The sequence below is a fragment of the Pseudophryne corroboree genome, chromosome 9 (genome assembly GCF_028390025.1).
Source record: "Pseudophryne corroboree isolate aPseCor3 chromosome 9, aPseCor3.hap2, whole genome shotgun sequence".
In the NCBI taxonomy this organism is placed as follows: domain Eukaryota; kingdom Metazoa; phylum Chordata; class Amphibia; order Anura; family Myobatrachidae; genus Pseudophryne; species Pseudophryne corroboree.
Window position 1 is genome coordinate 478,040,763 of NC_086452.1, and position 144,179 is coordinate 478,184,941.

Sequence of the window (144,179 nt, forward strand, 5' to 3'; positions counted from 1 at the left end):
TTATTTGTAATATATTGTCAGTTACATCCAACTCATTGATTATTATCCTTTATTTATATGGCGCCAAAAGGGATCCGCAGCGCCCAATTACAGAGCTTATAAACGAATAAGCAAAACAGGAAATAGTGACTTAAACTTGAAGGCAAGATAGTACAGGGTAAATAAACATAGCAGCGTCAGCAAATTACACTGAAACAAGTATCAGAGTGGCAGAAAACCGCAGGAGTAGGTGCCGTCAAGGATGGTTTAAGTAAGAAAAGGATAAGCACATGAAGGTTGAGGGCCCTGCTCGTGAGAACTTACATTCTAAAGGGGAGGGGCAGACAGACAGGGGTGACACAGATGGGAAAGACAGTGAGCGAGGAGCAGGGTTAGGATGAGATAAGGCTGAGTAGGTTTGGTGAAGAAGTGGGTCATGAGAGCCCGTTTGAAGATCTGTAGAGAGTTTGAGGGGGAGAGGTAGAGAATTCCAGAGAAAGGGAGCAGCACGTGAGAAATCTTGGGAGGTAGGAGTGGGAGGAAGTAATCAGAAGACAGGAGAGTCGGCGTGCAGTAGCAGAGCGAAGGATGGGAGTGTAAAGGGAGACAAGGTCAGAGATGTAAATGGGAGAGGAGGGGGGGAAGGTTTTTTAAGTGAGTGTGAGAAGTTTGAATTGGAGTCTGAATGGGAAGGGAAGACAGTGAAGGTCTTGTAGGAGAGAGGAGGTGGACGTAGTGCGTTTGGTGAGGAAGATGAGACGGGCAGCAGCATTAGATTGGAGTGGAGAGAGGTATTTGTCAGGGATGCCAGTCAGGAGGAGAGTACAATAGTCTAGTCTGGAGATGCCAGTGAGTGGATAAGGGTTTTAGTGTAAGCCTTGATTCCTCCCTCTCCTTCAAACTACCCATTAAGCACCTCTCACTCTGAGTGTCATCAGCATAGAGATGATATCTGAAGTCAAAAGAGCTAATGAGCTCACCTAAAGAGAACGTATAGAGAGAAAAAAGAGGGGCCCAAGGACAGAACCTTGTGGGATACCTACGGGTAGATAACGGGCATGACTTTATCACCAGATGCATGGGAGAAAGATGTCAGAGCTGGTAAGAGGGATGGAGAGGGGTGGTTAGGGAATGGAGATGGCTGGTTGCTGATTGTCTGGTGGAATGTGATATCCTGACGTATAGATTCAATTTTGGATTTGAAATAAGTGGCAAAGTCAAGAGCAGAGAGTGAGGAGGGAAGACGGGGTGGAGGTGGGCAGAGGAGTGAGTTGACAGTGGCAAAGAGGCGCCGGGGGTTGGAAGACTGGGAGTAGATGAGATTCTTGAAGTAAGACTGTTTAGCGAGGGAAAGGGCAGCACTGAAAGACAAGAACTTAAGTGTGAAATGGAGGAAATTTGCCTGAGCGTGATTTCCTCCAGTGTTGCTCGGCAATATGTGAGCATTATTGCAGATATCTGGTATCTGGTGCATTTGGTGTGCCAGGGTTGAGGTGTTGATCTGCGAGGGTAAATAGTGGTTGGTGAAGCGACATAATCAAGAGCAGAAGTAATGGAGGCATTACCCTAGGGAAGTGGCTTGTTCAGGGCATGAGAGAGAATAGGAGAGAGAATTGAGTCAAGCAGGGTGGATAGGGAAGTGGTGTCGATAGCCTCAATGTTATGCTTATGCTTTGGAGGTAGAGATGGAGAAGCAGAGAGAGAAATAAGGTAAAAGAGCAGGTGGTGGTCAGAGAAGGGAAATGGGGAGTTGGAGAAATATCACAACGGTGTGTGAAGACCAGATTCAAAGAGCTCCCATTCACATGGGAGGGGGAGGAGGTCCACTGGGAGAGAACAAGTGAAGAGGTGAGGTTAAGGAGTTTAGAGGCAGGTGATTTTGTGGGGTTATTGATAGGAATGTGGAAATCACCTAGGATAACAGAGGAAATGTCAGAAGAGAGGGAGTGAGGAAGACAGGAAGCAAAGTTGTGGAGGAATTTGGAAGCAGTGCCAGGGGGTCGGTAAATGACAGCTACTCGAAGGTGGACAGGTTGGAAGATGGCGTATAGCACGGACCTCAAATGTAGAGAATGTAAGAGACGGATCTGGTGGTATGAGTTGGTAGGAGTAACTAGAAGGTAAAAGGATCCCAACACCACCTCCATGGTGACCCCCGGGTCGGGGGGTGTGTGTGAATGCGAGGCCCCCAGCAGAGAGAGCATCAAGAGAAACTGTGTCAGAGGGAGTAATCCAGGTTTCAGTAATGGCCAGGAGATGCAAGGTGTTGGAGAGAAAATGGTCATGAGTGGGGACCAGTTTGTTACAGACAGATCTGGCATTCCAGAGGGCACAGGATAGGGGGTGTGAGTGTGTGGGAGATTATCAGGGTTGCTGTAGCGTTGAGGTGAGTATAACTTTGAGGGCAGGATTGATGAGAGAGTAGTGATGGTGCGGGTGCCTGAGCTAGGAGGCGAAACTGCAGGAGATGGGCAGGGAGGGAGGTCAGTGTGATGTGGATGGGGGTGTGGGGAGATAACAGGGAGAGGAGGGAGGAAGCAGGGCTGAGTGGTGGGGAGGTAGGAACATGGTGGGGCAGAGGTAAATGAAAGTGAGGTAACAGGAGAGGAGAGGACAGGTAACAAAGGGGTGGAGGGGAGAAAGGAGGTGGTGTAGGAGACTAGTGGGGAAGTAAAAGGTGGGAACAGGAGGCAGGATACATGATTAGGTAGACACTGAGTGATGTGAGGCGTAGAAGAAAACCTGGACATACAGTGCATCCGGAAAGTATTCACAGCGCTTTACTTTATCCACATTTTGTTATATTATGGTCTCATTCCAAAATGGAACAAAAATTCATTTTTCCCTCAAAATTCTACACACAATATCCAATAATGACAATGTGAAAAAAGTTTTTTTTAGATTTTTGCAAATGTATTAAAAATAAAAAACTAAGAAATCACATGTACATAAGTATTCACAGCCTTTGATCAATACTTTGTGGGTGCACCTTTGGCAGCAATTACAGCCTCAAGTCTTTTTGAATATGATGCCACCAGCTTGGCACACCTATCTTTGGGCAGTTCCGCCCATTCCTCTTTTCAGCACCTCTCAAGCTCCATCAGGGTGGATGGGAAGCGTCAGTGCACAGCCATTTTCAGATCTCTCCAGAGATGTTCAATCGGATTCAAGTCTGGGCTCTGGCTGGGCCACTCAAGGACATTCCCAGATTTGTCCTGAAGCCACTCCTTTGATATCTTGGCTGTGTGCTTAGGGTCGTTGTCCTGCTGAAAGATGAACCAGCGCCCCAGTCTGAGGTAAAGAGCGCTCTGGAGCAGGTTTTCATCCAGGATGTCTCTGTACATTGCTGCATTCATCTTTCCCTCTATCCTGACTAGTCTCCCAGTTCCTGCTGCTGAAAAACATCCTCACAGCATGATGCTGCCACCACCATGCTTCGCTGTAGGGATTGTATTGGCCTGGTGATGAGCGGTGCCTGGTTTCCTCCAAACATGACGCCTGGCATTAACACCAAAGAGTTCAATCTTTGTCTCATCAGACCATAAAAAAAAAAATTCATTGTCTGAGAATCCTTCAGGTGCATTTTGGTAAACTCCAGGTGGGCTGCCATGTGCTTTTTACTAAAGAGTGGCTTCCGTCTGGCCACTCTACCATACAGGCCTCATTGGTGGATTGCTGCAGAGATGGTTGTCCTTCTGGAAGGTTCTCCTCTCTCCACAGAGGAATGCTGTAGCTCTGTCAGAATGATCATCGGGTTCTTGGTCACCTCAACTAGGGGCCATCTCCCCCGATCGCTCAGTTTAGACGGCCAGCCAGCTCTAGGAAGAGTCCTGGTGGTTCTGAACTTCTTCCATTTATGGATGATGGAGGCCACTGTGCTCATTGGGACCTTCAAAGCAGCAGATATTTTTCTGTACCCTTCCCCAGATTTGTGCCTCGAGACAATCCTGCCTCGGAGGTCTACAGACAATTCCTTTGACTTCATGCTTGGATTGTGCTCAGCCATGCACTGTCAAGTGTGGGACCTTATATAGACAGGTGTGCGCTTTCCAAATCATATCCAAGCAACTGAATTTACCACAGGTGGACTCCAATTAAGCTGTAGGAACATCACAAGGATGATCAGTGGAAACAGGACGCACCCGAGCTCAATTTTGAGCTGCATGTGAAAGGCTGTGAATACTTAGGTACATGTGATATCTTCGTTTTTTATTTTTAATAAATTTGCACAAATCTCAAAAAAACTTTTTTCACGTTGTCATTATGGGGTATTGTGTGTAGAATTTTGAGTGAAAACATGAATTTATTCCATTTTGGATTAAGGCTGTAATATAACAAAATGTGGAAAAAGTGTAGCGCTGTGAATACTTTCCGGATGCACTGTAGTGTGGAGTAGGTAAATAGGTGAGGGAAACTGCAAGTAGGAGTGGAGGCTGTAAGGCAGGGCTGGGGAACCTTTGGCCCTCCAGCTGTTGTTGAACTACACATACCAGCATGCCCTGCTACAGTTTTTCTATTTGGCCATGCTAAAACTGTTGCAGAGCATGCTGTGATGTGTAGTTCAACAACAGCTGGAGGGCCAAAGGTTCCGCATCCCTGCTGTAAGGGAATCAGAGTAGAAGAATTGCAGAAATGCAGGTGAGAAAAGCCATGTAAGCTCAATGGGTGTAAATGGAGTCTGAAGTGAAACAAAAGCATAGATAGTATGGGGGCAGAAAAGGATCTGGACTGTAAGAAATGAGAGGATGTGAGTGAGGGTAAATAGCAATGGTAATCACACAGGACTTTCACGTGTATGAAGGTAAAACTGCATTGGGAGTCTGGGACTGCTGTACAAACAAAACGGTAGAAATAAAGGCGTGTGTGGGTAAGGTGGATGGAGTTTTAAATGTCCAGATCAGGTAGATCAGTGCTATTTAGTCAGATGAAACAATCAGGAGGTGAGTGATATGAGGAGTAAGTGATCTCACATTTGCTGTTTAAAATCAGTTCTACAGTTTTCTGGGTTCTTTTTATAGATTTGTCGCCTTCTGTATCACTTCTCCTGAACGCTGGAAGAACGCTGTCGTTGTGTGGCAGTTTTATCACGCTTTGATAAATACGCAGCCTACAGGATGGAACTTAAGTAGGAAAATCCTGCATGTGATCCCAATAACTGGAATCTGCACCGATCCCCAACCACAAGAATGCCAAGCAATAAATGACCTTACACATACCACATAGCTGCTAACAACAGAGTCTGTACATCTCACAGCTAAAGAAAATACATCAGAATGACATAGTATGCAGCACTGATAATGTAATCACTGGTCACACTTATACAGCACTGATAATGTAATCACTGGTCACACTTATACAGCACTGATAATGTAATCACTGGTCACACTTACACAGCACTGATAATGTAATCACTGGTCACACATATGCAGCACTGATAATGTAATCACTGGTCACACTTATACAGCACTGATAATGTAATCACTGGTCACACTTATACAGCACTGATAATGTAATCACTGGTCACACTTATACAGCACTGATAATGTAATCACTGGTCACACTTATACAGCACTGATAACGTAATCACTGGTCACACTTATACAGCACTGATAATGTAATCACTGGTCACACTTATACAGCACTGATAATGTAATCACTGGTCACACTTATACAGCACTGATAATGTAATCACTGGTCACACTTATACAGCACTGATAATGTAATCACTGGTCACACTAATACAGCACTGATAATGTAATCACTGGTCACACTTATACAGCACTGATAATGTAATCACTGGTCACACTTATACAGCACTGATAATGTAATCACTGGTCACACTTATACAGCACTGATAATGTAATCACTGGTCACACTTATACAGCACTGATAATGTAATCACTGGTCACACTTATACAGCACTGATAATGTAATCACTGGTCACACTTATACAGCACTGATAATGTAATCACTGGTCACACTTATACAGGACTGATAATGTAATCACTGGTCACACTAATACAGCACTGATAATGTAATCACTGGTCACACTTATACAGCACTGATAATGTAATCACTGGTCACACTTATACAGCACTGATAATGTAATCACCGGTCACACTTATACAGCACTGATAATGTAATCACTGGTCACACTAATACAGCACTGATAATGTAATCACTAGTCATACTTATACAGCACTGATAATGTAATCACTGGTCACACTTACACAGCACTGATAATGTAATCACTGGTCACACTTATGCAGCACTGATAATGTAATCACTGGTCACACTAATACAGCACTGATAATGTAATCACTGGTCACACTTATACAGCACTGATAATGTAATCACTGGTCACACTTATACAGCACTGATAATGTAATCACTGGTCACACTTACACAGCACTGATAATGTAATCACTGGTCACACTTATACAGCACTGATAATGTAATCACTGGTCACACTTATACAGCACTGATAATGTAATCACTGGTCACACTTATGCAGCACTGATAATGTAATCACTGGTCACACTAATACAGCACTGATAATGTAATCACTGGTCACACTTATGCAGCACTGATAATGTAATCACTGGTCACACTTATACAGCACTGATAATGTAATCACTGGTCACACTTATACAGCACTGATAATGTAATCACTGGTCACACTTATGCAGCACTGATAATGTAATCACTGGTCACACTAATACAGCACTGATAATGTAATCACTGGTCACACTTATACAGCACTGATAATGTAATCACTGGTGACACTTATACAGCACTGATAATGTAATCACTGGTCACACTTATACAGCACTGATAATGTAATCACTGGTCACACTTATACAGCACTGATAATGTAATCACTGGTCACACTTATACAGCACTGATAATGTAATCACTGGTCACACTTATACAGCACTGATAATGTAATCACTGGTCACACTTATACAGCACTGATAATGTAATCACTGGTCACACTTATACAGCACTGATAATGTAATCACCGGTCACACTTATACAGCACTGATAATGTAATCACTAGTCATACTTATACAGCACTGATAATGTAATCACTGGTCACACTTATACAGCACTGATAATGTAATCACTGGTCACACTTATACAGCACTGATAATGTAATCACCGGTCACACTTATACAGCACTGATAATGTAATCACTAGTCATACTTATACAGCACTGATAATGTAATCACTGGTCACACTTATACAGCACTGATAATGTAATCACTGGTCACACTTATACAGCACTGATAATGTAATCACTGGTCACACTAATACAGCACTGATAATGTAATCACTGGTCACACTTATACAGCACTGATAATGTAATCACTAGTCATACTTATACAGCACTGATAATGTAATCACTGGTCACACTTATACAGCACTGATAATGTAATCACTGGTCACACTTATACAGCACTGATAATGTAATCACTGGTCACACTTATACAGCACTGATAATGTAATCACCGGTCACACTTATACAGCACTGATAATGTAATCACTAGTCATACTTATACAGCACTGATAATGTAATCACTGGTCACACTTATACAGCACTGATAATGTAATCACTGGTCACACTTATACAGCACTGATAATGTAATCACTGGTCACACTAATACAGCACTGATAATATAATCACTGGTCACACTTATACAGCACTGATAATGTAATCACTGGTCACACTTATACAGCACTGATAATGTAATCACTGGTCACACTTATACAGCACTGATAATGTAATCACCGGTCACACTTATACAGCACTGATAATGTAATCACTGGTCACACTTATACAGCACTGATAATATAATCACTGGTCACACTTATACAGCACTGATAATATAATCACTGGTCACACTTGTACAGCACTGATAATGTAATCACTGGTCACACTTATACAGCACTGATAATGTAATCACCAGTCACACTTATACAGCACTGATAATGTAATCACTGGTCACACTTATACAGCACTGATAATGTAATCACCAGTCACACTTATACAGCACTGATAATGTAATCACCGGTCACACTAATACAGCACTGATAATGTAATCACTGGTCACACTTATACAGCACTGATAATGTAATCACTGGTCACACTTATACAGCACTGATAATGTAATCACTGGTCACACTTACACAGCACTGATAATGTAATCACTGGTCACACTTATACAGCACTGATAATGTAATCACCAGTCACACTTATACAGCACTGATAATGTAATCACTGGTCACACTTATACAGCACTGATAATGTAATCACTGGTCACACTTATACAGCACTGATAATGTAATCACTGGTCACACTAATACAGCACTGATAATGTAATCACTGGTCACACTTATACAGCACTGATAATGTAATCACTGGTCACACTTATACAGCACTGATAATGTAATCACTGGTCACACTTATACAGCACTGATAATATAATCACTGGTCACACTTATACAGCACTGATAATGTAATCACTGGTCACACTTATACAGCACTGATAATGTAATCACTGGTCACACTTATACAGCACTGATAATGTAATCACTGGTCACACTTATACAGCACTGATAATGTAATCACCAGTCACACTTATACAGCACTGATAATGTAATCACTGGTCACACTTATACAGCACTGATAATATAATCACTGGTCACACTTATACAGCACTGATAATATAATCACTGGTCACACTTGTACAGCACTGATAATGTAATCACCGGTCACACTTATACAGCACTGATAATGTAATCACCAGTCACACTTATACAGCACTGATAATGTAATCACCGGTCACACTTATACAGCACTGATAATGTAATCACCGGTCACACTTATACAGCACTGATAATGTAATCACTGGTCACACTTGTACAGCACTGATAATGTAATCACTGGTCACACTTATACAGCACTGATAATGTAATCACCAGTCACACTTATACAGCACTGATAATGTAATCACTGGTCACACTAATACAGCACTGATAATGTAATCACTGGTCACACTTGTACAGCACTGATAATGTAATCACTGGTCACACTTATACAGCACTGATAATGTAATCACTGGTCACACTAATACAGCACTGATAATATAATCACTGGTCACACTTATACAGCACTGATAATGTAATCACTGGTCACACTAATACAGCACTGATAATGTAATCACTGGTCACACTTATACAGCACTGATAATGTAATCACTGGTCACACTTGTACAGCACTGGTCATTGTGAGGCCTCCGGTTTTCCTACTCATTATCCATCAGATACAATATTTATTGCTGGCTGGTAACGATTAGTTTGTCGGACGCAGCTTCTATTATCCCCGCATATTATTTCATGTTCCATGTAGCGTGGGATCGCTGTCTCGGAAAGAACGTGTAATTGAAATGAAGTGTCATGCTGTTTTGCCTTGTCTGAATAAGACTTTGGCTGGAAAGCATTGTCTTAGGATTGCCATACTACAGTATGCCTGAATGGCTGGGTGACCACGCTCACTGAGCCTTCCCTTTCCAGTAGTATTACCTTTCACTGGTACTGTCCCTAGGGTGCTCTGTGCCCACTGCACCAGGGAGAGAGGTACACACAGCTACACACGTGTGCCTGTACAGGCATGTACACACGCAGCATGGATAACATAGCTCTACACAGCTACACACGTGTCCCTGTACAGGCATGTACACACAGCATGGGTTACATAGCTCTGCGCTGGGACCAGGTACACACAGCTACACACGTGTCCCTGTACAGGCATGTACACACAGCATGGGTTACATAGCTCTGCGCTGGGACCAGGTACACACAGCTACACACGTGTCCCTGTACAGGCATGTACACACAGCATGGGTTACATAGCTCTGCGCTGGGACCAGGTACACACAGCTACACACGTGTCCCTGTACAGGCATGTACACACAGCATGGGTTACATAGCTCTGCGCTGGGACCAGGTACACACAGCTACACACGTGTCCCTGTACAGGCATGTACACACAGCATGGGTTACATAGCTCTGCGCTGGGACCAGGTACACATACTGTAGCTACACACGTGTCCCTGTACAGGCATGAACACACAGCATGGGACCAGGTACAGTATATAAAGTAGGAGTATGCATTTCTAGGTGTACCTGACGTGTAGTAATTATGGCCATGATTCAGGGGTGGACAGACATGCCGCCTGAACTGTGAGCGGATCTGCAGCCGCTGTCTTGTGCGCAGACGCCCTCCACACATCAAGCTTCTGAGCAATCCTCATGGTTGGTCAGAATGTCCGTCTCATAAGACGTCGGGGGCCCGTACAAGGGAGGATGAATCCGCAGTCGCTGGGCGGGACACGCACAGCGGATCCGGAATTTACAATCCTTTTGCTCGCATGCTGGGGGCCGCCCATCACAGAACAAGGTCACCCAGCGTGCAGCCCACAGCCTGCGATCGCCCCGCAATTTCACCATGATCACTGAGATTGTGGATGGCTCCTGCCGGCCGAGGCCGGGCTGCAACGACAGGAGGCCCGTTGCCATCTTTTTGATCGGCCCCGATCACGCCCACACCACGAAAACCGTTCGGAAGCCGCCGCCCCCATTTCCCTGCCGCTGCCCCCGCAACGCTCTGTCTCCACCTTGGAAACGGAGCGTTGCTGCCCCTCCCGCCTCGCGAACGCCTCTGTCCGTCAATCAGTGAGAGACTTTGCATTTACTGCGGGTCATCAGCGGTAAATGCGGGTGCATGCGCAGGATGGGCCCTGCGCGTGCGTCCGCATCGTCATTGTATTTTTTGCGGTTGGATCGCAATTTGCCATCCAACCTAAATGAGGTCCAGAAAATGGTTGCTACCTGCGAATAAATCCTCGCTGTGTCCGCTGTCGCTAATCAGTTACCGCACAGTGCGGCCGTGACGTATGCCCAGTATAAATCGCCACTGCGTCCTCCTCTGAGTCATCCATATGCGCTAATATCACACTCTTAGTATTATAGGCACGGTAAGATACAAAGCGGATCCCATTCTAAGCATATGACAGAAAGCGTTCCAGTGGCCTCGGCAGCGGGCGCAACATAACCGCGCTCCCGTGCTCTCCTGCACATAGTGACATCTATCGTGGGTTGAAGTAATGGGCGATCACCCCCCCAGCCTGGTCACCGGCGTGGGATAAGTCCAGACAAGTGTGGCCTAAGTAGCCCAGCAGTCACCACCGGAACCCAGCTCCAGAGGTTGGGAGCATTTAGCGGATGCAGCCCAGCACTTACACTGCCGCACCGCGAGGTTCCGCTACCCCTGGAACAGAGACCTTCCTGAACCTGCCTCTATTATGTGCGGCTGCACGGGTGTGAGGGACTAGAGACTGGAGAAATAGGCACAATCTCTCCCCTCCATATCCCAGATGATACAATCTCTCCCCTCCATATCCCAGATGGTACAATCTCTCCCCTCCATATCCCAGATGGTACAACCTCTCCTCCATATCCCAGATGGTACAATCTCTCCCCCATATCCCAGATGGTACAATCTCTCCCCTCCATATACCAGATGGTACAACCTCTCCTCCATATCCCAGATGGTACAATCTCTCCCCCATATCCCAGATGGTGCAATCTCTCCTCCATATCCCAGATGGTACAACCTCTCCTCCATATCCCAGATGGTACAATCTCTCCCCTCCATATACCAGATGGTACAACCTCTCCTCCATATCCCAGATGGTACAATCTCTCCCCCATATCCCAGATGGTGCAATCTCTCCTCCATATCCCAGATGGTACAACCTCTCCTCCATATCCCAGATGGTACAATCTCTCCCCCATATCCCAGATGGTACAATCTCTCCCCTCCATATCCCAGATGGTACAATCTCTCCCCTCCATATCCCAGATGGTACAATCTCTCCCCTCCATATCCCAGATGGTACAACCTCTCCTCCATATCCCAGATGGTACAATCTCTCCCCCATATCCCAGATTGTGCAATCTCTCCTCCATATCCCAGATGGTACAACCTCTCCTCCATATCCCAGATGGTGCAATCTCTCCCCTCCATATCCCAGATGGTACAATCTCTCCCCTCCATATCCCAGATGGTACAATCTCTCCCCTCCATCTCCCAGATGACACAATCTCTCCCCTCCATATCCCAGATGGTACAATCTCTCCCCTCCATATCCCAGATGACACAATCTCTCCCCTCCATATCCCAGATGGTACAATCTCTCCCCTCCATATCCCAGATGACACAATCTCTCCCCTCCATATCCCAGATGGTACAATCTCTCCCCTCCATCTCCCAGATGACACAATCTCTCCCCTCCATATCCCAGATGGTACAATCTCTCCCCTCCATATCCCAGATGGTACAATCTCTCCCCTCCATATCCCAGATGGTACAATCTCTTCCCTCCATATCCCAGATGGTACAATCTCTCCCCTCCATATCCCAGATGGTACAATCTCTCCCCTCCATATCCCAGATGGTACAATCTCTCCCCTCCATATCCCAGATGGTACAATCTCTCCCCCATATCCCAGATGGTACAATCTCTCCCCTCCATATCCCAGATGGTACAATCTCTTCCCTCCATATCCCAGATGGTACAATCTCTCCCCTCCATATCCCAGATGGTACAATCTCTCCCCTCCATATCCCAGATGGCACAATCTCTCCCCTCCATATCCCAGATGGCACAATCTCTCCCCTCCATATCCCAGATGGTACAATCTCTCCTCCATATCCCAGATGGTACAATCTCTCCACTCCATATCCCAGATGGCATAATCTATTCCCTCCATATACCAGATGGCACAATCTCTTCCCTTCATATCCCAGATGGCATAATCTCTTCCCTCCATATCCCAGATGGTACAATCTCTTCCCTCCATATCCCAGATGACACAATCTCTCCCCTCCATATCCCAGATGACACAATCTCTCCCCTCCATATCCCAGATGGTACAATCTCTTCCCCATATCCCAGATGACACAGTCTCCCCTCCATATCCCAGAAGGTACAATCTCTCACCTCCATATCCCAGATGGTACAATCTCTCCCCTCCATATCCCAGATGGTACAATCTCTCCCCTCCATATCCCAGATGGCACAATCTCTCCCCTCCATATCCCAGATGGTAAAACCTCTCCACTCCATATCCCAGATGGTACATTCTCTCCCCTCCATATCCCAGATGGCACAGTCTCCCCTCCATATCCCAGATGGCACAATCTATTCCCTCCATATCCCAGATGGCACAATCTCTTTCCTCCATATCCCAGATGGCACAATCTCTCCCCTCCATATCCCAGATGGTACAATCTCTCCTCCATATCCCAGATGGCACAATCTCTCCCCTCCATATCCCAGATGGTACAATCTCTCTCCTCCATATCCCAGATGGTACAATCTCTCCCCTCCATATCGCAGATGGTACAATCTCTCCCCTCCATATCCAAGATGGCACAATCTCTCCCCTCCATATCACAGATGGCACAATCTCTTCCCTCCATATACCAGATGGCACAATCTCTCCCCTCCATATTCCAGATGGCACAATCTCTTCCCTCCATATCCCAGATGGCATAATCTCTCCCCTCCATATCCCAGATGGCACAATCTCTCCCCTCCATATCCCAGATGGCACAATCTCTTCCCTCCATATACCAGATGGCACAATCTCTCCCCTCCATATTCCAGATGGCACAATCTCTTCCCTCCATATCCCAGATGGCATAATCTCTTCCCTCCATATACCAGATGGCACAATCTCTCCCCTCCATATACCAGATGGCATAATCTCTTCCCTCCATATCCCAGATGGCACAATCTCTTCCCTCCATATACCAGATGGCACAATCTCTCTCCTCCATATCCCAGATGGCACAATATCTCCCCTCCATATACCAGATGGTACAATCTCTTCCCTCCATATCCCAGATGACACAATCTCTCCCCTCCATATCCCAGATGACACAATCTCTCCCCTCCATATCCCAGATGGTACAATCTCTTCCCTCCATATCCCAGATGACACAGTCTCCCCTCCATATCCCAGAAGGTACAATCTCTCACCTCCATATCCCAGATGGTACAATCTCTCCCCTCCATATCCCAGATGGTACAATCTCTCCCCTCCATATCCCAGATGGTACAATCTCTCCCCTCCATATCCCAGATGGTACAATCTCTTCCCTCCATATCCCAGATGGTACAATCTCTCCCCTCCATATCCCAGATGGTACAATCTCTCCCCTCCATATCCCAGATGGTACAATCTCTCCCCTCCATATCCCAGATGGTACAATCTCTCCCCCATATCCCAGATGGTACAATCTCTCCCCTCCATATCCCAGATGGTACAATCTCTTCCCTCCATATCCCAGATGGTACAATCTCTCCCCTCCATATCCCAGATGGTACAATCTCTCCCCTCCATATCCCAGATGGCACAATCTCTCCCCTCCATATCCCAGATGGCACAATCTCTCCCCTCCATATCCCAGATGGTACAATCTCTCCTCCATATCCCAGATGGTACAATCTCTCCACTCCATATCCCAGATGGCATAATCTATTCCCTCCATATACCAGATGGCACAATCTCTTCCCTTCATATCCCAGATGGCATAATCTCTTCCCTCCATATCCCAGATGGTACAATCTCTTCCCTCCATATCCCAGATGACACAATCTCTCCCCTCCATATCCCAGATGACACAATCTCTCCCCTCCATATCCCAGATGGTACAATCTCTTCCCTCCATATCCCAGATGACACAGTCTCCCCTCCATATCCCAGAAGGTACAATCTCTCACCTCCATATCCCAGATGGTACAATCTCTCCCCTCCATATCCCAGATGGTACAATCTCTCCCCTCCATATCCCAGATGGTACAATCTCTCCCCTCCATATCCCAGATGGCACAATCTCTCCCCTCCATATCCCAGATGGTAAAACCTCTCCACTCCATATCCCAGATGGTACATTCTCTCCCCTCCATATCCCAGATGGCACAGTCTCCCCTCCATATCCCAGATGGCACAATCTATTCCCTCCATATCCCAGATGGCACAATCTCTTTCCTCCATATCCCAGATGGCACAATCTCTCCCCTCCATATCCCAGATGGTACAATCTCTCCTCCATATCCCAGATGGCACAATCTCTCCCCTCCATATCCCAGATGGTACAATCTCTCTCCTCCATATCCCAGATGGTACAATCTCTCCCCTCCATATCGCAGATGGTACAATCTCTCCCCTCCATATCCAAGATGGCACAATCTCTCCCCTCCATATCCCAGATGGCACAATCTCTTCCCTCCATATACCAGATGGCACAATCTCTCCCCTCCATATTCCAGATGGCACAATCTCTTCCCTCCATATCCCAGATGGCATAATCTCTCCCCTCCATATCCCAGATGGCACAATCTCTCCCCTCCATATCCCAGATGGCACAATCTCTTCCCTCCATATACCAGATGGCACAATCTCTCCCCTCCATATTCCAGATGGCACAATCTCTTCCCTCCATATCCCAGATGGCATAATCTCTTCCCTCCATATACCAGATGGCACAATCTCTCCCCTCCATATCCCAGATGGCATAATCTCTTCCCTCCATATCCCAGATGGCACAATCTCTTCCCTCCATATACCAGATGGCACAATCTCTCTCCTCCATATCCCAGATGGCACAATATCTCCCCTCCATATACCAGATGGTACAATCTCTTCCCTCCATATCCCAGATGACACAATATCTCCCCTCCATATCCCAGATGACACAGTCTCTCCCCTCCATATACCAGATGGTACAGTCTCCCCTCCATATCCCAGAAGGTACAATCTCTCACCTCCATATCCCAGATGGTACAATCTCTCCCCTCCATATCCCAGATGGCACAATCTCTCCCCTCCATATCCCAGATGGTACAACCTCTCCACTCCATATCCCAGATGGTACATTCTCTCTCCTCCATATCCCAGATGGCACAATCTCTCCCCTCCATATCCCAGATGGTACAACCTCTCCACTCCATATCCAAGATGGTACAATCTCTCCCCTCCATATCCCAGATGGTACAATCTCTCCCCTCCATATCCCAGATGGCACAATCTCTCCCCTCCATATCCGAGATGGCACAATCTCTCCCCTCCATATCCCAGATGGCACAATCTCTCCCCTCCATATCCGAGATGGCACAATCTCTCCCCTCCATATCCGAGATGGTACAATCTCTCCCCTCCATATCCCAGATGGCACAGTCTCTCCCCTCCATATCCCAGATGGCACAATCTCTCCCCTCCATATCCCAGATGGCACAATCTCTCCCCTCCATATCCCAGATGGTACAATCTCTCCCCTCCATATACCAGATGGTACAATCTCTCCCCTCCATATCCCAGATGGCACAATCTCTTCCCTCCATATCCCAGATGACACAATCTCTCCCCTCCATATCCCAGATGGCACAATCTCTCCCCTCCATATCCCAGATGGCACAATCTCTCCCCTCCATATCCCAGAAGGTACAATCTCTCACCTCCATATCCCAGATGGTAAAATCTCTCCCCTCCATATCCCAGATGGTACAATCTCTCCCCTCCATATGCCAGATGGCACAATCTCTTCCCTCCATATCCCAGATGGCACAATCTCTCCCCCTCCATATCCCAGATAGCACAATCTCTCCCCTCCATATCCCAGATGGCACAATCTCTCCCCTCCATATCCCAGATGGCACAATCTCTTCCCTCCATATCCCAGATGGCACAATCTCTCCCCTCCATATCCCAGATGGCACAATCTCTTCCCTCCATATCCCAGATGACACAATCTCTCCCCTCCATTTCCCAGATGGCACAATCTCTCCCCTCCATTTCCCAGATGGCACAATCTCTCCCCTCCATATCCCATATGGTACAATCTCTTCCCTCCATATCCCAGATGACACAATCTCTCCCCTCCATATCCCAGATGGTACAATCTTTCCCCTCCATATCCCAGATGGTACAATCTCTCCCCTCCATATCCCAGATGGCACAATCTCTCCCCTCCATATCCCAGATGACACAATCTCTCCCCTCCATATCCCAGATGGTACAATCTCTCCCCTCCATATCCCAGATGGCACAATCTCTCCCCTCCATATCCCAGATGGTACAATCTCTCCCCTCCATATCCCAGATGGCACAATCTCTTCCCTCAATATCCCAGATGGTACAATCTCTTCCCTCCATATCCCAGATGGCACAATCTCTCCCCTCCATATCCCAGATGGTACAATCTCTCCCCTCCATATCCCAGATGGCACAATCTCTTCCCTCAATATCCCATATGGTACAATCTCTTCCCTCCATATCCCAGAAGGTATAATCTCTCCTCCATATCCCAGATGGTACAATCTCTCCCCTCCATATCCCAGATGGCACAATCTCTCCCCTCCATATCCCAGATGACACAATCTCTCCCCTCCATATCCCAGATGGTACAATCTCTCCCCTCCATATCCCAGATGGCACAATCTCTCCCCTCCATATCCCATATGGTACAATCTCTTCCCTCCATATCCCAGATGACACAATCTCTCCCCTCCATATCCCAGATGGTACAATCTCTTCCCTCCATATCCCAGATAGTACAATCTTTCCCCTCCATATCCAAGATGGTACAATCTCTCCCCTCCATATCCCAGATGGCACAATCTCTTCCCTCAATATCCCAGATGGTACAATCTCTTCCCTCCATATCCCAGATGGCACAATCTCTCCCCTCCATATCCCAGATGGTACAATCTCTCCCCTCCATATCCCAGATGACACAATCTCTCCCCTCCATATCCCAGATGACACAATCTCTCCCCTCCATATCCCAGATGGTACAGTCTCCACCCAATTTCCCAGAAGGTACAATCTCTCCCCTCCATATCCCAGATGGTACAATTTATCCCCTCCATATTCCAGATAGAACAATCTCTCCCCTCCATATCCCAGATGGTACAATCTCTCCCCTCCATATCCCAGATGGCACAATCTCTCCCCTCCATATCCCAGACGGTACAGTCTCCCCTCCATATCCCAGAAGGTACAATCTCTCCCCTCCATATCCCAGATGGTACAACTTATCCCCTCCATATTCCAGATAGAACAATCTCTCCCCTCCATATCCCAGATGGTACAATCTCTCCCCCCCATATCCCAGATAGAACAATCTCTCCCCTCCATATCCCAGATGGGACAATCTCTTCCCTCCATATCCCAGATGGTACAATCTCTCCCCTCCATATTCCAGATAGAACAATCTCTCCCCTCCATATCCCAGATGGCACAATCTCTCCCCTCCATATCCCAGACGGTACAGTCTCCCCTCCATATCCCAGAAGGTACAATCTCTCCCCTCCATATCCCAGATGGTACAATTTATCCCCTCCATATTCCAGATAGAACAATCTCTCCCCTCCATATCCCAGATGGTACAATCTCTCCCCTCCATATCCCAGATAGAACAATCTCTCCCCTCCATATCCCAGATGGGACAATCTCTTCCCTCCATATCCCAGATGGTACAATCTCTCCCCTCCATATTCCAGATAGAACAATCTCTCCCCTCCATATCCCAGATGGTACAATCTCTCCCCTCCATATTCCAGATAGAACAATCTCTCCCCTCCATATCCCAGATGGTACAATCTCTCCCCTCCATATCCCAGATAGAACAATCTCTCCCCTCCATATCCCAGATGGGACAATCTCTTCCCTCCATATCCCAGATGGTACAATCTCTCCCCTCCATATTCCAGATAGAACAATCTCTCCCCTCCATATCCCAGATGGTACAATCTCTCCCCTCCATATCCCAGATGGTACAATCTCTTCCCTCCATATTCCAGATAGAACAATCTCTCCCCTCCATATCCCTGATGGTACAATCTCTCCCCTCCATATCCCAGATGGTACAATCTCTCCCCTCCATATTCCAGATAGAACAATCTCTCCCCTCCATATTCCAGATAGAACAATCTCTCCCCTCCATATCCCAGATGGTACAATCTCTCCTCCATATTCCAGATGGTACAATCTCTTCCCTCCATATCCCAGATGGTACAATCTCTCCTCCATATTCCAGATGGTACAATCTCTCCCCTCCATATCCCAGATGGTACAATCTCTCCCCTCCATATCTCAGATGGTACAATCTCTCCTCCATATTCCAGATGGTACAATCTCTCCCCTCCATATCCCAGATGACACAATCTCTCCCCTCCATATCCCAGATGGTACAATCTCTCCTCCATATTCCAGATGGTATAATCTCTCCCCTCCATATCCCAGATGGTACAATCTGTTCCCTCCATATCCCAGATGGCACAATCTCTTCCCTCCATATCCCAGATGGCACAATCTCTTCCCTCCATATTCCAGATGGTACAATCTCTCCCCTGCATATCCCAGATGGTACAATCTCTCCCCTCCATATCCCAGATGGCATAATCTCTCCCCTCCATATCCCAGATGGTACAATCTCTTCCCTCCATATCCCAGATGGCACAATCTCTTCCCTCCATATCCCAGATGGTACAATCTCTCCCCTCCATATCCCAGATGGCATAATCTCTCCCCTCCATATCCCAGATAGAACAATCTCTCCTCCATATCCCAGATGGTACAATCTATCCCCTCCATATTCCAGATAGAACAATCTCTCCTCCATATCCCAGATGGGTACAATCTCTCCCCTCCATATCCCAGATGGGTACAATCTCTCCCCTCCATATCCCAGATGGTACAATCTCTCCTCCATATCTCAGATGGTACAATCTCTCCCCCATATCCCAGATGGTACAATCTCTCCCCTCCATATCCCAGATGGTACAATCTCTCCCCCATATCCCAGATGGTACAATCTCTCCCCTCCATATCCCAGATGGTACAATCTCTTCCCTCCATATCCCAGATGGTACAATCTCTCCCCTCCATATCCCAGATGGTACAATCTCTTCCCTCCATATCCCAGATGGCACAATCTCTCCCCTCCATATCCCAGATGGTACAATCTCTCCCCTCCATATACCAGATGGTACAGTCTCCCCTCCATATCCCAGATGGTACAATCTCTCCCCTCCATATAGATGGCAGATGATACACGTTACACAAGTATATGATTACTGAAATGACATACTGTGCAGAAGAAGCTATACAGAGAAACCAGAGATATTTTAATGCACAGATCTTACCGCTCTTAACGCTTCTTTAGGAAATGAGGCCACTAATTGCAGCACTCACTGTATGGATAAAGCTCTGGATAGATTTCCCAGTAGATAAGCTGCTCTCATCCCTTTATATTTCACTTTCAGTCGTGTTTCAGGGCCTCCATCAGACCTAACTGTACTGTACAGTATGTCTAGTCTGCATCTATATAATATAATCTCTCTGTATGGGGAGTGTGCTGCACGTGATCTAACTGATGGCCAACAGAGAGGAGAGGCCACACAGTACACTGGGGAAGAGGTCTCTAACCCTAATGTACATGTTTGCTGCCGGAGTCATCGATGATGAGAGCTGTGGTGACCACCCGTTTTGCTTACCCTTATAACAGAGATTGTTCCATCCTACAATAATCTCCCACCACTGAGATCCATCTCTATACAGTATGTTCTGAGCGCCGGTGAAAGGCAGAGATAAGGCAGGATCACACGTAACTGCAATCCCTGGGAAGGCTACACCATTCCATCGATTAACCCTCAGATCTTGGGTATATAATGCTCCAGAAGTGATAAGCCATCTATTTCTAGAGGCTGCGAGATAATGAGCAGTTAGTGTTCCCCCCAATGCCGTAGTGTATACCATACCGCACACTGGTGGTCATTCAGACTTGATCGCAGCCAGCAACTTTTACCTGCTGCTGCGATCAACAGTCCACGCCAATGGGGGAGTGTATTATAGCATAGCGGGGGTGCGATCACCTAATCTCCGCCTATGCGGGAGTGTATTTTAGCTTAGCAGGGGTGCGATCGCTTGTGCAGCCCTGCTAAGCTAAAAACATTTCAAGCAAAACAAGAGTATGCCTGGACATACTTACCCCGTGCGATGGATCCAGCGATGATGGTGCCGGCTGTGACATCACTCCTCCGCCCTCCGTTGTTCTGGACACGCCTGCGTTTCACTCACCACTCCCCGAAAACGCTCTCCAACGGTCCGGTGACGCCCATCCACGCCTTCTTGCTGTCAATCTTCTTAGCGGTTGCCACTGCGACAGCTCCCATCGGAAGCCGCGACGTAACCCGGCGACCCCTGTCGCCGGGCATGGTCGCTAACGCGCCCGCCGCGCATGCGCATTCCGCACCCGTTCGCACAGCAGCAAAAAAACGCTGCGTGCGAACGGATCGGAATGACCCCCACTGTCCGACAAAGGGGCTAATTCAGACCTGTTTGCTCGTTAGGGTTTTTTGCAGTCCTGCGTTCGCATAGTCGCCGCCCATAGGGGAGGGTATTTTAGCTGTGTAAGTGTGCGATCGCATGTGCAGCCGAGCGGTACAAATAGATCTTGTACAGTCTCTGAGTAGCCCAGAACTTACTCAGCCGCTGCGATCACTTCAGCCTGTCCGGGCCCGGAATTGACGTCAGGAACCCGCCCTGCAAACGCCTGGACACGCCTGCGTTTTCCCAAACACTCCCAGAAAACGGTCAGTTACCACCCACAAACGCCCTCTTCCTGTCAGTCTCCTTGCGAACGGCCGTGCGAATGGATTCTTCACACACACCCATCGCTGAGCGGCGATCCGCTTTGTACCCGTGTGACGCGCCTGCGCATTGCGGTGCAGACGCAGTTTAGACCTGACCGCCCGCTGTACGAAAACGCAGCCTAGCGATCAGGTCTGAATTAGCCCCAAATAGCGCACCCACAGAGAGAGAACGTAGCGAAGGGCCTTTCTCCTGTCTAGGGGCCACCTACTATAGAGAGTAAGGGGTGAAGGGAAGGAAGGATTCAAGGTTCGTTTTTATCAACCATAGAGTTGGAAATTGAACATTTTAAAATAAATGCAGAAGATACAGCAAGTACTCTATATGTAACGCCACTGACGTATATCTCTGACGGGTGTAAATGTGAATTGTGTGTAATAAAAGCCACAAATAATAATGATACACTAACAAGTCATTTGCTACATCCTCTGATGTGCGCTGCCCATACAGTGGGAGATCTGTGATTTCATCCTTTATGATGATCAGAAATAAAAGTCTGCAATTTCCTCCACTTGGATGAAATCTGCTCCATACTGTATGTAGGAGGATGAGAGAAAACAGACTGCTAATCCCCCATCCTGCGTCTGCAGCCGTCACTCAGAGACAGGACAGAAGCTGTTCTCATACATAAATACACCTTCGGAGAGAATGAGGAGCCCAGCGCTGTGATTATACCGTCATATTCTCTCACTGCGCACACAGTCTCGCATCCCAGAACAGCGCCGCTGAATGATAAGCAGAGGTTTCTCTTTTGGGTGGAATAAACAGAATTTATTTGCCAGCATTTAATGAGGTTCAGTGCTGCACTAATGTTTCCTGTGTGCCCCCATAATATCACCTGACACTCTCTTCTCACTTCTGCTGACCTGCTAGTGCATTGCACACCAACACACTTTCCACGGGAGCCACATATTAGTCATGAGTGCACTACATCCGGGGAGTCACATTGGAGACAGCAGAGCACTACATCCGGGGAGTCACATTGGAGACAGCAGAGCACTACATCCGGGGAGTCACATAGGAGACAGCAGAGCACTACATCCGGGGAGTCACATAGACAGCAGAGCACTACATCCGGGGAGTCACAGACAGCAGAGCACTACATCCGGGGAGTCACATAGACAGCATAGCACTACATCCGGGGAGTCACATAGGAGACAGCAGAGCATTACATCCGGGGAGTCACATAGGAGACAGCAGAGCACTACATCCGGGGAGTCACATAGACAGCAGAGCACTACATCCGGGGAGTCACATAGGAGACAGCAGAGCACTACATCCGGGGAGTCACATAGACAGCATAGCACTACATCCGGGAAGTCACATAGGAGACAGCAGAGCACTACATCCGGGGAGTCACATAGACAGCATAGCACTACATCCGGGGGGAGTCACATAGACAGCATAGCACTACATCCGGGGAGTCACATAGGAGACAGCAGAGCACTACATCCGGGGAGTCACATAGACAGCATAGCACTACATCCGGGGAATCACATAGACAGCATAGCACTACATCCGGGGAGTCACATAGGAGACAGCAGAGCACTACATCCGGGGAGTCACATAGACAGCAGAGCACTACATCCGGGGAGCCACATAGGAGACAGCATAGCACTACATCTGGGGAGTCACATAGGAGACAGCAGAGCACTACATCTGGGGAGCAACATAGGAGACAGCAGAGCACTACATCCGGGGAGTCAAATAGGAGACAGCAGAGCGCTACATCCGGGGAGTCACATAGGAGACAGCAGAGCACTACATCTGGGGAGTCACATAGACAGCATAGCACTACATCCGGGGAGTCACATAGGAGACAGCAGAGCACTACATCCGGGGAGTCACATAGACAGCAGAGCACTACATCCGGGGAGCCACATAGGAGACAGCAGAGCACTACATCTGGGGAGTCACATAGACAGCATAGCACTACATCCGGGGAGTCACATAGGAGACAGCAGAGCACTACATCCGGGGAGTCACATAGGAGACAGCAGAGCACTACATCCGGGGAGCCACATAGGAGACAGCAGAGCACTACATTCGGGGAGCCACATAGGAGACAGCAGAGCACTACTTCCGGGGAGTCACATAGGAGACAGCAGAGCACTACATCCGGGGAGCCACATAGGAGACAGCAGAGCACTACATCCGGGGAGCCACATAGGAGACAGCAGAGCACTACATCCGGGGAGCAACATAGGAGACAGCAGAGCACTACATCCGTGGAGTCACATAGGAGACAGCAGAGCACTACATCCGGGGAGCCACATAGGAAACAGCAGAGCACTACATCAGAGGGATCACTTAGGAGACAGCAGAGCACTACATCAAGGGGGCTGCATAGGAGACAGCAGAGCACTACATCGGGGGGGCACATAGGAGACAGCAGAGCACTACATCAAGGGGGCCGCATAGGAGATAGCAGAGCACTACATCGGGGGGGGGGGGGGGGGGGCACATAGGAGACAGCAGAGCACTACATCAGGGGAGCCACATAGGAGACGGCAGAGCACTACATCGGGAAGGGGGGGGGGCACATAGGAGACAGCAGAGCACTACATCAGGGGGGCCACATAGGAGACAGCAGAACACTACATCAGGGGGGCCACATAGGAGACAGCAGAGCACTACATCTGCGGGCCACATAGGAGATAGCAGAGCACTACATCAGGGGGGTCATATAGGAGACAGCAGAGCACTATATCCGGGGAGCCACATAGGAGACAGCAGAGCACTACATCAGGGGGGCCACATAGGAGACAACATAGCACTATATCCGAGGAGCAACATAGGAGACAGCAGAGCACTACATCCGGGGAGCCACATCGGAGACAGCAGAGTACTACATCCGGGGGGCCACATAGGAGACAGCAGAGCACTACATCCGGGGAGCCACATAGGAGGCAGCAGAGCACTACACCCGGGGAGCCACATAGGAGGCAGCAGAGCACTACACCCGGGGAGCCACATAGGAGACAGCAGAGCACTACAACCGGGAAGCCACATAGTAGACAGCAGAGCTTTACACCCGGGGAGCCACGTATGAGACAGCAGCACACTATACCCGGAGAGCCACATAGAAGCCAAAAGAGCACTAAATCCGGGGAGCCACACAGGAGACGGCATAGCACTACATCCGGGGAGTCACATAGGAACCAGCATAGATATACATCCGGGAAACCACATAGGAGACAGCAGAGCACTACATTCGGGGAACCACGTAAGAAACAGCAGAGCACTACATCCGGGGAGTCACATAGGAGACAGCAGAGCACTACACCAGGGGGGCCACATAGGAGCCAGTATAGATATACATCCGAGGAGCCACGTAGGAGACAGCAGAGCACTACATCAGGAGAGCCACATAGGAGACAGCAGAGCACTACATCAGAGGGATCACATAGGAGACAGCAGAGCACTACATCAGGAGAGCCACATAGGAGACAGCAGAGCACTACATCCGGGGAGCCACATAGGAGACAGCAGAGCACTTCATCAGGAGAGCCACATAAGAGACAGCAGAGCACTACATCAGAGGGATCACATAGGAGACAGCAGAGCACTACATCAAGGGGGACGCATAGGAGACAGCAGAGCACTACATCAGGGGGGGGGGGCACATAGGAAACAGCAGAGCACTACATCTGGGGAGCCATATAGGAGACGGCAGAGCACTACATCGGGGGGAGGGCACATAGGAAACAGCAGAGCACTACATCAGGGGGGCCAAACAGGAGACAGCAGAGCACTACATCCGGGGTGTCACATAGGAGACAGCAGAGCACTATATCCGGGGAGCCACATAGGAGACAGCAGAGCACTACATCCGGGGAGTCACAAAGGAGACAGCAGAGCACTACATCAGTGGGGTCACATAGGAGCCAGCGGAGCAGTACATCAGGGGGGCCACATAGGAGAAAGCAGAGTACTACATCAGGGGAGCCACATAGGAGACAGGAAAGCACTACATCCGGGGAGCCACATAGGAGACAGCAGAGCTATACATCCGGGGAGTCACAAAGGAGACAGCAGAGTACTACATCAGAGGGATCACATAGGAGACAGCAGAGCACTACATCAAGGGGGCCGCATAGGAGACAGCAGAGCACTACATCGGGGGGGGGCACATAGGAGACAGCAGAGCACTACATCAAGGGGGCCGCATAGGAGACAGCAGAGCACTACATGGGGGGGGGGGGGGCACATAGGAGACAGCAGAGCATTACATCAGGGGAGCCACATAGGAGACGACAGAGCACTACATTGGGGGGGGGGGCACATAGGAGACAGCAGAGCACTACATCAGGGGGGCCACATAGGAGACAGCAGAGCACTACATCTGCGTGCCACATAGGAGATAGCAAAGCACTACATCAGAGGGGTCACTTAGGAGATAGCAGAGCACTACATCAGGGGGGTCACATAGGAGATAGCAGAGCACTACATCAGGGGGGTCACATAGGAGATAGCAGAGCACTACATCAGGGGGGTCACATAGGAGATAGCAGAGCACTACATCAGGGGGTCACATAGGAGACAGCAGAGCACTACATCTGGACCTTGTGAATACCAGGCACAGGGAAGGTATTTGGGATGGGTTATAATGTCTTGTATTCTAGTTTTGGGAGGAATTATAATGTGTTTGTTGCTGGGCAGTGGTAACCCCATTATCCAGAGAATAGAATTATCACCAATGTCTCCTATTTAGCAGCAGGATTGCCACAAAGAAATGACATATTTCCCATGCAGCCCACCTATGTGCGCAGATCATCTTTCCCCGATATCCAGCTATGGGGCCTGCAGTAATACTCGGCGCTGAGGAACCTGCGGTGCAGGAAAGCCTGAGCTAGGGTCCTCCGGGTCAAATCACTACGACATGCTGAAACGCCACATGGCGCCCTCTGCGGCATGAGAGAATGTCACGCCTTCCTGTGACACAAGAGAGCAAGCCCAGCGTGGAACCCGACACCTGGATGAAAATGTCAATACAAGTGTCCTAAGTTTTGGCAGAGGGCTTTGGAGTGTCAGCTCTTTTGCCATGCAGCCTACTACCTATGTAACGAAGTGAACTTTGCTAAAGAGTTATTTTCAAAGGTGGCAACAAAACAAGTACCCTGCCTACTGAGTCACTCACAGACGGCACGGGGGGGAGACACTACAGCCCGCTGCTCTAGAGGGTGGGGTCACCCCCATAAGACATACAGCTACGGTTACCGTACCGCATCAACAGGTTAGCATATTTCTGTACTGCGCACGTGTGCCATAATGTGGCCATATTTAGGCATTGCCCGGATGGGTACAGTCAGGGTAGCGTACAGTAATGCGATGCAGATATAGAAAGGCCTATCTTGGTCTAGATATATATATATATATATACACACACACATTATAATGACCATCAGCCACATTATTTAGCGGCTTGTGTGTGGCTGTCTGCGTGATGTGTAATAGTACTCGCTAGCGCTGCGGCTATATTATACCGTCACGGAAGTCATGGTAACTTAACTGACAATTCCATCCGGGCAACTGCAGGAAAGAAGATCTCCGGCCTGTAACTTGCCGTGACGCTACTCGTTCTGTGAGCGCCATCTCATTACATCCTGTATGACCGTCACTTCCATGTGGAAGATTCCTACTGCATTTATAAATGGTAAACAGCAGATGTGGGTGTTTGTGTTCCAGAAGAAGCTGAACATGCCTAGTTGCTGTAGAGACGTGTGTACCCAGCAGGAGATCTGGGCTGCAGAGCTGACGTTTGCCGTCCAATGTATTTATGTTGGAACACTGCAGTATTTCTACCCTAAGTACTGACAATATCTCCTAGAACAAATAGTTTGAAGTCTACATTTTTTCTTTAACATTCACTAAAGGAATTCAACCCAACATGAACATACAGGTGATAAAATCAGGTAACAAACGCGTTCACCCATGTAATGAGCAGAACATGGTACAGATATATTTCCTCTTAGGCAACATGTAGACTACAAAAACTAACAGCAGAAGCAACGCCCCATCTCACAAGCAGAAATATATGCACACACGCACACACACACAGACGCGCGCGCATGCAGGGACATATACACACGCACACACACACACACACACACACGCACACAGACGCGCGTGCATGCAGGGACATATACACACGCACACACAGAGACATACACACATGCAGAGACATACACGCACACATGGACACACATGCGTAATTTTGCTCCTAAAATCATAGTCTATTCATGAGTGTCAGTCCCTGCAGGTGGAGTGTTTGCAGACAATTACTTTGTATTTGCACCTGCCTGATAACACGGCTCGCTCATGTGCACCTGTCCCTGATAACACGGCTCGCTCAGGTGCACCTGTCCCTGCTAACATGGCTTGCTCATGTGCACCTGTCCCTGATAACACGGCTTGCTCATGTGCATCTGTCCCTGATAACACGGCTTGCTCAGGTGCACCTGTCCCTGATAACACGGCTCGCTCATGTGCATCTGTCCCTAATAACACGGCTCGCTCAGGTGCACCTGTCCCTGATAACACAGCTTGCTCATGTGCATCTGTCCATGATAACACGGCTCGCTCAGGTGCACCTGCCTGATAACACGGCTCGCTCAGGTGCACCTGTCCCTGATAACACGGCTCGCTCAGGTGCACCTGTCCCTGATAACACGGCTCGCTCATGTGCATCTGTCCCTGATAACACGGCTCACTCAGGTGCATCTGTCCCTGATAATACAGCTCGCTCAGGTGCACCTGTCCCTGATAACACGGCTCGCTCAGGTGCACCTGTCCCTGATAACACGGCTCGCTCAGGTGCACCTGTCCCTGATAACACGGCTCGCTCAGGTGCATCTGTCCCTGATAACACGGCTCACTCAGGTGCATCTGTCCCTGATAACACGGCTCGCTCAGGTGCACCTGTCCCTGATAACACGGCTCGCTCAGGTGCATCTGTCCCTGATAACACGGCTCGCTCAGGTGCACCTGTCCCTGATAACACGGCTCGCTCAGGTGCACCTGCCTGATAACACGGCTCGCTCAGGTGCACCTGTCCCTGATAACACGGCTCGCTCATGTGCACCTGTCCCTGATAACACGGCTCGCTCAGGTGCACCTGTCCCTGATAACACGGCTCGCTCAGGTGCATCTGTCCCTGATAACACGGCTCGCTCAGGTGCATCTGTCCCTGATAACTTGGCTCGCCCAGGTGCACCTGTCCCTGATAACACGGCTCGCTCAGGTGCATCTGTCCCTGATAACACGGCTCGCTCAGGTGCATCTGTCCCTGATAACACGGCTCGCTCATGTGCACCTGTCCCTGATAACACGGCTCGCTCAGGTGCATCTGTCCCTGATAACTTGGCTCGCCCAGGTGCACCTGTCCCTGATAACACGGCTCGCTCAGGTGCATCTGTCCCTGATAACACGGCTCGCTCAGGTGCATCTGTCCCTGATAACACGGCTCGCTCAGGTGCATCTGTCCCTGATAACACGGCTCGCTCAGGTGCATCTGTCCCTGATAACACGGCTCGCTCAGGTGCATCTGTCCCTGATAACACGGCTTGCTCATGTGCACCTGTCCCTGATAACACGGCTCGCTCAGGTGCATCTGTCCCTGATAACTTGGCTCGCCCAGGTGCACCTGTCCCTGATAACACGGCTCGCTCAGGTGCATCTGTCCCTGATAACACGGCTCGCTCAGGTGCACCTGTCCCTGATAACACGGCTCGCTCGGGTGCACCTGTCCCTGATAACACGGCTCGCTCAGGTGCATCTGTCCCTGATAACACGGCTCGCTCAGGTGCACCTGTCCCTGATAACACGGCTCGCTCAGGTGCACCTGTCCCTGATAACACGGCTCGCTCAGGTGCACCTGTCCCTGATAACTTGGCTCGCCCAGGTGCATCTGTCCCTGATAACACGGCTCGCTCAGGTGCACCTGTCCCTGATAACACGGCTCGCTCAGGTGCACCTGTCCCTGATAACACGGCTCGCTCAGGTGCACCTGTCCCTGATAACACGGCTCGCTCAGGTGCATCTGCGCCTGTTTACCACACTGCACTGGCCTTCATTAATACGCACCCTATCCCAGCGCAGAGATACCTGCTCTGTCTGTGAATGAGTTAATTGGCTAACGTTGCCCATTGTCTTACAGCTGACACAGCTCTGCAACACCTGAGGGTGTGCGGTTTCTGATCAGGGAATTGCAGTACAACACTGCTGCCAAATAAAACCAAGTAAACCAGTAATAGCCGCTGAGAAAACACGGTCTCCTCGTTCAGCGCACGCTCTCTCTCTCTGTAAGAGCTCATCTCACAGCAACCTACCAAGAAAATGTTATTGCAGCACAGGAGGAAGACTGCAGAACTGCGGAGGAATAAGTCTCAGTGCCAGAATGCTCCACAGCCGCCTCCTTATGGGCTATTATGTGACACTGGGACAGTTCTGCTTCTTCTAAGGACCAGATAAAAGTGCTCAGTTACCTGCTCATTCCGGGAGAGACGCTAGAAGGCTCCGTGCCATCGATCAGCCATCACCCCATTACGCAGCAGCTGGAAATGCCTCTATACTAGAATATCATGGGTCCAGTCAGCCAATAATGAGTCTTTCCAGCATGTCCGAGTGATGTGCAGCCAAGTGCAAAGCACCAGAAACTTATTACAGAGATAGGACTAATAATAGCCGGCAATTACTGCTCAGTGACACCGCTTCTATCAATTAGCACAATGACATCGCAGACGTTATATGTTCTTATAATGATGTCATATGTAACCACATAACTGTAACCATTACATCTACCAATGTGACAGTTGCCGGCTGCTTCATTATCACAATGGCTCTAATTCAGACCTGATCGTAGCCCTGCAAAAGCTACGATCAGTCACAATGACATGCGGGAGACGCCCAGCACAGGGCTAGTCCACCCCACATGTCAGGCCCAACTCCCCCATCAAAAGTACAAAAGCATCGCACAGCGGTGATGCTTTTGCACTTCATGACTAGCTCCCGGCCGGCGCAGCTTCTGCACACTGGCTGGGAGCTACTCGTCGCTGCCCAGGACGCAGCGGCTGCGTGTGACGTCACGCAGCAGCTGTGGCCCGCCCCCGACAAACGTCGCCGTGCCACCCCCTCCTGCCCAGCGACCGCCTCTGCTTGTCAATCAGGCAGAGGCGATCACTAGGCTACGACATCCGTAGGCTGTCAGCCATGCACCGGCGCATGCTGTGCGAAAACACACAGCAGCGACCGGGTCTGAATGACCCCCCAATGTCCTTACAGTTGGCCGTAAATCCATTTGTGCAGTGTAAAGATACCACAATGTGTCCATATCTCTGCGTATACTAAACTTGCGGCCCCTGATGGCTGGTGAGGCGACACAGGGGTGGGCAAACATAAGATTAATATAAAACGGCGTATTCACATGGTTGTGACCCATCCCCAGACACGCTCCTTAGGATGGGCACTGTAGGCCGAGGGTAAGATATGGAATGACGACACCTGAAGCACGAGTGGCCCCTGCACCTAGCGATTACATGCTGGAGAAACCTGAGGGGTGGGGGTCAGGGTCACACTGTAAAAAAAGAACATGCTCTTAATTTACTAAACCCCCTTCATGTAACATATGGGGCTATTAAACCCGGAAATTGCCATTTTGTTTTTTAAAGGGTCATATATTATGTAAGTGTAGAGGTAACGCCAGGTGCACATTAAGTGATGTAGTGGACAATATATCGCTCCGCGCATTGGAAGGATATGGCGTCCATATCGCTCAGTGTGTATGCTCAATCACGCACGCACGTGAATCGTCCTACCTGCGATGGGACAACCTCGCTAACGACAGCTAGCACCCTATATCACGCGGTCTGACGGCCGCCATATTTATCAGTCCATCGCCCGTGCTGACAGGTGGAATACACACTGTTCTGATAAGTACCCCACCCTACACTATCTCTGTGACTCAATTACCTAGTAACAAGGGGCAGGTGTATTAAGCCTGGAGAAGTGATAAAGTGCAGGGTGGTAACGCACCAGCCAATCAGCTCTCGTCATTTTTCAAACCCAGCCTGTAACTCGACAGTTAGAAGCTGATTGGCTGGTGCGTTATCTCCTCCCACTGTATCACTTCTCTAGGCTTAGTACATCTGCCCCATGGTTTGCATGTCATTACATAGTAGTACGATTCCTGGGCAGAGTTATACATGCACCGGCACTGAGTTACCTGTGTGAGATGAGGGTTGGGGTTGAAGCCACACTGGTTGCACACTTCGTTGTGACACTGGGTACAGGTGTTGAAGTTTGGCTGATTCGGCGAGGAGGTGAGGTCTGTCGTGTTGCATATAGGACAGAGAGTGCTGCTGGGCAGGGGGGCGATTTGCGGCACTGAATAGGGTGAGGTGGGCGTGGTCCCTCTGTCCGGAGACGGTAAAGGTGACCTTCCTGTCTGGTGACCTTTGCCTTCCACTTGCAGGGTCCTCCTGGAGACGTCGGAGGCTTGGTGCGATGGAGTCACATGGCTTTTCATCTCTTTTGTGCTGTCGGCGCTTGGAGGAATCTGTCTGAACGTCTGTGGAGCGGAACTTTGTCCGGCCAAGCGTCCGGAGTTCTCCAGCCGCCCAGGAGCACTGAGAGAGGAAGCAGAATATGAGTGCGTATAATACCCTGCATCACAAACAAGCAATCAAGCCATTGTGCCTTTTTATAACTCTCATTCGTTAACACATTTCCAAAACTCAAACTCGTTATAAATGAAGAATGATTTTTTTACATGATGCGGTAATGAAGAAGGCGATTCTCCTCCATCACAGCGCCATTCTGCTGGATGTATGCTCAGACCCCACGCTGGTGAGACCGGGCAGGCTGGCACATACTGTTACATTGTGTCCATTTCTACTAAATGTTTTTCTATTAGACTGACAACAAACATAAAACACAAAACATACATAACACAGTATCACAAAGGTGTCAGGCGTGTGCTACACATCCACCAACTCACACTATATGATTCAGTAACTTATGTGTAAATGGTGGAAGATAAAACGTGGCAGATGTACAGTGAAATATGGCAGCGGGGGTCAGGTTTTCATTGCGTTCCTGTAAGAGCAGCCACGTTACAAGAGCTTGGTAAGATAATGCCACGTATAGAAAAGGACTAATACTGTACATTGTGATAATCACTAACCTGCACTAGGACTGTGGCATGTGCTGTACATTATACACGTCTGTATCTCAGTGGTAGACAGGTCAGACACAGATGTAGCGTGTGCTGTACATTATATACATCCGTATCTCGGTGGTAGAAGGTCAGACACAGATGTAGCGTGTGCTGTACATTATACACGTCTGTATCTCAGTGGTAGAAGTTCAGACACAGATGTAGCGTGTGCTGTACATTATACACGTCTGTATCTCAGTGGTAGAAGGTCAGACACAGATGTAGCGTGTGCTGTACATTATACACGTCTGTATCTCAGTGGTAGAAGGTCAGACACAGATGTAGCGTGTGCTGTACATTATACACGTCTGTATCTCAGTGGTAGAAGGTCAGACACAGATGTAGCGTGTGCTGTACATTATACACGTCTGTATCTCAGTGGTAGAAGGTCAGACACAGATGTAGCGTATGCTGTACATTATATACGTCTGTATCTCGGTGGTAGAAGGTCAGACACAGATGTAGCGTGTGCTGTACATTATATATGTCCGTATCTCAATGGTAGACAGGTCAGACACAGATGTAGCATATGCTGTACATTATATATGTCCGTATCTCAGTGATAGAAGGTCAGACACAGATGTAGCGTGTGCTGTACATTATATACGTCTGTATCTCAGTGGTAGAAGGTCAGACACAGATGTAGCGTGTGCTGTACATTATATACATCCGTATCTCGGTGGTAGAAGGTCAGACACAGATGTAGCGTGTGCTGTACATTATATACATCCGTATCTCAGTGGTAGAAGGTCAGACACAGATGTAGCGTGTGCTGTACATTATATACGTCTGTATCTCAGTGGTAGAAGGTCAGACACAGATGTAGCGTGTGCTGTACATTATATACATCCGTATCTCAGTGGTAGAAGGTCAGACACAGATGTAGCGTGTGCTGTACATTATATACGTCTGTATCTCGGTGGTAGAAGGTCAGACACAGATGTAGCGTGTGCTGTACATTATATACGTCTGTATCTCAGTGGTAGAAGGTCAGACACAGATGTAGCATGTGCTGTACATTATATACGTCTGTATCTCAGTGGTAGAAGGTCAGACACAGATGTAGCGTGTGCTGTACATTATATACATCTGTATCTCAGTGGTAGACAGGTCAGACACAGATGTAGCGTGTGCTGTACATTATATATGTCTGTATCTCAGTGATAGAAGGTCAGACACAGATGTAGCGTGTGCTGTACATTATATACGTCTGTATCTCAGTGGTAGACAGGTCAGACACAGATGTAGCGTGTGCTGTACATTATATACGTCTGTATCTCAGTGGTAGAAGGTCAGACACAGATGTAGCGTGTGCTGTACATTATATACATCCGTATCTCAGTGGTAGACAGGTCAGACACAGATGTAGCGTGTGCTGTACATTATATACATCTGTATCTCAGTGGTAGACAGGTCAGACACAGATGTAGCGTGTGCTGTACATTATATACATCTGTATCTCAGTGGTAGAAGGTCAGACACAGATGTAGCGTGTGCTGTACATTATATACATCTGTATCTCGGTGGTAGAAGGTCAGACACAGATGTAGCATGTGCTGTACATTATATATGTCTGTATCTCAGTGGTAGAAGGTCAGACACAGATGTAGCGTGTGCTGTACATTATATACATCCGTTTCTCAGTGGTAGAAGGTCAGACACAGATGTAGCGTGTGCTGTACATTATATACGTCTGTATCTCAGTGGTAGAAGGTCAGACACAGATGTAGCATGTGCTGTACATTATATATGCCCGTATCTCAGTGGTAGAAGGTCAGACACAGATGTTGCGTGTGCTGTACATTATATATGTCTGTATCTCAGTGGTAGAAGGTCAGACACAGATGTAGCGTGTGCTGTACATTATATACGTCCGTATCTCAGTGGTAGAAGGTCAGACACAGATGTAGCGTGTGCTGTACATTATATACATCCATATCTCAGTGGTAGAAGGTCAGACACAGATGTAGCGTGTGCTGTACATTATATATGTCCGTATCTCAGTGGTAGACAGGTCAGACACAGATGTAGCGTGTGCTGTACATTATATATGTCCGTTTCTCAGTGGTAGACAGGTCAGACACAGATGTAGCGTGTGCTGTACATTATATATGTCTGTATCTCGGTGGTAGAAGGTCAGACACAGATGTAGCGTGTGCTGTACATTATATATGTCTGTATCTCAGTGGTAGAAGGTCAGACACAGATGTAGCGTGTGCTGTACATTATACACGTCTGTATCTCAGTGGTAGAAGGTCAGACACAGATGTAGCGTGTGCTGTACATTATATATGCCCGTTTCTCAGTGGTAGACAGGTCAGACACAGATGTAGCGTGTGCTGTACATTATATATGTCTGTATCTCAGTGGTAGAAGGTCAGACACAGATGTAGCATGTGCTGTACATTATATACATCCGTATCTCAGTGGTAGAAGGTCAGACACAGATGTAGCGTGTGCTGTACATTATATACATCCGTATCTCAGCGGTAGACAGGTCAGACACAGATGTAGCGTGTGCTGTACTTTATACACGTCTGTATCTCAGTGGTAGACAGGTCAGACACAGATGTAGCATGTGCTGTACATTATATACGTCTGTATCTCAGTGGTAGAAGGTCAGACACAGATGTAGCGTGTGCTGTACATTATATATGCCCGTATCTCAGTAGTAGAAGGTCAGACACAGATGTAGCGTGTGCTGTACATTATATATGCCCGTATCTCAGTGGTAGAAGGTCAGACACAGATGTAGCGTGTGCTGTACATTATATACGTCTGTATCTCAGTGGTAGACAGGTCAGACACAGATGTAGCGTGTGCTGTACATTATATACGTCTGTATCTCAGTGGTAGAAGGTCAGACACAGATGTAGCGTGTGCTGTACATTATATACATCCGTATCTCAGTAGTAGAAGGTCAGACACAGATGTAGCATGTGCTGTACATTGGCCCTCATTCCGAGTTGATCGGTCGCAAGGCGAATTTAGCAGAGTTACACACGCTAAGCCTACGCCTACTGGGAGTGTATCTTAGCTTCTTAAAATTGCGACCGATGTAATCGCAATATTGCGATTACAAACTACTTTGCAGTTTCTGAGTAACTTCAACCTTACTCTGCCTGTGCGATCAGTTCAGTGCTTGTCGTTCCTGGTTTGACGTCACAAACACACCCAGCGTTCGGCCAGACACTCCCCCGTTTCTCCAGCCACTCCTGCGTTTTTTCCGGAAACGGTAGCGTTTTCATCCACACGCCCATAAAACGCCGTGTTTCCGCCCAGTAACACCCATTTCCTGTCAATCACATTACGATCGCCGGAGCGATGAAAAAGCCGTGAGTAAAAATACTATCTTCATTGTTAAATTACTTGGCGCAGTCGCAGTGCGAATATTGCGCATGCGTACTAAGCGGATTTTCATTGCGATGCGATGAAAAATACCGAGCGAACGACTCGGAATGAGGGCCATTATATACATCTGTATCTCAGTGGTAGAAGGTCAGACACAGATGTAGCGTGTGCTGTACATTATATACATCTGTATCTCAGTGGTAGAAGGTCAGACACAGATGTAGCGTGTGCTGTACATTATATACGTCTGTATCTCAGTGGTAGAAGGTCAGACACAGATGTAGCGTGTGCTGTACATTATGGCCCTCATTCCGAGTTGTTCGCTCGGTATTTTTCATCGCATCGCAGTGAAAATCCGCTTAGTACGCATGCGCAATGTTCGCACTGCGACTGCGCCAAGTAACTTTACTATGAAGAAAGTATTTTTACTCACGGCTTTTTCTTCGCTCCGGCGATCGTAATGTGATTGACAGGAAATGGGTGTTACTGGGCGGATACACGGCGTTTCAGGGGCGTGTGGCTGAAAACGCTACCGTTTCCGGAAAAAACGCAGGAGTGGCCGGGGAAACGGTGGGAGTGCCTGGGCGAACGCTGGGTGTGTTTGTGACGTCAACCAGGAACGACAAGCACTGAAATGATCGCACAGGCAGAGTAAGTCTGGAGCTACTCTGAAACTGCTAACTCGTTTGTAATCGCAATATTGCGCGTACGTCGGTCGCAATTTTAAGAAGCTAAGATTCACTCCCAGTAGGCGGCGGCTTAGCGTGTGTAACTCTGCTACATTCGCCTTGCGAGCGAACAACTCGGAATGAGGGCCTATATACGTCTGTATCTCAGTGGTAGAAGGTCAGACACAGATGTAGCGTGTGCTGTACATTATATACGTCGGTATCTCAGTGGTAGAAGGTCAGACACAGATGTAGCGTGTGCTGTACATTATACACGTCTGTTTCTCAGTGGTAGAAGGTCAGACACAGATGTAGCGTGTGCTGTACATTATATACATCTGTATCTCAGTGGTAGAAGGTCAGACACAGATGTAGCGTGTGCTGTACATTATACACGTCTGTATCTCAGTGGTAGAAGGTCAGACACAGATGTAGCGTGTTCTGTACATTATATACGTCTGTTTCTCAGTGGTAGAAGGTCAGACACAGATGTAGCGTGTGCTGTACATGATATACATCCGTATCTCAGTAGTAGAAGGTCAGACACAGATGTAGCGTGTGCTGTACATTATATACGTCTATTTCTCAGTGGTAGAAGGTCAGACACAGATGTAGCATGTGCTGTACATTATATACGTCTATTTCTCAGTGGTAGACGGTCAGACACAGATGTAGCGTGTGCTGTACATTATATACATCTGTATCTCAGTGGTAGAAGGTCAGACACAGATGTAGCGTGTGCTGTACATTATATATGCCCGTTTCTCAGTGGTAGACAGGTCAGACACAGATGTAGCGTGTGGTATACATTATATACATCCGTATCTCAGTGGTAGAAGGTCAGACACAGATGTAGCGTGTGCTGTACATTATATACGTCCGTATCTCAGTGGTAGACAGGTCAGACACAGATGTAGCATGTGCTGTACATTATGGCCCTCATTCCGAGTTGTTCGTTCGCTAGCCGCTTTTCGCAGCATTACACACGCTAAGCCGCCGCCCTCTGGGAGTGAATCTTAGCTTAGCAGAATTGCGAACTAAGTATTCGCAATATTGCGAAAAGATTTTTCTGTGCAGTTTCCGAGTAGCTCGAGACTTACTCTTCCAGTGCGATCAGTTCAGTGCTTGTCGTTCCTGGTTTGACGTCACAAACACACCCAGCGTTCGCCCAGACACTCCCCCGTTTCTCCAGCCGCTCCCGCGTTTTTCCCAGAAACGGCAGCGTTTTTTCACACACACCCATAAAACGGCCAGTTTCCGCCCAGAAACACCCACTTCCTGTCAATCACACTACGATCACCAGAACGAAGAAAAAACCTCGTAATGCCGTGAGTAAAATACCAAACTTCTTAGCAAATTTACTTGGCGCAGTCGCAGTGCGAACATTGCGCATGCGCAGTTAGCGGAAAATCGCTGCGATGCGAAGAAAATTACAGAGCGAACAACTCGGAATGAGGGCCTATATGCGTCAGTTTTTCAGTGGTAAAAAGTCAGACACAGATGTAGCGTGTGCTGTACATTATATACGTCTGTTTTTAAGTGGTAAAAGGTTAGACACACATGTAGCGTGTGTTGTACATAATATATGTCCGTTTCTCAGTGGTAGACGGTCAGACACAGATGTAGCGTGTGCTTTACATTATATATGTCCGTTTTTCAGTGGTAGACGGTCAGACACAGATGTAGCGTGTGCAGTACATTATATACATCTATTTCTCAGCGGTAGAAGGTCAGACACAGATGTAGCGTGTGCTATACATTATATATATCTGTTTCTCAGTGCTAGACAGGTCAAACATGGATGTAGCGTGTGCTGTACATTATATACGTCTATTTCTCAGTGGTAGAAGGTCAGACACAGATGTAGCGTGTGCTGTACATTATATACGTCTGTATCTCAGTGGTAGAAGGTCAGACACAGATGTAGCGTGTGCTATACATTATATATATATCTGTTTCTCAGTGCTAGACAGGTCAAACATGGATGTAGCGTGTGCTGTACATTATATACGTCTATTTCTCAGTGGTAGAAGGTCAGACACAGATGTAGCATGTGCTGTACATTATATATGTCCGTTTCTCAGTGGTAGAAGGTCAGACACAGATGTAGCGTGTGCTGTACATTATATACGTCCGTTTCTCAGTGGTAGACAGGTCAGACACACATGTAGCGTGTGCTGTACATTATATACGTCTATTTCTCAGTGGTAGGTGGTCAGACACAGATGTAGCGTGTGCTGTACATTATATACGTCTATTTCTCAGCGGTAGAAGGTCAGACACAGATGTAGCGTGTGCTGTACATTATATATGTCTGTATCTCAGTGGTAGACAGGTCAGACACAGATGTAGCGTGTGCTGTACATTATACACGTCTATTTCTCAGTAGTAGAAGGTCAGGCACAGATGAAGCATGTGCTGTACATTATATACGTCTGTATCTCAGTGGTAGAAGGTCAGACACAGATGTAGCATGTGCTGTACATTATATATGCCCGTTTCTCAGTGGTAGACAGGTCAGACACAGATGTAGCATGTGCTATACATTATATATGTCCGTTTCTCAGTGGTAGAAGGTCAGACACAGATGTAGCGTGTGCTGTACATTATATACGTCTATTTCTCAGTGGTAGAAGGTCAGACACAGATGTAGCATGTGCTGTACATTATATACGTCTATTTCTCAGTGGTAGACGGTCAGACACAGATGTAGCGTGTGCTGTACATTATATACATCTGTATCTCAGTGGTAGAAGGTCAGACACAGATGTAGCGTGTGCTGTACATTATATATGCCCGTTTCTCAGTGGTAGACAGGTCAGACACAGATGTAGCGTGTGGTATACATTATATACATCCGTATCTCAGTGGTAGAAGGTCAGACACAGATGTAGCGTGTGCTGTACATTATATACGTCCGTATCTCAGTGGTAGACAGGTCAGACACAGATGTAGCATGTGCTGTACATTATGGCCCTCATTCCGAGTTGTTCGCTCGCTAGCCGCTTTTCGCAGCATTACACACGCTAAGCCGCCGCCCTCTGGGAGTGAATCTTAGCTTAGCAGAATTGCGAACGAAGTATTCGCAATATTGCGAAAAGATTTTTCTGTGCAGTTTCTGAGTAGCTCGAGACTTACTCTTCCAGTGCGATCAGTTCAGTGCTTGTCGTTCCTGGTTTGACGTCACAAACACACCCAGCGTTCGCCCAGACACTCCCCCGTTTCTCCAGCCGCTCCCGCGTTTTTCCCAGAAACGGCAGCGTTTTTTCACACACACCCATAAAACGGCCAGTTTCCGCCCAGAAACACCCACTTCCTGTCAATCACATTACGATCACCAGAACGAAGAAAAAACCTTGTAATGCCGTGAGTAAAATTCCTAACTTCTTAGCAAATTTACTTGGCGCAGTCGCAGTGCGAACATTGCGCATGCGCAGTTAGCGGAAAATCGCTGCGATGCGAAGAAAATTACAGAGCGAACAACTCGGAATGAGGGCCTATATGCGTCAGTTTTTCAGTGGTAAAAAGTCAGACACAGATGTAGCGTGTGCTGTACATTATATACGTCTGTTTTTAAGTGGTAAAAGGTTAGACACACATGTAGCGTGTGTTGTACATAATATATGTCCGTTTCTCAGTGGTAGACGGTCAGACACAGATGTAGCGTGTGCTTTACATTATATATGTCCGTTTTTCAGTGGTAGACGGTCAGACACAGATGTAGCGTGTGCAGTACATTATATACATCTATTTCTCAGCGGTAGAAGGTCAGACACAGATGTAGCGTGTGCTATACATTATATATATATATCTGTTTCTCAGTGCTAGACAGGTCAAACATGGATGTAGCGTGTGCTGTACATTATATACGTCTATTTCTCAGTGGTAGAAGGTCAGACACAGATGTAGCGTGTGCTATACATTATATATATATCTGTTTCTCAGTGCTAGACAGGTCAAACATGGATGTAGCGTGTGCTGTACATTATATACGTCTATTTCTCAGTGGTAGAAGGTCAGACACAGATGTAGCGTGTGCTGTACATTATATATGTCCGTTTCTCAGTGGTAGAAAGTCAGACACAGATGTAGCGTGTGCTGTACATTATATACATCCGTTTCTCAGTGGTAGACAGGTCAGACACACATGTAGCGTGTGCTGTACATTATATACGTCTATTTATCAGTGGTAGGTGGTCAGACACAGATGTAGCGTGTGCTGTACATTATATACGTCTATTTCTCAGCGGTAGAAGGTCAGACACAGATGTAGCGTGTGCTGTACATTATATACGTCTGTATCTCAGTGGTAGACAGGTCAGACACAGATGTAGCGTGTGCTGTACATTATACACGTCTATTTCTCAGTAGTAGAAGGTCAGGCACAGATGAAGCATGTGCTGTACATTATATACGTCTGTATCTCAGTGGTAGAAGGTCAGACACAGATGTAGCATGTGCTGTACATTATATAGGTCTGTTTCTCAGTGGTAGACAGGTCAGACACAGATGTAGCATGTGCTATACATTATATATGTCCGTTTCTCAGTGGTAGAAGGTCAGACACAGATGTAGCGTGTGCTGTACATTATATATGTCCGTTTCTCAGTGGTAGAAGGTCAGACACAGATGTAGCGTGTGCTGTACATTATATATGCCCGTTTCTCAGTGGTAGAAGGTCAGGCACAGATGTAGCGTGTGCTGTACATTATATACATCCGTTTCTCAGTGGTAGACAGGTCAGACACACATGTAGCGTGTGCTGTACATTATATACGTCTATTTCTCAGTGTTAGAAGGTCAGACACAGATGTAGCGTGTGCTGTACATTATATACGTCTATTTCTCAGTAGTAGAAGGTCAGGCACGGATGAAGCGTGTGCTGTACATTATAGCTGTACATTATATACGTCTGTATCTCAGTGGTAGACAGGTCAGACACAGATGTAGCGTGTGCTGTACATTATACACGTCTATTTCTCAGTAGTAGAAGGTTAGGCACAGATGAAGCGTGTGCTGTACATTATATAGGTCTATTTCTCAGTGGTAGACAGGTCAGACACGGATGTAGCGTGTGCTGTACATGATATAGGTCTGTTTCTCAGTGGTAGACAGGTCAGACATAGATGTAGCATGTGCTATACATTATATATGTCCGTTTCTCAGTGGTAGAAGGTCAGACACAGATGTAGCATATGCTGTACATTATACATGTCCGTTTCTCAGTGGTAAAAGGTCAGACACAGATGTAGCGTGTGCTGTACATTATATATGTCCGTTTCTCAGTGGTAGAAGGTCAGACACAGATGTAGCGTGTGCTGTACATTATATACATCCGTATCTCAGTGGTAGACAGGTCAGACAGATGTAGCGTGTGCTGTACATTATATACGTCTGTTTCTCAGTGGTAGAAGGTCAGACACAGATGTAGCGTGTGCTGTACATATACATCCGTATCTCAGTGGTAGACAGGTCAGACACAGATGTAGCGTGTGCTGTACATTATATACGTCTGTTTCTCAGTGGTAGAAGGTCAGACACAGATGTAGCATGTGCTGTACATTATATATGCCCGTTTCTCAGTGGTAGACAGGTCAGACACAGATGTAGCGTGTGCTGTACATTATATATGTCCGTTTCTCAGTGGTAGAAGGTCAGACACAGATGTAGCATGTGCTATACATTATATATGCCCGTTTCTCAGTGGCAGAAGGTCAGACACAGATGTAGCATGTGCTATACATTATATATGCCCGTTTCTCAGTGGTAGAAGTTCAGACACAGATGTAGCGTGTGCTATACATTATATATGCCCGTTTCTCAGTGGTAGAAGGTCAGACACAGATGTAGCGTGTGCTGTACATTATATATGCCCGATTCTCAGTGGTAGACAGGTCAGACACAGATGTAGCATGTGCTGTACATTATATATGCCCGTTTCTCAGTGGTAGATAGGTCAGACACAGATGTGGCGTGTGCTGTACATTATATATGTCCGTTTCTCAGTGGTAGAAGGTCAGACACAGATGTAGCATGTGCTGTACATTATATATGCCCATTTCTCAGTGGTAGAAGGTCAGACACAGATGTAGCGTGTGCTGTGCATGATATACGTCCGTATCTCAGTGGTAGACAGGTCAGACACAGATGTAGCGTGTGCTGTACATTATATATGCCCGTTTCTCAGTGGTAGAAGGTCAGACACAGATGTAGCATGTGCTGTACATTATATATGCCCGTTTCTCAGTGGTAGAAGGTCAGACACAGATGTAGCGTGTGCTGTGCATGATATACGTCCGTATCTCAGTGGTAGACAGGTCAGGCACAGATGTAGCATGTGCTGTACATTATATATGCCCGTTTCTCAGTGGTAGAAGGCCAGACACAGATGTAGCATGTGCTGTGCATGATATACGTCCGTATCTCAGTGGTAGACAGGTCAGACACAGATGTAGCATGTGCTGTACATTATGGCCCTCATTCCGAGTTGTTCGCTCGCTAGCCTCTTTTCGCAGCATTACACACGCTAAGCCGCCGCCCTCTGGGAGTGAATCTTAGCTTAGCAGAATTGCGAACGAAGTATTCGCAATATTGCGAAAATATTTTTCTGTGCAGTTTCCGAGTAGCTCGAGACTTACTCTTCCAGTGCGATCAGTTCAGTGCTTGTCGTTCCTGGTTTGACGTCACAAACACACCCAGCGTTCGCCCAGACACTCCCCCGTTTCTCCAGCCACTCCCGCATTTTTCCCAGAAACGGCAGCGTTTTTTCACACACACCCATAAAACGGCCAGTTTCCGCCCAGAAACACCCATTTCCTGTCAATCACATTACGATCACCAGAACAAAGAAAAAACCTCGTAATGCCGTGAGTAAAATACCAAACTTCTTAGCAAATTTACTTGGCGCAGTCGCAGTGCGAACATTGCGCATGCGCAGTTAGCGCAAAATCGCTGCGATGCGAAGAAAATTACAGAGTGAACAACTCGGAATGAGGGCCTATATGCGTCAGTTTTTCAGTGGTAAAAGGTTAGACACACATATAGCGTGTGTTGTACATAATATATGTCCGTTTCTCAGTGGTAGGCGGTCAGACACAGATGTAGCGTGTGCTTTACATTATATATGTCCGTTTCTCAGTGGTAGACGGTCAGACACAGATGTAGCGTGTGCAGTACATTATATACATCTATTTCTCAGCGGTAGAAGGTCAGACACAGATGTAGCGTGTGCTATACATTATATATATCTGTTTCTCAGTGCTAGACAGGTCAAACATGGATGTAGCGTGTGCTGTACATTATATACGTCTATTTCTCAGTGGTAGAAGGTCAGACACAGATGTAGCGTGTGCTATACATTATATATATCTGTTTCTCAGTGCTAGACAGGTCAAACATGGATGTAGCGTGTGCTGTACATTATATACGTCTATTTCTCAGTGGTAGAAGGTCAGACACAGATGTAGCATGTGCTGTACATTATATACGTCTGTATCTCAGTGGTAGAAGGTCAGACACAGATGTAGCGTGTGCTATACATTATATATATCTGTTTCTCAGTGCTAGACAGGTCAAACATGGATGTAGCGTGTGCTGTACATTATATACGTCTATTTCTCAGTGGTAGGTCAGACACAGATGTAGCGTGTGCTGTACATTATATATGTCCGTTTCTCAGTGGTAGAAGGTCAGACACAGATGTAGCGTGTGCTATACATTATATACGTCCGTTTCTCAGTGGTAGACAGGTAAGACACAGATGTAGCATGTGCTATACATTATATACGTCCGTTTCTCAGTGGTAGAAGGTCAGACACAGATGTAGCGTGTGCTGTACATTATATATGTCCGTTTCTCAGTGGTAGAAGGTCAGACACAGATGTAGCGTGTGCTGTACATTATATACGTCCGTTTCTCAGTGGTAGACAGGTCAGACACACATGTAGCGTGTGCTGTACATTATATACGTCTATTTCTCAGTGGTAGAAGGTCAGACACAGATGTAGCGTGTGCTGTACATTATACACGTCTATTTCTCAGTAGTAGAAGGTCAGGCACAGATGAAGCGTGTGCTGTACATTATATAGGTCTGTTTCTCAGTGGTAGACAGGTCAGACACAGATGTAGCATGTGCTGTACATTATATATGCCCGTTTCTCAGTGGTAGACAGGTCAGACAAAGATGTAGCATGTGCTATACATTATATATGTCCGTTTCTCAGTGGTAGAAGGTCAGACACAGATGTAGCGTGTGCTGTACATTATATATGCCCGTTTCTCAGTGGTAGAAGAGGTCAGGCACAGATGTAGCGTGTGCTGTACATTATATACGTCCGTTTCTCAGTGGTAGACAGGTCAGACACACATGTAGCGTGTGCTGTACATTATATACGTCTATTTCTCAGTGTTAGAAGGTCAGACACAGATGTAGCGTGTGCTGTACATTATATACGTCTATTTCTCAGTAGTAGAAGGTCAGGCACAGATGAGGCGTGTGCTGTACATTATAGCTGTACATTATACACGTCTGTATCTCAGTGGTAGACAGGTCAGACACAGATGTAGCGTGTGCTGTACATTATACACGTCTATTTCTCAGTAGTAGAAGGTCAGGCACAGATGAAGCGTGTGCTGTACATTATATAGGTCTGTTTCTCAGTGGTAGACCGGTCAGACACAGATGTAGCATGTGCTATACATTATATACGTCCGTTTCTCAGTGGTAGAAGGTCAGACACAGATGTAGCGTGTGCTGTACATTATATATGTCCGTTTCTCAGTGGTAGAAGGTCAGACACAGATGTAGCGTGTGCTGTACATTATATATGTCCGTTTCTCAGTGGTAAAAGGTCAGACACAGATGTAGCGTGAGCTGTACATTATATATGTCCGTTTCTCAGTGGTAGAAGGTCAGACACAGATGTAGCGTGTGCTGTACATTATATACGTCTGTATCTCAGTGGTAGACAGGTCAGACACAGATGTAGCGTGTGCTGTACATTATACACGTCTATTTCTCAGTAGTAGAAGGTCAGGCACAGATGTAGCATGTGCTATACATTATATATGTCCGTTTCTCAGTGGTAGAAGGTCAGACACAGATGTAGCGTGTGCTGTACATTATATATGTCCGTTTCTCAGTGGTAAAAGGTCAGACACAGATGTAGCGTGTGCTGTACATTATATATGTCCGTTTCTCAGTGGTAGAAGGTCAGACACAGATGTAGCGTGTGCTGTACATTATATACGTCTGTATCTCAGTGGTAGACAGGTCAGACACAGATGTAGCGTGTGCTGTACATTATACACGTCTATTTCTCAGTAGTAGAAGGTCAGGCACGGATGTAGCGTGTGCTGTGCATTATATAGGTCTGTTTCTCAGTGGTAGACAGGTCAGACACAGATGTAGCGTGTGCTGTACATTATATATGTCCGTTTCTCAGTGGTAAAAGGTCAGACACAGATGTAGCGTGTGCTGTACATTATATATGTCCGTTTCTCAGTGGTAGAAGGTCAGACACAGATGTAGCGTGTGCTGTACATTATATACGTCTGTATCTCAGTGGTAGACAGGTCAGACACAGATGTAGCGTGTGCTGTACATTATACACGTCTATTTCTCAGTAGTAGGTCAGGCACGGATGTAGCGTGTGCTGTACATTATATATGTCCGTATCTCAGTGGTAGACAGGTCAGACACAGATGTAGCATGTGCTATACATTATTTATGTCCGTTTCTCAGTGGTAGAAGGTCAGACACAGATGTAGCGTGTGCTGTACATTATATATGTCCGTTTCTAAGTGGTAAAAGGTCAGACACAGATGTAGCGTGTGCTGTACATTATATATGTCCGTTTCTCAGTGGTAGAAGGTCAGACACAGATGTAGCGTGTGCTGTACATTATGGCCCTCATTCCGAGTTGTTCGCTCGCAAGGCGATTTTAGCAGTATTGCACACGCTAAGCCGCCGCCTACTGGGAGTGAATCTTAGCTTCTTAAAATTGCGAACGAAAGATTCTCAAAATTGCGATTACACATCTCGTAGCAGTTTCAGAGTAGCTTCAGACTTACTCGGCATCTGCGATCAGTTCAGTGCTTATCGTTCCTGGTTTGATGTCACAAACACACCCAGCGTTCGCCCAGACACTCCTCCGTTTCTCCAGCCACTCCTGCGTTTTTTCCGGAAACGGTAGTGTTTTTTCCCACACGCCCATAAAACGGCCTGTTTCAGCCCAGTAACAACCATTTCCTGTCAATCACACTACGATCGCCTGAGCGAAGAAAAAGCGGTGAGTAAAAATCCAAACTTCATAGCAAATTTACTTGGCGCAGTCGCAGTGCGGACATTGCGCATGCGCACTAAGCGGAAAAACGCTGCGATGCGAAGAAATTTTCCGAGCGAACGACTCGGAATGACCTCCCATATACATCCGTATATCAGTGGTAGACAGGTCAGACACAGATGTAGCGTGTGCTGTACATTATATATGCCCGTTTCTCAGTGGTAGAAGGTCAGACACAGATGTAGCATGTGCTGTAAATTATATATGCCCGTTTCTCAGTGGTAGACAGGTCAGACACAGATGTAGCATGTGCTGTACATTATATATGCCCGTTTCTCAGTGGTAGACAGGTCAGACACAGATGTGGCGTGTGCTGTACATTATATATGTCCGTTTCTCAGTGGTAGAAGGTCAGACACAGATGTAGCATGTGCTGTACATTATATATGCCCGTTTCTCAGTGGTAGAAGGTCAGACACAGATGTAGCATGTGCTGTACATTATATATGTCCGTTTCTCAGTGGTAGAAGGTCAGACACAGATGTAGCGTGTGCTGTACATTATATACGTCTGTATCTCAGTGGTAGAAGGTCAGACACAGATGTGGCGTGTGCTGTACATTATATATGTCCGTTTCTCAGTGGTAGAAGGTCAGACACAGATGTAGCATGTGCTGTACATTATATATGCCCGTTTCTCAGTGGTAGAAGGTCAGACACAGATGTAGCATGTGCTGTACATTATATATGTCCGTTTCTCAGTGGTAGAAGGTCAGACACAGATGTAGCATGTGCTGTACATTATATATGTCCGTTTCTCAGTGGTAGAAGGTCAGGCACAGATGAAGCGTGTGCTGTACATTATATAGGTCTGTTTCTCAGTGGTAGACCGGTCAGACACAGATGTAGCATGTGCTATACATTATATACGTCCGTTTCTCAGTGGTAGAAGGTCAGACACAGATGTAGCGTGTGCTGTACATTATACACGTCTATTTCTCAGTAGTAGAAGGTCAGGCACAGATGTAGCATGTGCTATACATTATATATGTCCGTTTCTCAGTGGTAGAAGGTCAGACACAGATGTAGCGTGTGCTGTACATTATATATGTCCGTTTCTCAGTGGTAAAAGGTCAGACACAGATGTAGCGTGTGCTGTACATTATATATGTCCGTTTCTCAGTGGTAGAAGGTCAGACACAGATGTAGCGTGTGCTGTACATTATATACGTCTGTATCTCAGTGGTAGACAGGTCAGACACAGATGTAGCGTGTGCTGTACATTATACACGTCTATTTCTCAGTAGTAGAAGGTCAGGCACGGATGTAGCGTGTGCTGTGCATTATATAGGTCTGTTTCTCAGTGGTAGACAGGTCAGACACAGATGTAGCGTGTGCTGTACATTATATATGTCCGTTTCTCAGTGGTAAAAGGTCAGACACAGATGTAGCGTGTGCTGTACATTATATATGTCCGTTTCTCAGTGGTAGAAGGTCAGACACAGATGTAGCGTGTGCTGTACATTATATACGTCTGTATCTCAGTGGTAGACAGGTCAGACACAGATGTAGCGTGTGCTGTACATTATACACGTCTATTTCTCAGTAGTAGGTCAGGCACGGATGTAGCGTGTGCTGTACATTATATATGTCCGTATCTCAGTGGTAGACAGGTCAGACACAGATGTAGCATGTGCTATACATTATTTATGTCCGTTTCTCAGTGGTAGAAGGTCAGACACAGATGTAGCGTGTGCTGTACATTATATATGTCCGTTTCTAAGTGGTAAAAGGTCAGACACAGATGTAGCGTGTGCTGTACATTATATATGTCCGTTTCTCAGTGGTAGAAGGTCAGACACAGATGTAGCGTGTGCTGTACATTATGGCCCTCATTCCGAGTTGTTCGCTCGCAAGGCGATTTTAGCAGTATTGCACACGCTAAGCCGCCGCCTACTGGGAGTGAATCTTAGCTTCTTAAAATTGCGAACGAAAGATTCTCAAAATTGCGATTACACATCTCGTAGCAGTTTCAGAGTAGCTTCAGACTTACTCGGCCTCTGCGATCAGTTCAGTGCTTATCGTTCCTGGTTTGATGTCACAAACACACCCAGCGTTCGCCCAGACACTCCTCCGTTTCTCCAGCCACTCCTGCGTTTTTTCCGGAAACGGTAGTGTTTTTTCCCACACGCCCATAAAACGGCCTGTTTCAGCCCAGTAACAACCATTTCCTGTCAATCACACTACGATCGCCTGAGCGAAGAAAAAGCGGTGAGTAAAAATCCAAACTTCATAGCAAATTTACTTGGCGCAGTCGCAGTGCGGACATTGCGCATGCGCACTAAGCGGAAAAACGCTGCGATGCGAAGAAATTTTCCGAGCGAACGACTCGGAATGACCTCCCATATACATCCGTATATCAGTGGTAGACAGGTCAGACACAGATGTAGCGTGTGCTGTACATTATATATGCCCGTTTCTCAGTGGTAGAAGGTCAGACACAGATGTAGCATGTGCTGTAAATTATATATGCCCGTTTCTCAGTGGTAGACAGGTCAGACACAGATGTAGCATGTGCTGTACATTATATATGCCCGTTTCTCAGTGGTAGACAGGTCAGACACAGATGTGGCGTGTGCTGTACATTATATATGTCCGTTTCTCAGTGGTAGAAGGTCAGACACAGATGTAGCATGTGCTGTACATTATATATGCCCGTTTCTCAGTGGTAGAAGGTCAGACACAGATGTAGCATGTGCTGTACATTATATATGTCCGTTTCTCAGTGGTAGAAGGTCAGACACAGATGTAGCGTGTGCTGTACATTATATACGTCTGTATCTCAGTGGTAGAAGGTCAGACACAGATGTGGCGTGTGCTGTACATTATATATGTCCGTTTCTCAGTGGTAGAAGGTCAGACACAGATGTAGCATGTGCTGTACATTATATATGCCCGTTTCTCAGTGGTAGAAGGTCAGACACAGATGTAGCATGTGCTGTACATTATATATGTCCGTTTCTCAGTGGTAGAAGGTCAGACACAGATGTAGCATGTGCTGTACATTATATATGTCCGTTTCTCAGTGGTAGAAGGTCAGGCACAGATGAAGCGTGTGCTGTACATTATATAGGTCTGTTTCTCAGTGGTAGACCGGTCAGACACAGATGTAGCATGTGCTATACATTATATACGTCCGTTTCTCAGTGGTAGAAGGTCAGACACAGATGTAGCGTGTGCTGTACATTATATATGTCCGTTTCTCAGTGGTAGAAGGTCAGACACAGATGTAGCGTGTGCTGTACATTATATATGTCCGTTTCTCAGTGGTAAAAGGTCAGACACAGATGTAGCGTGAGCTGTACATTATATATGTCCGTTTCTCAGTGGTAGAAGGTCAGACACAGATGTAGCGTGTGCTGTACATTATATACGTCTGTATCTCAGTGGTAGACAGGTCAGACACAGATGTAGCGTGTGCTGTACATTATACACGTCTATTTCTCAGTAGTAGAAGGTCAGGCACAGATGTAGCATGTGCTATACATTATATATGTCCGTTTCTCAGTGGTAGAAGGTCAGACACAGATGTAGCGTGTGCTGTACATTATATATGTCCGTTTCTCAGTGGTAAAAGGTCAGACACAGATGTAGCGTGTGCTGTACATTATATATGTCCGTTTCTCAGTGGTAGAAGGTCAGACACAGATGTAGCGTGTGCTGTACATTATATACGTCTGTATCTCAGTGGTAGACAGGTCAGACACAGATGTAGCGTGTGCTGTACATTATACACGTCTATTTCTCAGTAGTAGAAGGTCAGGCACGGATGTAGCGTGTGCTGTGCATTATATAGGTCTGTTTCTCAGTGGTAGACAGGTCAGACACAGATGTAGCGTGTGCTGTACATTATATATGTCCGTTTCTCAGTGGTAAAAGGTCAGACACAGATGTAGCGTGTGCTGTACATTATATATGTCCGTTTCTCAGTGGTAGAAGGTCAGACACAGATGTAGCGTGTGCTGTACATTATATACGTCTGTATCTCAGTGGTAGACAGGTCAGACACAGATGTAGCGTGTGCTGTACATTATACACGTCTATTTCTCAGTAGTAGGTCAGGCACGGATGTAGCGTGTGCTGTACATTATATATGTCCGTATCTCAGTGGTAGACAGGTCAGACACAGATGTAGCATGTGCTATACATTATTTATGTCCGTTTCTCAGTGGTAGAAGGTCAGACACAGATGTAGCGTGTGCTGTACATTATATATGTCCGTTTCTAAGTGGTAAAAGGTCAGACACAGATGTAGCGTGTGCTGTACATTATATATGTCCGTTTCTCAGTGGTAGAAGGTCAGACACAGATGTAGCGTGTGCTGTACATTATGGCCCTCATTCCGAGTTGATCGCTCGCAAGGCGATTTTAGCAGTATTGCACACGCTAAGCCGCCGCCTACTGGGAGTGAATCTTAGCTTCTTAAAATTGCGAACGAAAGATTCTCAAAATTGCGATTACACATCTCGTAGCAGTTTCAGAGTAGCTTCAGACTTACTCGGCATCTGCGATCAGTTCAGTGCTTATCGTTCCTGGTTTGATGTCACAAACACACCCAGCGTTCGCCCAGACACTCCTCCGTTTCTCCAGCCACTCCTGCGTTTTTTCCGGAAACGGTAGTGTTTTTTCCCACACGCCCATAAAACGGCCTGTTTCAGCCCAGTAACAACCATTTCCTGTCAATCACACTACGATCGCCTGAGCGAAGAAAAAGCGGTGAGTAAAAATCCAAACTTCATAGCAAATTTACTTGGCGCAGTCGCAGTGCGGACATTGCGCATGCGCACTAAGCGGAAAAACGCTGCGATGCGAAGAAATTTTCCGACCGAACGACTCGGAATGACCTCCCATATACATCCGTATATCAGTGGTAGACAGGTCAGACACAGATGTAGCGTGTGCTGTACATTATATATGCCCGTTTCTCAGTGGTAGAAGGTCAGACACAGATGTAGCATGTGCTGTAAATTATATATGCCCGTTTCTCAGTGGTAGACAGGTCAGACACAGATGTAGCATGTGCTGTACATTATATATGCCCGTTTCTCAGTGGTAGACAGGTCAGACACAGATGTGGCGTGTGCTGTACATTATATATGTCCGTTTCTCAGTGGTAGAAGGTCAGACACAGATGTAGCATGTGCTGTACATTATATATGCCCGTTTCTCAGTGGTAGAAGGTCAGACACAGATGTAGCATGTGCTGTACATTATATATGTCCGTTTCTCAGTGGTAGAAGGTCAGACACAGATGTAGCGTGTGCTGTACATTATATACGTCTGTATCTCAGTGGTAGAAGGTCAGACACAGATGTGGCGTGTGCTGTACATTATATATGTCCGTTTCTCAGTGGTAGAAGGTCAGACACAGATGTAGCATGTGCTGTACATTATATATGCCCGTTTCTCAGTGGTAGAAGGTCAGACACAGATGTAGCATGTGCTGTACATTATATATGTCCGTTTCTCAGTGGTAGAAGGTCAGACACAGATGTAGCGTGTGCTGTACATTATATACGTCTGTATCTCAGTGGTAGAAGGTCAGACACAGATGTGGCGTGTGCTGTACATTATATATGTCCGTTTCTCAGTGGTAGAAGGTCAGACACAGATGTAGCATGTGCTGTACATTATATATGCCCGTTTCTCAGTGGTAGACAGGTCAGACACAGATGTAGCGTGTGCTGTACATTATATATGTCCGTTTCTCAGTGGTAGACAGGTCAGACACAGATGTAGCATGTGCTGTACATTATATATGCCCGTTTCTCAGTGGTAGAAGGTCAGACACAGATGTAGCATGTGCTGTACATTATATATGCCCGTTTCTCAGTGGTAGAAGGTCAGACACAGATGTAGCATGTGCTGTACATTATATATGTCCGTTTCTCAGTGGTAGAAGGTCAGGCACAGATGTAGCATGTGCTGTACATTATATATGCCCGTGTCTCAGTGGTAGACAGGTCAGACACAGATGTAGCGTGTGCTGTACATTATATACATCTGTATCTCAGTGGTAGAAGGTCAGACACAGATGTAGCATGTGCTGTACATTATATATGTCCGTTTCTCAGTGGTAGAAGGTCAGACACAGATGTAGAATGTGCTGTACATTATATATGTCCGTTTCTCAGTGGTAGAAGGTCAGGCACAGATGTAGCATGTGCTGTACATTATATATGCCCGTGTCTCAGTGGTAGACAGGTCAGACACAGATGTAGCATGTGCTGTACATTATATATGTCCGTTTCTCAGCAGTAGACAGGTCAGACACAGATGTAGCATGTGCTGTACATTATATATGTCCGTTTCTCAGCGGTAGACAGGTCAGGCACAGATGTAGCGTGTGCTGTACATTATATATGTCCGTTTCTCAGTGGTAGAAGGTCAGGCACAGATGTAGCATGTGCTGTACATTATATATGTCCGTTTCTCAGCGGTAGACAGGTCAGACACAGATGTAGCATGTGCTGTACATTATATATGTCCGTTTCTCAGTGGTAGAAGGTCAGACACAGATGTAGCATGTGCTTTACATTATATATGTCCGTTTCTCAGTGGTAGAAGGTCAGACACAGATGTAGCATGTGCTGTACATTATATACATCTGTATCTCAGTGGTAGAAGGTCAGACACAGATGTAGCGTGTGCTGTACATTATATACGTCCGTTTCTCAGTGGTAGAAGGTCAGACACAGATGTAGCATGTGCTGTACATTATATATGCCCGTATCTCAGTGGTAGACAGGTCAGACACAGATGTAGCGTGTGCTGTACATTATATACGTCCGTTTCTCAACGGTAGACAGGTCAGACACAGATGTAGCATGTGCTGTACATTATATACGTCTGTATCTCAGTGGTAGAAGGTCAGACACAGATGTAGCGTGTGCTGTACATTATATACGTCTGTATCTCAGTGGTAGAAGGTCAGACACAGATGTAGCATGTGCTGTACATTATATATGCCCGTTTCTCAGTGGTAGAAGGTCAGACACAGATGTAGCATGTGCTGTACATTATATATGCCCGTATCTCAGTGGTAGACAGGTCAGACACAGATGTAGCGTGTGCTGTACATTATATACGTCCGTTTCTCAGCGGTAGACAGGTCAGACACAGATGTAGCATGTGCTGTACATTATATACATCTGTATCTCAGTGGTAGAAGGTCAGACACAGATGTAGCGTGTGCTGTACATTATATATGTCCGTTTCTCAGTGGTAGAAGGTCAGACACAGATGTAGCATGTGCTGTACATTATATATGCCCGTATCTCAGTGGTAGACAGGTCAGACACAGATGTAGCGTGTGCTGTACATTATATATGTCCGTTTCTCAGTGGTAGAAGGTCAGACACAGATGTAGCATGTGCTGTACATTATATATGCCCGTATCTCAGTGGTAGACAGGTCAGACACAGATGTAGCGTGTGCTGTACATTATATACGTCCGTATCTCAGTGGTAGACAGGTCAGACACAGATGTAGCATGTGCTGTACATTATATATGCCCGTATCTCAGTGGTAGACAGGTCAGACACAGATGTAGCGTGTGCTGTACATTATATATGCCCGTATCTCAGTGGTAGAAGGTCAGACACAGATGTAGCATGTGCTGTACATTATATGTGCCCGTATCTCAGTGGTAGAAGGTCAGACACAGATGTAGCATGTGCTGTACATTATATATGCCCGTATCTCAGTGGTAGAAGGTCAGACACAGATGTAGCATGTGCTGTACATTATATATGCCCGTATCTCAGTGGTAGACAGGTCAGACACAGATGTAGCGTGTGCTGTACATTATATACATCTGTATCTCAGTGGTAGAAGGTCAGACACAGATGTAGCATGTGCTGTACATTATATACATCTGTATCTCAGTGGTAGAAGGTCAGACACAGATGTAGCATGTGCTGTACATTATATATGCCCGTATCTCAGTGGTAGAAGGTCAGACACAGATGTAGCGTGTGCTGTACATTATATATGTCCGTATCTCAGTGGTAGAAGGTCAGACACAGATGTAGCGTGTGCTGTACATTATATACATCTGTATCTCAGTGGTAGAAGGTCAGACACAGATGTAGCATGTGCTGTACATTATATACATCTGTATCTCAGTGGTAGAAGGTCAGACACAGATGTAGCATGTGCTGTACATTATATACATCTGTATCTCAGTGGTAGAAGGTCAGACACAGATGTAGCATGTGCTGTACATTATATATGCCCGTATCTCAGTGGTAGAAGGTCAGACACAGATGTAGCGTGTGCTGTACATTATATATGTCCGTATCTCAGTGGTAGAAGGTCAGACACAGATGTAGCGTGTGCTGTACATTATATACATCTGTATCTCAGTGGTAGACAGGTCAGACACAGATGTCTGCTTTTGCTGATCTCATTTAGAAATGTTTATAGAAATAAAAGCAGATTTACAGACATTTCCTTCCCAGATAACATGAGGGATTACTGGAGAACTGAGCAGCATTTCAATGAAGATGTGTTTTCTCTTATCTGCGCCATCCAGACTACAAAGCAAGCATGGCTCTGTTGTAAGATATTGTGCCAAGGCCGGGTGACTGAGTTATCAGCTCAGTATTACTATCATTGGGCCTGATTCATGTTTGTAAATAAAGTTACTTTGTGCCTGGAACAAACCATGCTGCCATACCAGGGGAACCCTCCTGGGTCTGGGAGAAGCCCATGTGTGTGCCATTCTGTGGGTATGGATGGAAATAAGCCTGGCGTATGACTATGCCATTTACATCAAAGTCCCACTTTATGACCACACCCTTCATCACTGAAACAGTTTCCTTTCTCTGCTAATACAGGGCATACAGGTACCGCCCTACAGCAAGAGGCACATTACACATTTCAATGTCTCCATTATATTTGCTTCTGCATGTCTAACAAACTATAATACAGAAATCCATACGGCAGGGACAGGTGAGCCCACGATGTGACTAGGACGCACCAGGAGACTGCGCATACCAGGAAACTGCGCTGAGTAATGTGATATATGACACCTGTATACTGTGTGTAACTGAGGCTGTATACGGAGCATAGTGAGTAGCACGTACCTGGATACTGCGCTGAGTAATGCTATATATAACACCTGTATACTGTGTGTGACTGAGGCTGTATACAGAGCACAATGTGACTAGGACGCACCAGGAGACTGCGCTGAGTAATGTGATATATGACACCTGTATACTGTGTGTGACTGAGGCTGTATACAGAGCACAATGTGACTAGGACGCACCAGAAGACTGCGCTGAGTAATGAGATATGTGACACCTGTATACTGTGTGTGACTGAGGCTGTATACGGAGCATAGTGAGTAGCACGCACCTGGATACTGCGCTGAGTAATGCTATATATAACACCTGTATACTGTGTGTGACTGAGGCTGTATACAGAGCACAATGTGACTAGGACGCACCAGGAGACTGCGCTGAGTAATGTGATATGTGACACCTGTATACTGTGTGTGACTGAGGCTGTATACGGAGCACAATGTGACTAGGACGCACCAGGAGACTGCGCTGAGTAATGTGATATGTGACACCTGTATACTGTGTGTGACTGAGGCTGTATACGGAGCACAATGTGACTAGGACGCACCAGGAGACTGCGCTGAGTAATGTGATATATGACTCCTGTATACTGTGTGTGACTGAGGCTGTATACGGAGCACAATGTGATAGGACGCACCAGGAGACTGCGTTGAGTAATGTGATATATGACACCTGTATACTGTGTGTGACTATGTCTGTATACGGAGCAGAACTGCAGCTGATACATTGTAGCACTTCATGTACAGACTCAGAGACTAATAGGCCCTACACACTGGGCGATATAACTAAAAGATATGAACGTTTTCATTCATTAATGAACGAGAACGCGTTCATATCGTTCAGTATTTAGGCACCAATGATGAACAATAAGCGGTCGCGCACGTTCAGCGTTGGTGCCCCGTCGCTTGTGCATGCAGGCCAATATGGACGCTCTCGTCCATATTTGCATGAACTGCTATGGAGCCGGGTAATGGGGGGAGTGAAGAAACTTCACTCCCCTCCGCCGCAGGGTCGCCCGTCTGCTGTATCGGAGGTCGGGCAGCTCAGCGGCGGGTCGCCCAGTCTGTAGGGCCCTTTAGTCACACACAGATCTACAAGTGTCATATATCACATTACTCAGCAGAGTCTTCTCATGTGTCCTGGTCATATTGTGTTGCTAATAAGAAGCATTTTCAGTAGAAAAGCGGCAAAAAAGATGCCTGACGCTAGAAGATCCTCACGTGACCTGGCGCGTAAAGAGGCGCTGTTTGGCGTGACTGCAGCAAAGATCACACACAGGACACATCTGTACACACTGTTTCTGGGTTCACTGAAACGGTCACTGCATCTAACCCTAATTAATACTGTTATGTGTTAAAGCAACGGGTGGTCTTCTGGTTGCCGAATGTCGGGATCCCGGCGCACAGTATACCGGCGCCAGAATCCCGACACCCGGCATACCGACACATATTCTCCCTCGTGGGGGTCCACGACCCCCCTGGAGGGAGAATGAATAGCGAGGCGCCACCGTGCCCGCAGCGTGGCAAGTGCAGTGAGCCTGCAAGGCGCTCATTTGCGCTCGCCACGCTGTCGGTATGCTGGCGGCCGGCCTCCCGGCGCCGGTATGTTGGTCGCCGGGAGCCCGGCATACCATACTACACCCAAAGCAACTAGTTGGGTTTTTCATTTGTTTTTAAATCCAGAAGGATGAGGTGGTGCCTCACGGGGGGGACAGATGTGATGTTTTCTTGCACCAAAGACATTTCGCCTGCATTATTGTTGCTGTTTAAAGCTCATTTCTGCAGAAATAAAACAAACCTGGAGTATATTTCATATAAATGCTGCATCACTGACCAACACCGAATGCTGCTACCTCTGAGACGTCCCATCACACTAATATATACAGGGTGAGGAAACCAAAGGGGAACAAGAAGCCAAGGTAAGTGCTATTCACAATGTTGTACGGGATCTAGAAGAACATGGAATACAGTTTATTTGTAATTGTTTAGCATGATGTGGTCATTTCTTGGTGTGACCGGACACTTCCTAGTCCTCACTGACTGGGTCCAGCGGTCGTGGAATGGGTTTGGGTCACTCGGTACCCGCTTTCCGTCAGCAACCGCCTGTTACTGACTCCACCCACTGCGTAGTGGGCAGTTACAATGCTGCCACCACCAGACTCCTTATTTCCGTGCCACCTGGAACAACGTTTCTGCTCAGGATCCTTCCGCTGACACCTGAAAACCGCTTGCTGCAGGATATGCTTCAACACGATTGCCACACCTCCGGTCTAGCATCAGTTGATCCCTACTGGTCTTAGACCTAGACCAGATCCAGTATGGTAGCCTGGCAGAGGGCTGAACTCAGAGACGCTGAGTTTACCCTGGACAGCCGCAGGGCCGGATCTAGGGGGGGGCGAAGGGGGCGACCCCCCCCCCCCCCAACACAGTCATAGCCACGCCCACTTTTGAGCAGAAGAGAGCTCTCCGGGGAGAGCCTGAGGCAGAACGATGTGCTGCAGCTTATACCACAGCAGCACAGAGGAGCCAGGAGAGCAAGGGTTACAGAGCATTTGCCCCTCACTTGCTGGTGTGTGGGTACTAGGGCTAATAAATACAATTACCGCATAACACAGTCACATGTACATAGAACAATCACAAAGCTCTATCTCAGTCTCACTCAAAAAGTTCAGTCAGAATTGAGAGAGGAGGAGTTAGTATTGCAGATGGGAGGAGTTGGGACTGTAGAGGGAGGAGTCAAGATTAAACAGTAAGCCGCCCCCCCTAAAGAAAAGTCTAGATCCGTCCCTGGACAGCCGGAGAATGGGAATGCTAATGTGCATTCCTCTGTGTCGCAAGATGGAAGGTAATCATTGTCTTGAGGCAAAAGATGTTTATTCGCTCAAATCAAGTTCTGAGAAGGACCCCCCCTGTTTCCAGGGGAACAGCATACAATAAGATGTTCACAGCAGAATACAGTGAGAAAGTATATCTTACACAGGGCTTTAGGGACCTTTTATCTTACTCCAATACACAATGCTACAGAGGGTAAACCCGCCCTGTTCTTACCAACCAATCATTGTACAATCTGTGCTGTACATGCCTTGGCCACATGCACAGTTACTATTGTCCTCTATGGACAGTGGGGAGTTGTCCCTCCCCTGTGCCTGCCCCGCCCTGGGGTTTTGGTTGTCAGGAGTCAGGCTGTCTAGGATTGGGGGAAGTTTCCCACCTAAACTACGTCCAGGAATCTGCCAGGGGACCCAGCTTACCATCTCTAGCCTGACACCGAGCTCCAGAGATGTGCAGCCAGGAGCCCCCGGCAGGGTTTCCTGCTGACCAAGGGGGAGCCCTATGGAGCTCCAGGATAATATTCAGCTTGTTGGGAAGCTGAGCTGTTCCTCTGACTTTCCATGCCGCTCCCAGCTTGGAGGCTATTTGGGAAGGTATTCCGTTTTTGTGGGAGAGAGCTGGGGAAGTCCAGGAGCCTGCAAAAGAGTCCTGGATTCCCCCCTGGGACACAAACAACCAAGTAAGTGCATTTTTACCTTGAAATACATTTAAAGCATTTATATATACACATATATGACCTGCACCAGATTTTCCCATACCATGCTCTGCAGCTGGGGGATCTGCTCAGTGCCACATACACTTTACATATATCTGTTCCTTTTTACAGTGATGTTCCTTTAAAGTACCTGGCTGCATCCTTCCCTCCAGTGCTCTACCTTGTTACCTCGCGGCAGCCTCTGGAGGTGATCTGGACTGTGGCTGCACCCTTCCCTCCAGGGCTCTACCTTGTTACCTCGCGGCAGCCTCTGGAGGTGATCTGGACTGTGGCTGCACCCTTCCCTCCAGGGCAGTGCTCTACTTTGTTACCTCGCGGCAGCCTCTGGAGGTGATCTGGACTGTGGCTGCACCCTTCCCTCCAGGGCAGTGCTCTACTTTGTTATCTCGCGGCAGCCTCTGGAGGTGATCTGGACTGTGGCTGCACCCTTCCCTCCAGGGCAGTGCTCTACCTTGTTACCTCGCGGCAGCCTCTGGAGGTGATCTGGACTGTGGCGCACCCTTCCCTCCAGGGCAGTGCTCTACCTTGTTACCTCGCGGCAGCCTCTGGAGGTGATCTGGACTGTGGCGCACCCTTCCCTCCAGTGCTCTACCTTGTTACCTCGCGGCAGCCTCTGGAGGTGATCTGGACTGTGGCGCACCCTTCCCTCCAGGGCAGTGCTCTACCTTGTTACCTCGCGGCAGCCTCTGGAGGTGATCTGGACTGTGGCGCACCCTTCCCTCCAGTGCTCTACCTTGTTACCTCGCGGCAGCCTCTGGAGGTGATCTGGACTGTGGCTGCACCCTTCCCTCCAGTGCTCTACCTTGTTACCTCGCGGCAGCCTCTGGAGGTGATCTGGACTGTGGCTGCACCCTTCCCTCCAGTGCAGTGCTCTACCTTGTTACCTCGCGGCAGCCTCTGGAGGTGATCTGGACTGTGGCTGCACCCTTCCCTCCAGGGCTCTACCTTGTTACCTCGCGGCAGCCTCTGGAGGTGATCTGGACTGTGGCGCACCCTTCCCTCCAGGGCAGTGCTCTACCTTGTTACCTCGCGGCAGCCTCTGGAGGTGATCTGGACTGTGGCGCACCCTTCCCTCCAGGGCAGTGCTCTACCTTGTTACCTCGCGGCAGCCTCTGGAGGTGATCTGGACTGTGGCTGCATCCTTCCCTCCAGGGCAGTGCTCTACCTTGTTACCTCGCGGCAGCCTCTGGAGGTGATCTGGACTGTGGCTGCACCCTTCCCTCCAGGGCTCTACCTTGTTACCTCGCGGCAGCCTCTGGAGGTGATCTGGACTGTGGCTGCACCCTTCCCTCCAGGGCAGTGCTCTACCTTGTTACCTCGCGGCAGCCTCTGGAGGTGATCTGGACTGTGGCTGCATCCTTCCCTCCAGGGCAGTGCTCTACCTTGTTACCTCGCGGCAGCCTCTGGAGGTGATCTGGACTGTGGCTGCACCCTTCCCTCCAGTGCTCTACCTTGTTACCTCGCGGCAGCCTCTGGAGGTGATCTGGACTGTGGCTGCACCCTTCCCTCCAGTGCTCTACCTTGTTACCTCGCGGCAGCCTCTGGAGGTGATCTGGACTGTGGCTGCACCCTTCCCTCCAGGGCTCTACCTTGTTACCTCGCGGCAGCCTCTGGAGGTGATCTGGACTGTGGCTGCACCCTTCCCTCCAGTGCTCTACCTTGTTACCTCGCGGCAGCCTCTGGAGGTGATCTGGACTGTGGCTGCACCCTTCCCTCCAGGGCTCTACCTTGTTACCTCGCGGCAGCCTCTGGAGGTGATCTGGACTGTGGCTGCACCCTTCCCTCCAGGGCAGTGCTCTACCTTGTTACCTCGCGGCAGCCTCTGGAGGTGATCTGGACTGTGGCTGCATCCTTCCCTCCAGGGCAGTGCTCTACCTTGTTACCTCGCGGCAGCCTCTGGAGGTGATCTGGACTGTGGCTGCATCCTTCCCTCCAGGGCAGTGCTCTACCTTGTTACCTCGCGGCAGCCTCTGGAGGTGATCTGGACTGTGGCTGCACCCTTCCCTCCAGGGCTCTACCTTGTTACCTCGCGGCAGCCTCTGGAGGTGATCTGGACTGTGGCTGCAACCCTTCCCTCCAGGGCAGTGCTCTACCTTGTTACCTCGCGGCAGCCTCTGGAGGTGATCTGGACTGTGGCTGCACCCTTCCCTCCAGGGCAGTGCTCTACCTTGTTACCTCGCGGCAGCCTCTGGAGGTGATCTGGACTGTGGCGCACCCCATAGACCTGCTTCCGCCTGGGAGCCCGCGCTCTCCTTCCGAGCAGCGGCTCAGCTTCCACCTACAGCTTGGGATGCTCTTACCGGCTGCCGTGGCTCTCTGCCTCCCTGCAGCCTTGAGGCACGGCGCTCTCAAGTCACAGCGGCGTCTTCTACCCTGGCGCTGCGCACCGGAAGCCGAAGGTTCCGGACTCCTAGATGCAGCACTGTGCGGCACTCTTCACCCCTGTCCGCTCTGATGCTGTGGCGCAGTGAGCGGAGCTCCCGACCCCCAGCGGCGGCACAGACCAGCAGCCCCGGGACTAGTATCCCGGCTGCAACAGCTCCCCCTGTACCCTGGCGCACGGGGGGTTGACACTTCGCTGCCACCGGAGAGGGTCCGACCGGGGCAGAGTAAAACATTTAAAAAATACACTTTAAATACAAATTTAAAACACCCGGTGCCTAACCCCTATAACATTTCAAATATGGTGCCTAGCGCCAGTGTCTCTTTAAAAGTGGCATCAAGCACCCATTGTCCCTTTAAATGGCACCGGGCACAGAGGGTTAACCCCATCAGTGCCGCAGCCACCATTAACCATGTGGCCAGGGGGTCTTTGGCCACACTTGGCATAAGCAACCTTCAATCCATTAGTGGTTCTTGGTGGATGTGTGTAGATCTCAGCTCTCAGATGGCCCCATTGGCTGCGTAGAGGCCTAGTTCTCACTGACTGCGTCCAGCGGTTGCGGAATGGGTTTGGGTCACTCAGGACCTGGTCAATTAGGGGATTCCCGCTTTCCGTCAGCAACCGCCTGAAGCTCTAAGATGGCCCCGCTGGCTGCGTAAAGGCCTCTCATGAAGCTGTCAGATGGCCCCGTTGGCTATGTAGAGGCCTCTCATGAAGCTGTCAGATGGCCCCGCTGGCTGCGTAGAGGTCTCTCATGAAGCTGTCAGATGGCCCCACTGGCTGCGTAGAGGCCTCTGATGAAGCTGTCAGATGGTCACACTGGCTGCATAGAGGCCTCTCATGAAGCTGTCAGATGGCCCCGTTGGCTGCGTAGAGGTCTCTCATGAAGCTGTCAGATGGCCCCGCTGGCTGCGTAGAGGTCTCTCATGAAGCTGTCAGATGGCCCCACTGGCTGTGTAGAGGCCTCTGATGAAGCTGTCAGATGGCCACACTGGCTGCATAGAGGCCTCTCATGAAGCTGTCAGATGGCCCCGCTGGCTGCATAGAGGCCTCTCATGAAGCTGTCAGATGGCCCCACTGGCTGCGTAGAGGCCTCTGATGAAGCTGTCAGATGGCCACACTGGCTGCATAGAGGCCTCTCATGAAGCTGTCAGATGGCCCCGTTGGCTATGTAGAGGCCTCTCATGAAGCTGTCAGATGGCCCCGCTGGCTGCGTAGAGGTCTCTCATGAAGCTGTCAGATGGCCCCACTGGCTGCGTAGAGGCCTCTGATGAAGCTGTCAGATGGCCACACTGGCTGCATAGAGGCCTCTCATGAAGCTGTCAGATGGCCCCGTTGGCTGCGTAGAGGCCTCTGATGAAGCTGTCAGATGGCCACGCTGGCTGCATAGAGGCCTCTCATGAAGCTGTCAGATGGCCCCGCTGGCTGCGTAGAGGCCTCTCATGAAGCGGTCAGATGGCCCCACTGGCTGCGTAGAGGCCTCTGATGAAGCTGTCAGATGGCCACACTGGCTGCATAGAGGCCTCTCATGAAGCTGTCAGATGGCCCCGTTGGCTATGTAGAGGCCTCTCATGAAGCTGTCAGATGGCCCCACTGGCTGCGTAGAGGCCTCTGATGAAGCTGTCAGATGGCCACACTGGCTGCATAGAGGCCTCTCATGAAGCTGTCAGATGGCCCCGTTGGCTATGTAGAGGCCTCTCATGAAGCTGTCAGATGGCCCCGCTGGCTGCGTAGAGGTCTCTCATGAAGCTGTCAGATGGCCCCACTGGCTGCGTAGAGGCCTCTGATGAAGCTGTCAGATGGCCACACTGGCTGCATAGAGGCCTCTCATGAAGCTGTCAGATGGCCCCGTTGGCTGCGTAGAGGCCTCTGATGAAGCTGTCAGATGGCCACGCTGGCTGCATAGAGGCCTCTCATGAAGCTGTCAGATGGCCCCGCTGGCTGCGTAGAGGCCTCTCATGAAGCGGTCAGATGGCCCCACTGGCTGCGTAGAGGCCTCTGATGAAGCTGTCAGATGGCCACACTGGCTGCATAGAGGCCTCTCATGAAGCTGTCAGATGGCCCCGTTGGCTATGTAGAGGCCTCTCATGAAGCTGTCAGATGGCGGCCCCACTGGCTGCGTAGAGGCCTCTCATGAAGCTGTCAGATGGCCACGCTGGCTGCATAGAGGCCTCTCATGAAGCTGTCAGATGGACCCGTTCGCTGTGTAGAGGCCTCTCATGAAGCTCTCAGATGGCCCCGTTGGCAGCGTAGAGGCCTCTCATACAGCTGTCAGATGGCCACCCTGGCTGCGTAAAGGCCTCTCATGAAGCTGTCAGATGGCCCCGTTGGCTATGTAGAGGCCTCTCATGAAGCTATCAGATGGCCCCGTTGGCTGCGTAGAGGCCTCTCATGAAGCCGTCAGATGGTCCCGTTGGCTGCATAGAGGCCTCTCATGAAGCTGTCAGATGGCCCCGTTGGCTATGTAGAGGCCTCTCATGAAGCTATCAGATGGCCCCGTTGGCTATGTAGAGGCCTCTAATGAAGCGGTCAGATGGCACCGCTGGCTGCGAAGAGGCCTCTCATGAAGCTATCAGATGGCCACGCTGGCTGTGTAAAGGTCTCATGAAGCTCTCAGTTTGCCCCGTTGGCTGCGTAGAGGCCTCTCATGAAGCTGTCAGATGGCCCCGTTGGCTATGTAGAGGCCTCTCATAAAGCTGTCAGATGGCCCCGTTGCCTGCGTAGAGGCCTCTCATGAAGCTGTCAGATGGCCCCGTTGGCTATGTAGAGGCCTCTCATAAAGCTGTCAGATGGCCCCGTTGCCTGCGTAGAGGCCTCTCGTGAAGCTGTCAGATGGCCCCGGTGGCTACGTAGAGGCCTCTAATGAAGCGGTCAGATGGCCCCGCTGGTTGCGTAGAGGCCTCTCATGAAGCTGTCAGATGGCCTCGTTGGCTGTGTAGAGGCCTCTCATGAAGCTCTCAGATTGCCCCGTTGGCTGCGTAGAGGCCTCTCATGAAGCTGTCAGATGGCCCCGTTGGCTGCGTAGAGGCCTCTCATGAAGCAGTCAGATGGCCCCGTTGGCTGCGTAGAGGCCTCTCATGAAGCAGTCAGATGGCCCCGTTGGCTGCGTAGAGGCCTCTCATGAAGCAGTCAGATGGCCCCGTTGGCTGCGTAGAGGCCTCTCATGAAGCTGTCAGATGGCCACACTGGCTGCGTAAAGGCCTCTCATGAAGCTCTCAGATGGCCCCGTTGGCTGCGTAGAGGCCTCTCATAAAGCTGTCAGATGGCCACACTGGCTGCGTAAAGGCATCTCATGAAGCTCTCAGATGGCCCCGTTGGCTATGTAGAGGCCTCTAATGAAGCGGTCAGATGGCCCTGCTGGCTGCGTAGAGGCCTCTCATGAAGCTATCAGATGGCCACGCTGGCTGCGTAAAGGTCTCATGAAGCTCTCAGATTGCCCCGTTGGCTGCGTAGAGGCCTCTCATGAAGCGGTCAGATGGCCCCGTTGGCTGCGTAGAGGCCTCTCATGAAGCTGTCAGATGGCCCCGTTGGCTGCGTAGAGGCCTCTCATGAAGCTCTCAGATTGCCCCGTTGGCTGCGTAGAGGCCTCTCATGAAGCTGTCAGATGGCCCCGTTGCCTGCGTAGAGGCCTCTCATGAAGCTGTCAGATGGCCCAGTTGGCTGCGTAGAGGCCTTTCATAAAGCTGTCAGATGGCCACAATGGCTGCGTAAAGGCCTCTCATGAAGCTCTCAGATGGCCCCGTTGGCTGCGTAGAGGCCTCTCATGAAGCTGTCAGATGGCCCCGTTGGCTGCATAGAGGCCTCTCATGAAGCTGTCAGATGGCCCCGTTGGCTATGTAGAGGCCTCTAATGAAGCGGTCAGATGGCCCCGCTGGCTGCGTAGAGGCCTCTCATGAAGCTATCAGATGGCCACGCTGGCTGTGTAAAGGTCTCATGAAGCTCTCAGATTGCCCCGTTGGCTGCGTAGAGGCCTCTCATGAAGCTGTCAGATGGTCCCGTTTGCTATGTAGAGGCCTCTCATAAAGCTGTCAGATGGCCCCGTTGCCTGCGTAGAGGCCTCTCATGAAGCTGTCAGATGGCCCCGGTGGCTACGTAGAGGCCTCTAATGAAGCGGTCAGATGGCCCCGCAGGTTGCGTAGAGGCCTCTCATGAAGCTGTCAGATGGCCTCGTTGGCTGCGTAGAGGCCTCTCATGAAGCTGTCAGATGGCCCCGTTGCCTGCGTAGAGGCTTCTCATGAAGCTGTCAGATGGCCCCGTTGGCTGCATAGAGGCCTCTCATGAAGCTGTCAGATGGCCCCGTTGGCTGCGTAGAGGCCTCTCATGAAGCTGTCAGATGGCCCCGTTGGCTATGTAGAGGCCTCTCATAAAGCTGTCAGATGGCCACACTGGCTGCGTAAAGGCCTCTCATGAAGCTCTCAGATGGCCCCCGTTGGCTGCGTAGAGGCCTCTCATGAAGCTGTCAGATGGCCCCGTTGCCTGCGTAGAGGCCTCTCATGAAGCTGTCAGATGGCCCCGTTGGCTATGTAGAGGCCTCTAATGAAGCGGTCAGATGGCCCCGCTGGTTGCGTAGAGGCCTCTCATGAAGCTCTCAGATTGCCCCGTTGGCTGCGTAGAGGCCTCTCATGAAGCTGTCAGATGGCCCCGTTGGCTATGTAGAGGCCTCTAATGAAGCGGTCAGATGGCCCCGCTGGTTGCGTAGAGGCCTCTCATGAAGCTCTCAGATTGCCCCGTTGCCTGCGTAGAGGCCTCTCATGAAGCTGTCAGATGGCCCCGTTGGCTGCGTAGAGGCCTCTCATGAAGCTGATGAGGATTTCTGCCGTGTAACGAAAACTCTGCTTGTTACCGTAGCCAGACAAATGACAGTGAACTTCATCAGGAACTGCAGCAATAACACCGGAAACAACTGAGTGATGCAAAACATCAGAAAGTAATGACAAATGTATCAAGAATGAAGGCCGCCAGCTGGACGATATCACATTCAAAACCAATTGAAAAATAAACTGTATTCCATTCACCTTTACATTATGTTCTAAAATACTGATTAGCATTTTTTGTTAACCTTTATATATTTATATTGGCAATCTGAAGGTAAATTGCATTTACTGACACATGCTTAGAGTGTGGCTGCAGAGATCCACCCACGCAGGGGAGAAGAGGCTGGTGTAAGAACACCTAATAGCTGCAGAGAGGAGACAGTCCAGGTGCGATTCTCTGTACTATCCTGGTGAGATAGAGCCCAGGTGGAAGTGGTACAGGGGGTCATTCTGACCCGATCGCACGCTGCAGTTTTTCACAGCGTAGCAATCGGGTCAGAACCGAGCATGCGCCGGCGCCGCAGTGCACCGGCGCGTGGCCGCCCGTCGCTGAGCAACAATCGCCTCTGCCTGACTGACAGGCAGAGGCGGTCGATGGGCGGGAGGGGGCAAAATGGTGGCGTTTGGCCGCCGCTTCGTGGGCGTGGTCCGGCCAACACAGGCGTGGCCGAACCGTGCAGGGAGTGGCCCGTAGCGGCTGCGTGACATCACACGCAGCCGCTGCTGGACGGGGAGCGAGGAGTAGCTCCCGACCAGCACGCTAAAGCTGCGATGGCCGGGAGCTACTCTTGAAGTGCAAAGGCATCGCCGCTGTGCGATGCCTTTGCACTTCTGCGGGGAGGGGGGGCTGACACGGACATGCGGGGCGGACTAGCCCTGTGCTGGGCATCCCCCCGCATGTCTGAGTTCATGATCGTAGCTGTGCTAAATTCATCACAGCTACAATCAACTCGGAATGACCCCCACAGTCAGAGTAGAACAGGAGGGGGGGGGGCAGGGGCAGACTTGGAGGATACAGGTAGATCTCTAATCCTCTGACACTGTCCTTGTGAAACTGTGGAAGAAAAGACCAGGCTGAAGCCTGGGTTACCCTGCAGGAAGCAGGACTGAGACTGCGCATGTGAGAAGCCATGACTGACTATATCCTGTGAGAGACAGGACTGAGACTGCGCATGTGAGAAGCCATGACTGACTATATCCTGTGAGAGACAGGACTGAGACTGCGCATGTGAGAAGCCATGACTGACTATATCCTGTGAGAGACAGGACTGACACTGCGCATGTGAGAAGCCATGACTGACTATATCCTGTGAGAGACAGGACTGAGACTGCGCATGTGAGAAGCCATGACTGACTATATCCTGTGAGAGACAGGACTGAGACTGCGCATGTGAGAAGCCATGACTGACTATATCCTGTGAGAGACAGGACTGAGACTGCGCATGTGAGAAGCCATGACTGACTATATCCTGTGAGAGACAGGACTGACACTGCGCATGTGAGAAGCCATGACTGACTATATCCTGTGAGAGACAGGACTGAGACTGCGCATGTGAGAAGCCATGACTGACTATATCCTGTGAGAGACAGAACTGAGACTGCGCATGTGAGAAGCCATGACTGACTATATCCTGTGAGAGACAGGTCTGAGACTGCGCATGTGAGAAGCCATGACTGACTATATCCTGTGAGAGACAGGACTGAGACTGCGCATGTGAGAAGCCATGACTGACTATATCCTGTGAGAGACAGGACTGAGACTGCGCATGTGAGAAGCCATGACTGACTATATCCTGTGAGAGACAGGACTGACACTGCGCATGTGAGAAGCCATGACTGACTATATCCTGTGAGAGACAGGACTGAGACTGCGCATGTGAGAAGCCATGACTGACTATATCCTGTGAGAGACAGGACTGAGACTGCGCATGTGAGAAGCCATGACTGACTATATCCTGTGAGAGACAGGACTGAGACTGCGCATGTGAGAAGCCATGACTGACTATATCCTGTGAGAGACAGGACTGACACTGCGCATGTGAGAAGCCATGACTGACTATATCCTGTGAGAGACAGGACTGAGACTGCGCATGTGAGAAGCCATGACTGACTATATCCTGTGAGAGACAGGACTGAGACTGCGCATGTGAGAAGCCATGACTGACTATATCCTGTGAGAGACAGGTCTGAGACTGCGCATGTGAGAAGCCATGACTGACTATATCCTGTGAGAGACAGGACTGAGACTGCGCATGTGAGAAGCCATGACTGACTATATCCTGTGAGAGACAGGACTGAGACTGCGCATGTGAGAAGCCATGACTGACTATATCCTGTGAGAGACAGGACTGAGACTGCGCATGTGAGTAGCCATGACTGACTATATCCTGTGAGAGACAGGACTGAGACTGCGCATGTGAGAAGCCATGACTGACTATATCCTGTGAGAGACAGGACTGAGACTGCGCATGTGAGAAGCCATGACTGACTATATCCTGTGAGAGACAGGTCTGAGACTGCGCATGTGAGTAGCCATGACTGACTATATCCTGTGAGACAGGACTGAGACTGCGCATGTGAGTAGCCATGACTGACTATATCCTGTGAGAGACAGGACTGAGACTGCGCATGTGAGAAGCCATGACTGACTATATCCTGTGAGAGACAGGTCTGAGACTGCGCATGTGAGAAGCCATGACTGACTATATCCTGTGAGAGACAGGACTGAGACTGCGCATGTGAGAAGCCATGACTGACTATATCCTGTGAGAGACAGGACTGAGACTGCGCATGTGAGAAGCCATGACTGACTATATCCTGTGAGAGACAGGACTGACACTGCGCATGTGAGAAGCCATGACTGACTATATCCTGTGAGAGACAGGACTGAGACTGCGCATGTGAGAAGCCATGACTGACTATATCCTGTGAGAGACAGGACTGAGACTGCGCATGTGAGAAGCCATGACTGACTATATCCTGTGAGAGACAGGACTGAGACTGCGCATGTGAGAAGCCATGACTGACTATATCCTGTGAGAGACAGGACTGACACTGCGCATGTGAGAAGCCATGACTGACTATATCCTGTGAGAGACAGGACTGAGACTGCGCATGTGAGAAGCCATGACTGACTATATCCTGTGAGAGACAGGTCTGAGACTGCGCATGTGAGAAGCCATGACTGACTATATCCTGTGAGAGACAGGACTGAGACTGCGCATGTGAGAAGCCATGACTGACTATATCCTGTGAGAGACAGGTCTGAGACTGCGCATGTGAGAAGCCATGACTGACTATATCCTGTGAGAGACAGGACTGAGACTGCGCATGTGAGAAGCCATGACTGACTATATCCTGTGAGAGACAGGTCTGAGACTGCGCATGTGAGAAGCCATGACTGACTATATCCTGTGAGAGACAGGACTGAGACTGCGCATGTGAGAAGCCATGACTGACTATATCCTGTGAGAGACAGGACTGAGACTGCGCATGTGAGAAGCCATGACTGACTATATCCTGTGAGAGACAGGACTGAGACTGCGCATGTGAGTAGCCATGACTGACTATATCCTGTGAGAGACAGGACTGAGACTGCGCATGTGAGAAGCCATGACTGACTATATCCTGTGAGAGACAGGACTGAGACTGCGCATGTGAGAAGCCATGACTGACTATATCCTGTGAAAGACAGGTCTGAGACTGCGCATGTGAGTAGCCATGACTGACTATATCCTGTGAGACAGGACTGAGACTGCGCATGTGAGTAGCCATGACTGACTATATCCTGTGAGAGACAGGACTGAGACTGCGCATGTGAGAAGCCATGACTGACTATATCCTGTGAGAGACAGGACTGAGACTGCGCATGTGAGAAGCCATGACTGACTATATCCTGTGAGAGACAGGACTGAGACTGCGCATGTGAGAAGCCATGACTGACTATATCCTGTGAGAGACAGGACTGAGACTGCGCATGTGAGAAGCCATGACTGACTATATCCTGTGAGAGACAGGACTGAGACTGCGCATGTGAGAAGCCATGACTGACTATATCCTGTGAGAGACAGGACTGAGACTGCGCATGTGAGAAGCCATGACTGACTATATCCTGTGAGAGACAGGACTGAGACTGCGCATGTGAGAAGCCATGACTGACTATATCCTGTGAGAGACAGGTCTGAGACTGCGCATGTGAGAAGCCATGACTGACTATATCCTGTGAGAGACAGGACTGAGACTGCGCATGTGAGAAGCCATGACTGACTATATCCTGTGAGAGACAGGACTGAGACTGCGCATGTGAGAAGCCATGACTGACTATATCCTGTGAGAGACAGGACTGAGACTGCGCATGTGAGAAGCCATGACTGACTATATCCTGTGAGAGACAGGACTGAGACTGCGCATGTGAGTAGCCATGACTGACTATATCCTGTGAGAGACAGGACTGAGACTGCGCATGTGAGAAGCCATGACTGACTATATCCTGTGAGAGACAGGACTGAGACTGCGCATGTGAGAAGCCATGACTGACTATATCCTGTGAGAGACAGGACTGAGACTGCGCATGTGAGAAGCCATGACTGACTATATCCTGTGAGAGACAGGACTGAGACTGCGCATGTGAGAAGCCATGACTGACTATATCCTGTGAGAGACAGGTCTGAGACTGCGCATGTGAGAAGCCATGACTGACTATATCCTGTGAGAGACAGGACTGAGACTGCGCATGTGAGAAGCCATGACTGACTATATCCTGTGAGAGACAGGACTGAGACTGCGCATGTGAGAAGCCATGACTGACTATATCCTGTGAGAGACAGGACTGACACTGCGCATGTGAGAAGCCATGACTGACTATATCCTGTGAGAGACAGGACTGAGACTGCGCATGTGAGAAGCCATGACTGACTATATCCTGTGAGAGACAGGTCTGAGACTGCGCATGTGAGAAGCCATGACTGACTATATCCTGTGAGAGACAGGTCTGAGACTGCGCATGTGAGAAGCCATGACTGACTATATCCTGTGAGAGACAGGACTGAGACTGCGCATGTGAGAAGCCATGACCGACTATATCCTGTGAGAGACAGGACTGAGACTGCGCATGTGAGAAGCCATGACCGACTATATCCTGTGAGAGACAGGACTGAGACTGCGCATGTGAGAAGCCATGACTGACTATATCCTGTGAGAGACAGGTCTGAGACTGCGCATGTGAGAAGCCATGACTGACTATATCCTGTGAGAGACAGGACTGAGACTGCGCATGTGAGAAGCCATGACTGACTATATCCTGTGAGAGACAGGACTGAGACTGCGCATGTGAGTAGCCATGACTGACTATATCCTGTGAGAGACAGGACTGAGACTGCGCATGTGAGTAGCCATGACAGACTATATCCTGTGAGAGACAGGACTGACACTGCGCATGTGAGAAGCCATGACTGACTATATCCTGTGAGAGACAGGTCTGAGACTGCGCATGTGAGAAGCCATGACTGACTATATCCTGTGAGAGACAGGACTGAGACTGCGCATGTGAGAAGCCATGACTGACTATATCCTGTGAGAGACAGGACTGAGACTGCGAATGTGAGAAGCCATGACTGACTATATCCTGTGAGAGACAGGACTGAGACTGCGAATCTGAGAAGCCATGACTGACTATATCCTGTGAGAGACAGGACTGAGACTGCGCATGTGAGAAGCCATGACTGACTATATCCTGTGAGAGACAGGACTGAGACTTTTCACTGTTTGCAGATTACCTGCGCAAGGTTAGTCAGGAGCAAAGAAGTGAGTCAGTGCCCTGAATGGGGGGTAGGCATTTGTTATTTTCTGCTCATTTGTGTTATTCCTCTTATGCTGAAAGCACTATTCCCTTTATTTATCTGAAAAGCTATGTTGGATCTTGTTTGAGCACCTAGACACTCTAGCTGTTGTTGAACTACACATCCCAGCATGCCCTGCATCAGTTTTAGCATGGCCAAATAGCAAAACTGTAGCAGGGCATGCTGGGATGTGTAGTTCAACGACAGCTGGAGTGTCAAGGTTAGCCATCACTGACCTAGACACTGCACAAATATGACTAACACTGCTCCACACCTCTATGGGGGGAATTCAAGTGTATTGCACGCCGGCGGCCACTAGATGGCACCTGACAGAGCAACTCAAGTGCTTCATTCAAGCACTCAGCCGCCGGTGCTTCATTCGGGCACTCAGCTGCCACTGGGCTGGTAATTAGTATATATGTATATATATATATATATATATATATATATATATATACATATATACACACATACATACACACACACACACACACACACACACATTGTGACAGAAGCACTGGTAAAGTGAAAAACGGGTGATATGTTTGTCCCAGGTTTCTGGCCTGTATATTTTAAAACCCTGGGAAGCCCTTACGGTTGCCCTACTGAGAGCTTTGGGGCAAAAGCCGGATACAGGTGAATGTAAGATAGAAGGGTGGGCTCCCTCCATGAAGGCCCATTTCGGGTCTTTAGGCCTTCAGTCTGAGCGCAGGCTAATTAGTGCCTGTAAGAGGCTGCTATAAGCTGTGTCAGGGCTTTACTCAGGGTCTCACTACCTGGGGAAACAGGCAGCAGGCCTGCAATGAGACACTGTGGTTTACTGTCCGGGAGTACTGTGCATATACTTATGTCTGTGGTAGGGGCATAAGGTCCTACAAGTCTAAGAGATCTGTTACAGCTGTGCCTCAATACGCCATGCAGTGGGAGATCTGTTACAGCTGTGTCCTCATACATATTGCCTCAATACGCCATGCAGTGGGAGATCTGTTACAGCTGTGTCCTCATACATATTGCCTCGATACGCCATGCAGTGGGAGATCTGTTACAGCTGTGTCCTCATACATATTACCTCAATACGCCATGCAGTGGGAGATCTGTTACAGCTGTGTCCTCATACATATTGCCTCAATACGCCATGCAGTGGGAGATCTGTTACAGCTGTGTCCTCATACATATTGCCTCAATACGCCATGCAGTGGGAGATCTGTTACAGCTGTGTCCTCATACATATTGCCTCAATACGCCATGCAGTGAGAGATCTGTTACAGCTGTGTCCTCATACATATTACCTCAATACGCCATGCAGTGGGAGATCTGTTACAGCTGTGTCCTCATACATATTGCCTCAATACGCCATGCAGTGAGAGATCTGTTACAGCTGTGTCCTCATACATATTGCCTCAATACGCCATGCAGTGGGAGATCTGTTACAGCTGTGTCCTCATACATATTTCCTCGATACGCCATGCAGTGGGAGATCTGTTACAGCTGTGTCCTCATACATATTGCCTCAATACGCCATGCAGTGAGAGATCTGTTACAGCTGTGTCCTCATACATATTGCCTCAATACGCCATGCAGTGGGAGATCTGTTACAGCTGTGTCCTCATACATATTACCTCAATACGCCATGCAGTGAGAGATCTGTTACAGCTGTGTCCTCATACATATTGCCTCAATACGCCATGCAGTGGGAGATCTGTTACAGCTGTGTCCTCATACATATTGCCTCAATACGCCATGCAGTGGGAGATCTGTTACAGCTGTGTCCTCATACATATTGCCTCAATACGCCATGCAGTGGGAGATCTGTTACAGCTGTGTCCTCATACATATTGCCTCAATACGCCATGCAGTGGGAGATCTGTTACAGCTGTGTCCTCATACATATTGCCTCAATACGCCATGCAGTGGGAGATCTGTTACAGCTGTGTCCTCATACATATTGCCTCAATACGCCATGCAGTGGGAGATCTGTTACAGCTGTGTCCTCATACATATTGCCTCAATACGCCATGCAGTGAGAGATCTGTTACAGCTGTGTCCTCATACATATTGCCTCAATACGCCATGCAGTGGGAGATCTGTTACAGCTGTGTCCTCATACATATTGCCTCAATACGCCATGCAGTGGGAGATCTGTTACAGCTGTGTCCTCATACATATTGCCTCAATACGCCATGCAGTGGGAGATCTGTTACAGCTGTGTCCTCATACATATTGCCTCAATACGCCATGCAGTGAGAGATCTGTTACAGCTGTGTCCTCATACATATTGCCTCAATACGCCATGCAGTGAGAGATCTGTTACAGCTGTGTCCTCATACATATTGCCTCAATACGCCATGCAGTGGGAGATCTGTTACAGCTGTGTCCTCATACATATTGCCTCAATACGCCATGCAGTGAGAGATCTGTTACAGCTGTGTCCTCATACATATTGCCTCAATACGCCATGCAGTGGGAGATCTGTTACAGCTGTGTCCTCATACATATTGCCTCAATACGCCATGCAGTGAGAGATCTGTTACAGCTGTGCCTCAATACGCCATGCAGTGAGAGATCTGTTACAGCTGTGTCCTCATACATATTGCCTCAATACGCCATGCAGTGAGAGATCTGTTACAGCTGTGTCCTCATACATATTGCCTCAATACGCCATGCAGTGAGAGATCTGTTACAGCTGTGTCCTCATACATATTGCCTCAATACGCCATGCAGTGGGAGATCTGTTACAGCTGTGTCCTCATACATATTGCCTCAATACGCCATGTAGTGGGAGATCTGTTACAGCTGTGCCCTCATACATATTGCCTCAATACGCCATGCAGTGGGAGATCTGTTACAGCTGTGTCCTCATACATATTGCCTCAATACGCCATGCAGTGAGAGATCTGTTACAGCTGTGTCCTCATACATATTACCTCAATACGCCATGCAGTGGGAGATCTGTTACAGCTGTGTCCTCATACATATTGCCTCAATACGCCATGCAGTGAGAGATCTGTTACAGCTGTGTCCTCATACATATTGCCTCAATACGCCATGCAGTGGGAGATCTGTTACAGCTGTGTCCTCATACATATTACCTCAATACGCCATGCAGTGAGAGATCTGTTACAGCTGTGTCCTCATACATATTGCCTCAATACGCCATGCAGTGAGAGATCTGTTACAGCTGTGTCCTCATACATATTGCCTCAATACGCCATGCAGTGGGAGATCTGTTACAGCTGTGTCCTCATACATATTGCCTCAATACGCCATGCAGTGAGAGATCTGTTACAGCTGTGTCCTCATACATATTGCCTCAATACGCCATGCAGTGAGAGATCTGTTACAGCTGTGTCCTCATACATATTGCCTCAATATGCCATGCAGTGGGAGATTTGTTACAGCTGTGTCCTCATACATATTGCCTCAATACGCCATGCAGTGGGAGATTTGTTACAGCTGTGTCCTCATACATATTGCCTCAATACGCCATGCAGTGGGAGATCTGTTACAGCTGTGTCCTCATACATATTGCCTCAATACGCCATGCAGTGGGAGATCTGTTACAGCTGTGTCCTCATACATATTGCCTCAATACGCCATGCAGTGAGAGATCTGTTACAGCTGTGTCCTCATACATATTACCTCAATACGCAATGCAGTGGGAGATCTGTTACAGCTGTGTCCTCATACATATTGCCTCAATACGCCATGCAGTGGGAGATCTGTTACAGCTGTGTCCTCATACATATTACCTCAATACGCCATGCAGTGAGAGATCTGTTACAGCTGTGTCCTCATACATATTGCCTCAATACGCCATGCAGTGAGAGATCTGTTACAGCTGTGTCCTCATACATATTGCCTCAATACGCCATGCAGTGAGAGATCTGTTACAGCTGTGTCCTCATACATATTGCCTCAATACGCCATGCAGTGGGAGATTTGTTACAGCTGTGTCCTCATACATATTGCCTCAATACGCCATGCAGTGGGAGATTTGTTACAGCTGTGTCCTCATACATATTGCCTCAATACGCCATGCAGTGGGAGATCTGTTACAGCTGTGTCCTCATACATATTGCCTCAATACGCCATGCAGTGGGAGATCTGTTACAGCTGTGTCCTCATACATATTGCCTCAATACGCCATGCAGTGGGAGATCTGTTACAGCTGTGTCCTCATACATATTACCTCAATACGCCATGCAGTGGGAGATCTGTTACAGCTGTGTCCTCATACATATTGCCTCAATACGCCATGCAGTGGGAGATTTGTTACAGCTGTGTCCTCATACATATTGCCTCAATACGCCATGCAGTGGGAGATCTGTTACAGCTGTGTCCTCATACATATTGCCTCAATACGCCATGCAGTGGGAGATCTGTTACAGCTGTGTCCTCATACATATTGCCTCAATACGCCATGCAGTGGGAGATCTGTTACAGCTGTGTCCTCATACATATTGCCTCAATACGCCATGCAGTGAGAGATCTGTTACAGCTGTGTCCTCATACATATTGCCTCAATACGCCATGCACTGGGAGATCGGACGAATTTTAGTAAAATTACAACTGATGCTGAATAAGGCAGACTGAATGGAAATACTGCTTCAGTGAAGTGTAATATTCAGGACATTGGTTTCATAATAAATGGAATATAAACGTGTGAAATGACTGCACAAGGGCTGAGCTACGTCTCCAAAAATGTTCTAAAATACGCCAAAAATAATCCTGGGTGACTTGAAAGTGCCATTTTCTGCATCCAGAAAGGATTGTGCAATGTTGGGAGATTCTGAGGCTAATCTTCTGTGCTCTGCACACGTTGGGATTAATCAGCATGACTGTAAGACCCCTCGGCTGCAGGAAAGGACACGGCGTGTATAAATGATTCTGCCCGACTGTGATGGAGATAATGCTCCCGGGACGTCTGCAGGGGCTGCTCCTGTACTGCGCCATCAGTGTGACTTTATTCTCCGCTAGTTAGCAGGGTTCCTCTGTGGCGTGAGGGGTAACGCCGGATCTCCTGTGCACACTGGCTTCCAGAATGACGGTTCATACAACAATGCAGCGCCACTCTAAACATGCACACACTGTAATAATACATTGCCGTACATTATAATGTATGCCGATGTGTTTGTATGGTAATACTGTATATTCACTGTTGAGAATCCTAGCAATGTTATAAGATGGACATTGGGCCTAATTCAGACCTGATCGTTAGGCTGCGTTTCCGTACAACCTGCGATCAGGTCTGAACTGCGCATGCGTATGCACAGCAATGCGCAGGCGCGTCGGTCCGCAGCGACAGGGATCGGCGGACAGCGACAGGATGTTGCAAGAAAAGTGATAGCACAGGCGATCGCAAGGAGATTGACAGGAAGAGGGCGTTTGTAGGTGGCAACTGACAGTTTTTAAGGAGTGTCCAGGGAAACGCAGGAGGGACCAGGCGTTTGGAGGGAGGGTTTCTGGCGTCAGCTCCGGCCTCGATAATCGCAGCGGCTGAGTAAGTCCTGGGCTGAGCAGAGACTCTCCTGCACATGCGATCGCACCCCTGCACAGCGATTTCCCCCTCCCCATGTAGGCGTTGACTACCTGATCGCATGGATGCAAAAAATGCACCTAGCGATCAGGTCTGGATTAGGCCCATTGTCCTCTCTCACACTACCTGGCCTGCTCCTGGGTGTAATACACAGCTGTACACCCTAATCGGGCCCAGTCTGTATTAGATGGTGTCCAATAAATAATGTAGCACAACCTGAGATGACACAGTCTTCATAACAGGGAGATCACCTTCTCCATGAAACATCCAAAAGTGAGGAATGGCGCGCTGCTCAGTTAGGGTAAATGCTTGTCCCAAGCTCACACAATCTAGTCCATCTGCCAAAACTGTCCACAGAATGATAATCTTCCTCCCAAGGGATACTTTAAATAAAGTAGACATGAAAAATACCCTTACTGGTAAGTCGTCCACAACAAATAGATAGATCTGCTTACTCTCATCTAGGCAGTCTTCAGCCCACGTCTATATCACATCCATGGTGATTCTTCTATAGGTCTTAAAGTGATTGGTCCTCAGATAAAACCATAAAGAAGAAACCCCACATAGCGTAAAAACTGATACCATTTATTACACACCATAATCTTTAAACCATAGATCACCACCACTAAAGGTACCAGACAGGGCCTTCAGAAAGGCACAATCCCACACGTGAGGTTCTAGACCACCACCACTAAAGGTACCAGACAGGGCCTTCAGAAAGGCACAATCCCACACGTGGAGTTCTTTTCCAGGGCAAGTCCGCTCCTCATATAGTATTGTATATTCCCGATTTCAAACTGTTATATTGTGTAACACCATTAACTGCATTACAATATGTGGGAAAGACCACACGTAAGCTGAGAGAACGATGGTCGGAACATCTACCGAATATAAAAATGGGTACGATAAACACACCCTTTCTAAACATTATAAGATCATCATGGTTGCTCTACAAATGGGATTCAAAGCATGATTGGTATAAAAAAGTAGTTGAATCACACGGGGCCTAATTCAGACCTGATCGCAGCAGCAAATTTGTTAGCTAATGGGCAAAACCATGCTGCACTGCAGGGGGGCAGATGTAACATGTGCACTGCAGGTGGGGCAGATGTAACATGTGCAGAGAGTTAGATATGGGTGGGTTATATTGTTTCTGTGCAGGGTAAATACTGGCTGCTTTATTTTTACACTGTAATTTAGATTTCAGTTTGAACACACCCCACCCAAATCTAACTCTCTCTGCACATGTTACATCTGCCCCACCTGCAGTGTACACAAGGGGTAGTTCAGACCTGATCGCTGCTCCACGTTTTCGTACGGCGGGCTATCAGATCCGAACTGCACACGCACCGCAATGCGCAGGCCCGACAGACGGCTGCAAAGGTGTTCATCGGTCAGCGACGGGATGGTGCGAAAAATCAATTTGCACAGGCGATTTCAAGGAGATTGACAGGAAGAGGGCGTTTGTAGGTGGCAACTGACAGTTTTTAAGGAGTGTCCAGGGAAACGCAGGAGGGACCAGGCGTTTGGAGGGAGGGTTTCTGGCGTCAGCTCCGGCCTCGATAATCGCAGCGGCTGAGTAAGTCCTGGGCTGAGCAGAGACTCTCCTGCACATGCGATCGCACCCCTGCACAGCGATTTCCCCCTCCCCATGTAGGCGTTGACTACCTGATCGCACGGATGCAAAAAATGCACCCTTGCGATCAGGTCTGGATTAGGCCCATTGCCCTCTCTCACACTACCTGGCCTGCTCCTGGGTGTAATACACAGCTGTACACCCTAATGGGGCCCAGTCTGTATTAGATGGTGTGTCCAATAAATAATGTAGCACAACCTGAGATGACACAGTCTTCATAACAGGGAGATCACCTTCTCCATGAAACATCCAAAAGTGAGGAATGGCGCGCTGCTCAGTTAGGGTAAATGCTTGTCCCAAGCTCACACAATCTAGTCCATCTGCCAAAACTGTCCACAGAATGATAATCTTCCTCCCAAGGGATACTTTAAATAAAGTAGACATGAAAAATACCCTTACTGGTAAGTCGTCCACAACAAATAGATAGATCTGCTTACTCTCATCTAGGCAGTCTTCAGCCCACGTCTATATCACATCCATGGTGATTCTTCTATAGGTCTTAAAGTGATTGGTCCTCAGATAAAACCATAAAGAAGAAACCCCACATAGCGTAAAAACTGATACCATTTATTACACACCATAATCTTTAAACCATAGATCACCACCACTAAAGGTACCAGACAGGGCCTTCAGAAAGGCACAATCCCACACGTGAGGTTCTAGACCACCACCACTAAAGGTACCAGACAGGGCCTTCAGAAAGGCACAATCCCACACGTGGAGTTCTTTTCCAGGGCAAGTCCGCTCCTCATATAGTATTGTATATTCCCGATTTCAAACTGTTATATTGTGTAACACCATTAACTGCATTACAATATGTGGGAAAGACCACACGTAAGCTGAGAGAACGATGGTCGGAACATCTACCGAATATAAAAATGGGTACGATAAACACACCCTTTCTAAACATTATAAGATCATCATGGTTGCTCTACAAATGGGATTCAAAGCATGATTGGTATAAAAAAGTAGTTGAATCACACGGGGCCTAATTCAGACCTGATCGCAGCAGCAAATTTGTTAGCTAATGGGCAAAACCATGCTGCACTGCAGGGGGGCAGATGTAACATGTGCACTGCAGGTGGGGCAGATGTAACATGTGCAGAGAGTTAGATATGGGTGGGTTATATTGTTTCTGTGCAGGGTAAATACTGGCTGCTTTATTTTTACACTGTAATTTAGATTTCAGTTTGAACACACCCCACCCAAATCTAACTCTCTCTGCACATGTTACATCTGCCCCACCTGCAGTGTACACAAGGGGTAGTTCAGACCTGATCGCTGCTCCACGTTTTCGTACGGCGGGCTATCAGATCCGAACTGCACACGCACCGCAATGCGCAGGCCCGACAGACGGCTGCAAAGGTGTTCATCGGTCAGCGACGGGATGGTGCGAAAAATCAATTTGCACAGGCGATTTCAAGGAGATTGACAGGAAGAGGGCGTTTGTAGGTGGCAACTGACAGTTTTTAAGGAGTGTCCAGGGAAACGCAGGAGGGACCAGGCGTTTGGAGGGAGGGTTTCTGGCGTCAGCTCCGGCCTCGATAATCGCAGCGGCTGAGTAAGTCCTGGGCTGAGCAGAGACTCTCCTGCACATGCGATCGCACCCCTGCACAGCGATTTCCCCCTCCCCATGTAGGCGTTGACTACCTGATCGCACGGATGCAAAAAATGCACCCTTGCGATCAGGTCTGGATTAGGCCCATTGCCCTCTCTCACACTACCTGGCCTGCTCCTGGGTGTAATACACAGCTGTACACCCTAATGGGGCCCAGTCTGTATTAGATGGTGTGTCCAATAAATAATGTAGCACAACCTGAGATGACACAGTCTTCATAACAGGGAGATCACCTTCTCCATGAAACATCCAAAAGTGAGGAATGGCGCGCTGCTCAGTTAGGGTAAATGCTTGTCCCAAGCTCACACAATCTAGTCCATCTGCCAAAACTGTCCACAGAATGATAATCTTCCTCCCAAGGGATACTTTAAATAAAGTAGATATGAAAAATACCCTTACTGGTAAGTCGTCCACAACAAATAGATAGATCTGCTTACTCTCATCTAGGCAGTCTTCAGCCCACGTCTATATCACATCCATGGTGATTCTTCTATAGGTCTTAAAGTGATTGGTCCTCAGATAAAACCATAAAGAAGAAACCCCACATAGCGTAAAAACTGATACCATTTATTACACACCATAATCTTTAAACCATAGATCACCACCACTAAAGGTACCAGACAGGGCCTTCAGAAAGGCACAATCCCACACGTGAGGTTCTAGACCACCACCACTAAAGGTACCAGACAGGGCCTTCAGAAAGGCACAATCCCACACGTGGAGTTCTTTTCCAGGGCAAGTCCGCTCCTCATATAGTGTTGTATATTCCCGATTTCAAACTGTTATATTGTGTAACACCATTAACTGCATTACAATATGTGGGAAAGACCACACGTAAGCTGAGAGAACGATGGTCGGAACATCTACCGAATATAAAATAAGAATTTACTTACCGATAATTCTATTTCTCATAGTCCGTAGTGGATGCTGGGGACTCCGAAAGGACCATGGGGAATAGCGGCTCCGCAGGAGACTGGGCACAAAGTAAAAGCGTTAGGACTAGCTGGTGTGCACTGGCTCCTCCCCCTATGACCCTCCTCCAAGCCTCAGTTAGGATACTGTGCCCGGACGAGCGTACACAATAAGGAAGGATTTTGAATCCTGGGTAAGACTCATACCAGCCACACCAATCACACCGTACAACTTGTGATCTGAACCCAGTTAACAGCATGATAACAGAAGGAGCCTCTGAAAAGATGGCTCACAACAACAATAACCCGATTTTTGTAACAATAACTATGTACAAGTAATGCAGACAAACCGCACTTGGGATGGGCGCCCAGCATCCACTACGGACTATGAGAAATAGAATTATCGGTAAGTAAATTCTTATTTTCTCTAACGTCCTAGTGGATGCTGGGGACTCCGAAAGGACCATGGGGATTATACCAAAGCTCCCAAACGGGCGGGAGAGTGCGGATGACTCTGCAGCATCGAATGAGAGAACTCCAGGTCCTCCTCAGCCAGGGTATCAAATTTGTAGAATTTAACAAACGTGTTTGCCCCTGACCAAGTAGCTGCTCGGCAAAGTTGTAAAGCCGAGACCCCTCGGGCAGCCGCCCAAGATGAGCCCACTTTCCGTGTGGAATGGGCTTTTACAGATTTTGGCTGTGGCAGGCCTGCCACAGAATGTGCAAGCTGAATTGTACTACAAATCCAACGAGCAATCGTCTGCTTAGAAGCAGGAGCACCCAGCTTGTTGGGTGCATACAGGATAAACAGCGAATCAGATTTTCTGACTCCAGCCGTCCTGGAAACATATTTTTAGGGCCCTGACTACGTCCAGCAACTTGGAATCCTCCAAGTCCCTAGTAGCCGCAGGCACCACAATAGGCTGGTTTAAGTGAAATGCTGAAACCACCTTAGGAAGAAATTGAGGACGAGTCCTCAATTCTGCCCTGTCCGTATGAAAAATTAGGTAAGGGCTTTTATAGGATAAAGCCGCCAATTCTGAGACACGCCTGGCTGAAGCCAGGGCTAACAGCATTACCACTTTCCATGTGAGATATTTTAAGTCCACAGCGGTGAGTGGTTCAAACCAATGTGATTTTAGGAATCCCAAAACTACATTGAGATCCCAAGGTGCCACTGGAGGCACAAAAGGAGGCTGTATATGCAGTACTCCCTTGACAAACGTCTGAACTTCAGGAACAGAAGCCAGTTCTTTTTGGAAGAATATTGACAGGGCCGAAATTTGAACCTTAATGGACCCTAATTTGAGGCCCATAGACAGTCCTGTTTGCAGGAAATGCAGGAAACGACCCAGTTGAAATTCCTCTGTAGGGGCCTTCCTGGCCTCGCACCACGCAACATATTTACGCCAAATACGGTGATAATGTTGTATGGTTACATCCTTCCTGGCTTTGATCAGGGTAGGGATGACTTCATCCGGAATGCCTTTTTCCTTCAGGATCCAGCGTTCAACCGCCATGCCGTCAAACGCAGCCGCGGTAAGTCTTGGAACAGACATGGTCCCTGCTGGAGCAGGTCCTTTCTTAGAGGTAGAGGCCACGGGTCTTCCGTGAGCATCTCTTGAAGTTCCGGGTACCAAGTCCTTCTTGGCCAATCCGGAGCCACGAGTATAGTTCTTACTCCTCTCCTTCTTATGATTCTCAGTACTTTTGGTATGAGAGGAAGAGGAGGGAACACATACACTGACTGGTACACCCACGGTGTTACCACAGCGTCCACAGCTATTGCCTGAGGGTCTCTTGACCTGGCGCAATATCTGTCCAGTTTTTTGTTGAGGCGGGACGCCATCATGTCCACCTTTGGTTTTTCCCAACGGTTCACAATCATGTGGAAGACTTCTGGGTGAAGTCCCCACTCCCCCGGGTGAAGATCGTGTCTGCTGAGGAAGTCTGCTTCCCAGTTGTCCACTCCCGGAATGAACACTGCTGACCGTGCTATCACATGATTTTCCGCCCAGCGAAGAATCCTTGCCACTTCCATCATTGCCCTCCTGCTTCTTGTGCCGCCCTGTCTGTTTACGTGGGCGACTGCCGTGATGTTGTCCGACTGGATCAACACCGGCTGACCCTGAAGCAGAGGTCTTGCCTGACTTAGGGCATTGTAAATGGCCCTTAGTTCCAGGATATTTATGTGAAGTGACGTTTCCATGCTTGACCACAAGCCCTGGAAATTTTTTCCCTGTGTGACTGCTCCCCAGCCTCTCAGGCTGGCATCCGTGGTCACCAGGACCCAATCCTGAATGCCGAATCTGCGGCCCTCTAGGAGATGAGCACTCTGTAACCACCACAGGAGAGACACCCTTGTCCTTGGAGACAGGGTTATCCGCTGATGCATTTGAAGATGCGATCCGGACCATTTGTCCAGCAGATCCCACTGAAAAGTTCTTGCGTGGAATCTGCCGAATGGAATCGCTTCGTAAGAAGCCACCATCTTTCCCAGGACCCTTGTGCATTGATGTACTGACACTTGGCCTGGTCTTAGGAGGTTCCTGACTAGGTCGGATAACTCCTTGGCTTTCTCCTCCGGGAGAAACACCTTTTTCTGTACTGTGTCCAGAATCATCCCTAGGAACAGCAGACGTGTCGTCGGAATCAGCTGCGATTTTGGAATATTTAGAATCCATCCGTGCTGTCGTAGTACTACTTGAGATAGTGCTACTCCGACCTCTAACTGTTCTCTGGACCTTGCCCTTATCAGGAGATCGTCCAAGTAAGGGATAATTAAGACGCCTTTTCTTCGAAGAAGAATCATCATTTCGGCCATTACCTTGGTAAAGACCCGGGGTGCCGTGGACAATCCAAACGGCAGCGTCTGAAACTGATAGTGACAGTTCTGTACCACAAACCTGAGGTACTCTTGGTGAGAAGGGCAAATTGGGACATGGAGGTAAGCATCCTTGATGTCCAGAGACACCATAAAGTCCCCTTCTTCCAGGTTCGCTATCACTGCTCTGAGTGACTCCATCTTGAACTTGAACCTTTTTATGTAAGTGTTCAAGGATTTCAGATTTAAAATGGGTCTTACCGAGCCGTCCGGCTTCGGTACCACAAACAGCGTGGAATAATACCCCTTTCCCTGTTGTAGGAGGGGTACCTTGATTATCACCTGCTGGGAACACAGCTTGTGAATGGCTTCCAATACCGCCTCCCTGTCGGGGGGAGACGTTGGTAAAGCAGACTTCAGGAACCGGCGAGGGGGAGACGTCTCGAATTCCAATTTGTACCCCTGAGATACTACCTGCAGGATCCAGGGGTCCACTTGCGAGTGAGCCCACTGCGCGTTGAAATTTTTGAGACAGGCACGGTGGGGGCCCGAGTCCGCTTGTAAAGCCCCAGCGTCATGCTGAAGACTTGGCAGAAGCGGGGGAGGGCTTCTGCTCCTGGGAAGAGGCTGCCTGGTGCAGTCTTTTTCCCCTTCCTCTGCCCCGGGGCAGAAATGAGTGGCCTTTTGCCCGCTTGCCCTTATGGGGACGAAAGGACTGGGTTTGAAAAGACGGTGTCTTTTTTTGCTGAGAGGTGACCTGGGGTAAAAAGGTGGATTTTCCAGCTGTTGCCGTGGCCACCAGGTCCGATAGACCAACCCCAAATAACTCCTCCCCTTTATACGGCAATACTTCCATATGTCGTTTGGAATCCGCATCCCCTGACCACTGTCGCGTCCATAACCCTCTTCTGGCAGAAATGGACATCGCACTTACTCTTGATGCCAGGGTGCAAATATCCCTCTGTGCATCTCGCATATATAGTAATGCATCCTTTAAATGCTCTATAGTCAATAATATACTGTCCCTATCCAGGGTATCAATATTTTCAGTCAGGGAATCCGACCAAGCCACTCCAGCGCTGCACATCCAGGCTGAGGCGATTGCTGGTCGCAGTATAACACCAGTATGTGTGTATATACCTTTTAGGATATTTTCCAGCCTTCTATCAGCTGGTTCCTTGAGGGCGGCCGTATCAGGGGACGGTAACGCCACTTGTTTTGATAAGCGTGTGAGCGCCTTATCTACCCTAGGGGGTGTTTCCCAACGCGCCCTAACCTCTGGCGGGAAAGGGTATAGTGCCAATAATTTATTAGAAATCAGCAGTTTTTTATCGGGGGAAACCCACGCTTTATCACACACCTCATTCAATTAATCTGATTCAGGAAAAACTACGGGTAGTTTTTTCACACCCCACATAATACCCTTTTTTGTGGTACTTGTAGTGTCAGAAATGTTCAACGCCTCCTTCATTGCCGTGATCATGTAACGTGTGGCCCTACTGGACATTACGTTTGTCTCCTCACCGTCGACACTGGAGTCAGTATCCGTGTCTGGGTCTGTGTCGACCATCTGAGGTAACGGGCGCTTTAGAGCCCCTGACGGTGTTTGAGACGCCTGGACAGGCACTAACTGATTTGCCGGCTGTCTCATGTCGTCAACAGTTTTTTGCAAAGTGCTGACATTGTCACGTAATTCCTTAAATACGACCATCCAGTCAGGTGTCGACTCCCTAGGGGGTGACATCACTAAAACAGGCAATTGCTCTGCTTCCACATCATTTTCCTCCTCATACATGTCGACACAATCGTACCGACACCCAGCACACACACAGGGAATGCTCTGATAGAGGACAGGACCCCACGAGCCCTTTGGGGAGACAGAGGGAGAGTTTGCCAGCACACACCAGAGCGCTATATCTGTATAGGGATAACCTTATATAAGTGTTTCTCCCTTATATAGCTGCTGTATGTATATTAACTGCCAAATAGTGCCCCCCCTCTCTTGTTTTACCCTGTTTCTGTAGCAGGACTGCAGGGGAGAGTCAGGGAGCCGTCCTTCCAGCGGAGCTGTGAGGGAAAATGGCGCTTGTGTGCTGAGGAGATAGGCTCCGCCCCCTTCACGGCGGCCTTTTCTCCCGCTTTTTTTAGGAAAACTGGCAGGGGATAAATGCATCCATATAGCCCAGGAGCTATATGTGATGCATTTCTTTAGCCATATAAGGTTTAAAACGTGTTTTATTGCGTCTCAGGGCGCTCCCCCCCAGCGCCCTGCACCCTCAGTGACCGGAGTGTGAAGTGTGCTGAGAGCAATGGCGCACAGCTGCGGTGCTGTGCGCTACCTTATTTGAAGACAGGAACGTCTTCTGCCGCCGATTTTTCCGGACCTCTTCGCTCTTCTGGCTCTGTAAGGGGGCCGGCGGCGCGGCTCCGGGACCCATCCAGGCTGAACCTGTGATCGTCCCTCTGGAGCTAATGTCCAGTAGCCTAAGAAGCCCAATCCACTCTGCACGCAGGTGAGTTCGCTTCTTCTCCCCTTAGTCCCTCGATGCAGTGAGCCTGTTGCCAGCAGGTCTCACTGAAAATAAAAAAACCTATTTAAACTTTTACTCTAAGCAGCTCAGGAGAGCCACCTAGATTGCACCCTTCTCGTTCGGGCACAAAATCTTAACTGAGGCTTGGAGGAGGGTCATAGGGGGAGGAGCCAGTGCACACCAGCTAGTCCTAAAGCTTTTACTTTGTGCCCAGTCTCCTGCGGAGCCGCTATTCCCCATGGTCCTTTCGGAGTCCCCAGCATCCACTAGGACGTTAGAGAAAAATGGGTACGATAAACACACCCTTTCTAAACATTATAAGATCATCATGGTTGCTCTACAAATGGGATTCAAAGCATGATTGGTATAAAAAAGTAGTTGAATCACACGGGGCCTAATTCAGACCTGATCGCAGCAGCAAATTTGTTAGCTAATGGGCAAAACCATGCTGCACTGCAGGGGGGCAGATGTAACATGTGCACTGCAGGTGGGGCAGATGTAACATGTGCAGAGAGTTAGATATGGGTGGGTTATATTGTTTCTGTGCAGGGTAAATACTGGCTGCTTTATTTTTACACTGCAATTTAGATTTCAGTTTGAACACACCCCACCCAAATCTAACTCTCTCTGCACATGTTACATCTGCCCCACCTGCAGTGTACACAAGGGGTAGTTCAGACCTGATCGCTGCTCCACGTTTTCGTACGGCGGGCTATCAGATCCGAACTGCACACGCACCGCAATGCGCAGGCCCGACAGACGGCTGCAAAGGTGTTCATCGGTCAGCGACGGGATGGTGCGAAAAATCAATTTGCACAGGCGATTTCAAGGAGATTGACAGGAAGAGGCCGTTTGTGGGTGGCAACTGACCGTTTTCTGGAAGTGTCAGGGAAAACGCAGGCGGTATCAAGCGTTTGCAGGGAGGGTTCCTGACATTAGGTCCGGTCCCAAACAGGCTGATGTGATCACAGCGGCTGAGTAAGTCCTGGGCTGCGCAGAGACTGCACCAAATCATTTTCTGCAGCTCTGTTACACCTGCGTTTGCACACTTGCACAGCGAAATACACTCCCGCTGTAGGCGGCGACTATCTGATCGCAGCAGTGCAAAAATCTCTGCCTAGCGATCAGATCTGAATTACCCCCCATGGTTTTGCCCATTAGATAACAAGTGTACTGCTGCGATCAGATCTGAATTAGGCCCATTGTTAGGGGATAGAAAGTAGTTTAGCAAAGTCTGAAATGAAAAGTATTTATGAGCTGAAGACATTGGAACCATTAGGCTTAAACAGTGGTTTTGAACTCAAGTGGTTTTATAAGGTTTTTTCATATTTATTGTTGGTTTGATACATTTTATTGTATTATTTTGTGTGTGTATATGTTTAATTTATCTGATGATTAAGAAACCGGTATGGTGAATTTTAATATATATGTATATCCGCTCTCTTTATGTAGAACTTCCGGGATGATGGAACGCAATAAACAGTCCCCTCATAGTGTATGGGAGTTGACGGCAGGAAGCCGCGGACAGCATTCTGTGGCGGCTTTCTTCCAGTAATGTCGGTGCATTCCAAGCACAAGTTCAGGACCGGTCAGCGCGGACTTCCTGTGCAGCTGATAGAGCGATCAACCTCCGGTGGAAAGAGGGCATTCTATGGAGGTAAAGTATACGGTGGGATGGAGCCATTTTTTGCCTGACTCACTGTATCAGATAGCAAATGTCGGATGTCATGCATGGTTATTTGTTGTTTACAATTGCTAAAACATTTAGTTTAAAGGATGGTGGAATGGCGCAGGTTTAACCACACACACAGGAAGTGCATAGAGTAGGTGTGATGTCTGAATAGGTATAAATAGGTTACTGTTTGACCACCGCCGTACACCCAGAGGAAGGCTGTTAGCAGAAACGCGTTGGTAGAACTTTAAGGGATACTGACCTACTCCAGGACCTGTGAAGGCAATATACAACACCATAAGAGGAGCTGACTGGCCCGGGAAAAGAACTCCACGTGTGAGATTGTGCCTTTCTGAAGGACCTGTCTGGTACCTTAAGTGGTGGTGGGCTAAGGTTTTAAGATTGTGATGTCTAATAAATGGTATCAGTTTTACGCTATGAGGGGGGTTCCTTGTTAATGTTTTATATCTGAGGACCAATCGCTTTAAGACCTACAGAAGAATCACCATGAATATGATATAGACGTGGGATGAAGACTGCCTAGATGAGAGTAAGCAGATCTATCTATTTGTTGAGGACAACTTACCAGTAAGGATAATTTTCATGTCTACTTTATTTGAAGTATCCATTGGGAGGAAGATTATCATTCTGTGGACAGTTTTGAAAGATGGACTAGATTGTGTGAGCTTTGGACAAGCATTTACCCTAATTGAGCAGCGCGCCATTCCTTGCTTTTGTAAGTTTCTTGCATTAGATGGTGCATCACGCACTGATCACTGCAGCATGGCATCATATCATACATCTGCAATGTCTCTAACATTACAGACTGCTGGGATGTAATCTCTGAGCGTGCACGTCCTATGGAGACTACAGACAGCTGGGATGTAATCTCTGAGCGTGCACATCCTATGGAGACTACAGACAGCTGGGATGTAATCTCTGAGCGTGCACGTCCTATGGAGCCTACAGACAGCTGGGATGTAATCTCTGAGCGTGCACGTCCTATGGAACCTACAGACTGCTGGGATGTAATCTCTGAGCGTGCACGTCCTATGGAGCCTACAGACAGCTGGGATGTAATCTCTGAGCGTGCACGTCCTATGGAACCTACAGACTGCTGGGATGTAATCTCTGAGCGTGCACATCCTATGGAGCCTACAGACAGCGGGGATGTAATCTCTGAGCGTGCACGTCCTATGGAACCTACAGACTGCTGGGATGTAATCTCTGAGCGTGCACTTCCTATGGAGCCTACAGACAGCTGGGATGTAATCTCTGAGCGTGCACGTCCTATGGAGACTACAGACAGGTGGGATGTAATCTCTGAGCGTGCACGTCCTATGGAGACTACAGACAGCTGGGATGTAATCTCTGAGCGTGCACTTCCTATGGAGCCTACAGACAGCTGGGATGTAATCTCTGGGCGTGCACGTCCTATGGAGCTACAGACTGCTGGGATGTAATCTCTGAGCGTGCACGTCCTATGGAGCTACAGACAGCTGGGATGTAATCTATGAGCGTGTTTATCCTATGGAACCTACAGACTGCTGGGACGTAATCTCTGAGCGTGCACGTCCTATGGAGACTACAGACAGCTGGGATGTAATCTCTGAGCGTACACGTTCTATGGACAATACAGACAGCTGGGATGTAATCTGTGAGCGTGCACGTCCTATGGAGCCTACAGACAGCTGGGATATAATCTCTGAGCGTGCACATCCTATGGAGCCTACAGACAGCAGGGATGTAATCTCTGGGCATGCACGTCCTATGGAGACTACAGAAAGATGGGATGTAATCTCTGAGTGTGCACGTCCCATGGAACCTACAGACAGCTGAGATGTAATCTCTGAGCGTGCACGTCCTATGGAGCCTACAGACAGCTGGGATGTAATCTCTGAGCGTGCACGTCCTAAGGAGCCTACAGACAGCTGGGATGTAATCTCTGGGCGTGCACATCCTATGGAGTTTACAGACTGCTGAGATGTAATCTCTGAGCGTGCACGTCCTATGGACAATACAGACAGCTGGGATGTAATCTGTGAGCGTGCACGTCCCCTATGGAGTCTACAGGCTGCTGGGATGTAATCTCTGAGCGTGCACGTCCTAAGGAGCCTACAGACAGCTGGGATATAATCTATGGGCGTGCACGTCCTATGGAGACTACAGACAGCTGGGATGTAATCTCTGAGCGTGCACATCCTATGGAGCCTACAGACCGCTGGGATGTAATCTGTGAGCTAGTACATCCTATGGAGACTACAGACCGCTGGATGTAATCTCTGAGCGTGCACGTCCTATGGAGCCTACAGACAGCTGGGATGTAATCTCTGAGCGTGCACGTCCTAAAGAGCCTACAGAAAACTGGGATGTAATCTCTGGGCGTGCACATCCTATGGAGTTTACAGACTGCTGAGATGCAATCTCTGAGCGTGCACGTCCTATGGACAATACAGACAGCTGGGATGTAATCTGTGAGCGTGCACGTCCTATGGAGCCTACAGACTGCTGGGATGTAATCTCTGAGCGTGCACATCCTAAGGAGCCTACAGACAGCTGGGATATAATCTATGGGCACGTCCTATGGAGACTACAGACAGCCGGGATGTAATCTCTGAGCATGCACATCCTATGGAGCCTACAGACCGCTGGGATGTAATCTGTGAGTGTGCACATCCTATGGAGACTACAGACTGCTGGGATGTAATTTCTGAGCGTGCACGTCCTATGGAGCCTACAGACCGCTGGGATGTAATCTGTGAGCTAGCACATCCTATGGAGACTACAGACCGCTGGATGTAATCTCTAAGCGTGCACGTCCTATGGAGCCTACAGACTGCTGAGATGTAATCTCTGAGCGTGCACGTCCTATGTAGACTACAGACAGCTGGGATGTAATCTCTGGGCGTGCACGTCCTTTGGAGCCTTCAAACTGCTGGGATGCAATCTCTGAGCGTGCACGTCCTATGGAGCCTACAGACTGCTGAGATGTAATCTCTGAGCGTGCACGTCCTATGGAGACTACAGACAGCTGGGATGTAATCTCTGGGCGTGCACGTCCTTTGGAGCCTTCAAACTGCTGGGATGCAATCTCTGAGCGTGCACGTCCTATGGAGCCTACAGACTGCTGAGATGTAATCTCTGAGCGTGCACGTCCTATGGAGACTACAGACAGCTGGGATGTAATCTCTGAGCATGCACTTCCTATGGAGCTACAGACAGCTGGGACGTAATCTCTGAGCGTGCACGTCCTATGGTGCCTACAGACAGCTGGGATGTAATCTCTGAGCGTGCACGTCCTATGGAGACTACAGACAGCTGGGATGTAATCTCTGAGCGTGCACGTCCTATGGAGACTACAGACCGCTGGATGTAATCTCTAAGCGTGCACGTCCTATGGAGCCTACAGACTGCTGAGATGTAATCTCTGAGCGTGCACGTCCTATGGAGCCTACAGACTGCTGAGATGTAATCTCTGAGCGTGCACGTCCTATGGAGACTACAGACAGCTGGGATGTAATCTGAGCGTGCACGTCCTATGGAGCCTACAGACCGCTGGGATGTAATCTGTGAGCATGCACATCCTATTGAGACTACAGACCGCTGGATGTAATCTCTAAGCGTGCACGTCCTATGGAGACTACAGACTGCTGAGATGTAATCTGTGAGCGTGCACGTCCTATGGAGCCTACAGACTGCTGAGATGTAATCTCTGAGCGTGCACGTCCTATGGAGACTACAGACAGCTGGGATGTAATCTCTGAGCGTGCACGTCCTATGGAGCTACAGACAGCTGGGATGTAATCTCTGAGCGTGCACGTCCTACGGAGCCTACAGACAGCTGGGATGTAATCTCTGAGCGTGCACGTCCTATGGAGACTACAGACAGCTGGGATGTAATCTCTGAGCGTGCACATCCTATGGAGACTACAGACAACTGGGATGTAATCTCTGGGCGTGCACGTCCTATGGAGCCCACAGACTGCTGGGATGTAATCTCTGAGCGTGCACGTCCTATGGAGACTACAGACTGCTGTGATGTAATCTCTGAGCGTGCACGTCCTATGGAGACTACAGACTGCTGTGATGTAATCTCTGGGCGTGCACGTCCTATGGAGACTACAGACAGCTGGGATGTAATCTCTGAGCGTGCACATCCTATGGAGACTACAGACTGCTGGCTTGATCACTCCCAGACATGAGCTATAGTCACATGTGTATATAGTCACTATGACGTGCTATAGTCACACGTGTAATTGCTGTAAGTGAACGTGTGTCAGAATCCATACAGCGTGGCGCAGTGTAACATATCATGTGGCCTGTTTACTCCCGGACATGTGACATCTCTTGCCTATGACACGCTATATACACACACGTGTAAGACACAGCGTAACTCTCACAGAATGGAGACGCTCTCATATACAGGCAACAGACATCCTAGCATAACGGAGCTGTGCCCATGGAAACCACAAACGACACAATATGCCATCTTGCAGGGCCAGCATACAGTATGTGTGTTTATAAGACAAAGATGGCACAAGCTAAGCATCTGATAATGAGGTCCGTACAAATGTCTCAATGTTAGGAGTTAGCCATGTTGTAAGTACTATTTTTAGTGGTTTCGGTCACTTGTTGTTGGAGTATAACAGACAATCTGGGGTAGCTATATACTGTCAATTATAATAATATCCATATGGTAACTGACATAATATACCAACCTGTGCCTATCCCATTATACCAGCCTGTACCCAACATATTATACCCACCTGTGCCCAACATATTACACTGACATGTGCCTATCCCATTATACCAGCCTGTACCCAACATATTATACCCACCTGTGCCCAACATATTACACTGACATGTGCCTATCCCTTTATACCAGCCTGTACCCAACATATTATACCCACCTGTGCCCATCCCATTATACCAGCCTGTACCCAACATATTATACACACCTGTGCCCAATATATTACACTGACCTGTGCCTATCCCATTATACCAGCCTGTACCCAACATATTACACCCACCTGTGCCCAACATATTACACTGACCTGTGCCTATCCCATTATACCAGCCTGTACCCAACATATTGTACCCACCTGTGCCAAACATATTACACTGACATGTGCCTCCCACATTATACCAGCATGTGTCCAACATATACCAACTTGTGCCCAACACATTGTCCCAGACTGTGCCTCTCACATTATACCAGCCTGTGCCCAACATATACCAACCTGTGCCTCTCACATTATACCAGCATGTGCCCAACATATACCAACCTGTGCCTCTCACATTATACCAGCCTGTGCCCAACATATACCAACCTGTGCCTCTCACATTATACCAGCATGTGCCCAACATATACCAACCTGTGCCTCTCACATTATACCAGCATGTGCCCAACATATACCAACCTGTGCCCAACACATTACACTAGACTGTGCCTCTCACATTATACCAGCCTGTGCCCAACGTATACCAACCTGTGCTCAACACATTACACAAGACTGTGCCTCTCACATTATACTAACCTGTGCCCAACATATACCAACCTGTGCCTCTCACATTATACCAGCATGTGCCCAACACATACCAACCTGTGCCTCTCACATTATACCAGAATGTGCCCAACATATACCAACCTGTGCCTCTCACATTATACCAGAATGTGCCCAACATATACCAACCTGTGCCTCTCACATTATACCAGCATGTGCCCAACACATTACACCAAACTGTGCCTCTCACATTATACCAACCGGTGCCCAAAACATTACACCAGCCTGTGCCTCTCACATCATACTAACCTGTGCCCAACACATTACACCAAACTGTGCCTCTCACATTATACCAACCTGTGCCCAACACATTACACCAGCATGTGCCTCTCACATTTTACCACCCTGTGCCCAACACATTACACCAGACTGTGCCTCTCACATTATACCAGCCTGTGCCCAACATATACCAACATGTGCCCAACACATTACACCAGACTGTGCCTCTCACATTATACCAGCCTGTGCCCAACATATACCAACATGTGCCCAACATATTACACCAGACTGTGCCTCTCACATTATACCAACTTGTGCCCAACACATACCAACCTGTGCCCAACACATTACACCAGACTGTGCCTCTCACATTATACTAACCTGTGCTCAACATATACCAACCTGTGCCCAACACATTACACCAGATTGTGCCTCTCACATTATACTAACCTGTGCCAAACATATACCAGCCTGTGCCCAACATATACCAACACGTGCCCAACACATTACACCAGACTCTGCCTCTCACATTATACCAGCCTGTGCCCAACACATACCAACATGTGCCCAACATATTACACCAGACTGTGCCTCTCACATTATACCAGCCTGTGCCCAACATATACCAACCTGTGCCTCTCACATCATACCAGCCTGTGCCCAACACATACCAACCTGTGCCCAACACATTGCACCAGACTGTGCCTCTCACATTATACCAACCTGTGCCCAACACATTACACCAAACTGTGCCTCTCACATTATACCAGCATGTACCCAACATATACCAACTTGTGCCTCTCACATTATACCAGAATGTGCCCAACATATACCAACCTGTGCCTCTCACATTATACCAGCATGTGCCCAACACATACCAACCTGTGCCCAACACATTACACCAGACTGTGCCTCTCACATTACACCAGCCTGTGCCTCTCACATTATACTAACCTGTGCCCAACACATACCAACCTGTGCCTCTCACATTATACCCACCTGTGCCCAACACATTACACCAAACTGTGCCTCTCACATTATACCAGCCTGTACCCAACATATACCAACCTGTGCCCAACACATTACACCAGACTGTGCCTCTCACATTATATCAGTCTGTGCCCAACATATACCAGCTGGTGCCTCTCACATTATACCAGCATGTGTGCAACATATTATACCCACCTGTGCCCAACACATTGCCCCAGATTGTGCCTCTCACATTATACCAACCTGTGCCCAACATATACCAACCTGTGCCCAACACATTACACCAGACTGTGCCTCTCACATTATACCAGCATGTACCCAACATATACCAACCTGTGCCCAACACATTACACCAGACTGTGCCTCTCACATTATACCAGCATGTGCCCAACATATACCAACCTGTGCCCAACACATTACACCAGACTGTGCCTCTCACATTATACCAACCTGTGCCCAACACATACCAACCTGTGCTCAAAACATTACACCAGACTGTGCCTCTTACATTATACTAACCTATGCCCAACATATACCAACCTGTGCCTCTCACATTATACCAGCATGTGCCCAACACATACAAACCTGTACCTCTTACATTATACCAGCATGTACCCAACACATACTGTGAGGATATTGGGTTCAAAATCACTCAGTCACGGTGGTAGATGAAAAACCAACAGTGGTTTATTAACAGAATAGGTTATAACACAGTTCAGCACACTTCTGTGATCCAATTCTACACGACAATTCCCTCCTGGAGCTCCTGACAGAACATTACTTCTTAGTCAGTCTCCTGCCTCTCTCTCCACTTCTGTCTCACGTCCCCTCTTTGCTATTATCAAACCTTTGTCTTTTCTACAATAAGGCGACACCCCCAGACAGTTTCAGAGCAACCCTATTTTCACATGCCCAGGCATGTCCCCTAGGCCACAATAGATGTTAACTAAAGTAACCTTACTTAATCTGATTGTGTGGCCTGGAATCCATTGTGTGGGGAAGAATGAGGGGGGTGTATGGCCTGACATCTGAGACTGGCTGTATCTTCCCAGACAGAGCAAATACATAGGTTATCTGATCGTCACATGGGGAAACATTATTTTACAAACTATAGCAGAATAACCAATACATTCATATATATACATTGAAAACATAACTGTACCCTTGTAACAATAATATCATACAATATAATACAATATTGCCTAACATGTAACTAATAACATATTGGCAATTGATGAAGTCCATGTGTAGGACCAGGGCTAGGAAAGTAACCACGTGTCTTTTACCACGGAGCGACACGACGCGCCAGCTGTGTCATCACGTGTCGTCACATTACCTTCCCCTACTTTCTCGCCCTGTGTCCTAAGTAGCTGAAGCTTGCTGAGCGCAATGATGCTCTTCTACATCAGACAGTCTGTGCCCCATCATAATAATGACTGGCAGGTTTCTCTTGTGGGTCTGGTGGTTTTTGTGAATAGCATTGTACAGTTTGTACGGAGACCACCTGCGTCCCAGGTCCAAAGTCTGTGGTAATTGTCATGAGGCTTGTGTGGGAATTTCTTTCCCCGGTCTGGTGGGTGTGTGGCCCACAGTGCATAACTCAATACAGTCTTACCAGGGTCCGGTGGAAACGTGATCAGCAGTCCATAGTTCTTGTATTTCCCCCCGGTGTCCCATCTAAATACATTAATCAAAGTCCCCTTTGTAGACAGCCGCCGGGTTGGGGTAACAGCATGTGCAACAGTGTAATTCAATAAGTCCTGTAACTGCACCTGGGGACCTAATAATTCCCCTACACCCAACTGGGTAACCTCACATTTCAGATAGTCACAATTTTCCTCCATAAACAAAATCTGATCTCTGGGGCCCTCACTCTCCCTCCCCAACCATGTATTCCCTGGGAACCCCACTTCCATCACCTCTGGTGCATCAGGACAGTGGCTTCCCTCCCCCAAACATGAACCACGGGTATGGTAATTGTCAGGGCACAATGGGGATTCCTTCATGCCAGAAGTTTCTTCTGTGCTATCCTGGGTAAATGCTTCCTCCAGCCTGGCTAGCTGGGTAACTTGTGGGATCCTACTCTGAGTCTTGTATGCTTTGGCCTGGAGTACAATCTGCTCAGCTTCCTTGTGTGTATCCACCAACTCGACCATCGTTGTACTGGAACATGGATGTAGGTTCACCGGGACAGTGGCATTACCTTCTCCATTCACTGCTACATGTACTGGCTGACCACCATTGTCCTGGTTAGAGTCAGTCATTTCACCTTGCACACAATGCCAGTCCAAAACACATTCAGGTGCCCTAGAGTAGAGCAACATGTTCCCTTCCAGTTCCTGAGCTGATGCTATTTTCACCAGGTCTGATCCCTGGATTTTCTCTGAGTCACAGGGAAGATTCTGGCATTCAGACTGCAGCTCCTTACCATCAAGTTCACTGAATGAGAACAGACCTCCAGAATCTTCTGGGAGAGATACAATTGCTGGAGATACACTGGGCCCTTCCTGAACATCCTTTTCTGATAAAATAACTGGGGCAGCCATGAACATAGCTTCACAATAGGCCTCCCTCAGCCGAATATGCTGATCAGCCTGAAGTGAGACACTGTCTGCACTAGCCATGCTTATAGTTGGGACATTACCACCTACTGCTGCCCTCGCAGAGATCTCCTCTTCCACCTCTGCCAATGGGAAGGCATAGTGCATCTTCTCCTGGGGTGTTTGGATGACAGACCCCACTCCCTTCTCATTTTCAGTAGCCTCCCCCAAACACAACACTGTAAATGGTTCAGTAGCCAGGACTGGTTGGTGCTCACCTGAAGGATTCCCTTGGAGGCTCTGTTGCTGAAGTGGTGGTCGGGTGATAGTGGCAACTTCTTCCTCAATGTCTCGCTGGCACTCTGGGATGGTTTCTATATCCTCCAAGCCTGCAAATGGCCAGTTATAGCACAGCTCGGGCCGGTCACTGAGTGTTTCACTGTGACATTCCCCCAGGGAGAAGAGAACGGGTTGCAGACAGCGCTTCCTTGCATCCACCTGGTCAAGGTCATCCTTTTCCAGTGTAACATACTGGGCAGACAGTTCTTGACACTCTCTCACCAAGTCCTCATCCTCCATCTCAGCAAAAGGGAAGTTGTAGTGCAGTTCCTCCTGGGGTGCCTGGATTGTGCTCACTGCTGTCTTCACTTCGTGTGCTTCCTTCCGTATAGACCACTGGGCAACTTCTTCCCTTGGGTATGGGAGAAGCTGTTGCAGGTGGTGCCTTTCCACATCCAACCTGTAACACTGGCCTCGCCATGCTGGGGTATCCAGGGGCCCCCGATCCAATGCCACTTCTTCTGGCTCTGTCCGGGAAGGCAATTTACTCTGCACTTGCTCTTCCGTCTCTGTATATTGTATACTTTGTGTCATTTGGGCCACTGTGGCGATCACTTCCTCCCTGAATTCCTCAAACTCTGGCTCCCCCAGCAGATTCCATGTGGCTGCTTCACTTCTGCAGTGCATGAACGCATTCCCAAGATGACACAACTTGTCCTGTATGCTGGATACTCTCCACCTGCTGATTTCCCACTGAGCTTCATTCCAGTACTCCCAAATGTACTGCATTTTGGAAACTATAAATAAAAGATCCGGCTTCTCAGCCTGCCGATATGCTGACAAACTTCCAACCACAAGCTCCACTGCCCTGGTTCCATTACTGGTCTCCTCCGCTGAGGCCTCGACCATATCCTCCTCTTCCTCCTTATCACAAGGGTGCTCAACGTCCCATTGAGCCAGTTTTCCAATTAGGGATTCCTTGGTATCCACTGTATTAAACTCAATCCGTCTTGCTCGACAGAGGTCCTGTAGTTGATCCTTCTTGCTGTAACGGTAGCATAGCGGGGCGGAATCCATTGCCTGCTGTGGTTTATACCTTTCTGCTGGTGTCTTGAGTGATCCCACCGCTGCCGCCAAATGTGAGGATATTGGGTTCAAAATCACTCAGTCACGGTGGTAGATGAAAAACCAACAGTGGTTTATTAACAGAATAGGTTATAACACAGTTCAGCACACTTCTGTGATCCAATTCTACACGACAATTCCCTCCTGGAGCTCCTGACAGAACATTACTTCTTAGTCAGTCTCCTGCCTCTCTCTCCACTTCTGTCTCACGTCCCCTCTTTGCTATTATCAAACCTTTGTCTTTTCTACAATAAGGCGACACCCCCAGACAGTTTCAGAGCAACCCTATTTTCACATGCCCAGGCATGTCCCCTAGGCCACAATAGATGTTAACTAAAGTAACCTTACTTAATCTGATTGTGTGGCCTGGAATCCATTGTGTGGGGAAGAATGAGGGGGGTGTATGGCCTGACATCTGAGACTGGCTGTATCTTCCCAGACAGAGCAAATACATAGGTTATCTGATCGTCACATGGGGAAACATTATTTTACAAACTATAGCAGAATAACCAATACATTCATATATATACATTGAAAACATAACTGTACCCTTGTAACAATAATATCATACAATATAATACAATATTGCCTAACATGTAACTAATAACATATTGGCAATTGATGAAGTCCATGTGTAGGACCAGGGCTAGGAAAGTAACCACGTGTCTTTTACCACGGAGCGACACGACGCGCCAGCTGTGTCATCACGTGTCGTCACACATACCAACCTGTGCCTCTCACATTATACCAGAATGTGCCCAACATATACCAACCTGTGCCTCTCACATTATACCAGAATGTGCCCAACATATACCAACCTGTGCCTCTCACATTATACCAGAATGTGCCCAACATATACCAAACTGTGCCCAACACATTACACCAGACTGTGCCTCTCACATTATACCAACCTGTGCCCAACATATACCAACCTGTGCCCAACACATTACACCAGACTGTGCCTCTCACATTATACCAGCATGTGCCCAACATATACCAACCTGTGCCCAACACATTACACCAGCCTGTGCCTCTCACATTATACCAGACTGTGCCTTTCACATTATATCGGCCTGTGCCCAACATATACCAGCCGGTGCCTCTCACATTATACCAGCATGTGTGCAACATATTATACCCACCTGTGCCCAACACATTGCCCCAGACTGTGCCTCTCACATTATACCAACCTGTGCCCCACATATACCAACCTGTGCCCAACACATTACACCAGACTGTGCCTCTCACATTATACCAGCATGTACCCAACATATACCAACCTGTGCCCAACACATTACACTAGACTGTGCCTCTCACATTATACCAGCATGTGCCCAACATATACCAACCTGTGCCCAACACATTACACCAGACTGTGCCTCTCACATTATACCAACCTGTGCCCAACACATACCAACCTGTGCTCAAAACATTACACTAGACTGTGCCTCTCACATTATACCAGCATGTGCCCAACACATACAAACCTGTGCCTCTTACATTATACCAGCATGTACCCAACACATACCAACCTGTGCCTCTCACATTATACCAGAATGTGCCCAACATATACCAACCTGTGCCTCTCACATTATACTAGAATGTGCCCAACATATACCAACCTGTGCCTCTCACATTATACCAGAATGTGCCCAACATATACCAAACTGTGCCCAACACATTACACCAGACTGTGCCTCTCACATTATACCAACCTGTGCCCAACATATACCAACCTGTGCCCAACACATTACACCAGACTGTGCCTCTCACATTATACCAGCATGTACCCAACATATACCAACCTGTGCCCAACACATTACACTAGACTGTGCCTCTCACATTATACCAGCATGTGCCCAACATATACCATCCTGTGCCCAACACATTGCACCAGACTGTGCCTCTCACATTATACCAGCATGTACCCAACATATACCAACCTGTGCCCTACACATTACACCACACTGTGCCTCTCACATTATACCAGCATGTACCCAACATATACCAACCTGTGCCCAACACATTACACTAGACTGTGCCTCTCACATTATACCAACCTGTGCCCAACACATACCAACCTGTGCTCAACACATTACACCAGACTGTGCCTCCTACATTATACTAACCTATGCCCAACATATACCAACCTGTGCCTCTCACATTATACCAGCATGTGCCCAACACATACAAACCTGTGCCTCTTACATTATACCAGCATGTACCCAACAAATACCAACCTGTGCCTCTCACATTATACCAGAATGTGCCCAACATATACCAACCTGTGCCTCTCACATTATACCAGAATGTGCCCAACATATACCAACCTGTGCCTCTCACATTATACCAGAATGTGCCCAACATATACCAAACTGTGCCCAACACATTACACCAGACTGTGCCTCTCACATTATACTAACCTGTGCCCAACACATACCAACCTGTGCTCAACACATTACACCAAACTGTGCCTCTCACATTATACCAACCTGTGCCCAACATATACCAACCTGTGCCTCTCACATTATACCAGAATGTGCCCAACATATACCAACCTGTGCTCTCTCACATTATACTAACCTGTGCTCAACACATTACACCAAACTGTGCCTCTCACATTATACCAGCCTGTACTCAACATATACCAACCTGTGCCCAACACATTACACCAGACTGTGCCTCTCACATTATACCAGCATGTGCCCAACATATACCAACCTGTGCCCAACACATTACACCAGCCTGTGCCTCTCACATTATACCAGACTGTGCCTTTCACATTATATCAGCCTGTGCCCAACATATACCAGCCGGTGCCTCTCACATTATACCAGCATGTGTGCAACATATTATACCCACCTGTGCCCAACACATTGCCCCAGACTGTGCCTCTCACATTATACCAACCTGTGCCCCACATATACCAACCTGTGCCCAACACATTACACCAAACTGTGCCTCTCACATTATACCAACCTGTGCCCAACATATACCAACCTGTGCCCAACACATTACACCAGACTGTGCCTCACATTATACTAACCTGTGCCCAACATATACCAACCTGTGCCTAATACATTACACCAGACTGTGCCTCTCACATTATACTAACCTGTGCCCAACATATACCAACCTGTGCCCAACACATTACCCCAGACTGTGCCTCTCACATTATACCAGCATGTGCCCAACATATATCAACCTGTGCCCAACACATTACACCAGACTGTGCCTCTCACATTATACCAACCTGTGCCCAACATATACCAACCTGTGCCCAACACATTACACCAGACTGTGCCTCTCACATTATACCAGCCTGTGCCCAACATATACCAACCTGTGCCCAACATATACCAACACGTGCCCAACACATTACACCAGACTGTGCCTCTCACATTATACCAGCCTGTGCCCAACACATACCAACCTCGTGCCCAACACATTGCACCAGACTGTGCTCAACACATTACATCAGGAAAGTAATAATAAGCGATTGGCAGGAATAGGTGTACAGTAATAGAATATCTGCTGGGGATTTACACTGGGTTCTCGCTGCGCACATGGAGTTACGGGGATTTAATACGACGATCCTCCAGGTCAGACAGGTGTTCCTCAAACATGTCACAAATGAAATAACAGGTAATGGATTGATACAATTCCACATTTACCAAATGTGCAGGTAAAGCTCCTGGTGTAACGCCCCCAGCTTTATAATTATTCAGCACTAACCCCACGAGTAACACGGGATAACCCATATATTTTGGGTTAAATGCCCGGAATCTATGGGTTACCCCAATGATAAGCCCCAGAGGGTGCATTTAACGCAGATTTTCCTCGCAGCTACCTGAGGCATAACGTGCAGGGCAGTGGCAGTGACGGAATGGATCAGGACGGAGCCTTAGTTGCGATGTAAACCCTGCAGCTAATGTATCTGCCCCAAAGAAACTTTCCCAGCACTGGCAAAGCATGAACGAATAGTGCCAAAAGCTTCTGTGTACCAGGGGTGGCAAACATTTGGGCTCTGGGGGCTACTCGCTGCTTCCAGTATTGCTGGAGATCTAGCAAGGTGTTCTGTGATAATAAGATAAGAGCATGGGGAGCATCTACTCAGTACACAGAGCTGCACACCGCCGGGCTGATTAATATACAGCTGAATGTATGAAAAGCTTCTTCATGACACACAAAACCAAAGACAAGAGCAGTGCTAATGAAATAATACCCTTCATGACTCTCCATTTATGGGTCAGCGAAGACCCTGGAACAAAAATTCACAAAGGACTCAATTGTGACCCATCTGGAATCCTGACTGTGCTGAGCAGGCGGCTGTTCTCCCCATGGGGTGTGCTCGGAGAGATGACACCTAGTTAATGAATGAGTGAGGCAAGCTTGCAGCATCTTCAGTAAGGAGACGCAGCGTCTCGCAGGCAGTGTGTGACATCCGCATGTACTACCAACGATGGAAGCCATAACTCTGCAGAATTCAAGGATGCCTGCAGCAATGGCAATCCTAATGTGACTGTACGCCCATATTCTATAGGATAACACTGTCCCAGTCCTCCATCACCGAGGGCAGCCGGCAGGACCGCCACCGGTACACCTACCCCATGCCAGGTGCAGGGGATCCGACTGAGGGCTATATCCAGCAGACCGAAGTATCGGCAGAGAGAGACCTGAACGGGCAGGGCCATCGCATCATGTACGAGCATCTCCCCTGCCGCTGAGTAAGTGGCGTATCTCAGGGACAGCTACTATTGGGGTAATTCTAATGATACATTTATTTATTAATGTTATTGCTGCAACTAGTGGTGATATCAGATGATCACGAATGGGGATCACACGCAACCAGTAATAACTAGCAACTGTCACTTCTGGAGACCTCAGAGACTCTCTGTGCTGCAGCTGATGAGCCAGAAGAGGACTGCGCATTACTCGCCGCCTCTGGCGCACTCTGTGGTGTGCACTGCGTCCTCTGCAGGCTGCGGCACTTGCTCTGTACTACAGCTCAGCTTTCCTGCTGCAGCCAGTGTAAGTGGAGCAGTCACAGCGGCATCCACCGGGTACGTGTGTGCGAGAATGAGGCAACGGGGGAGACATGAGACCGTAAGGAGCATTTTATAAGCTTTCATACACGCTCTGCTACATTTTTAATTAAAAGGAGTTTAGAGTGAGTTGACCCTTCTACGGAATACAGGTACTTGCCAGGAGTGCTGATTATAATGAGAACATTAGCAGCTGGCGTCACGGGGCACAGTCATTACCACCCAGCGGTAGGGCCTTGCCCGCTATTCCGACAAGAGCAATAATATCTGTGTGGAGTTTGTGTGTTTCCCCTCCAGGCCAGACACCTACCGACAGGCTGCTCGGCTTGCTATGCACTGGTTTATCTGTGATAGAGAGGGGCAAAGAGAAAATATTCAGCCTCACTCCTTAAGGGGGTTTGGCTGCCGCATCTGGGGAGTAAGTTCAAGCCATATGCCACTAGAGGGGACATAGCACAGCACCGTAAGGGGCCCGGCTATACCCCCTAGCAAGCCAAGCCCACAGATAGTGCCGGGCCTACTACCAAGGATGCTGCGCCCGGTGATCACTGATTTGGGCTATTAGGGGATTCCCTCTTACCGTCAGTATCCGCCTGTCACTGACTCCAGCCACTGCGCAGTGGGCGAAAAACCTGCTGCCAGCACTAGGCTCCTACAACTGCCACCTGGAACCACTTGATGTAATTATGTAATAGCCGCTTGTGTATGGGTGAACACGCTGCGCCACACCTCCCCGTCGGTGTCAGGTCACTCCCACTGGTCGCTCAATGTCGACCAGTCCCTGCAGGGTAGCTAGCAGAGGGCTGAGCTTGGAGAGACTGAAAGTCCAGAGCATGGAATATGGCATACAGAATGGTCTCAAAGGTCTCATCGTCCAACAACTTCTTGCACAACAAGATCGATGAACCAACGGACTAGGCACCGATAGCCTAGTCATGACCAAGTGCTGAAGGGTCTGTGCTTCGGTCTCCGGCAAGAAAACTTCCTGGAGAGAGGTGTCAAAGATCACTCCCAGAAACTGAAGGTATTGATAAAGGAATTAGTTGAGACTTCTCGAAGTTCAGAATTCAGCAGTGATCCTGAAGTATGAGAACCATGAGATCTAGGTACTTTTGATACTGTGTTGCCAAATCGGCCTTTACAAAATCGTCTAAATTAGGTATGACTGATATCTTCCCTGTGCAGCATGCTCCCCATGGCTGGCATGATCTTGGTGAATACTCACGGACCTGTGGCTATACTGAATGGTAGGGCCTGAAATTGATAGTGATCTGTGCAAAAAGAGGAGAGAATGATGACCTGTCAGACGTAAAATGTGAAGATATAAGTCCCGACGTTGAGTGAGGCCAAAAACTAGGTGGCCTCCATGCTGTGGAACACTGATCTGAGAGATCCAACTGAAAACTATCCCCTCACTATGTAGTGTTGAAGGCACGAATATTGAAGATCAGTTAGAAAGAGCCATTCGGGTTACGAACGAGGAACAAGTTGGAATAAAACCCCAAGTGTCATCCCAGCTGTGGAACTGGAGCAATGATGTCCTCCGAGAGAGGAGAATTGATAGTCTGGAAAAATGCCACCCTTTAATCTGCATTCCGGGGGAAGAGTGGTGGAGAAAAAAAAAATGCTGTGGCAGTGGACCCCTGTAAAATATGTATAGCAACCAGGTATCTGAAGAACTCCAACCAACGGGTCTTTGAACTGGACCATCCAGCCTCCAAGTGGCTGGGTGGATAGATACCCTGTGCGGCACTAGACTCCTCCTGAGCCTTAGCCCCAAATCGCTGGTTGGCACCAGAAAAACTGCCCCTCGAAGCTGAACCCCTGGCGGGGAAGAAGCGGACGTTGGCAGACTGACCTCTAGTGGACGCTACGCCACAAAAGGAAGAGCATAAAGCACGGAAACACGGATCCTGCTGTGTAGGGGCAGTTACCAGAAGAGCTTTTCCTACCAGTAGCCTGCGTAACAATGGTATCCAGTTCTGGGCCAAAGAGAATGCCCCCCCAAACCGAAAAGAGTCTAAAGAACGTGTCAATTACAAATCCGCATTCAGAGTATGGAGCCAAAGGGACCTTCAAGCCAGGACGTCCTAAAGACAAAGCAATAGTAGCACCATGTGACAGTTTTGGCCAAGTCCGACACACTCTCCACGCAACTCACTAGATACAGCAGAAGGAGGGACGCCTGCATGACAGTACATGGAAATAATACACAGGTCACTGGTACACTGCACAATGGCCCTCATTCCGAGTTGATCGCTCGCTAGCTGCTTTTAGCAGCAGTGCACACGCTAGGCCGCCGCCCTCTGGGAGTGTATCTTAGCTTAGCAGAAGTGCGATCGAAAGGTTAGCAGTTCTGCAACTAAAAAATGTCATGCAGTTTCAGACTTACTCATAGCTTGCGTTGACTGCAGTCTGTTTAGTTCCTGGTTTGACGTCATAAACACGCCCTGCGTTCGGCCAGCCACTCCTGCGTTTTTACCTGGCACGCCTGCGTTTTTTAGCACACTCCCTGAAAACGCTGAGTTGCCGCCCAGAAACACCCACTTCCTGTCAATCCAACAACGAACACTCGAGCGACTGAAAAGCGTCACTCGAGCTTGTGTAAAAATACAAAGTTTTGTGTGAAAGCACTTGGCTCATGAACGCTGCGTACCATGCGCATGCGCAGAATTGCCGTTTTTCCACTTGATCGCCGCGCTGCGAAAAACGGCAGCAAGCAATCAACTCGGAATGAGGGCCAATGCCATTAGGAACTGCAGAAATAAATATGCAATAAATAACAATGATACTTAGCATTCCTGAGATGCCACCAGCAGCAGAGGACAGGAGCTGAGAAGAGGACTTGTACCGGCAGATGATCCCAGCTTGCAAGATTCAGTAGTTTCACAGCTGCAGATGTCAGCTCCAGAAGTGCAGCCGACATCTGCAGCAGCCAGGACTGCCCCATCATGGCAGCAAAGTCTAGGGGAGGTCTGCAGCTACAGGTTCCACCGCCCAGCTCCGTGGCTGCACTCTTCCTGCCTCAACTGCTGCTCCTTCTATGTGGGGAAAGCACTTGGAATGCCACTGCTACAGCAGCCTGTGAGATGCGCTCTCATGAAACCCGGTAAGATGGTGCCGCCATCCGGGACAGCGCGGCCGCTCCTGCAACCTCTAAAAGGGTGAGAGTGCGCTCTGACCCTGGGTCCAGGTGGTCTCTTACTGAGGGGCAGATGTATGAAGTCTGGAGAACTGATAAGGCAGTGATAAGTGGAAGGCGATAACACGCCAGCCAATCAGCTCCTAACTGCCAACTTATGTACTGAAGCTGATTGGCTGATGCGTTATCACTGGTTTATCACTTCTCAAAGGCTTAATGCTTCCGGTATGAATGCTCGACAATATTAAGGTCGACGGTCATTAGGTCAACCACTATTGGTCGACATTGACATGGACAAATGGTCGACACATGAAAGGGTCGACATGGATTTTTGAGCTGTTTTTTGTGTCATTTTTTCCATAACATGACCAGGAGCCCCAATTAGTGTACCGCGTCCCCTTGCATGGCGAGCGAATGCGGGCAAGGTGCCTCACTCTGCTACCGCTGCGCTCGGCACATGTTACTGTTCCCAATCGTAGTCTACGTAGTCTTCTAAGTATGAAAAAGTATAAAATCTAATTTTTTTAAAAAGCCATGTCGGCCTTTTCATGTGTCGACCATTTCCACTTGTCGACCATTTGTCCATGCCGACCATGTCAATGTCGATCAATAGTGGTCGACCTAATGAGTGTCGATTTTAACACTGTCAACCATCTGAACGGATACCAGGCTTAATACATCTGCCCATGAGACCGGAGTGCTGTGCGGGGGTTCCTGCCGAGCGCACCCCCGTCCCTACCCCAGCGGCACACTGGCAAGCTCCCGCAGCCGCCAGCGCTCCCATTACAGACTCTGTATGCAAATAAAAAAATCTTACATAGGGGGTCATTCCGAGTTGATCGCTCGCTAGCAGTTTTTAGCAGCCGTGCAAACGCATTGTCGCCGCCCACCGTGGAGTGTATTTTAGCTCTGCAGAAGTGCGAACGTTTGTGCAGCAGAGCGGCTGCAAAATCTTTTTGTGCAAAACAAGACCAGCCCTGTAGTTACTCTTTGGGGTATATTTACTAAAATTCGTATTTTCCCGATTGAGGTTAAAATAAGATTTTACTTACCGATAAATCTATTTCTCGTAGTCCGTAGTGGATGCTGGGGACTCAGTCAGGACCATGGGGATTAGCGGCTCCGCAGGAGACAGGGCACAAAAATAAAGCTTTAGGATCAGGTGGTGTGCACTGGCTCCTCCCCCTATGACCCTCCTCCAAGCCTCAGTTAGGATACTGTGCCCGGACGAGCGTACACAATAAGGAAGGATTTTGAATCCCGGGTAAGACTCATACCAGCCACACCAATCACACCGTACAACTTGTGATCTGAACCCAGTTAACAGTATGACAACGTAGGAGCCTCTGAACAGACGGCTCACAACAATAACAACCCGATTTCTTTGTAACAATAACTATGTACAAGTATTGCAGACAATCCGCACTTGGGATGGGCGCCCAGCATCCACTACGGACTACGAGAAATAGATTTATCGGTAAGTAAAATCTTATTTTCTCTAACGTCCTAGTGGATGCTGGGGACTCCGTCAGGACCATGGGGATTATACCAAAGCTCCCAAACGGGCGGGAGAGTGCGGATGACTCTGCAGCACCGAATGAGAGAACTCCAGGTCCTCTTTAGCCAGGGTATCAAATTTGTAGAATTTTACAAACGTGTTCGACCACGTAGCTGCTCGGCAGAGTTGTAATGCCGAGACCCCTCGGGCAGCCGCCCAGGATGAGCCCACCTTCCTTGTGGAATGGGCCTTGACAGATTTAGGCTGTGGCAGGCCTGCCACAGAATGTGCAAGTTGAATTGTGCTACAAATCCAACGAACATTCGTCTGCTTAGAAGCAGGAGCACCCATCTTGTTGGGTGCATACAGTATAAACAGCGAGTCAGATTTTCTGACTCCAGCCGTCCTTGAAATATATATTTTCAATGCCCTGACAACGTCCAGCAACTTGGAATCCTCCAAATCGCTAGTAGCCGCAGGCACCACAATAGGCTGGTTCAGGTGAAACGCTGACACCACCTTAGGCAGAAAATGAGGACGCGTCCGCAGTTCTGCCCTGTCCGAATGGAAAATCAGATATGGGCTTTTATACGATAAAGCCGCTAATTCTGACACTCTCCTGGCTGAAGCCAGGGCCAGTAGCATGGTTACTTTCCATGTAAGATATTTCAAATCCGCCGATTTGAGTGGCTCAAACCAATGGGATTTGAGAAAATCCAAAACTACATTAAGGTCCCACGGTGCCACTGGGGGCACAACCGGGGGCTGTATATGTAGTACTCCTTTTACAAAAGTCTGGACTTCAGGAACTGAAGCCAATTCTTTCTGGAAGAAAATCGACAGGGCCGAAATTTGAACCTTAATGGACCCCAACTTGAGGCCCATAGACAATCCTGTTTGCAGGAAATGTAGGAATCGACCCAATTGAAATTCCTCCGTGGGGGCCTTCCTGGCCTCACACCACGCAACATATTTTCTCCAAATGCGGTGATAATGTTGTGCAGTCACCTCCTTCCTGGCTTTTACCAGTGTAGGAATGACCTCTTCCGGAATGCCTTTTTCCCTTAGAATTCGGCGTTCAACCGCCATGCCGTCAAACGCAGCCGCGGTAAGTCTTGGAATAGACACGGTCCCTGCTGAAGCAGGTCCCGTCTTAGAGGTAGAGGCCACGGATCTTCCGTGAGCATCTCCTGAAGTTCCGGGTACCAAGTTCTTCTTGGCCAATCCGGAGCCACGAGTATCGTTCTTACTCCCCTTTGCCGTATAATTCTCAGTACTTTTGGTATGAGAGGCAGAGGAGGAAACACATACACTGACTGGAACACCCACGGCGTTACCAGAGCGTCCACAGCTATTGCCTGAGGGTCTCTTGACCTGGCGCAATACCTGTCCAGTTTTTTGTTGAGGCGAGATGCCATCATGTCCACCTTTGGTTTTTCCCAACGGTTCACAATCATGTGGAAGACTTCTGGATGAAGTCCCCACTCTCCCGGGTGTAGATCGTGTCTGCTGAGGAAGTCTGCTTCCCAGTTGTCCACTCCCGGAATGAACACTGCTGACAGTGCTATCACATGATCTTCCGCCCAGCGAAGAATCCTTGCAGCTTCTGCCATTGCTCTCCTGCTTCTTGTGCCGCCCTGTCTGTTTACGTGGGCGACTGCCGTGATGTTGTCCGACTGGATCAACACCGGCTGACCCTGAAGCAGGGGTTTTGCCAGGCTTAGAGCATTGTAAATCGCTCTTAGCTCCAGTATATTTATGTGAAGAGACATCTCCAGGTTTGACCATACTCCCTGGAAGTTTCTTCCCTGTGTGACCGCTCCCCAGCCTCTCAGACTGGCATCCGTGGTCACCAGGACCCAGTCCTGTATGCCGAATCTGCGGCCCTCTAACAGATGAGCACTCTGCAACCACCACAGAAGAGACACCCTTGTCCGTGGCGACAAGGTTATCCGCTGATGCATCTGCAGATGCGATCCGGACCATTTGTCCAGCAGATCCCACTGAAAAGTTCGTGCGTGGAATCTGCCGAATGGAATCGCTTCGTAAGAAGCCACCATCTTTCCCAGGACTCTTGTGCATTGATGCACAGACACTTTCCCTGGTTTTAGGAGGTTCCTGACAAGTTCGGATAACTCCTTGGCTTTCTCCTCCGGAAGAAACACCTTTTTCTGAACCGTGTCCAGAATCATTCCCAGGAACAGCAGACGTGTCGTCGGGGTCAATTGAGATTTTGGAAAATTTAGAATCCACCCGTGCTGTTGCAGCACTATTTGGGTTAGTGCTACTACGTCCCCCAGCTGTTCCCTGGACCTTGCCCTTATCAGGAGATCGTCCAAGTAAGGGATAATTAATACGCCTTTTCTTCGTAGAAGAAACATCATTTCGGCCATTACCTTGGTAAAGACCCGAGGTGCCGTGGACAATCCAAACGGCAGCGTCTGAAACTGATAATGACAGTTTTGCACCACGAACCTGAGGTACCCTTGATGTGAAGGGCAAATTGGGACATGCAGGTAAGCATCCTTGATGTCCAGGGACACCATAAAGTCCCCTTCTTCCAGATTCGCTATCACTGCTCTGAGTGACTCCATCTTGAACTTGAATTTTTGTATGTACAGGTTCAAAGATTTCAGATTTAGAATAGGTCTTACCGAGCCGTCCGGCTTCGGTACCACAAATAGTGTGGAATAATACCCCTTTCCCTGTTGTAGGAGGGGTACCTTGACTATCACCTGCTGAGAATACAGCTTGTGAATGGCTTCCAATACCGTCGCCCTGTCTGAGGGAGACGTTGGCAGAGCAGACTTTAGGAACCGGCGAGGGGGAGACTTCTCGAATTCCAACCTGTAACCCTGAGATATTATCTGCAGGATCCAGGGGTCCACCTGTGAGTGAGCCCACTGTGCGCTGAAATTCTTGAGTCGACCCCCCACCGCCCCTGAGTCCGCTTGTAAAGCCCCAACGTCATGCTGAGGGCTTTGCAGAAGCCGGGGGGGGGGGGGCTTCTGCTCCTGGGAAGAAGCTGCTTGGTGCACTCTCTTACCCTTTCCTTTGCCTCGGGGCAAATATGACTGTCCTTTCGCCCGCTTGTTCCTATAGGAACGAAAGGACTGCGGCTGAAAAGACGGTGTCTTTTTCTGTTGGGAGGGGACCTGAGGTAAAAAGGTGGATTTCCCGGCTGTTGCCGTGGCCACCAAATCCGATAGACCGACCCCAAATAATTCCTCCCCCTTATACGGCAATACTTCCATATGCCGTTTGGAATCCGCATCACCTGACCATTGTCGCGTCCATAAACTTCTTCTGGCAGATATGGACATCGCACTTACTCTCGATGCTAGAGTGCAAATATCCCTCTGTGCATCTCGCATATATAGAAATGCATCCTTTAAATGCTCTATAGTCAGTAAAATACTGTCCCTATCCAGGGTATCAATATTTTCAGTCAGGGAATCCGACCAAACCACCCCAGCACTGCACATCCATGCAGAGGCGATGGCTGGTCGCAGTATAACACCAGTATGAGTGTATATACTTTTCAGGGTAGTTTCCAGCCTCCTATCTGCTGGATCCTTGAGGGCTGCCGTTTCAGGAGACAGTAACGCCACTTGTTTTGATAAGCGTGTGAGCGCCTTATCCACCCTAGGGGGTGTTTCCCAGCACGCCCTAACCTCTGGCGGGAAAGGATATAATGCCAATAACTTCTTTGAAATTAGCAGTTTTCTATCGGGGTTAACCCACGCTTCATCACACACTTCATTCAATTCGTCTGATTCAGGAAAAACTACAGGTAGTTTTTTCAGACCCCACATAATACCCCTTTTTGTGGTACATGCAGTATCAGAGATATGTAAAGCCTCCTTCATTGCCGTGATCATATAACGTGTGGCCCTACTGGAAAATACGTTTGTTTCTTCACCGTCGACACTAGATTCGGTGTCCGTGTCTGGGTCTGTGTCGACCGACTGAGGTAAAGGGCGTTTTACAGCCCCTGACGGTGTCTGAGACGCCTGTACAGGTACTAACTGGTTTTTCGGCCGTCTCATGTCGTCAACTGATTTTTGTAATGTGCTGACATTATCACGTAATTCCATAAATAAAGCCATCCATTCCGGTGTCGACTCCCTAGGGGGTGACATCACCATTACCGGCAATTGCTCCGCCTCCACACCAACATCGTCCTCATACTTGTCGACACACACGTACCGACACACAGCAGACACACAGGGAATGCTCTTATCGAAGACAGGACCCCACTAGCCCTTTGGGGAGACAGAGGGAGAGTTTGCCAGCACACACCCAAGCGCTATAAATATATAGGAACAACCCTATAGAAGTGTTGTCTCCCTTATAGCAGCTTAATATATATCAAAAAACGCCAAAAAAAGTGCCCCCCCTCTCTTTTTTACCCTGTTTCTGTAGTGCAGTGCAGGGGAGAGTCCTGGGAGCCTTCCTCGCAGCGGAGCTGAGCAGGAAAATGGCGCTGTGTGCTGAGGAGATAGGCCCCGCCCCCTATTTCGGCGGGCTCTTCTCCGGAGTTTGTGAGACCTGGCAGGGGTTAAATACATCCATTTAGCCCCAAGGGCTATATGTGATGTATTTTTTAGCCAGAACAAGGTATTCTCATTGCTGCCCAGGGCGCCCCCTGCAGCGCCCTGCACCCTCCGTGACCGCTGGTGTGAAGTGTGTGACAACAATGGCGCACAGCTGCAGTGCTGTGCGCTACCTCATGAAGACTGAAAAGTCTTCTGCCGCCGGTTTCTGGACCTCTTCGCTTTTCGGCATCTGTAAGGGGGTCGGCGGCGCGGCTCCGGGACCGGACTCCATGGCTGGGCCTGTGTTCGATCCCTCTGGAGATAATGGTGTCCAGTAGCCTAAGAAGCCAATCCATCCTGCACGCAGGTGAGTTCACTTCTTCTCCCCTAAGTCCCTCGTTGCAGTGAGCCTGTTGCCAGCAGGACTCACTGAAAATAAAAAACCTAAAAACTTTTTCTAAGCAGCTCTTTAGGAGAGCCACCTAGATTGCACCCTGCTCGGACGGGCACAAAAACCTAACTGAGGCTTGGAGGAGGGTCATAGGGGGAGGAGCCAGTGCACACCACCTGATCCTAAAGCTTTATTTTTGTGTCCTGTCTCCTGCGGAGCCGCTAATCCCCATGGTCCTGACGGAGTCCCCAGCATCCACTAGGACGTTAGAGAAAGTTCAATCACGAATGACATCGAAAGTGTAAAGTTGCAACTTTTTGAATTTATTACGACTAATTTACTAAGCTGTCGTATTCTGCATTTTCGTATTTACCGATGTCGATGTCATTCGTATTTTTTTGCAGTGTTTTACGTGAGTGACTTGTAAAACACTGCCGACTTTAACACAATGAATCTCAGCCGGATCTGTGAGATCCGTGCTGGGCTTCATTGTGCACCTTTATCAAAAAATAAATCATTGTTAAAATCTTGGGAAAAAAATGCGTGGGCTCCCCCCTCCTAAGCAAAACCAGCCTCGGGCACTTTGAGCCGGTCCTGGTTGTAAAAATATGGGGAAAAAAGTGACAGGGGTTCCCCCATATTTAAACAACCAGCATCGGGCTCTGCGCCTGGTCCTGGTTCCAAAAATATGGGGGGCAAAAAGCGTAGGGGTCCCCCGTATTTCTGAAACCAGCACCGGGCTCCACTAGCCAGATACATAATGCCACAGCCGGGGGACACTTTGATATTGGTCCCTGCGGCCCTGGCATTACATACCCAACTAGTCACCCCTGGCCGGGGTACCCTGGAGGAGTGGGGACCCCTTCAATCAAGGGGTCCCCCCCCTTCAGCCACCCAAGGGCCAGGGGTGAAGCCCGAGGCTGTCCCCCCCATCCAAGGGCTGCGGATGGGGGGCTTATAGCCTTTTTGTCAAAAATTGAATATTGTTTTTAGTAGCAGTACTACAAGTCCCAGCAAGCCTCCCCCGCAAGCTGGTACTTGGAGAACCACAAGTACCAGCATGCGGTGGAAAACCGGGCCCGCTGGTACCTGTAGTACTACTACTAAAAAAATACCCCAATAAAAACAGAAGACACACACCTTGAAAGTAAAAGTTTAATACATACATCCACACCTCCATACACACATACTTACCTATGTTCACACGAGGGTCGGTCCTCTTCTCCATGTAGAATCCATGGGGTACCTGTTGGAAAAATTATACTCACATAATCCAGTGTAGTTCGGTCCTCTTCTTTTCTATTTGTAATCCACGTACTTTGCAAAATAAAAAAATGGGTACACGACCACGCACTGAAAGGGGCCCCATGTTTTCACATGGGACCCCTTTCCCCGACTGCCAGGAACCCCCCCTGACTTCTGTCTAAGAGGGTTCCTTCAGCCAATCAGGGAGCGCCACGTTGTGGCACCCTCCTGATTGGCTGTGTGCTCCTGTAGTGTATGTCAGGCAGCACACGGCAGTGATACAATGTAGCGCCTATGCGCTCCATTGTAGCCAATGGTGGGAACTTTGTGGTCAGCGGTGAGGTTACTTTCGGTCAACCGCTGACCGCAAAGTTCCCACCATTGGCTACAATGGAGCGCATAGGCTACATTGTATCACTGCCGTGTGCTGCCTGACATACACTACAGGAGCACACAGCCAATCAGGAGGGTGCCACAACGTGGCGCTCCCTGATTGGCTGAAGGAACCCTCTTAGACAGAAGTCAGGGGGGGTTCCTGGCAGTCGGGGAAAGGGGTCCCATGTGAAAACATGGGGCCCCTTTCAGTGCGTGGTCGGGTGTCCGTTTTTTTATTTTGCAAAGTACGTGGATTACAAATAGAAAAGAAGAGGACCGAACTACACTGGATTATGTGAGTATAATTTTTCCAACAGGTACCCCATGGATTCTACATGGAGAAGAGGACCGACCCTCGTGTGAACATAGGTAAGTATGTATGTTTGGAGGTGCGGATGTATGTATTAAACTTTTACTTTCAAGGTGTGTGTCTTCTGTTTTTATTGGGGTATTTTTTTAGTAGTAGTACTACAGGTACCAGCGGGCCCGGTTTTCCACCGCATGCTGGTACTTGTGGTTCTCCAAGTACCAGCTTGCGGGGGAGGCTTGCTGGGACTTGTAGTACTGCTACTAAAAACAATATTCAATTTTTGACAAAAAGGCTATCAGCCCCCCATCCGCAGCCCTTGGATGGGGGGGGACAGCCTCGGGCTTCACCCCTGGCTCTTGGGTGGCTGGAGGGGGGGGTCCCCTTGATTGAAGGGGTCCCCACTCCTCCAGGGTACCCCGGCCAGGGGTGACTAGTTGGGTATGTAATGCCAGGGCCGCAGGGACCAATATAAAAGTGTCCCCCGGCTGTGGCATTATGTATCTGGCTAGTGGAGCCCGGTGCTGGTTTCAGAAATACGGGGGACCCCTACGCTTTTTGTCCCCCGTATTTTTGGAACCAGGACCAGGCGCAGAGCCCGGTGCTGGTTGTTTAAATATGGGGGAACCCCTGTCACTTTTTCCCCCATATTTTTACAACCAGGGCCGGCTCAAAGAGCCTGAGGCTGGTTTTGCTTAGGAGGGGGGACCCCACGCATTTTTTTTTTTTTAAATTAACACTTTCCCACCCCTTCCCACTGAAAAACATGCACGGATCTCATGGATCCGTGCATGCCTATCCGAACACAGTAAAAAAAAAAGCAGGTCTGTTTTTTTTTAGCACTTTTTCACGATTTGTATTTTATCACGGCAGTGTTTGGCTATTGTCGGCAGTGTTTGTGATTTGCACTTTTTAGTAAATGACCGATTTCTACCAAATTCCAGGCGTATTTGACCGATGGTGTATTCATTCGTAATTTTTTCCTAGGACTTCCAAAAAAATACGAATGCCCTCATCACTGCCGTGATTTGAGTTTAGTAAATTCCCGAGATGACACTTTGAAGAAAAAACACCATCTCGGTCAAAATCGGGACCTTAGTAAATATAGCCCTTTGTGTGCGTTGATTCTAACGTTGGAGGGTTGGCTTTTGACGTCACACACCCGCCCAGCGAATGCCCAGCCACACCTGCGTTTTCCCTGGCACACCTGCGTTTTTCTAAGCACTCCCTGAAAATGGTCAGTTGCCACCCAGAAACGCCCCCTTCCTGTCAATCTTCCTGCGTTCCTGGAATCTTTGTTAGACCCTGTGAAACCCACGATGCTCACTGTACCTGTACGACGCGCCTGAGCATTGCAGTGCATACGCATGCGCAGAAATGCCGATTTTTAGCCTGATCGCTGTGCTGCGAATAACGGCTGCTAGCGATCACCTCGGAATGACCCCCAAAAAACCTAGAACATACTAACTGCACAGCAGCTACCAAAATGTGTCCCGTCTCCTGTAATGAAGACCGGCATTATGGGGTTGCAGGGGGGGAATCATACATTTTATAGCTCCAGTTTCATTTAAGTGCTGGCTCCAGCCCCAACCTGCAGTCCTGTGGTCCAGTGCCGCCAAGCCTTGCTGCAAGAGATAAGAATCCATTGCAGTTGTTGGGGTCTTGGCCTGTCCTAGTAATAAATATGTGACAGTCCTGTACAGTCTGTGCCCACCTGGAGCACAGGGAATGGTAGAATGACATCTGCACCATAAGACTGCCCTTGTGTCTATGTAGTGTCAGAGGCCTCGCACACAGATACATGATAATACATGTTCTGCTGGGGACAGTTGCAGTAATGGGCTGGTTAGGGGGAAGCAGGTAATTCTGGAACAACAAGGAGCCAGTAACCACAGTAACCCTTCTCTGAAATGAAAGGGGCGAGTAACAAATATCTCCCTGGACGTAGCCTTGTCACCAGCTCTCCAGAGAGCATTATAAAAGTCATACGCCAGTGCATGTCCTATATGTACCCGATATATGTGCAATATGCGGCACCTCTGTATCCCTGATCACATGACCTTATTCCTCCTGCTGGCTCTGAGCCAAGGATTAACCCTTTAGGAAGTGCACACTGTTAATCCGAGCAGCCGCTGAACAGGGAGAAAAGCCATTGCAGGATTTCCTTTCTGTGACCACTGTAATCAAATTTAGGTCATTTAACCTCTGTGTTGTAAGTGTACTAAATGCATTATGTACGTACTCCCGGGGAGATTACTATCTGCCGTCTCTGCGCGGCCCTGCTCGCCGGGAAGTCACACAGCACCAGTGCTGATAGAATAACGATCCACGCGGAAAGCGTCAGACAGATGCAACAAGATACGGCTAAAGGCCGGCTCCACCCCCACCAGAAACCAGCACTTGCTGGACAGGAGTTACGGCACTGCACAGATATCTCTATAACACCACACTGGGAAAGCGGCAGTGCCCGCTACTGCTGCGTGCGTTCTTATTATTGTGGCCCCCACTGTGTGCCGCCGTCCACACAGGAAACAAGCGCTTATTAGAACCTTCATGGAGACAGGTAATTATTCCACTGTCTTTATAAGGCGGCACAGTGTAATGTAGCACAGTATAATATGGGGATCATGGCACCACTAAATGACATAAAACAAAAGGTAAAGACAGCCCTGCCCCAGTGGGCTTACAATCTACGAGGTGTGGGGGAGTATGTGATACATAAGGTAGCGGAACAACAATTGCAGCCGATGGCAGGGAGTCTGCCTGTGGCTACTGACAGCGACATCATCAGCCATCACCAGAAAGCTGCGGGTAGTGGGGTACGGCTGGAAGGAAGAGACAGTGGGAAACCAGTCACCTGCTGGGCTTCACAGGACTGTAGTGGTTGTGTGACCGGCATTTTATACTGGTCTCATGCCCTCAACTGGACACAGATCCAGAGCACGTGTTCCCCAGGGCATTTAGGGGCAGCTGCTGCCACCAAGGAGCAGACAGAGACCACCAAAGAGGAAGAGAGACCATCACACACACCGGGACCAGTAACTGTACTGGGATGGTGCCAGGTAGACCGTCACACACACCGGGGGCCAGTAACTGTACTGGGATGGTACCAGGTAGACTGTCACACACACCGGGGGCCAGTAACTGTACTGGGATGATGCCAGGTAGACCGTCACACACACCGGGTCCAGTAACTGTACTGGGATGGTGACAGGTAGACCGTCACACACCGGGGGCCAGTAGCTGTACTGGGATGGTGCCAGGTAGAACGTCACACACACCGGGTCCAGTAGCTGTACTGGGAAGGTGCCAGGGAGACAGTCACACACCGGGGGCCAGTAGCTGTACTGGGATGGTGCCAGGTAGACCGTCGCACACACCGGGACCAGTAGCTGTACTGGGAAGGTACCAGAAAGACCGTCACACACACCGGGGGCCAGTAGCTGTACTGGGATGGTGCCAGGTAGAACGTCACACACACCGGGTCCAGTAGCTGTACTGGGAAGGTGCCAGGTAGACCGTCACACACCGGGGGCCAGTAGCTGTACTGGGATGGTGCCAGGTAGACCGTCACACACCGGGGGCCAGTAGCTGTACTGGGATGGTGTCAGGTAGACAGTCGGCACTATGGCGTCCTGGCACTACGCTGCAATATCTCACGGCCTTCACATATGTTCAGCTGGTTTATATATGATTATGAGGGAGGTCGGGCACAAAGCTAATCTAAAGTGCAGCCAAGTGTAAATCCTGCCCGCACGCCAGTGACAGGGCCTTTCATAGCCTGCAGGTAATACATCTCTCGCTGGACGGTGATAACAGGACAATGTTATTGTTTTACACAGAGGAATGGATTATACATGAGCACAAGGGACACACTGACCAGCCCATCTTACAGGCACCAACAGGATGCATCCAGCACTCGCAGATCCGAGGGACGTAAACACATGAATCAACATTCTTAGATACACAGCTGCGTAATAGAGCATGAGCAGCAATCAATACTAGTGTGTGCGGAGGTTCCAGAATTCGCACAGGACTCGCAGCTCTGTAAGTATAAAGACAGCTGCTCCCACTACAGGAAAGGTCATAAGCTCCCTTCTGACATCAGTAGGGGTCTATTTATGAAGCGGTGATAACCTCTTTCTCCAGCATTGTAGCCTGAGTTATCAAACCTCTCCCAATTTACCAAATGAAGGTGATCATTCCGAGTTGTTCGCTAGCTGCTTTCGGTCGCTGCGCAGCGATCAGGCAAAAAAACTGCACTTCTGCGCACGCGCGACGTACTTTCACAACAGCCAATGCAGTTTCACACAAGGTCTAGCCAGGCTTTTCAATTGCACTGCTGGTCGCAGAGTGATTGACAGGAAGTGGGTGTTTATGGGAGGTAACTGCCCGTTTTCTGGGAGTGTGTGTAAAAACGCAGGCGTGTCAGATACAAATGCAGGCGTGCCTGGGGAAATGTAGGCGTGGCTGGACGAACGCAGGGCGTGTTCATGACGTCAAAACAGGAACTAAACAGTCTGAAGTGATCGCTAGCTAGGAGTAAGTCTCAAGCTGCTCAGAAACTGCACAATCTTTTTTTGTAGCCGCTCTGCGATCCTTTTCGTTCGCACTTCTACTAAGCTAAGATACACTCCCAGAGGGCGGCGGCAAAGCGTTTGCACGGCTGCTAAAAGCAGCTAGCGAGCGATCAACTCGGAATGAGGGCCGAGAAATCACAGATTTGTTCAGCGCTACCTCCTCGGCGTCCCCAGACATTGCCATGTACAAAACTGCATAATAATGGCCCTTACACCATGTTGCAGTGAAGGTGGGGCAGATGTAACATGTGCAGAGAGAGTTAGATGTGGGTGGGGTGTGTTCAAAATGAAATCTAAATTGCAGTGTAAAAATAAAGCAGCCAATATTTACCCTGCACAGAAACAATATAACCCACCCAAATCTAACTCTCTCTGCACATGTTATATCTGCCCCACCTGCGGTGCAGCATGGTTTTGCCCAATTACTTACTTTTTTGGTTTGCTAACAAACCTGAATAACCCCCTTCAGACTGAGAAAGGAGATCTCATGTCTCCCATTTTACCAAATGAGAAATCCCAGATCTGTACACTGCTACCTCCTCTGTTACCTCCTCTGCCGTCCCCAGACAATGCCATGTACAAAACTGCATGATAATGTGAGGCTACAAAACACCCAAACCAATGGCTTCAACTGTGATGCTGGAAAACATAATAAACCCGAGGCCTTGTCCATAAAATACTTTCCTCGTTGCCCTACCAATCAGATACATAATGAGGCCCCTAGTCCTTACCATCACCACCCTCTGATTGTAAGGTTGCTTGTGCCATTCGCCATGGGAGCGTTATACCTTCTGCGTCTCCATCTAGCCCTAGCTGCGCTGCATACATGACAATATTCCCCCTGGAGGAGGAGGATCTGACCTGAGACAGCAGCACCCAGATCTGTAGCTGCACGTGGTGGGACAAGCCAGGGACACGCTGGTCTGCAGGATGCGTAATAACCAAATCACACATCCCATTTACACTGCAAAATACAGATGTACTGGAGGGAAATCTCAGCAGGACTTTATTAGGGAAAAGTGTGTCAGAGATTCCGGACGGACGGTTCAGCTGCAGAGCGATGTGATCCTATTACTGTCCGAAGTGGTGCAGATCATCTGACACCTGACAACCACACCCAGCCCGTGCACGGGTTCTGCTCTCTGAATTGTCACATGTCCCAGTGAGTGATTAAACCCTCAGCGCACGCCTGCCCGGGTCACTATACCATGTCCTAGAGTGAACTGGATGTCAGTGGAATAACAGTAGCAGATCCGTGCAGATATAAGAGTAATACACACTCCTAGCTCGCAGTGTGCGCCTGCATCTCTCTTCCTCCAGCATAGTATTAGAAGCCTCAGCATGATAGCACCTCCTCATATCTTTAGTAATAGGGTGTGCAGTCCAGCCCCCCCCCCCCCCCCTTTATTAGATATAAGAGTAATACACACTCCTAGCTCGCAGTGTGCATCTGCATCTCTCTTCCTCCAGCATAGTATTAGAAGCCTCAGCATGATAGCACCTCTTCATATCTTTAGTAATAGGGTGTGCAGTCCAGTCCCCCCCCCCCCTTTATTAGATATAAGAGTAATACACACTCCTAGCTCGCAGTGTGCATCTGCATCTCTCTTCCTCCAGCATAGTATTAGAAGCCTCAGCATGATAGCACCTCCTCATATCTTTAGTAATAGGGTGTGCAGTCCAGCCCCCCCCTTTATTAGATATAAGAGTAATACACACTCCTAGCTAGCAGTGTGCATCTGCATCTCTCTCACTCCAGCATAGTATTAGAAGCCTCAGCATGATAACACCTCTTCATATCTTTAGTAATAGGGTGTGCAGTCCAGGCCCCCCCCCCCCCCTTTATTAGATATAAGAGTAATACACACTCCTAGCTCGCAGTGTGCACCTGCATCTCTCTTCCTCCAGCATAGTATTAGAAGCCTCAGCATGATAGCACCTCTTCATATCTTTAGTAATAGGGTGTGCAGTCCAGTCTCCCCCCCTTTATTAGATATAAGAGTAATACACACTCCTAGCTGGCAGTGTGCGTCTGCATCTCTCTTCCTCCAGCATAGTATTAGAAGCCTCAGCATGATAGCACCTCTTCATATCTTTAGTAATAGGGTGTGCAGTCCAGGCCCCCCCCCTTTATTAGATATAAGAGTAATACACACTCCTAGCTCGCAGTGTGCACCTGCATCTCTCTTCCTCCAGCATAGTATTAGAAGCCTCAGCATGATAGCACCTCTTCATATCTTTAGTAATAGGGTGTGCAGTCCAGTCTCCCCCCCTTTATTAGATGTAAGAGTAATACACACTCCTAGCTCGCAGTGTGCATCTGCATCTCTCTTCCTCCAGAATAGTATTAGAAGCCTCAGCATGATAGCACCTCTTCATATCTTTAGTAATAGGGTGTGCAGTCCAGCCCCCCCCCCCCCCTTTATTAGATATAAGAGTTATACACACTCCTAGCTCGCAGTGTGCATCTGCATCTCTCTCACTCCAGCATAGTATTAGAAGCCTCAGCATGATAGCACCTCTTCATATCTGTAGTAATAGGGTGTGCAGTCCAGCCCCCCCCCCCTTTATTAGATATAAGAGTAATACACACTCCTAGCTCGCAGTGTGCGTCTGCATCTCTCTTCCTCCAGCATAGTATTAGAAGCCTCAGCATGATAGCACCTCTTCATATCTTTAGTAATAGGGTGTGCAGTCCAGCCCCCCCCCCCCTTTATTAGATATAAGAGTAATACACACTCCTAGCTCGCAGTGTGCATCTGCATCTCTCTTCCTCCAGCATAGTATTAGAAGCCTCAGCATGATAGCACCTCTTCATATCTTTAGTAATAGGGTGTGCAGTCCAGCCCCCCCCCCCCCCTTTATTAGATATAAAAGTAATACACACTCCTAGCTCGCAGTGTGCATCTGCATCTCTCTTCCTCCAGCATAGTATTAGAAGCCTAAGCATGATAGCACCTCTTCATATCTTTAGTAATAGGGTGTGCAGTCCAGCCCCCACCCCTTTATTAGATATAAGAGTAATACACACTCCTAGCTCGCAGTGTGCATCTGCATCTCTCTTCCTCCAGAATAGTATTAGAAGCCTCAGCATGATAGCACCTCTTCATATCTTTAGTAATAGGGTGTGCAGTCCAGCCCCCCCCCCCCTTTATTAGATATAAGAGTTATACACACTCCTAGCTCGCAGTGTGCATCTGCATCTCTCTCACTCCAGCATAGTATTAGAAGCCTCAGCATGATAGCACCTCTTCATATCTGTAGTAATAGGGTGTGCAGTCCAGCCCCCCCCCCTTTATTAGATATAAGAGTAATACACACTCCTAGCTCGCAGTGTGCGTCTACATCTCTCTTCCTCCAGCATAGTATTAGAAGCCTCAGCATGATAGCACCTCTTCATATCTTTAGTAATAGGGTGTGCAGTCCAGCCCCCCCCCCCTTTATTAGATATAAAAGTAATACACACTCCTAGCTAGCAGTGTGCATCTGCATCTCTCTTCCTCCAGCATAGTATTAGAAGCCTAAGCATGATAGCACCTCTTCATATCTTTACTAATAGGGTGTGCAGTCCAGCCCCCCCCCCCCTTTATTAGATATCAGAGTAATACACACTCCTAGCTCGCAGTGTGCATCTGCATCTCTCTTCCTCCAGCATAGTATTAGAAGCCTCAGCATGATAGCACCTCTTCATATCTTTAGTAATAGGGTGTGCAGTCCAGCCCCCCCCCCTTTATTAGATATAAGAGTAATACACACTCCTAGCTTGCAGTGTGCATCTGCATCTCTCTTCCTCCAGCATAGTATTAGAAGCCTCAGCATGATAGCACCTCTTCATATCTTTAGTAATAGGGTGTGCAGTCCAGCCCCCCCCCCCCCCCCTTTATTAGATATAAGAGTAATACACAGTCCTAGCTCGCAGTGTGCATCTGCATCTCTCTTCCTCCAGCATAGTATTAGAAGCCTCAGCATGATAGCACCTCTTCATATCTTTAGTAATAGGGTGTGCAGTCCAGCCCCCCCCCTTTATTAGATATAAGAGCAATACACACTCCTAGCTCGCAGTGTGCATCTGCATCTCTCTTCCTCCAGCACAGTATTAGAAGCCTCAGCATGATAGCACCTCTTCATATCTTTAGTAATAGGGTGTGCAGTCCAGCCCCCCCCCCCCTTTATTAGATATCAGAGTAATACACACTCCTAGCTAGCAGTGTGCATCTGCATCTCTCTTCCTCCAGCATAGTATTAGAAGCCTCAGCATAGCACCTCTTCATATCTTTAGTAATAGGGTGTGCAGTCCAGCCCCCCCCCCCTTTATTAGATATAAGAGTAATACACACTCCTAGCTCGCAGTGTGCATCTGCATCTCTCTTCCTCCAGCATAGTATTAGAAGCCTCAGCATGATAGCACCTCTTCATATCTTTAGTAATAGGGTGTGCAGTCCAGCCCCCCCCCCCCCTTTATTAGATATAAGAGTAATACACACTCCTAGCTAGCAGTGTGCATCTGCATCTCTCTTCCTCCAGCATAGTATTAGAAGCCTCAGCATGATAGCACCTCTTCATATCTTTAGTAATAGGGTGTGCAGTCCAGCCCCCCCCCCCCCTTTATTAGATATAAGAGTAATACACACTCCTAGCTCGCAGTGTGCGTCTGCATCTCTCTTCCTCCAGCATAGTATTAGAAGCCTCAGCATGATAGCACCTCTTCATATCTTTAGTAATAGGGTGTGCAGTCCAGCCCCCCCCCCCTTTATTAGATATAAGAGTAATACACACTCCTAGCTCGCAGTGTGCGTCTGTATCTCTCTTCCTCCAGCATAGTATTAGAAGCCTCAGCATGATAGCACATCTTCATATCTTTACTAATAGGGTGTGCAGTCCAGCCCCCCCCCTATATTAGATATAAGAGTAATACACACTCCTAGCTAGCAGTGTGCATCTGCATCTCTCTTCCTCCAGCATAGTATTAGAAGCCTCAGCATGATAGCACCTCTTCATATCTTTAGTAATAGGGTGTGCAGTCCAGCCCCCCCCTTTATTAGATATAAGAGTAATACACACTCCTAGCTAGCAGTGTGCATCTGCATCTCTCTTCCTCCAGCATAGTATTAGAAGCCTCAGCATGATAGCACCTCTTCATATCTTTAGTAATAGGGTGTGCAGTCCAGCCCCCCCCCCTTTATTAGATATAAGAGTAATACACACTCCTAGCTCGCAGTGTGCATCTGCATCTCTCTTCCTCCAGCATAGTATTAGAAGCCTCAGCATGATAGCACCTCTTCATATCTTTACTAATAGGGTGTGCAGTCCAGCCCCCCCCTTTATTAGATATAAGAGTAATACACACTCCTAGCTCGCAGTGTGCACCTGCATCTCTCTTCCTCCAGCATAGTATTAGAAGCCTCAGCATGATAGCACCTCTTCATATCTTTAGTAAAAGGGTGTGCAGTCCAGCCCCCCCCCTTTATTAGATATAAGAGTAATACACACTCCTAGCTAGCAGTGTGCATCTGCATCTCTCTTCCTCCAGCATAGTATTAGAAGCCTCAGCATGATAGCACCTCTTCATATCTTTAGTAATAGGGTGTGCAGTCCAGCCCCCCCCCCCTTTATTAGATATAAGAGTAATACACACTCCTAGCTAGCAGTGTGCATCTGCATCTCTCTTCCTCCAGCATAGTATTAGAAGCCTCAGCATGATAGCACCTCTTCATATCTTTAGTAATAGGGTGTGCAGTCCAGCCCTCCCCCCCTTTATTAGATATAAGAGTAATACACACTCCTAGCTCGCAGTGTGCGTCTGTATCTCTCTTCCTCCAGCATAGTATTAGAAGCCTCAGCATGATAGCACATCTTCATATCTTTACTAATAGGGTGTGCAGTCCAGCCCCCCCCTTTATTAGATATAAGAGTAATACACACTCCTAGCTCGCAGTGTGCATCTGCATCTCTCTTCCTCCAGCATAGTATTAGAAGCCTCAGCATGATAGCACCTCTTCATATCTTTAGTAATAGGGTGTGCAGTCCAGCCCCCCCCCCCCTTTATTAGATATAATAAGATTTTACTCACCGGTAAATCTATTTCTCGTAGTCCGTAGTGGATGCTGGGAACTCCGAAAGGACCATGGGGAATAGCGGCTCCGCAGGAGACTGGCCACAACTAAAGAAAGCTTTTAGGTCACCTGGTGTGCACTGGCTCCTCCCACTATGACCCTCCTCCAAGCCTCAGTTAGGACACTGTGCCCGGACGAGCTGACATAATAAGGAAGGATTTTGAATCCCGGGTAAGACTCCTACCAGCCACACCAATCATACCGTATAACTCGTGATACAATACCCAGTTTAACAGTATGAAAACAACTGAGCCTCTCAACAGATGGCTCAACAATAACCCTTTAGTTAACAATAACTATGTACAAGTATTGCAGACAATCCGCACTTGGGATGGGCGCCCAGCATCCACTACGGACTATAGATTTACCGGTGAGTAAAATCGTATTTTCTCTAACGTCCTAGTGGATGCTGGGAACTCCGAAAGGACCATGGGGATTATACCAAAGCTCCCAAACGGGCGGGAGAGTGCGGATGACTCTGCAGCACCGAATGAGAGAACTCAAGGTCCTCCTCAGCCAGGGTATCAAATTTGTAGAATTTTGCAAACGTGTTTGCCCCTGACCAAGTAGCAGCTCTGCAAAGTTGTAAAGCCGAGACCCCTCGGGCAGCCGCCCAAGATGAGCCCACCTTCCTTGTGGAATGGGCTTTTACGGATTTAGGATGCGGCAGTCCAGCCGCAGAATGCGCCAGCTGAATTGTGCTACAAATCCAGCGAGCAATAGTCTGCTTAGAAGCAGGAGCACCCAGTTTGTTGGGTGCATACAGGATAAATAGCGAGTCAGTTTTCCTGACTCTAGCCGTCCTTGAAACATAAATTTTCAAGGCCCTGACTACGTCCAGTAACTTGGAATCCTCCAAGTCCCTAGTAGCCGCAGGCACCACAATAGGTTGGTTCAAGTGAAAAGCGGATACCACCTTAGGGAGAAACTGGGGACGAGTCCTCAATTCCGCCCTATCCATATGGAAAATCAGATAAGGGCTTTTACATGACAAAGCTGCCAATTCTGACACACGCCTGGCTGAAGCCAAGGCCAATAACATGACCACTTTCCACGTGAGATATTTTAGATCCACGGTTTTAAGTGGCTCAAACCAATGTGATTTTAAGAAACTCAACATCACGTTGAGATCCCAAGGTGCCACTGGAGGCACAAACGGGGGCTGAATATGCAGCACTCCTTTCACAAACGTCTGAACTTCAGGTAGTGAAGCTAGTTCTTTCTGGAAGAAAATCGACAGAGCCGAGATCTGTACCTTAATGGAGCCTAATTTCAGGCCCATAGTCACTCCTGCTTGTAGGAAATGCAGAAATCGACCTAGTCGAAATTCCTCTGTTGGGGCCTTTTTGGCCTCACACCAAGCAACATATTTCCGCCATATGCGGTGATAATGCTTTGCAGTTACATCTTTCCTGGCTTTAATCAGCGTAGGAATGACTTCCTCCGGAATGCCCTTTTCCTTCAGGATCCGGCGTTCAACCGCCATGCCGTCAAACGCAGCCGCGGTAAGTCTTGGAACAGACAGGGCCCCTGCTGCAGCAGGTCCTGTCTGAGCGGCAGAGGCCATGGGTCCTCTGAGATCATCTCTTGAAGTTCCGGGTACCACGCTCGTCTTGGCCAATCCGGAACCACGAGTATTGTTCTTACTCCTCGTTTTCTTATTATTCTCAGTACCCTTGGTATGAGAGGCAGAGGAGGGAACACATAAACTGACTGGTACACCCACGGTGTCACTAGAGCGTCCACAGCTATCGCCTGAGGGTCCCTTGACCTGGCGCAATATCTCTCTAGTTTTTTGTTTAGGCGGGACGCCATCATGTCCACCTGTGGCCGTTCCCATCGATTTACAATCAGCGTGAAGACTTCTGGATGAAGTCCCCACTCTCCCGGGTGGAGGTCGTGCCTGCTGAGAAAGTCTGCTTCCCAGTTGTCCACTCCCGGAATGAACACTGCTGACAGTGCTAGTACGTGATTTTCCGCCCATCGGAGAATCCTTGTGGCTTCTGCCATTGCCATCCTGCTTCTTGTGCCGCACTGTCGATTTACATGGGTGACTGCCGTGATGTTGTCTGACTGGATCAGTACCGGCTGGTGTAGAAGCAGGGATTTTGCCTGACTTAGGGCATTGTAAATGGCCCTTAGTTCCAGAATATTTATGTGTAGGGAAGTCTCCTGACTCGACCATAGTCCTTGGAAGTTTCTTCCCTGTGTGACTGCCCCCCAGCCTCGAAGGCTGGCATCCGTGGTCACCAGGACCCAGTCCTGTATGCCGAATCTGCGGCCCTCTAGAAGATGAGCACTCTGCAGCCACCACAGCAGAGACACCCTGGTTCTTGGAGACAGGGTTATTAGGCGATGCATCTGAAGATGCGATCCGGACCATTGGTCCAACAGGTCCCACTGAAAGATTCTGGCATGGAACCTGCCGAAAGGAATTGCTTCGTAAGAAGCCACCATCTTTCCCAGGACCCGCGTGCAGTGATGCACCGATACCTGTTTTGGTTTCAGGAGGTCTCTGACTAGAGATGACAGCTCCTTGGCTTTCTCCTCCGGGAGAAACACTTTTTTCTGGACTGTATCCAGAATCATACCCAGGAACAGTAGACGTGTCGTCGGAACCAGCTGTGATTTTGGAATATTCAAAATCCAACCGTGCTGGTGTAGCACCTCCTGAGATAGTGCTACTCCCACCAACAACTGCTCCTTGGACCTCGCCTTTATTAGGAGATCGTCCAAGTACGGGATAATTAAAACTCCCTTTCTTCGAAGGAGTATCATCATTTCCGCCATTACCTTGGTAAACACCCTCGGTGCCGTGGAGAGTCCAAACGGCAGCGTCTGGAATTGGTAATGGCAATCATTTACCACAAATCTGAGGTACTCCTGGTGAGGATAGTAAATGGGGACATGCAGGTAAGCATCCTTGATGTCCAGGGATGCCATGTAATCCCCCTCGTCCAGGCTTGCAATAACCGCCCTGAGCGATTCCATCTTGAACTTGAATTTTTTTATGTATGTGTTCAAGGATTTCAAATTTAAAATGGGTCTCACCGAACCGTCCGGTTTCGGTACCACAAACAGTGTGGAATAGTAACCCCGTCCTTGTTGAAGTAGGGGCACCTTGATTATCACCTGCTGGGAATACAGCTTGTGAATTGCCGCTAGCACAGCCTCCCTGTCTGAAGGAGTAATCGGCAAGGCAGATTTTAGGAACCGGTGGGGTGGAGACGCCTCGAATTCCAGTTTGTACCCTTGAGATACTATTTGCAGGATCCAGGGATCCACCTGTGAGCGAGCCCACTGATCGCTGAAATTTTTGAGGCGGCCCCCCACCGTACCTGGCTCCGCCTGTGGAGCCCCACCGTCATGCGGCGGACTTGGAAGAAGCGGGGGAGGACTTTTGCTCCTGGGAACCTTTTTTAGGCTGTGAGGGAACATGGGGTAAAAATGCTGACTTCCCAGCAGTTGCTGTGGAAACTAGGTCCGAGAGACCATCCCCAAATAACTCCTCACCCTTATAAGGCAAAACTTCCATGTGCCTTTTTGAATCTGCATCCCCTGTCCACTGGCGAGTCCATAAGCCTCTCCTAGCAGAAATGGACAATGCACTTATTTTAGATGCCAGCCGGCAGATCTCCCTCTGTGCATCTCTCATGTATAAGACTGAGTCTTTTATATGCTCTATGGTTAGCAGAATAGTGTCCCTGTCTAGGGTGTCAATATTTTCTGACAGGGAATCTGACCACGCAGCGGCAGCACTGCACATCCATGCTGACGCAATAGCTGGTCTAAGTATAATGCCTGAGTGTGTATATACAGACTTCAGGATAGCCTCCTGCTTTCTATCAGCAGGTTCCTTGAGGGCGGCCGTATCCGGAGACGGTAGTGCCACCTTTTTAGACAAACGTGTGAGCGCTTTATCCACCCTAGGGGGTGTCTCCCAACGTGACCTATCCTCTGGCGGGAAAGCCATTAGTAACTTCTTAGAGATTACCAATCTTTTATCAGGGAAAGCCCACGCTTCTTCACATACTTCATTTAATTCTTCTGATGGGGGAAAAACTACGGGTAGTTTTTTCTCCCAAAACATAATACCCTTTTTAGTGGTACCTGGGTTTATATCAGAAATTTGTAACACCTCTTTCATTGCTTCAATCATGCAACGAATGGCCTTAGTGGACATTAGACTAGACTCATCGTCGTCGACACTGGTGTCAGTATCCGTGTCGACATCCGCGTCTGCCATCTGAGGTAGCGGGCGTTTTAGAGCCCTCGATGGCCTTTGAGACGCCTGGACAGGCACGAGCTGAGAAGCCGGCTGTCCCGCATTTGGCATGTCGTCAAATTTTTTGTGTAAGGAGTCGACACGTGCACGCAATTCCTTCCATAAGTCCATCCACTCAGGTGTCTGCCCCGCAGGGGGTGACATCCCTTCTATAGGCATCTGCTCCGCCTCCACCTCATTATCCTCATCAAACATGTCGACACAGCAGTACCGACACACCGCACACACACAGGGAATGCTCTAACAGAGGACAGGACCCACAAAAGCCCTTTGGGGAGACAGAGTGAGAGTATGCCAGCACACACCAGAGCGCTATATAATGCAGGGACTAACTGAATTATGTCCCCTATAGCTGCTGTTATATATACTGCGCCTAAATTTAGTGCCCCCCCCCCTCTCTTTTTTACCCTTTTCTGTAGTGTAGACTGCAGGGGAGAGCCAGGGAGCTTCCGTCCAGCGGAGCTGTGAGGGAGAAATGGCGCCAGTGTGCTGAAGGAGATAGCTCCGCCCCTTTTTCGCGGACTTTTCTCCCGCTTTTTTATGGATTCTGGCAGGGGTAATTATCACATATATAGCCTCTGGGGCTATATATTGTGGTATTTTTGCCAGCCAAGGTGTTTTTATTGCTGCTCAGGGCGCCCCCCCCTAGCGCCCTGCACCCTCAGTGACCGGAGTGTGAAGTGTGTATGAGGAGCAATGGCGCACAGCTGCAGTGCTGTGCGCTACCTTGGTGAAGACTGATGTCTTCTGCCGCCGATTTTCCGGACCTCTTCTTGCTTCTGGCTCTGTAAGGGGGACGGCGGCGCGGCTCCGGGACCGAACACCAAGGCCAGTTCCATGCGGTCGATCCCTCTGGAGCTAATGGTGTCCAGTAGCCTAAGAAGCCCAAGCTAGCTGCAAGCAGGTAGGTTCGCTTCTTCTCCCCTTAGTCCCTCGCTGCAGTGAGCCTGTTGCCAGCAGGTCTCACTGTAAAATAAAAGACCTAATTATATACTTTCTTTTTAGAAGCTCAGGAGAGCCCCTAGTGTGCATCCAACCTCGGCCGGGCACAAAATCTTACTGAGGCTTGGAGGAGGGTCATAGTGGGAGGAGCCAGTGCACACCAGGTGACCTAAAAGCTTTCTTTAGTTGTGCCCAGTCTCCTGCGGAGCCGCTATTCCCCATGGTCCTTTCGGAGTTCCCAGCATCCACTAGGACGTCAGAGAAAACAGTAATACACACTTCTAGCTCGCAGTGTGCATCTGCATCTCTCTTCCTCCAGCATAGTATTAGAAGCCACAGCATGATAGCACCTCTTCATATTTTTAGTAATAGGGTGCACAGTCCAGCCCCCCCCCCTTTATTAGATATAAGAGTAATACACACTCCTAGCTCGCAGTGTGCATCTGCATCTCTCTTCCTCCAGCATAGTATTAGAAGCCTCAGCATGATAGCACCTCTTCATATCTTTAGTAATAGGGTGTGCAGTCCAGCCCCCCCCCCCCCCCCCTTTATTAGATATAAGAGTAATACACACTCCTAGCTAGCAGTGTGCACCTGCATCTCTCTTCCTCCAGCATAGTATTAGAAGCCTCAGCATGATAGCACCTCTTCATATCTTTAGTAATAGGGTGTGCAGTCCAGCCCCCCCCCCTTTATTAGATATAAGAGTAATACACACTCCTAGCTCGCAGTGTGCATCTGCATCTCTCTTCCTCCAGCATAGTATTAGAAGCCTCAGCATGATAGCACCTCTTCATATCTTTAGTAATAGGGTGTGCAGTCCAGTCCCCCCCCCCTTTATTAGATATAAGAGTAATACACACTCCTAGCTCGCAGTGTGCACCTGCATCTCTCTTCCTCCAGCATAGTATTAGAAGCCTCAGCATGATAGCACCTCTTCATATCTTTAGTAATAGGGTGTGCAGTCCAGTCCCCCCCCCTTTATTAGATATAAGAGTAATACACACTCCTAGCTCGCAGTGTGCACCTGCATCTCTCTTCCTCCAGCATAGTATTAGAAGCCTCAGCATGATAGCACCTCTTCATATCTTTAGTAATAGGGTGTGCAGTCCAGACCCCTCCCCCCTTTAATAGATATAAGAGTAATACACACTCCTAGCTCGCAGTGTGCATCTGCATCTCTCTTCCTCCAGCATAGTATTAGAAGCCTCAGCATGATAGCACCTCTTCATATCTGTAGTAATAGGGTGTGCAGTCCAGCCCCCCCTTTCTTAGATATAAGAGTAATACCAGTGCCGTTTCTAGGGGCGGGCGAGCCGTGCAACTGCACGGGGCGCCCGCCGCGGCACTAGTTACTCCTTCTTGCCTCTCCCGAGCGCTCCTGCTCGGGGGGCGGAGTTTCGCGGAATGACGCGTTGCGTCGTGACGTCACGACGCAAACGCGTCATTCCGCAAAGCCCCGCCCCCTGAGCAGGAGCGCTCGGGAGAGGCGAGAAGGAGAAGCAAGAAGGAGGAGGCGGCCGGCGCGGGACGTGAGGCGGCGGGACCGAAGAGCGGGAAGACGTAAGTATTCTCTCTCTCTCCCCCCCTATCCCCCTTCCTTCTCCTCAGCTTGAAACCTGCCTGCCGCTGCCGCACTGTGTAAAATGGGGGCACCTGCCTATGGGGATACCTGCCTGCCACACTGTGTAATATGGGGGCACCTGCCTGCGTACTGTGTAATATGGGGGCACCTGCCTGCGTACTGTGTAATATGGGGGCACCTGCCTGCGTACTGTGTAATATGGGGGCACCTGCCTGCGTACTGTGTAATATGGGGGCACCTGCCTGCGTACTGTGTAATATGGGGGCACCTGCCTGCGTACTGTGTAATATGGGGGCACCTGCCTGCGTACTGTGTAATATGGGGGCACCTGCCTGCGTACTGTGTAATATGGGGGCACCTGCCTGCGTACTGTGTAATATGGGGGCACCTGCCTGCGTACTGTGTAATATGGGGGCACCTGCCTGCGTACTGTGTAATATGGGGGCACCTGCCTGCGTACTGTGTAATATGGGGGCACCTGCCTGCGTACTGTGTAATATGGGGGCACCTGCCTGCGTACTGTGTAATATGGGGGCACCTGCCTGCGTACTGTGTAATATGGGGGCATCTGCCTGCGTACTGTGTAATATGGGGGCATCTGCCTGCGTACTGTGTAATAATAAGATTTTACTTACCGATAAATCTATTTCTCGGAGTCCGTAGTGGATGCTGGGGTTCCTGAAAGGACCATGGGGAATAGCGGCTCCGCAGGAGACAGGGCACAAAAAGTAAAGCTTTTCCAGATCAGGTGGTGTGCACTGGCTCCTCCCCCTATGACCCTCCTCCAGACTCCAGTTAGGTACTGTGCCCGGACGAGCGTACACAATAAGGGAGGATTTTGAATCCCGGGTAAGACTCATACCAGCCACACCAATCACACCGTACAACTTGTGATCTAAACCCAGTTAACAGTATGATAACAGCGGAGCCTCTGAAAGATGGCTTCCTTCAACAATAACCCGAATTAGTTAACAATAACTATGTACAATTATTGCAGATAATCCGCACTTGGGATGGGCGCCCAGCATCCACTACGGACTCCGAGAAATAGATTTATCGGTAAGTAAAATCTTATTTTCTCTATCGTCCTAGTGGATGCTGGGGTTCCTGAAAGGACCATGGGGATTAAACCAAAGCTCCCAAACGGGCGGGAGAGTGCGGATGACTCTGCAGCACCGAATGAGAGAACTCCAGGTCCTCCTTAGCCAGAGTATCAAATTTGTAAAATTTTACAAACGTGTTCTCCCCTGACCACGTAGCTGCTCGGCAAAGTTGTAATGCCGAGACCCCTCGGGCAGCCGCCCAAGATGAGCCCACCTTCCTTGTGGAGTGGGCCTTTACAGATTTAGGCTGTGGCAGGCCTGCCACAGAATGTGCAAGTTGGATTGTGCTACAGATCCAACGAGCAATCGTCTGCTTAGACGCAGGAGCACCCATCTTGTTGGGTGCATACAATATAAACAACGAGTCAGATTTTCTGACTCCAGCTGTCCTTGCAATATATATTTTTAATGCTCTGACAACGTCCAGTAACTTGGAGTCCTCCAAGTCACTTGTAGCCGCAGGCACTACAATAGGCTGGTTCAGATGAAATGCTGACACCACCTTAGGGAGAAAATGCGGACGAGTCCGCAGTTCTGCCCTGTCCGAATGGAAAATCAGATATGGGCTTTTGTAAGATAAAGCTGCCAGTTCTGACACTCTCCTGGCCGAAGCCAGGGCTAGAAGCATGGTCACTTTCCATGTGAGATATTTCAAATCCACCTTCTTTAGTGGTTCAAACCAATGAGATTTTAGAAAGTTCAAAACCACATTGAGATCCCACGGTGCCACTGGAGGCACCACAGGAGGCTGTATATGTAGCACTCCCTTAACAAAGGTCTGGACTTCAGGGACTGAAGCCAATTCTTTTTGAAAGAAAATCGACAGGGACGAAATTTGAACCTTAATAGATCCCAATTTGAGACCCATAGACAATCCTGATTGCAGGAAATGTAGGAATCGACCCAGTTGAAATTCCTCCGTCGGAGCACTCCGATCTTCGCACCACGCAACATATTTTCGCCAAATTCGGTGATAATGTTGCACGGTTACTTCCTTCCTTGCTTTAATCAAAGTAGGAATGACTTCTTCCGGCATGCCTTTTTCCTTTAGGATCCGGCGTTCAACCGCCATGCCGTCAAACGCAGCCGCGGTAAGTCTTGAAACAGACAGGGACCCTGCTGAAGCAAGTCCCTCCTTAGAGGTAGAGGCCACGGATCTTCCGTGATCATCTCTTGAAGTTCCGGGTACCAAGTCCTTCTTGGCCAATCCGGAACCACTAGTATCGTCCTTACGCCTCTTTGCCGTATAATTCTCAATACTTTTGGTATGAGAGGCAGAGGAGGAAACACATACACCGACTGGTACACCCAAGGCGTTACCAGCGCGTCCACAGCTATTGCCTGCGGATCTCTTGACCTGGCGCAATACCTGTCCAGTTTTTTGTTGAGGCGAGACGCCATCATGTCCACCATTGGTCTTTCCCAACGGGTTACCAGCAAGTGGAAGACTTCTGGATGAAGTCCCCACTCTCCCGGGTGAAGATCGTGTCTGCTGAGGAAGTCTGCTTCCCAGTTGTCCACTCCCGGGATGAACACTGCTGACAGTGCTATCACATGATTCTCTGCCCAGCGAAGAATCCTTGCAGCTTCTGCCATTGCACTCCTGCTTCTTGTGCCGCCCTGTCTGTTCACATGGGCGACTGCCGTGATGTTGTCCGACTGGATCAACACCGGTTTTCCCTGAAGCAGAGGTTCTGCCTGGCTTAGAGCATTGTATATTGCTCTTAGTTCCAGAATGTTTATGTGAAGAGACGTTTCCAGGCTCGTCCATACTCCCTGGAAGTTTCTTCCTTGTGTGACTGCTCCCCAGCCTCTCAGGCTGGCGTCCGTGGTCACCAGGATCCAATCCTGTATGCCGAATCTGCGGCCCTCCAATAGATGAGCACTCTGCAACCACCACAGAAGAGACACCCTTGTCCTTGGAGACAGGGTTATCCGCAGGTGCATCTGAAGATGCGACCCTGACCATTTGTCCAACAGATCCCTTTGGAAAATTCTTGCGTGGAATCTGCCGAATGGAATTGCTTCGTAAGAAGCCACCATTTTTCCCAGGACTCTTGTGCATTGATGTACAGACACCTTTCCTGGTTTTAGGAGGTTCCTGACAAGCTCGGATAACTCCTTGGCTTTTTCCTCCGGGAGAAAAACCTTTTTCTGAACCGTGTCCAGAATCATCCCTAGGAACAGCAGACGAGTTGTCGGCATTAACTGGGATTTTGGAATTCAGAATCCACCCGTGCTGTTTTAGCACTTCTTGAGACAGTGCTAATCCCATCTCTAGCTGTTCTCTGGACCTTGCCCTTATTAGGAGATCGTCCAAGTATGGGATAATTAATATGCCTTTTCTTCGAAGAAGAATCATCATCTCGGCCATTACCTTTGTAAAGACCCGAGGTGCCGTGGACAATCCGAACGGCAGCGTCTGAAACTGATAGTGACAGTTTTGTACAACGAACCTGAGGTACCCCTGGTGTGAGGGGTAAATTGGAACGTGGAGATACGCATCCTTGATGTCCAAGGATACCATAAAGTCCCCCTCTTCCAGGTTCGCTATCACTGCTCTGAGTGACTCCATCTTGAACTTGAACTTCTTTATGTACAGGTTCAAGGACTTCAGATTTAGAATAGGCCTTACCGAGCCATCCGGCTTCGGTACCACAAAAAGAGTGGAATAATACCCCTTCCCATGTTGTAGAAGAGGTACCTTGACTATCACCTGCTGAGAGTACAGCTTGTGAATGGCTTCCAAAACCGTCTCCCTTTCGGAGGGGGACGTTGGTAAAGCAGACTTCAGGAAACGGCGAGGTGGATCTGTCTCTAATTCCAACCTGTACCCCTGAGATATTATCTGCAGGATCCAGGGATCTACCTGCGAGTGAGCCCACTGCGCGCTGTAATTTTTGAGACGACCACCCACCGTCCCCGAGTCCGCTTGAGAAGCCCCAGCGTCATGCTGAGGCTTTTGTAGAAGCCGGGGAAGGCTTCTGTTCCTGGGAAGGAGCTGCCTGTTGCTGTCTCTTCCCTCGACCTCTGCCTCGTGGCAGATATGAATAGCCCTTTGCTCTCTTATTTTTAAAGGAACGAAAGGGCTGCGGTTGAAAAGTCGGTGCCTTTTTCTGTTGGGGAGAGACTTGAGGTAGAAAGGTGGATTTCCCGGCTGTAGCCGTGGTCACCAAATCTGATAGACCGACTCCAAATAACTCCTCCCCTTTATACGGCAAAACTTCCATATGCCGTTTTGAATCCGCATCGCCTGTCCACTGTCGCGTCCATAAAGCTCTTCTGGCCGAAATGGACATAGCACTTACCCGTGATGCCAGTGTGCAGATATCCCTCTGTGCATCACGCATATAAAGAAATGCATCCTTTATTTGTTCTAACGACAGTAAAACATTGTCCCTATCCAGGGTATCAATATTTTCAATCAGGGACTCTGACCAAACTACCCCAGCACTGCACATCCAGGCAGTCGCTATAGCTGGTCGTAGTATAACACCTGCATGTGTGTATATACTTTTTTGGATATTTTCCATCCTCCTATCTGATGGATCTTTAAGTGCGGCCGTCTCAGGAGAAGGTAACGCCACTTGTTTAGATAAGCGTGTTAGCGCCTTGTCCACCCTAGGAGGTGTTTCCCAGCGCTCCCTAACCTCTGGCGGGAAAGGGTATAATGCCAATAATTTCTTTGAAATTATCAGCTTTTTATCAGGGGCAACCCACGCTTCATTACACACGTCATTTAATTCTTCTGATTCAGGAAAAACTATAGGTAGTTTTTTCACACCCCACATAATACCCTGTTTAGTGGTACCTGTAGTATCAGCTAAATGTAACGCCTCCTTCATTGCCAAAATCATATAACGTGTGGCCCTACTGGAAAATACGGTTGATTCGTCACCGTCACCACTGGAGTCAGTGCCTGTGTCTGGGTCTGTGTCGACCGACTGAGGCAAAGGGCGTTTCACAGCCCCTGACGGTGTTTGAGTCGCCTGGACAGGCACTAATTGATTGTCCGGCCGTCTCATGTCGTCAAACGACTGCTTTAGCGTGTTGACACTATCCCGTAGTTCCATAAATAAAGGCATCCATTCTGGTGTCGACTCCCTAGGGGGTGACATCCTCATATTTGGCAATTGCTCCGCCTCCACACCAATATTGTCCTCATACATGTCGACACACACGTACCGACACACAGCAGACACACAGGGAATGCTCCTAACGAAGACAGGACCCACTAGCCCTTTGGGGAGACAGAGGGAGAGTTTGCCAGCACACACCAAAAGCGCTATATATAACAGGGATAGCCTTATAATAAGTGCTCCCTTATAGCTGCTTTATATATATCAAAATATCGCCATAAATTTGCCCCCCCTCTCTGTTTTACCCTGTTTCTGTAGTGCAGTGCAGGGGAGAGACCTGGGAGCCGTCCTGACCAGCGGAGCTGTGAGAGGAAATGGCGCCGTGTGCTGAGGAGATAGGCCCCGCCCCTTTTCCGGCGGGCTCGTCTCCCGCTATTTAGTGAATCCAGGCAGGGGTTAAATATCTCCATATAGCCTCTGGGGGCTATATGTGAGGTATTTTTAGCCTTTATATAGGTTACATTTGCCTCCCAGGGCGCCCCCCCCCAGCGCCCTGCACCCTCAGTGACTGCGTGTGAAGTGTGCTGAGAGGAAAATGGCGCACAGCTGCAGTGCTGTGCGCTACCTTTAGAAGACTGCAGGAGTCTTCAGCCGCCGATTCTGGACCTCTTCTGACTTCAGCATCTGCAAGGGGGCCGGCGGCGCGGCTCCGGTGACCATCCAGGCTGTACCTGTGATCGTCCCTCTGGAGCTGATGTCCAGTAGCCAAGAAGCCAATCCATCCTGCACGCAGGTGAGTTCACTTCTTCTCCCCTCAGTCCCTCGTTGCAGTGATCCTGTTGCCAGCAGGACTCACTGTAAAATAAAAAACCTAAGCTAAACTTTTTCTAAGCAGCTCTTTAGGAGAGCCACCTAGATTGCACCCTTCTCGGCCGGGCACAAAAATCTAACTGGAGTCTGGAGGAGGGTCATAGGGGGAGGAGCCAGTGCACACCACCTGATCTGGAAAAGCTTTACTTTTTGTGCCCTGTCTCCTGCGGAGCCGCTATTCCCCATGGTCCTTTCAGGAACCCCAGCATCCACTAGGACGATAGAGAAATGGGGGCATCTGCCTGCGTACTGTGTAATATGGGGGCATCTGCCTGCGTACTGTGTAATATGGGGGCATCTGCCTGCGTACTGTGTAATATGGGGGCATCTGCCTGCGTACTGTGTAATATGGGGGCATCTGCCTGCGTACTGTGTAATATGGGGGCACCTGCCTGCGTACTGTGTAAAATGGGGATATCTGCCTGCCGTGCTGTGTAAAATGGGGATATCTGCCTGCCGCGCTGTGTAAAATGGGGATATCTGCCTGCGTACTGTGTAATATGGGGGCATCTGCCTGCGTACTGTGTAATATGGGGGCACCTGCCTGCGTACTGTGTAAAATGGGGATATCTGCCTGCCGTGCTGTGTAAAATGGGGATATCTGCCTGCCGTGCTGTGTAAAATGGGGATATCTGCCTGCCGTGCTGTGTAAAATGGGGATATCTGCCTGCCGTGCTGTGTAAAATGGGATATCTGCCTGCCGCGCTGTGTAAAATGGGGATATCTGCCTGCCGCGCTGTGTAAAATGGGGATATCTGCCTGCCGCGCTGTGTAAAATGGGGATATCTGCCTGCCGCGCTGTGTAAAATAAGAATTTACTTACCGATAATTCTATTTCTCATAGTCCGTAGTGGATGCTGGGGACTCCGTCAGGACCATGGGGAATAGCGGGCTCCGCAGGAGACAGGGCACATCTAAAAAAGCTTTTAGGTCACATGGTGCGTACTGGCTCCTCCCCCTATGACCCTCCTCCAAGCCTCAGTTAGGATACTGTGCCCGGACGAGCGTACACAATAAGGAAGGATCTTGAATCCCGGGTAAGACTCATACCAGCCACACCAATCACACCATACAACTTGTGATCTGAACCCAGTTAACAGTATGATAACAAAACGAAGTAGCCTCTAAAAAGATGGCTCACAACAATAATAACCCGATTTTTGTAACAATAACTATGTACAAGTATTGCAGACAATCCGCACTTGGGATGGGCGCCCAGCATCCACTACGGACTATGAGAAATAGAATTATCGGTAAGTAAATTCTTATTTTCTCTAACGTCCTAGTGGATGCTGGGGACTCCGTCAGGACCATGGGGATTATACCAAAGCTCCCAAACGGGCGGGAGAGTGCGGATGACTCTGCAGCACCGAATGAGAAAACTCCAGGTCCTCTGTAGCCAGAGTATCAAATTTGTAAAATTTTACAAACGTGTTCTCCCCTGACCACGTAGCTGCTCGGCAAAGTTGTAATGCCGAGACCCCTCGGGCAGCCGCCCAAGATGAGCCCACCTTCCTTGTGGAGTGGGCCTTTACAGATTTAGGCTGTGGCACGCCTGCCACAGAATGTGCAAGTTGGATTGTGCTACAGATCCAACGTGCAATCGTCTGTTTAGACGCAGGAGCACCCATCTTGTTGGGTGCATACAATGTAAACAACGAGTCAGTTTTTCTGACTCCAGCTGTCCTTGAAATATATATTTTTAATGCTCTGACAACGTCCAGTAACTTGGAGTCCTCCAAGTCGCTAGTAGCCGCAGGCACCACAATAGGCTGGTTTAAGTGAAATGCCGAAACCACCTTAGGGAGAAATTGAGGACGCGCCCTCAATTCTGCCCTGTCCGAATGGAATATCAGATATGAGCTCTTGTATGACAAAGCTGCCAACTCCGAAACTCTCCTGGCTGAAGCCAGGGCCAACAGCATGGTTACCTTCCATGTAAGGTATTTTAATTCTACCGATTTTAACGGCTCAAACCAATGAGATTTGAGAAAATTTAGAACCACGTTCAAATCCCACGGTGCCACTGGAGGCACTATTGGGGGTTGTATATGTAGTACACCTTTGACAAAAGTTTGTACTTCAGGCACTGACGCCAATTCCTTCTGGAAGAAAATTGATAAGGCCGAAATTTGAACTTTAATAGACCCCAATTTTAGGCCCATAGACAATCCTGCTTGCAGGAAATGTAAGAATCGACCCAATTGAAATTCTTCCGTTGGAGCCTTCTTGGCCTCACACCACGCAACATATTTTCTCCAAATGCGGTGATAATGTTGTACAGTCACTTCCTTTCTAGCCTTAATCAAGGTAGGAATAACTTCCTCTGGAATGCCCTTTTCTTTTAGAATCCGGCGTTCAACCGCCATGCCGTCAAACGCAGACGCGGTAAGTCTTGGAACATACAAGGTCCCTGCTGAAGCAGATCCCTTCTCAGAGGTAGAGGCCACGGATCCTCCGTGAGCATCTCTTGAAGTTCCGGATACCAAGTTCTCCTTGGCCAGTCCGGAGCCACCAGTATCGTTCTTACTCCTCTTTTCCGTATAATTCTCAGCACCTTTGGTATGAGAGGCAGAGGAGGGAACACATACACTGATTGGTACACCCACGGTGTTACCAGAGCGTCCACAGCTATTGCCTGAGGGTCTCTTGACCTGGCGCAATACCTGTCCAATTTTTTGTTGAGGCGAGACGCCATCATGTCTACCTTTGGTTTTTCCCAACGGTTCACAATCATGTGGAAAACTTCTGGATGAAGTCCCCACTCTCCCGGGTGAAGGTCGTGTCTGCTGAGGAAATCTGCTTCCCAGTTGTCCACTCCCGGGATGAACACTGCTGACAGTGCTATGACATGATTCTCCGCCCAGCGCAGAATCCTTGCCGCTTCTGCCATTGCACTCCTGCTTCTCGTGCCGCCTTGTCGGTTTACGCGGGCGACTGCCGTGATGTTGTCGGACTGGATCAACACCGGCTGACCCTGAAGCAGCGGTTTTGCCAGACTTAGAGCATTGTAGATCGCTCTTAGCTCCAGTATATTTATGTGAAGAGACGTCTCCAGGCTTGACCACACGCCCTGGAAATTTCTTCCCTTTGTGACTGCTCCCCAACCTCGTAGGCTGGCATCCGTAGTCACCAGGACCCAGTCCTGTATGCCGAATCTGCGGCCCACTAACAGATGGGCAGTCTGCAGCCACCACAGGAGAGACAACCTTGTTCTTGGTGACAGTGCTATCCGCTGATGCATGTGCAGATGCGATCCGGACCATTTGTCCAGCAGATCCCACTGAAATGTCCGTGCATGGAATCTGCCGAATGGAATCGCTTCGTACGAAGCCACCATCTTTCCCAGGACTCTTGTGCATTGATGTACTGACACCGTTCCTGGTTTTAGGAGGTTCCTGACAAGTTCGGATAACTCCCTTGCTTTTTCCTCCGGGAGAAACACCTTTTTCTGAACCGTGTCCAGAATCATTCCCAGGAACAGCAGACGAGTTGTCGGGGTCAATTGAGATTTTGGAAGATTCAGAATCCACCCGTGTTGCTGGAGCACTACCTGGGTTAGTGCTACACCGACTTCCAGCTGTTCTCTGGACTTTGCCCTTATCAGGAGATCGTCCAAGTAAGGGATA